Source organism: Vulpes vulpes, chromosome 7 (genome assembly GCF_048418805.1).
Source record: "Vulpes vulpes isolate BD-2025 chromosome 7, VulVul3, whole genome shotgun sequence".
Taxonomy (NCBI): domain Eukaryota; kingdom Metazoa; phylum Chordata; class Mammalia; order Carnivora; family Canidae; genus Vulpes; species Vulpes vulpes.
The window spans coordinates 56,559,888-56,698,881 of NC_132786.1; the positions used below are offsets into that span (position 1 = coordinate 56,559,888).

General features: G+C 43.7%; 2 protein-coding genes across 2 annotated transcripts; both read left to right on the forward strand.

Annotated features, from left to right (window-relative positions):
• Positions 1–62,056: 62,056 nt before the first annotated feature.
• Positions 62,057–76,366, forward strand: AGA (aspartylglucosaminidase). Its single transcript, XM_072763883.1, has 9 exons — positions 62,057–62,384; positions 64,335–64,488; positions 65,498–65,610; positions 66,779–66,891; positions 68,350–68,464; positions 69,226–69,301; positions 70,121–70,228; positions 70,874–71,007; positions 72,467–76,366. Exons 1-9 carry the CDS (start codon positions 62,273–62,275, stop codon positions 72,565–72,567), a joined length of 1,026 nt encoding a protein of 341 aa, XP_072619984.1. The 5' UTR covers positions 62,057–62,272; the 3' UTR covers positions 72,568–76,366.
• Positions 76,367–83,881: 7,515 nt separating this feature from the next.
• On the forward strand, positions 83,882–118,469 carry LOC112932861 (dnaJ homolog subfamily C member 8-like). The gene is made up of 4 exons (XM_026015825.2): positions 83,882–84,046; positions 85,764–85,938; positions 117,376–117,511; positions 117,578–118,469. Exons 1-4 carry the CDS (start codon positions 83,882–83,884, stop codon positions 118,266–118,268), a joined length of 1,167 nt encoding a protein of 388 aa, XP_025871610.1. The 3' UTR covers positions 118,269–118,469.
• The last annotated feature ends 20,525 nt before the right edge of the window (positions 118,470–138,994 follow it).

Consider the following 138,994-nt stretch of genomic DNA (forward strand, 5'->3'; position numbering starts at 1 on the left):
TCGTTGCAGCTAAGCATCTGACTTTGGCTCAGGTTGCGCTCTCAGGGTCATGGGGTCAGGCCCTCCCCGGGGAGTCTGCTTATCTCTCTCTTCCTCTCCCTCTGCCCCTCCCTCTGCTTGTGCTCTCTCTCTCTCTCTCTCTCAAATAAATAAATAAATAAAATCTTCTTAAAAAACAAAATGCTTTTCAATGTAGCTAATCCCTTCACTCTCTTGACACTGAATTGTTATAGGTGACCAGTGACGTTTTAATCGTCTTCCTTATTCCTTACAGGTTGCAATCCCACGTCACGCCCTAAGTGCCGAACCAACACGATGGATTAGCATACACAAAGGTGGGAACCCTGGGTGGCGCAGCGGTTTAGCACCTGCCTTTGGCCCAGGACACAATCCTGGAGACCCGGGATCGAATCCCACGTCGGGCTCCAGGTGCATGGAGCCTGCTTCTCCCTCCACCTGTGTCTCTGACTCTCTCTCTCTGTGAGTATCATAAATAAATAAAAATTTAAAAAAAAAGCATACACAAAGGTTGGGAGACTAAAGCAAAAACTGTAAAATCTTAAGGAGTAGCAGAGACTGAATGATGCCATTCTCAAACACAACCCATCCTACGAGCACACAAACCAATGCGATCAACACTGCTAGGCAAGTAGCACATGCAAGTTGTCAGGTAGGTGCCAAAGCCACAAGCCACATGAGACGCAGGAAACAGCATTGGTCGATGCAAGACCCAGGAGATGGTCCAGCGCGCACCCAGGGAAACACGTTGCTCCAGAGTCTGCAAATCAGCTACCAGCGCAACTTCGAGACCTACAGCCTGGACCAAGAGCGCTTCCCAGGACCTTATGCTAAAGGTAAAACCATCTTTGAGCCTACCTGGAGAGGCAGGAATGAAGACCTAGAGCAGAGAATTAGAAGGAGGGCAATAATGGCAGATCCTGACACCCCCCCACCCCCGCCCCACAGAAGATGCTCAAGAATTTTGGCCATTGACTGGATCTTAACATCTTTCTTTCCTTTTTTCTAAGACTTCCTGATTTCCCACTAACTTCTTTTCTTCTTCAATCTCCATTTTCTTTGAAAAAGGATGTGTGAACACTAAATGTAGATCAGAGCTTGGGTGTCTTTCTCTCCAGAGAGAGATTTAGACAGAAACAGAGAGACACAGAGCACATGCAGTGTCTTGCATGTTGTTCCAAAGGGGGTTAAAAGACAAAACACTTGGAGTGGGCATGTTCGTGTCATGATTCCTAGAAGATTTACACACACACACTTATATGTGAGTGTATGTATGTGGGCGTATGCCGATGTAGACACGTTACATGCATAAAATGTTTATGTAGGTCCATATCTTACCTACACGTACATTATAATACATGTACACTGCATACGTGTGAGTGTATGGACCTGGATTCGTGGGTAGATAGTCTCACCCTAGAATATCTTAGCTGCTCATTCCTAAAACTATGACTTATTCATGTAGATAAACTGACAAATAGGATAATTTTGCCACAATCTTACCACAAAGGCCCAGTCCCACATCAGTGCAACCGAATGGAGGGATCCAGTTTGGATCACCTACATCACCTCAAGTTTAACATACCTGATACGAAACACATCATCTTTGAAATCAACTTAATTAGATTTTTAAAAAGCAGGAGGGAGGGGGACAGTTATAGTACATGAATCCTATACCTGAAGACCTCCCTGGGCACCACTGCACATAGATGCACAGATGAAATCTTTGGAATATCCCTCTTTTCTCCACTAGGCTCCTTTCTCAAACAGGCTCTCACCTCACAGTGGTCCTTGGATGCGCCACATCCAAAGGAATATCCTTCCAACATACCCCCAGGGGATAAGAAATTTTCTTCCCCAATAGATCCAACTGGGACCAGGAATTCAATTTCACTTTCCTATTTTGGGTTAAATGTCCATCTTCAAAGTAAGTATTGTAGCCTATTGTGTAACACATAGGTCTGGGCCACAAAGGCCAAAAAGATGGACTAGACTATGCATGGGAGGGGATCGTGTCCCCAAAGGAAAGTAAAATGCCATTCCGCAAGTGGGAAATGATGTGGGGCAAAGACATTTCTAAAACGGTTCCTCCTTTTACTGTTTGTGGAATCATACAGCTATTTTTATTTACTGCCTTTCCTAAAAGACGTCCACACTTCATTGCTCATCTTAACACATTTCCTTCACAGAAGTTATAATATTTGCAATTGTTTTAATTATTTTTCACTTGTCCATCATCTGTCTAACATAGTAAAAGCAGGCTCCATCAAGGGCAGGAAACTTTTTTTTTTTTATGTTGAGTGAGTAGCACAATCCCTGGTACATTTTTTTTTTATTTAATTATTTATTTTTGATAGTCATACAGAGAGAGAGAGAGAGAGGCAGAGACACAGGCAGAGGGAGAAGCAGGCTCCATGCACCGGGAGCCCGACATGGGATTCGATCCCGGGTCTCCAGGATCGCGCCCTGGGCCAAAGGCAGGCGCCAAACCGCTGCGCCACACAGGGATCCCCCTGGTACATTTTTTTAACTCAATATATATCTTCAAAAAAAAATGAAAGCATTGTACATCACGCATATGAAAAATACATGGAAATGTTTTTTTTTTAATGTTAGCAGATGTCAATGTGCTGAAGCTCGGGATAATTGCTTTTCCTTAGTTTTTTTCTTTTTCCTTTTTTCCAGAATGTCTAAGCATAAATAGCTTTCTTTTTATTTGTGTTTTTTTTTTTAATTTTTTATTTATTTATGATAGTCACAGAGATAGAGAGAGGCAGAGACACAGGCGGAGGGAGAAGCAGGCTCCATGCACCGGGAGCCCGATGTGGGATTCCATCCCGGGTCTCCAGGACCGCGCCCTGGGCCAAAGGCAGGTGCCAAACCGCTGCGCCACCCAGGGATCCCTATTTGTGTTTTTATATATAAACAATTATCACTTTTTAACATTTGTTTGGTGTAAAAAGCTCAGCAGTTTCACCTAATTGCCTGGAGGGGGCACACTCGGGGTGCAGGTGCTGTGCTTGTCCAGGCCAAAGATACCAACGCAGGACTTAAACTGGGGAGAACCAGAGGGTTTAGAGACTGAAGAAGTGATTGTAGGGGCACCTGGGAGGCTCAGTGGTTGAGCGTCTGCCTTCAGCTCAGGGTGTGATCCCAGGGTCCTGGGGTCAGGTCCCACATGGGGCTCACTGCATGGAGCCTGCTTCTCCCTCTGCCTATGTCTCTGCCTCTCTCTGTATCTCTCATGAATAAATAAAATATTTTTTTTAAAAAAAGAGAGAGATTGTGTGAACGGCCTCCCTCCCATTTTATCTAATGCCTTTGCTATTCTCCAAAAATTCAAAGTATTTACCAAAAATCAATGGTTTATTTTTTTTTGTACCAATCTTGCCTTGAAGTTAGATCCCATGGATCATTTTTACAAACACAGATACAGACAGACTGCAAGGCATATAAAGTAGGTGATGTGGCAAAGTAGAAGCAGGAGTGCTTTACAAAGGAAAGAGCACAGGCGGGCTCAGGCTTTGGCATCAGGGGGAGGTGACTGAGCAAGGCACTGAACTTCACATTTACAAATAGTGAACACATGGGGCGCCCGAGATCAAGCCCCCTGTGGGGCTCTGCACTCAGCAGCTTGAGACTCTCACCCTCTCCCTCTGCCCTTTCCCTTCATCTCTGTCTCCAAAATAAATAAACAAATCCTTAAAACAAACAAAAAAACAGGGGTGCCTGGGGGGCTCAATGATTGAGCATCTGCCTTTGGCTCAAGGTGTGATCCCGGGGGTCCAGGGATCAAGTCCCACATCCGGCTTTCCATGGCGAGCCTGCTTCTCTCTCTGCCTATGTCTCTGCCTCTCTCTCTCATGAATAAATAAATTAGATCTTAAAACACACACACACACACACACACACACACACACACAAGGAGCATGAGTATCCATCACATATGGAGAGCTGTGTGCCGCCTATAGTCATCAGAGCCACTTCCAATATCCTCTTCACCTTCTCTTCATGTTTACCAGTTACCAATGTCCGAAAACTTCCTCCTTCATGCATCCTTATGTAATTATTTTCTTTCACACATATATTAAATTTATATCTTACCGTCTTTTGATTGTCTCAATAAATCCCTTCATCGGGTTGCTGAGCTCGCCCTCATTTGGCCACCACACTTGCCCCAACGTGAGGGCCCGTCTTAGAATGACGTCCTCACCAGGACTTCCATATTGTGAAATGGCTCTCAACTACTTAATTTGGAACAGCCGCAAACTGTTTGGGAAGGCCATCATAGCCCGAAATCACCTCTATCAATGGTAATGTCAGAGGCTTACAGAAACGACCAAAGGGAGCCTATTTTTTTTTTTTTAAGACGAGTAAGTACACAAATGTCATCATTTTTCTGGTAGTTTGATCTCACAATGACAAGTGTTGGGTGTTAAAGAAAAGACTCTTAAGAACCACTTTAAAAAGCATCCAGTAAGTGGTTTCATTGTAGGGATAATAAAAATACAACCACAGAGCAAATGAAAAAAAAAGGAGAAAAAAAAAAAAAAGAAAATGGGTACTTTGGTGTAGGGATAAATCTTCCAGTGACAGTGTCATACCCACATTTTTAAAAAGTGCTTTATCTCAGACAACTTAGATGGAATTAAAGGCAATCTGCTCTAAAAAATGATGCATCTGATAATGATAAAGATCCTTATGGTGAAAAATACACGAAAAGAGTTTGGGGAAAAAACGGGTTTGTGGAACTTGAGAAAATTAAAAAACAATGTTTCTAAGTTAAAGTACCAGTTTATATGTGTGGCTGTAAAGACTCGTATTGCGACAAACTTCAATAAATTAAACATTTTATGTAGACACTTGACCATCCCTGCTAGGTCTCACAGCCAGACTCCCCATCTCTGCAATCACGCTCCATCACTTATGACCCTGTGACCTTGGGCAAGTCGCTTAACCCTTCTATGCTTTGCTGTCCTGGGTGAAGCAGGGGTATGGTACTTTCCTCATAGGATGATTCTCAGAATTAAATGAATTAAGTTCTCTGTGTGGTAGCAATCTTGGCTCTTTATAGACCCCACAAAGCATTTCTTGTCTATTTCTACTCTTTTGTTGGCACTTGTATACAAACTTTACATCTAGTTGCCTATCCCTTTGTCATTGTCCAACAGGACTAGAAACATTAAAGAGAACAGAAGTTAGGCGGTGCATTTTCAGGTCACCATTATACTGCTAAGGCCCCATGCACAGTGAAGGCCTCAGTGATGGTGTTGATCAATGAAGTCTGATTCCTCACTAAGAACCACAGCATTTTAAGAGTCATGTGGGCCACAGAGTTTTATAAATGCACCTGATCAATTATTTTACTAAGCAGGTAAAACAACATGTCGCTAAAAAATCGCAAATCACTCAGCAAGACTCTCAGGCACTATAATTTTTCCTATGGCTGTCTTTATCTGACTTAAACCAAATCATCTCTTTCCTGTTGAATAAAGTGTCGGTGCATTTAATGTGTGACTATTCCTGGTCTCTTTTGATAATATTTGCTTCTTCCCAGAGAGGCTGCATAAAGCTAAGGGAATGGAGTAGACTTTGGTCCTTCTTACATATTATCTTTAATCAGAAACCACCTCCTCTGATGTCCAGTCGATGAACAGGTCACAGGGCAAATGAATTCTTGAGAATGCGAAGGATAAGCCATTCATCATCCCTATGCACTGGAGGTTTTCGTCATGAGGTGTCAATGCCCCAGATACCTCCCTCAGTCTCTGCCAATCACCCCTTTGCCTGATTTTATTGACCAAAATACAGCAAATAGAAATTTGCACGTATTAACCATCACCTGGAGGTATAAACAAGCTGTTTTATTCAAATACACTCAAGAGAGAGAGATGTTGATAGAAGAGGGGGGGGATTTACTCATGAGGAGGTAATTCCAACTGAAAACCTTTCTCCCTCCCCAACCTACAGAGGAAGGAACTCCATCATGAATAAGAGAAAGGATGTCCTGCATCACCCGAAAGGTCAATGAGCAAGGACAATCATCTGTTCCAGGGACCCCCGTCAGAACAGAGCCAGGCAGGAAAACAGACTTCCCCAGATAACGATAGGCAAGAGATGTTGGATAGGAAAAGACACATTGAAGAGTACATTGAAGATGTTGGCTCAACTTTACTGGATTTGCACTTTACAAAATTTACTAGGGCCACAAACAATGATAAACTCCTGTGAGCCTCCATCTTCTCAACCAATGACCATCAGCATGACACCGTGATGGGGTTATGCATATAAAATGAGACTACCTGTCGCAAGATGTCAGGACTGTGCCCAGTAAACACTAAATAGAAGTTAGATCCTGTTCCTATTTCTTGGGTGGACTAACAGAACTCTTTTGCCACAGGGGTTATTGGTATGATCGAATGAGCTAAAATATACAAAAAGAGCTTTGGAAAATGTAACCTATCATCCTGATATTTATTATGATTATCACCACTAGCATGAGAATTATGTCAGTGGGTGTGGATCTGTGTCTCCAAACCTAGCACCGAAGTGGCTGTTGTCAGTGCCAGGTTCTAGCCGATGCTTCAGTGTGGGACAAGAGTCCCTGTCCATGGCATCGCGGGCCCTTGGCTTTGACTTCAGCCCCGACACCCGATACTTCTGTGAGTAGGTCACATCATAACCAAACCTTGCTTTGGCCTTTCGTACAATGGGAATGAGTAGAACACCTCTAACACCTACTCCACAGCAGTTACAGTAGTTAAGCAAAGTCATGGAGACAGAAGTCCTTGTAAAATTGTAGGGAGGCGGCAAGTCTGAGAAGGAAACATAGCTGAGATGGATTCTCAGCTCTCAAGGCCAACAAATTGCTTACCTTCTCCGAGTCTCTGTGTTTCGACCCTGAGAGGTCAATACCCTCAGGGTCATCGTGAAGACCAAGTGAGGAAGCAAGTCAGCCAAGTCTCTTAAGAGCAGAGGAGCCACCTGCACGCCCATCGGAATCTAGTAGAAAAGTGAAAAGGACCACTTAGAAACGAAATTTCTTAGAGGTTTTTCAAAGGAAAATTTGTGATATGTTATGCCAACAGTGCACGTTCCTGCAAAATATGAGGGTTTATTTTATTTTTTATATATTTTATTTATTTATTCATGAGAGACACAGAGAGATGCAGAGAGAGAGAGGCAGTGACACAGGCAGAGGGAGAAGCAGGCTCCACGCAGGGAGCCCGATGCAGGACTCGATCCCAGGTCTCCAGGATCACGCCCCGGGCTGAAGGCAGTGCTAAACCGCTGAGCCATCCGGGCTGCCCTATTTATTTTAATTTTTAACCCCCTCCCCCCCCCCAACCACAGGGCTCCTGGGTGACTCAGTTAGTTTAAGCATCTGCCTTCAGCTCAGGTCATGATCCCGGGTCCTGGGATTGAGCCCTCAGTCAGGCTCCCTGCTCAGTGGGGAGCCTGCTTCTCCCTCTCCCTCTGCTTGCCTCCCTCTGCTTGTGCTCTCTCTTTGTCAAATAAATAAATTAAATATATTTTTTAAAAAATCTTCCCCATTCCCCCAAATCTTGCAATAATATTAATTTTCCAGGAAGAACCACTATGTTTACCCACTGATTTAGGATAATCCAACACATCACTGCCTGGTATATGTACCCAGTTGGAGAAACAGAACATTGTAAAAAGGGTTGGCAGGGCTCGGTTTATCATAACTATGCCATCATAGTCATCCCCTCCAAATGGCAGCTGGATTGTCCCCATCAAAGGTCTGCTAGATCACTGACCACCTACACTTCTTCCTCCCCTCCATTCCCTGGAAGGATGTGACCTACAAGAGATCTGCACAACTCAGATAATCCATCCAACTACCAACCGCCAGCAAGTTCTCTCGTAATCCACTCTCTTTCCGAAAAAGTTTGTTCAAGTCGCATTCTGAACACTTGAAGATTTTTTTAGAATGCATCAAAATTGTCTTAGACTCAAATTACGTTGTGGTTAACTTGCAGACGATTTTTCAATAGCAGAAAATTCAATCTTGCATGGCCACATCCCAAGTCACATAATCTAAGAATATAAAACCTGATTTTCTGTCTTAAGTAACTGTAAAAATTGCTATCATCCTGTGTGTTCAAAGATGTGTCTGTCTGGATTTAGGCTCCAGATGTAGTGGATACGTTTAAAGCTACTTTCATCTTACAAATTAAATATATGAAACCACTTGGTTAAAATTGTAATTCTGCATTTTAGTGACTTAACTTTCTGTCCTAGCTGTAGCACTAAAACTGTTTATTCCTTGAATGCAGCCTCCATGTCTTATTTAACTTTGCATCCTGCCTGTCACTACGGGCGAGCAGCCTTGCCTGTAACAGGAGCTTGGAAAAGTTGTGCTCAATGCATGAATTATGGATCTTTCCATAAATCCCCTTTGAGATTTAATGGCTCACTTTATCTCACAAGACACTTACTGGATACTGTAACTCAACCTGTGTTTGTAAACTTCATCACAAAAATGTTGGGATCAAGTCAAATTTATTTCAGTGAAGTTGTAGGATTTATTGCAATTCTTTATGTCTGGGACATCCAAGTAAAAAGCCTATATATTACAATTAGGAAAATCTTGCCTAATGAAATGTTCACAGGCACTATGAGAATTTTTCTGATTTTCTATTTTTAAAAAATCAGTAAATGGTTTCAACTAAACACATTTGAAAAATCAATTTTCTTATATAACTGCATCCAGCATGTTCCCACAGACTTCAAGTCAATGCAATGTTCTGCTGTGAAGCTTTTCATTATTCTGTTGTTTCATATGGTAACAGAAATTTCAGTATCTTTGTTTTTATTGGCCTTGGCGGATGAAATCTGAGTTCATTATTTAAAATAATCAGATATCAGGGCACCTGGCTGGCTCAGTTGGTAGAGTATGCGACTCTTAATCTCAGGGTCATGAGTTCAAGCCCCACATTGGGTATAGAGCCTACCTAAAACTTACAATTAAAATAATTTGATATCGGAATCCCTGGATGGCGCAGCAGTTTGGCGCCTGCCTTTGGCCCAGGGCACAATCCTGGAGACCTGGGATTGAATCCCACGTCGGGCTCCCAGTGCATGGAGCCTGCTTCTCCCTCTGCCTATGTCTCTGCCTCTCTCTCTCTCTCTCTCTCTCTCTCTGACTATCATAAATAAATAAAAATTTTAAAAAAATTTAAAATAATTTGATATCTATACTATGATGTCTTTAAGATATAATTTTCCCTCTTCTGTTTAGTCTTTAAAATTCAAGTAATCTCTTCAACTCTGTTCCTCTCTTAGCTGACTGATACTAATTTGCTGGTTATTTTGATAGAAATAAGTTTGATTAAAATTGTGGAAAATAACTCTAGGATGGATGTTATCTAACTGAACAAGAAATGACACCTCAATTCCATCTCTCCAGAATTTGTCTTCTAAATAGAAAATGTATTTTATATAAAAAACTATTAAAATATTTCATGCTATAAAGTAGCTCCTATTTTAGAAAAATGTTAATGAAGAGAGACACTAAGTTATATATAACATATTTTGAGTTGATATCTTATCCTACTCTCCAAAGACCAAAAGTCAATTTTTTAGATGTGCTAAAAGCAAAATGACTTTAAAAAGTACTAGTGGCCAATTTTTCAGAGACATTCACCAAAAACAAAACAAACAAAAAAGTCTAAAAAAGTATCAACCCCAATCTGGACACAAAATGCCCACCATTACCGCTTTCCCTCCTACTAACATAAAATGTAACTGTCACTTTATCAACTTACAAGAGTTTATTTTTATTTATTTGAGACAGAAGGAAAAGAGTGGGAGCAGGGGGTGGAGCAGAGGGAAAGGGACAGTCTCCCCACTGAGTGCAGAGTTGGATGCCCGGGTGATTGCAGGACCCTGAGATCATGCCTGCAGCCAAAATCAAGAGTCAAGATGCTTAACCAACTGAGCCACCAAGATGCCCCTCACTTTACCAACTTATAAAAGAATACTATGTCATTCCTTTTATCTACATCTCCAGTAGGCTTAGAAACTATTGGTACTGTAGCTACTAGATCCAAAGTTCTAAATATTGTAAGGTTATTATAAATAATCACAGGGTATCTTCCCAAATTCTATACAAAAGGAGAGCATTCAACCACTGACCTCATGGGAGGCCACTGGAATAGAGTCTGATTCTCTGCCCACTGATGCTACAAACGTGAGTTTGGATCAGGAATGTATTCAAAGCACACATTATGCTGTCCTTTAAAAGCTGCAAAGATCTGAGGAGAAAACATAAGAATCTGAGGGTAATCCAATTAGGTAACAAATGATTGTGGTATAAGTTTGTGAGAAAATCACATTGCCTGCATTTGCTTCATGGTGCATTTTCTTCTAGAATTAGTCATCTTAGAAATTATGTGAATATGCATCTCAAAGATGTTTATTTTATTTGGGATGAAAAAATTTATAAGTGAATCTGGGGCTCTTGGATATGAGCTACTATTCATCTGACAGTAGATGAATGAATGTACAGGAGGAGGAGACATTCCAGGGCAGACTCTAAGTCCAGGTCTGCGGAAGGACTCTGGGTGTTGTGTGCCTGATTGAACAAGAAGGACAAGAACAAACAAAATGCGCGCTCTACCTCTACCTCCAGTGTGTCCGAAGTGCTTCAGGTAAATAAAAGGGTGTAAGGGGTGGAGGGTGGACAGAGAGGGGTAAAGGAGTCCAGAGGCCTGGAAGGCAAAGACACAAAAGATCTGAACACAGCCTAGGATAAAAAGGGAGCCCAGAAGACTGGAAGAGCAGGAAAGTAGTTGAAGGTCTTTGAAAAGGGAGGGAGAAACTGGGAATTTAGGGGGCAGTGTGGAAGGCTTGTTAGATAGAGAAATGAGAGAACATGAAAAAGCTTAGCTGGAGATCTCAAAGCCTGAGGAGCGTCTTGAAAGATTGAAGTCGAAAAGTAGTCATTCCCATTTGGCAATACGAGATTAAAAACAGAAGTCCACAGGGTCTAGGAAACTGAGCAACTGGGGGGAGCCTGAGGAATTATTAAAAATGGTGTAAAAATAACTAAAGATACAGAAGGAAGCATAGATTATGGCCCAAGTGCTGCAATCACGGTGGAAGGTGCAAACTGGTGAGTTAATTTTACTGAAGACCCCCTTGGGACTTGTTGAAAATCAGCATTCTCATATGCAACTTTTATGGAAATTGCATTTTAAAGCAGTCACCTCAAAAGACAGAGATTTTTGCAAAGGCAACCGAATGACATCAGGCTGGGGAGTGCATTAAGCATGTCACCCCTTCTCCTCGTGGGGGAGGCTCTTAGGTTAGTTATATCGACGGTTTCTAGTCCATCCAGTGGGAAGCCATGCTGGGACTTGGAAAGCCATGAACAGGAAGGAGCTCCCTGAGCATCTTAAATCCCAGCCGGCCTGGCCATATTCACCTGCTATGGTTGCAAACTATGCTAAGAAGCCAAATTACCCAAATCTAATTTCCAGTTTATGGGCACAGTTTTTTTAAATACTCCCAATGCTATATTTCTATGTTATCCAAAAATTATGAAATAACGAGTAGGCAACCTGCGTGCAGTCACATTGTAATTACATTTTAATGACCACTGTATGGAAATGGACCGTCATTTATCTTCTGCACCACATGGCCTGGGGGACTGAGTACGGCAGGCCGGGCTGAGATCTATCACCACAGGTTTAAAGGAAACAGGGAGGCCTAGAGGGAGGAACTAGGGTCATATGAAGCTCTGATGGAATTTGATCCTAGCAATAAAGAATTATTGTTGAGCTTCTGGTCAGGGAATTTAAGGGAGCCATCAGATCCTGAACTCTGCAAGATTGCAAAATAATTCTATAGTGCTGTACCTAAGTAGACAGCCCTCCTCAAGGTAAAAGAGTGCTTCACAAAAAAGTCTTACATCAATTTATTTCTTTATTCAGCACTAATGTTACATTTGCAGGACTGTGTCTTATCCCCAACTCCATCCTGGTCATCATTTTTCTCAGTGTCTTTCAATGGAGGCAGAAAACACACAGCAAATTCTTTTTTAAAAATTAATTAATTCATTTGAGAGAGAAAGAGAGAGACAGCACAAGTAGGAGGGGCAGAGGGAGAGAGAAAGAATCTCAAGCAGACTCTATGCTGAGCACAGACCCCGACATGAGGCTTCATCTCAGGACCCTGAGATCGTGTCCTGAGCCAAAACCAAAAGTTGGCCACTCCACCAACTGTGCCACCCAGGCCCCCACACACAGCAAATTCTATCATGCAAAATAGGACCTGTTTTAATAAAAAAAATGTACTGAACAAGAGTCCAAATGCAAAACAAAAATCTGTGGGCTAAAATAATCAGTGTAATAGAACAGAATATTTCATTGGGACAGAAATAACATATTGGTCCAGTAAAATGCACCCGTTTATGGATACAGAGGATGAAAGGTGGGGACCTGACCCACGAATCTTACCCACAAATTATTCCATGAGTCACGCGGGAAGAAAGAAAAATAAGAGCATCAGATTGTGATTCTTTCTGGAATCCACAAAACTCACATGATAATTTCCAAGCAGACCTAACACTGAAGTAAAGTTAGAGGAGTCATGCGAAAGAGGAAAACCTATTCCTCAAAAGGAAGAAGCTGTGGAGTAGAACAAGGTCAAGAGAGTGACAGGCAGACAGGGGACACAAGCAGCTGGTGCGGGTAATGGGCCAGCACGCTGGGCAGGAAGACATCCCTGATTTGCAGCACTTGGCAACTGGCCAGTTTCCCTGCTGTAAACACTCCCGGTGACAAGTGGAAGCTTCCAGCATGAAGTCACTGAGTGTGTGGCTGAGCAGCACCCACCCCACTAATGGACTCCTGGCCCTGAGCTCCTTGGACCTGCTTCCATCTCCCTAATTAACCCCAGTGAGTCCTACTCCATGTCATTAAGAGAGTCCTGTGAAAGCCCACTACAAAAAAAAAAAAAAAAAAAGAAGGAAGAAGAAGAAGGAGGAGGAGGAGGAGGAGGAGGAGGAGGAGAAGAAGAAAAGGAAAAAGGAAGGTCTCGATATGGAAGATTTCAGTAGCACGAACTTAGAAAATTTAGGTGCTTTAGCCTGGAGAACACTGTCATGAACCCTCCATCTCTGTTTGACCTGCAAAAGCTGAGTTTCTGACTTCCTTAATTCATTTCCTTTCCCAATGTGAATGGAAACGATAGTAGTGACCAATGTGTCTTTGGCTCTGCTCCTCCCAAGATGGAATTGCGGGAACCAAGTTCTCTCTGCAGAGTGGGCTCCATGAGGAAGGAGGGATGGGCCCATCCTGGGGGTGGGCTGGGGTCCCTGCTGCCACTGCCTGTGAGCATCTCTGCTGTAAATGCAGGGGTTTTGGTAGTGCCACCACCAGACCCTAGACCCGCAGCAGCAGCCTCACCTGGAAACTGGTGGGAGCACGAAATGCCTTCCACTATCACCTACACATCAGAAACTCTGGAGGAGGAGCCTGTTGCTTTTAGCAGGCCCTCCAGAAGTTTCTGAAGCACATTGAAGTTTAAGAACCTTTGCTTTAACACAGAGATCGTGGCCTTAAATATGCGACTTCAGTATTACCCTCCCCTCGGGTGGTGCACACAGATGAGAGGGAGAGAGAACGAGAGAGAGAGGTTGGGAGAGAGAGAGAGGCTTCTTCTCATTTCAGGGGCCCTGACAGTTAACTAAATGTCAGCAGCAGGGACCGCTCACATTTTCTACATAATTATTGTTATTAAAAGTAAGAATGCCAATTCTACTGGCTTTTGCTTGCTCACCTCTGCCTCATACAGAGCCCTGCCTTCCCTCAGTCTCTCCCCACTTCTGGAAGTCTCGGAGGACCTCACATGAGTTTCTGAGGAGCACCCTAACACTTTCTGGCTCTGCCTCCCCCTGGTTACATGCTCTGGGCCCTGAAGCCACTCGGAGGCTGCACCAGAGCTACAGAACATCCGGATCCCAGTGCCCAGGGCAGCAGGCTTCTTGGGAAAGAGGCTAGAGCATTCTTCTTGAAGTCACATTTTAGAAGCAGGTGCACTGCCTTTGTGTTGCTTATGCTACAGATCAAAAGAAATGGCAGTGTGCAAAGATGCCTCCATGCACATCGTACATTAGGTTCGAAATGTTTTTTTTTCCATCATTTTGTAGTGTCTGGAGAGCTGAGATCTGGGGAAGAGGGCCCTAGAGCTCCCCGCCCTGTGCCCAGTCAACTCTTAAGGGACAGGAAATCTAAGAAATTTTCCAGAAGCCACATAAATTTGGGTACGCTATGTGAGGAGGGCTTATAGAACCTTATCAGAGAAGGAATGCCAGAAGCAATCATTGCGGTTGACAAACCTAGTGGCCTTGCTGACCGGGAGCATCTGAGGCACCAGGTAAACATCTACTAGGACATAAACAGTGTTGGAGAGTTAAGATAATTTCCTACGTCACCATAGTAACTATAAAAGTCCAAGCAACATTTTAATTTCTGAAAGAAGACAAATGAAAAAATGAATGGGCCCATCCAGCTCCTCGTCGATTCTTTTGTCCATTTCCTCAAAGGTGAACTCCCCTCAGGAGCAGCGGAGGCGAGGGCATCGGGGTGGAAGATGGTGTGTACTTTAGTCTCTCTGCCAAATGCACCGATTGCTCATTCTTGACGAAGTTTTTTAACTGCAGCTTCACTATTAATTCGGCCACAATAGGATATACTTATCTTGGATGCATGTATCCATGTTCTAGGAACTAGGATAAAACGGCACAAGAACTTATTCTAAATTTAATTCTAATCAAAACTATTTACACAGAAACCAATGGGGTAACGATTCCTAAAATTCAGAGATTTAAAATCTCTGAAGAAATTTAAAATCTGAGAAATATAACAGGGGCGCCCGGGTGCCTCAGCGGGTTCAGCATCCGACTCTTGATTTCGGGTCAGGTCGTGATCTCCAGCTCAGGCCAGAGTCTGCTTGAGGATCCTTTCACCCTCTCCTCTGCCCCTCTCTCTGCGTGTGTGCGCGTGCACGCTCTCTCTCTCTCTCTCTCTCTCTCTAAAACAAATCTTTAAAAAAAGAAGTGAAACATAACAGATGTTAAATACCATTCAGCAGAATATGGCATTCATATGCATAATGAGAAATAGCACATCCAGAAAAATTTAAGCAGGAAAAATGGAATTAACCCAGTTGAAATTTAGCCAGATTCGTGCAGTTTATCGCAGTGAAGGTTACGGCAGTGCCTTTTCAGTGCCAACATCAAGGCATTTTTGAAATTAAGTCTCAAAGATGCAGTTGAACAGCAAAGCCTCTATTCGGTGAACAGCTGAAAGGACGGAGTCCGGCCTTTATTAGCTTACGGCATAATACAGAGCGAGCCCTGGACTGAGTTCTGCATCTTTTTGGGTGAAGCAGCTGCAGGGTAGATTGTAAGGAAGCTTCACCACCGAACACTGTACTTTGCTTTTTGAGGATGTTGTCATGTGTGTTCCCTGCATACCTTTATCCCAAGAGGGAACATACTCACTAGCAGGACTGGAGGGAAGCCTTCATGTACTCACCATAGTCCCGGAGCAAACATCAGCTGGTCGTCATAACCGGCAACATCCCAGAAATAAGAGAAGCACGGTTCCCTTAATATTCTTTCTTAAGATTAGCACTCTTTTTAAGTAATCTCCACACCCAATATGGGCTTGAACTTACAACCCTGAGAGCAAGCGTCACAGGCTCTACCAACTGAGCCAGCCAAGTGCCCCCGCTCCCTGGATTTTTGCTTAAGTTACAATATACTATTGCCATTGCCATAATCTACACAATTTTAAAAAATCAAATTCTAGGCATCTGATGAAAAGGCATTAGCAAAAAATTATTTTCAGTCACAAGCTAATATTTATTTTTTTAAATTGCAATGAACTCCTTTCTTGCGTTTTGAGAGATTGTTGTCCTTGAGTCAATACATGGCATAGTCATCATCCCAGAATCCGTGAAATACAAACACTCCTAGAATAGAGTTGTATTTTCCTAGTTGGTAACAAAAACTTTTTTTTTTTTTTGCTTAAACTATGGCTAATGTACCTCAGGGTAAGAGTTTTTTGTGGGGGGGTTTTGCTTTTTTTTTGCTTTTTTTTTTTTTTTTTTTTTTGGTTTTGACACCAAAAGGCGAAGAAAGTAAGTTAATACACAGTTCCAGTTCGGTTGCTGTCTTTCCTGTCTGAAAGCTCAGAGAAACAAAGGTAACATTGTCATTGTTTTATGATTTTAACTCTGCTGGAAAGCTTCTCTAGTAAGTTTCAACTGCAGGGGATGCATTTGATGAAAATCTTAAAAGCAATTGAGTGGTATAAACTGTTGACTTTTATCCTTCCCTATCATGAGTTGCTTATTCTTTGAAGGATCTTTACCTGGGAAGCTTTCAACTGCCATTGTCGTGTGAAGCCTCTTGGATCCGGAGATAAAACAAAATTAACTTTTCAAGGACATGGTGGTCTGGAAAGAGGAAAGTTATTTAGGAACTAAACATTAATTTAAAAATCTAATCAGTTCCCCTACTGAATGTCAGTTTTGAAAACACCCTGTCTCCTTCCACACATCCATAGGGATTGTATGTGAAATGACCAAAAAACAAAAACAAAAACAAAAAAACACACAAAAATCTCACAAATCTTCACAAAACAAATTGTCTGCACCATTTCCTCCTCGGATCAGTCCTCCATCCATTTTCACATCAGCTAACATGCAATGTAATGGATTCTGAAAGCATCATACATCTTTCTAAAATTTTCTTAGGTTTAAAAGTGTCATATGCTGTGCAAATCATGCTGTAACTACTATTTTCATCTCAGTGAATATAAATTTCCCCTAGAAAGAAAGGATTTCCTCTTTTCAAAAACTTATTTTAAGGCGAGCATTGCTCGATATTCACTTATTGTATAAAATCCACTGGAAAGTAATCTCTTCAATCAACAGTTTGAGTTCCTCAGTGACAGGTAGCCAACACGGAACAACACCGGCCTCTTCATACCCATGTAATCACACATATAATTTTTCACGTGTTAATTATGGATGAGAGGTGGAGGAGATGCAGGCTATCCTTCTGCTAAGGGCAGATACAACTCTTATCATTCCAAGAACAACATTAGTAACAGTAAAAAAAAAAAAAAAACTAATATGAATACAGAGCAAAAAGGAATGCAAGACATTAGGCTCTCTCATACATTTATTCAACCTGTGTTTATAAAACACCTACTCTGTAAAATGCTTTCTAATTACATCTGCCCCATAACCCATTTCCATTTCATTTCATTCCATCCCTTCGAGTTGACTAGCACATTATTTTTTAATCAAGTCTTAACCCTTTAACTTACTGATGAGATGCCTTAATGGCCTGGTAATGGAGTCTTAGCCATTCTTTATCCTTATCATTCCTTCAATATTAGCAGAGATGGAATTAAAATTATTCAGTCCAGAGCCTTCATTTACACTCTTATATAATTTTATATTATTGATTGGTTTGAGTACTTCATGGCCAACCACATCAGAGCCCAGTTCCCGTGGGCTGCTTCTCTTCCTATAGCATTTTCTAACAAGAAGGCAAATACTTCTGAGCCAGAAATAGGAATCAGATAATAAATGTCAGAAGTTTTCAGCAAGAGCGTAACTGAAAAAGAAAAAAAAAAAATCAAGGACGTCTAGGTCTCACTACAGAACCAGAGCGTTGAACAGATACAGATTTCAGAGAACATAAATAATACACTGAGTTTTGTGAACAGATTAGATTAAAGAGCACAGTTACTTGTGCAGCCAAGTTCATGACAGAGTCGAGGTTTCTGGGTTCTCAATCCAACAGATCTATTACGGCACTCTGCCATTAATGTCCACATACGGAAAAATAGATCTAAGGTACAGAATAATTTACATAAATTATTTGAAAAAAAAATGAGGGTAGATAGTTGACTCTCAATGAAAAGCAAGTTTTCACTGTCTAATTAGGTATCTGCTTTTCACATTATCATATTGGCCAATTCTGACTTTTTAGAAAATTTTGTAAAATTCAAGTAAACTCAGTGTCCATATGGATGTTTTATGTTCCTTTTTCTTTCCTTCCTTCCTCCCTCCTCTCCTTTTTTTTTTTTTTCCTTTTCTCTCTATTTTTAAGATTATCAATGTTTTCTACCTTAGCGGTTTCCTCTAGAAAATACGATGGAATGAACAACCGGTCATAGCACAGAGTTGTGGGATATGACTATATAAATATATATTCTTTGTCTTTTGTATTCAAGATTTCACCTCAGATGGTGATATCTCTGTGATTCAGTGGAAGTGAAAAGGTCAGATGTCTGATTAGCAATATAGTAAATATACTGAGCCTGCCCTTCTGTGTCTTGTGCTATATTAGTTTCAAATTTAGGTAATAATCTTTCCCACTGCCAACTTCCCTATTATCCCTGTTAAAATCTAAAAGATATATTTATCTTCTTCCTCATCTCTCATAATTAATTGATCGTGAAGTCTTCCTACTTTTCTCATGAATAATTATCAAATTTCTCCTTCTTTTCCCTCTGCTCCTACTATTCCTACCCTTTCTATCTATCACCTGGATGATGGCAATATATTTTAATTGGTCTGTTTGGCCCCAAAGCCCCATCTCCATACTACTACCAGGATGAATGATCTAAATTAAAAATCTGCTGAAAAGTCTTCAATGGCACTCAAGAATATGTCCAAGCTCCTTACTCTCTCAGACATAGTTGTCTGGGATCCTACTTCTCCAATGTCTGCCTTTCCCTATCTTCCTCACTTCGTGCCCATGTGAACCATGCTCACCTCTGAATTGCACCAACCTTCACTCAACATTGTTTTTGTTTTTCCCTCTTGCTGAGTATAACTTGTTAGCTTCATAAGGCTTTATCCAACTTCCATCTGGTATCACTTCCTCCAAAGAAGCTTTCACTGGCTTCCTAATTTGGAGTCAAATAAGCTATCTTCTAAGCTTCTGGATAATGCTAACCATTACTCTAATGACATAGAGCCATTGTGTTCAAATTATCTATATATGTGTCCGTTTCTCTTACAAATTTGCAATCTCCTTTCTCAAAGGGAAAAGGCCTTCTTAAACATGGTAGATACTCACTTAAGAAGTATCTAATTCTCTAAATCAGTCAAGTAATTAATAAGATGTCCTGAAAAAAAAAAAACATGACCTGCAATGAGGAATTTTTTGAGAGAAAAGATCGCATGCAGACAGGAAATGGCAAGAAAGATTTCACGATGGCAGCGGCACTTGAAATGAACATCATAAAATGTGTGAAATCCAATAAGCAGTGTTCCATGAAAGGACATGTCAGAAAAAGATGTCAAACACAAAACTGAGAGACTTGTCAGGAAACATGATGTAGTCCAGCTTAGCAAAAATGAAACACGTGGTTGGCGTAAAACAACAGTGGAAGCTATGACTAGAACAAAAGGAGGAAGGATTTTTATTGGCAAACAAGAGATATGGACCTATATTCAATAAAAATAAGAGCTATCATTTATTCAGCATGTGTTTTGTGCTATACACTATCCTCACCTCTTTAAATGTGCTCATAAGTAATCCATAAGTAAGTATTATATTTTACAGACAAGGAGACTAAGCCTTATAGAAGTTAAGCAATTTATCCAAATCACACAGCTTGTTAGTACAAAACCAGGATTTAAAACTAGGCAGTCTGGCTAGGAAACTCATACTCTTAAAAAAAAAATTCTGAGGATTTTAAGTCAAGGAAAGAGAAGCATAATCTTGAGATTGGTTTATTTTTAGCCAACTCAAAAACCTGCTGCAAGTTCTCACTGTCTACCTGATTGGTTGGTTGAAACCTGCCTCAAACATGGCCCAGGAGGAATGGAGGAAGGGGCCAGCCTTTTGTTTTGTTTTGTTTTGTTTTGTTTTGTTTTAGCAAATTGAAAAGAATACAAAGAATAGGGAAAATAAATAATTTCTGCTAGATTTTGATGAGTGACCCACCCACCCCCTAACTCCCTCTTCTGTGCGCCCAGAAGTTCATCACTTTATGAAGAGACCAAGAAATACGTTGGTGAGGTGGTAAAGTATCAGTATTCTTTTTTTAAAAAAGATTTTATTTATTTATTCATGAGAGACAGAGAGAGAGAGGCAGAGACACAGGCAGAGGGAGAAGCAGGCCCCATGCAGGGAGCCCGATGTGGGACTCAATCCTAGGACTCCAGGACCACACCCTGGGCCAAAGGCAGGCACTAAACCGCTGAGCCACCCAGGAATCCCCAAGTATCAGCATTCTTGAAAAGTGCTATTACCTATGGAAAAGTAAGAGAAGGCTGCATGGACAAACAACTCGAATTCTCACCACCTCTACTCTTATTCTCCCTCACAGAGACTTACAACACATTCACTACCAGTTGGTTGAGGAAGGAAACATCTGACCTTGGTTTACATACACATGATATGTTGAAACCACACAGAGGTGGACTGATAGAGCATCTCAGGGCCCTCAGGGAATCCCTGATGGACAGCAGGGAAGATTTATCCTCCCAGTGGACACTATTTCAAGGACAGTTGGGGAACTGTCCTTCAGGATGTGATCTATGCTTCAAACCATGGGCAGTATAAGAGGTTTTGTCTCCCAAAGCTGAAATGCACAGGCCTGGGAGTCAAGGACTGAAAGTGGCATCTCTCCCTATCCGAACTCCTATCTCACTCATAATATTGTTGCTTCCCAGCCCTGAAACTTCAGTATCTTGATTTTTTTTTTAGAGATTTTAGTACTATACAATAGACTGATCATTTCACCAAGACCAATTATCCCCTTCTGTATGTTAATAATAGAACACACTGAATATTTGTTGAGCACATGGCTGCCCAGTTAGAAACTATAAGTTCCAGTTTTCCACTCACCCGATTAAATTCTAGTAAATGCAATATGAGCATAATGATGTGTGCAACTTCCAGATCAAATCCCTTAAAAAAGAAAAATGTTTGAGACTCACTTCCTTTCCCCTCCATATCTGTATGGGCTCAAATTCACAGTTGTAATGCAAGTGAGCCAGTTGTGACCATGTAGATGGTACCCTAAGATGTTACAGAACAAACAGGCAGAACCAGATTGGTGGGACCCATGGATAATCTTATGAAACAGAGATACTACTATGTTCTAAACCACCTGCCAACTCTGGAAGGGAATACTATCTTGTTTGAACTACTGTACTTTGGAATTTCTCCTTTATAGCAGGTTAGCCTGTATTATAAACTAAAACAGTAACCAAGGGAGGAATGATCTCAGCTGAGAAAATAAAAATTGTTACATTGCAGCAGCTGGTAAGATCTGGCCATTTGGGGGGTGGTCCCCAGATCACTGAACCAGCAGAGGGAAAGGGGAGTGATTTTGGTGATTTGGTTTATTTGGGTGATTAATACAGCCTACAGGGGAAATAGAGTCACTGCTATATTGTAAAGGTAGGAAAGAACATGTCAATAATCAAAAAGGAGAGGTGGTTAAAAAAAAAAAGAATAGTACTATTATAAAGTTATCTCCTTGTTATATACACCTGAGTGCTAAGCCAATTGGGTAATTTAAACGCAGAAGTAAATCTAAGAGACGCATGGTGTTCATGGAAGCCTGAAAACTGAAAGTTAGAGGTGAGCATCCACGAATGACACCCTGTCAAAGTGGCCATCTGAGAAGCTGCTGCCTTGGTCACCACGAAGTAGCTGCCTAAATCATATATCTGTCGGTTGAATCCAGAATGTACCATGAGAGTTTCCAGCTCAAGAAACACCCGGTCCTACAGTAATCTGTGTCAGGTACATGAGTGAGCTGCCATCTCTCCCACAGAAATTAATTTTTAAAAAATTAACCAAACACTTGAGTCAAAATCTTGACTTATTTAATTGGCAAACTTTAGATACCATAAAGAGCTGTAGGTGGAAGACATTCTGGAAGAAGCAGGTTGTTTCAGATTTTTTTTTTTTTTAACTCCAGCCATTCAGGAAGGAATGTTAGCAGGGTACTGGGATTGGTGTTGAGTGAGCAAGTTCATGTATCTGCCGTGCTTTGGTACCGGTCAATAACTCTACCCTACCTGCTTCCCATCCTTAAACTTCTACAAACCAATAATAAATGAAAAGGAAAAATGCTCCAACCTAACCAAATGCAGCTCTTCCTCATACAAATGACAAAATATACTCTCTACAGAAGAGAGATCCAAAGTCGTATCATCAGTCCCTACCCCCATTTCTGAGCAGTATCTCTTCCTCCCTGCCATCCTGTAAGCCATGGACCACATTATAAGGTCAGGTTAGGCTGAGTGTCCATAAACACCATAGAAGCTACAGAGACAAGAGAGGTGGCCCCGGGGTGGAATTTTCGAAATAACAGAGGAGACAAATTAATAGTAATAGATAAAACAATGAGAGATATAGGAGTATCAAAGTTGTGTCAAAGGAAAAACAAAAACAAAAAACCCAGGGTGGTTGATTTCTGCAAAAAGGATGAGGGGCGCAAGTGTTCAATACTGCCAGCTTATCAAGGAGGATGAGAAGAGCCTGCAAAGGGACTGGTGTTTGTGTTATTGTACAATCACAAGTGACCTGCAAGAGGATCACTGTTATGGAGTTAAGGCAGAAGGCAGATTATTGAGGGCTGAAGAAGAGAGGGTAGGGGCACCTGGGTGGCTCAGTCACTCAAGCATCCACCTTCAGCTCAGGTCACGATCCCTGGGTCCTGGGATCGAGCCCTGCCACTGGCTCCCAGATCAAGCTCCACATGGTCTCTGTGCTCAGTGGGCCATCTGCTTGAGATTCTCTCTCTCTCCCTGTCTCTCTCTCTCTCTCTTTCTCTCTCCCCCTGCCCCCCTCCTCCAAGTGTGCGGGATCTCTCTCTTTCTCTCTCTCTCTCTAAAAACATAATAATAATGATGATGATTAAAAATAAATAAATAAATAAATGGTGTGTCCTAGGCCAGTTCCCTGAAATAGCATGGAAAATTTCTATTTTGTTTTCCATTTTTAATCAGGGGAGAAGTGGGCATGTGTATAAACAAAGGAAAAGAGGTCAGTGGGTAGGGGAAAGCTGAAGATTCAACCGAAGAGAGGATAATTTGAAAAGAAGCGTTCAGAATAAAGGGAAAGAATTGGGATGAGGAGCTGATATGATGCAGGCAGTGTAATCTGAGATGAGAAATAATCATTCCTTCCAACAAAACTTCACTTACTGTATAGGCCAAAAAGATTAACCAAGTCACAGACTTGAAAAGTACAGCACTGAGAATATAGTCAATAAATTATTACATGTTTAGGTGGCGGCACGGTAACTACAGTTCTAGTGGCAAGCATTTCATAATGTATTTTACTGTTGAATCATGAAGTTGTACACTTGAAACTAGTATTATATTCATTATATATTCATTAAAAACAAAAAAATTAAAAAATAAAAATTACATAATCATAAAAAAATAATTTAAGCAACAAATCTCTTAGGATTAAGTATCTCTACTCTCTCTGTTCATCGAAAGGGATATAAACCATAATTTTATTGTTGTTGTTGTTGTTGTTCCATTGATGCTGGGAAAGCGTATGTTAGAATTGACATTCTGAGAGAACAAGAGTTCATTGCCACTCTAATTACAATGCAGAACAACTGTGCACCTTTCTGAAACACAGAAATGAAGACTACTGCGGTCAGAATGGACCTCACAAGAGAATGTGGAATTCTTTACTCCTTATTTAAATTAAGGTTTTAGAAGAGGTCAGCCACAATATAAGCACAGGAATTCTAATTGAAAAACAACCATAAAGAAAAAAAAATACTTTCTCTTCCAAATACACTTCAAAGATAGTTCACATAAAGCATGTGGTTCAAAGAGAATTTTCAAAGGCCATACAACTTAAGTTAATTGGCAACAAAATCTCAGTTATGTATGTTTGATGGAACTAATCTAGGCAAAATAGAATATATCTGGTACTTCAAGGCCAAATAAGATCATAGCACCCTTTGTCCTAGGACATCATTTCCCTCTTTTTAGCTTAAATGGCATAGCTCGGTGATTCGACATACATTTTTCTTTGCATCATTTTGTGATCCATCCTCATGGTTTAGTTTTCAGTGAGTGATTTAAAACATAATGTGAAAAAAAATAAAATAAAATAAAACATAATGTGGTTTATCATAAGGGTGAATCATACTTGAGGGACCTTGAGGATAAAGAAGCTATAGTTTCTGAGTTTCTCTGAGAGCTCTTCCAAAAGCCGTAATCATAACTGAATTCTATATGGCAAATCCACAAGTCAGAGTAGGCACAACAATAATCATATACAACAGAAATGCTCAGAAAGGCAGTCTCCTCCTGCATGTAGTCTTCTAACCACCCATGTGTCTTGTGACAATGGACCTAGGCTTGGAACACTTCCTACCAAGCGATAATGAGCCCACACAGCCTGTACTGGGCTTACCACTTCCTGTGGGAATGGCATTTACTCCTCATTTCCCGGTGAGTGTCAGGCTCTTTGGTTTGGCTTACGTCTATGAATCCCATGGCACCTGACCAACGTCACCACCATACATGTCCTCTGCGTGGAGGGGATGAGGTCCTTCCATGGTGGTGTGAGTGGGGAAGCGTGGAGGTGAGTTGCCCTGTGTTGGCTGTGGAGAGAGAACTGCTGGCCACAGAGGACTGACAATCACTATTAAAGCTAATTTTGTGCTAGCTCTTCTCTACGTAAGTGAAGTGTTCCATTCAAGTACCTGACTGCGCTGTGTTTTCTTAGTGACTTCAATACAATATATTGTAGCTTGCTACAATGATCAGAAGCATTTGGACTTCTGTTCCTGGTGGTTGGCATGGTGATCTTTGTTATTCTCCACGGAACTGGAGCCCTCCCCTGGGATTGACCATCAGTGCCCAGTACGCAGCTTGATAAGAGATTCAGAGAAAAAAAAATGTCAGGTTCCAGTGCTAGAAGACATCTATTGGGCGACCTTAAAGTAACCAAAAGCCTTTGCATCTTTCAAAGACAGACAATGGACCAGTACAAAATTTAATGAGCGGTCTGGCATCAGAGACAACATATTAGTTACCCAAATGAAGTAGCTCAAAGACTGTCAAGTCTCTAGAGATTTCTGAAGCTTTGGGTTCTCTATTAACGGAAGTATATTTAGCACTCGTAGGGTAAAATAATGTTAACCGTCTCAGGGATGGGCAGTCTCTAAGATGGTGTTCATCTCCTGGTGTTCATAACCTTGTTTAAATCCTCCCTGCTCACCCCAAGTGTAGCCTGGGATTAGTAATACTTCCTCAAAAAAGTGGTGGCTTCCATTTTGGTGCCTTTTCTCACTCCCTCTCTCCTTCACTCTGAGGGAAGATGGTTGCCATGTTATAAAATGATCTATGAAGAGGCCCATGTGGCACAGAGCTGGCTCCATCCACAGCCCAGCCTGTGAGGACCTGAGACCTGTCAGTAGTCCTGCCGGTGGACCCAGAAGTCAGTTCTCCCTATCCCCCGCACGCCGGACTTGACATGAACTGCAGTCTCTGAGAATCCTTGTTCAGGGACACACAGCCAACTCACGGCCAGATGCCCGACCCACCAGAATCCGTGCAAAAGTAAATGTTTGCTTGAAGCTTCTAGGTTTGAGGATAATTTGTTACACAACCAGAGATGACTAATACAATCTCTAGATTCCTAAGGTTAGATTTGTCCTTAGGATAAGCAAGGCGTCTTATTTATTTCTAAATAATTATTTGTATCCAGGCACTAACCTAAATGCTTTACAAATATTAACTCCTATAAGCTTTACAATGAGCCTATGAGGTAGATTCTGCTGTTATTCACTTTTTGTAGATGAAGAAACTGACCTCAGAAAGACTAAACCACTTTTCTAACATTCAGCACTTCTAGCGGTAAAATTTGGAGTGCAGGCTTTTGACTACAATGCTACGCTGCCTCTACAAGTCAATAAATGTTTGTCATTAAGACAGAAACTTCCCCCATAATAAATTACCTACAACTGAAATAGTCCCGTCAAATAAATGGTTCATGAGTTCCTCAAGCCAAGGACTCAATCTGTATGTCCAGCTTCCACCACAGTACCTACCACACAGCATATGTTCAGCACATGTTGGTTGGAAAATATTGACTAAGGGGATGGAAGAGCAGTGGGATCATGAAGAGGAGAGTTTATTCTCCACGAAATGAAATACCCTGGAGCTAACTTGACTGCAGATGATCCCTGTAAATCCTTCAACCTGGTATAAAAGGAAGTCCAGCCATGTAGTTACACATATGCATTTTCCAGCTATGTCTCTTTATTTCCATTTTGTACCAGTTGGGACAGAAGGTTGTTAGCTGGTCAATGACAAAGTAATTCATGAGCACTGGAAGTCATCTATCTGGGAACAACAGACGCTCACCCGGGTACTGTGAGATCTTATTATGCTGTTAACATTCATGCTGTATTACATCTTCTATATTCGTTTTTAAAGCTAAATAAATTGGTTCTTGGTGACACCTCATGAGATTGTTTTTGAGACCTCCTAAACTTGCATACTCAGTTTTTTTGGATGTTGTAATTTTTTTTAAAGCATATGACAAGAAAAAAAATGCTCACACTTAAAAGATTTTAATTAAATTCAACTTACTAGAAATTAATAGAAATTAAAATAGAAAAATTTAAATTAGTAAGAGTTGCTCACTAAATGACACCTGCCACTATTTTCATGTATTTGTTATGATGCAATTAATACTTATCTTCCTTAGATCACGCAGCACACCAAAGAAAGTAAGGCATGAACCAACCCAGGCTGAGCTCAAACTCAAACTCAGAAGGCTGAAGAAGAGAGGAGGCAGGGGGGTGAGAAGGAATGAAGGAGGGGGGGGTGAAAGGAAGTATGGATCTTCTGGGGCTTTCATTGTCCCTACTCTTTTCAATTTCCATTATCCCAGGGCTTTGAGAGGCAGCAAGTTAGAGGGAATTTTATAGTTAACCGTTTCACACTTAACGCACAGAACCACTCTCAAGTGCAGTGAGCATTACATAGGGACACATAAATCAGTGGTTCATCTCTGGGACAAGTCTCCACATTTCTGAATGTTCCTTTAAAAAAAAAATTATTACCTGTAAGTTTGGCTATGATATAATACAAAAGAAAGAAAGAAGGAAAAAAGTTCAATAGTGAAAAGTTCGGGGAGAAAACACAATGAAGCAAGAAGCCAAGGAGCCTGTGAGCTTTAAATGGTCCACATGGAAAGATGCCCTATTGTTTGCATCTCGATCACTGTAGGTTAACTGCTTTATTTGGACTGTAAAAGGATTCGGTCCAGGGAATTAAAGGAGCTTCTTTATGATTCCTTAGGAAAAGCTGTGGATATGCTTGCTTGTGTTCTCAGAAAAAAGAGGGCAGTTTCACCAGAGTGCGGCCTGGAGGAAGCAGGATGGGAACTAGATTGCATTCCATGTGCCATGTATTAATAATATAATATAATAGATAATATTATTATTAATATATTAATTATGTATAATTAATATATTAATAATATATTATGTAATATAATAATAAAATAAAGGCATTAGCAAATGCCCTGGCATTTGAGCTTCCAGCTCCTCTGAACTAAAAGAGGCTTGAAGAGAAGTTCTCAAATGCCTCTCAAATCATCTGAAAGAGAATAACCTGAAGCTTATTTTTCCAAAACCATAGGAAAAAATATAGAAATGGGTTGTATATAAATCCTACCATGATTACTGGTATATTTTGCGGCTGTTGAGAAACATGGTGACTGTGTTTATCATCATGAATTCACAGAGTGAGGTACTTCAAAAGGACTTAATAAAGCATATTTTCACATAAATTCCATATTTACTGCCATATTTTCACACATATTCAAGGACTTTGTTTATTACCTGATTTTTACTAAGATACAATGTAGAGGTCACATATATGCACTGTTACATAATAGTAATAAATCCCAGAAAGTAGAAAAGAACATATAGCAAACAAAACAAAACAAAAATGAAAAGGTAGGGATGGAGAAGAAGTTAGCTGTCAGTATAAGAAATTTTGTGCTTCAAAATTAAATACGGCAGTTAATGGCTAAAAACCTTTGTTTCTTGTCAATAAAAGCTTTCCTCCTGTAGAGCAGTATTATAAATATTATTTGCAAATAATCTTATAATTTCCGAAGTGCTTTCATATTTCTTTTAATCCTCACAAAAGCCACGTAAGGTTTGTGCTACAACTGTTTATTTGACGGATGAGAAAAGAATCTCCCAAAGCAAAGTGACTTGTCTGTGACTACTGCATTTTTCAATTTCAAATCTCATTTTTACTTCTCATTCCATGCTGCCTATAATTAAGCAGCTAAATAAGGACTAGCCCATGTTCGGGAGGAAAAAAAAACCAAGGTAGCTAGTCACTAATAGGATATCCTTTTCCTAAAACAGATATCCCCGATACTTGCTTTACATAAAACTGCTATCACATGCCAAATATGACAACTAGGTAAAAAGGGAGAATAATTATCCTGACTACAATACATGTCACAACTGTGTGTCTAGATAGCAGAAGAAACATGTTTAAAATAAAAAGGAAAAAGCCAGCAGATAAAGAAACCAAATGATGCAAGTGTATTCAGAAAGAAAGGCCCTTGGTGCTATTTCATTTTTCAGATATTGACCAAAAAAAAAAAAGTGGAAATGCATTTTAATGATTTATTTTCAAAGGAGATTGACATAAATATGGTGATTTGAGAATTTACGGTAAAAATACTGTGAAAAATTTGTATTTTTAATAAAGCATCCTATACAATAGAACTAACATTAGGAGGAAATACAGAGTGTTTGTTTTTCTCTTTCGCCAACGAGAAACCCGTGGGAGTTCTGGCGGTAATGTTACCATGCACAGCAGAGCAGGCGTGGAAATTAGTCTGCTGTTAAACAAGATCGGATCAACCGTGCCTCCTGTAAACAGGAGACTTAAATATTAGGAGACTAAGATCTTAAAGTTTAAAAAAAAAAAAAAATCCTGGCAAAGCTGCATAGGACACCCAGAAAGAACAGAGGACTGGTGAAAGAAAGCAAATTAAGCCAGCCTCTTGGGTCTTGATCTGAATTCACCGGCAGGTCTGATATTCTGCACCTGTCACCCAAAATGTATTCCACAACCCCTTGAGAAGAAGGCGGTGGGGGCACAGTGATTTATAACAGCCGTTGTGAAAAAATGAAAGCCCCCACATTTTTACAGCTCAACAATATTGGGCTTGGACAAGAGGGAACCTGAAACTCATTTGGATTCACCCAGGGTCTCAGCAGCTCATGCATCCCTGGGACTCCTTACAATCCATCCCAGACCTGCCTGGCAGCCAGAGCCAGAAGCTCCCTGCAGAGGCGTCCGCCAACCAGATTGTGCAGGCCGGACATCCCAGGGGCTGCGTGCTTGTACGGGGCAGCTTCCTTGCTTCCAGAGGGACACTGGGACGAAACCAGCAGGCAGAGAATCCCTGTGACCCAGGTCATATCCTAAAAGCAAGAGGTCAAGGGTCACTGCCCGCTGCCCATCTGTGACATTACATTCTCGCTCACTCTAGTTCTTTTTTCTTTTTCCCTTAAGATTGCATTTATTTATTTGAGAGAGAGAGAGAAAAAAAAAAAAAACATAAGCAGGGGGCGTAGCAGAAGAAGAGGGAGAAGCAGGCTCCCCACTGAGCAGGGAGCCCGACGTGGGGCTGGATCCCAGGACCCCAGGATCACCACCTGAGCTGAAGGCAGACACCCACTGACGGAGCCACCCAGGCTCCTCTAACTCACTCTGTCTCTAAACTGACCGACTAAATAAATAAATAAATAAATATATAATAAAAAATAAATAATAAATAAATAATAAAAATAAATAAATAAATAATAAAACATAAAAATAAATAAAAATAAGCTGACCAGAGACGGGTTTTCCCCGACAAACCAAACGTACTTTAAGAAGAACAGCCATCAATTAACGTCTAACCTTGTGCGCAACTAAGAGAGTGGTGGTCATTTGAGCTTGGGACCCGAAGACACGGATCCCAGCCAGCATTGGAGCTTTCGGAGCTTTAGCGCACATCTCTTTTGTATCACCTGAGTTCTGTCTTAGGGATGTCAGAGGCCTCCAGAGCTCGGCCTCCAAGACCAAGGGATACTGAAGCCGGTGCTCTTCCAACCTAATAGCGAAAAACACTCTCTAATAGCTAGGTCGACTTCACAACTCTATTCTTATTCTTTTCTTGGCCCCTGATGTCTATTTATTCTTGAAATACGAACAGATCGAGCCACATCACTGGAAAAAAATGACAGAAAAAAGAATATCTAACTTTTGTCCCTTTAGCAGAAGGGGTTGCCACAGAACTCAACAGGAACAAAACCAGGTAAGGGCAGCCCACGCCGATAAAAGGCATCTGATCCTCCAGAGGCAGAGGCTTCTAAGTCCTCCCGCGGCACCGGAGGGTATCAAAGTTGCTGGGCTGGATTCAGGAAATCCAGTTAACATTACCTTTTAGCCTGAACACGTGGTTTGAATACAATAGCTGGTTTTCATTTTTGTGTTCTACAGTCAGATGGTATTTTGAGATTTGACCCCAGCTCTTCAGGAAAAAAAAAAAAAAACACCTTCCCCATGAAAGTAGGTGCATGGGCATTTTTCCATCACCAACCTTCTAGAACAGATTCCGCATGGCCTTCCCCAGATGGCGTTGCATAATGTTTTCTTTTGCCTTTCTTCTTCATTATCGAAAAGCCTTCATCATTTTGTCAACGTGTCACAGCAGAAGAAGTTCTGATTTCAGGAGGTTTTAGGCCTTCCTGGTGATCACAGTCCGTGTACCAAGAGATCACCGTATAATAAAAATGGGCTTGGCAATGATGGCTGAGGAGTACGAGATGATGCTGAGACCTGGAAGTCTTTGCCCAAAGTTTATGCTCTTCTGGGGCTTGTTTTCAGAAATCTTTAAATCAAAGTTGTATAAATGCATTATTTTTATGCTTCTGTAGCCAAATATCCGTGACTTTGCCTATATGGCCAGCGCAAACAGGAGTTGTAAGCAATTACCAAATCGGGCAAGGGATAACAAATCGTACAAACCCATCAGAAACACTCTGCTTCCTTGTCTAAAGGACTCTGTCCTTCTAAGTCAGACAGATGAAGGCCTGCAGCCCTCATTTCCCTGCGCTTGGCAGACAGGACCTGACAGTGAAGCACCATGGTGCACGCGGTTGATACGGTTACTCCCAGCCTAGGAAGCCTACCAAGCAGCTCTTAGGAAAGCAAGCAGATCACCCTTTCTCAAGCATGGAAGCTCCAGTAGTTTGGACCTTTTTACATGTCAGAACTACTGCAAGATGTTATTTCCATGTTTTTATGTTGACATCAAGTTGAATCTGTAGAGACTGTAAAAAAAATATCCCATGTGAACTCTGGTTCACGCTATCAGCTATGATGATTTTCTTTTTTTTTTTCTTTTAATATTTTCATTTATTCTTTAAGTAATCTCCACACTCAATGTGGGGCTCAAACTCATAACCCTGAGATCAAGCATCGTACTCCACTGACCAAGCCTGCCAGGCACCCTTACGATGGTTTTGTTGTAACTCAAGGATGAAGTCCTCTTATTCTCCTTTATCCCAAAATAATATAAAATATCATATGTCATTCTCTAAAAGCACATCATAGTCTGCTGCCTTCATGGATTTGGCCTGTCATTCTTCTACTTGGATGCTTATCCCTGGTTCTTACCCTGGATACGTCTTTCAAGAATCAGTTCATCTGCTCACTCGTCAATGATTACTGCAGGCAGAATGAGTTTCCTCTTCTCTGGGTTTGTATAGACTTTGGGGCCACACTTGCAGCATGTGTTACTTATCACATTTATTTAGTTATTCTCAAGCTAATTAGAGCAGGCAAGGGGAAGAGGAAGAATAGAGGGATGCATACTCTGATCACCAGTAGGCACTAATGCACGTCTACTAAATAAAACAGTGTCCCGGCAATTAAGAGGGAGTCTACGTGTTAGTATGTACTTCTTATTAAATGCCACTTACTTCAATTGTGAACTTCTCAGGAAAAATCCTAACCCTGGTATCTCTTTTATGAATTTATGGTAAGCACAGGAAGTGGTATTTTGTATTTAAAATCACATTTAAACATCCAAAGTTCTGCTCAAACTCTAGGAAAACTGGAAACTACTCACCAACATGTGAAAAGAAAAAAAAAAAAAAAGAAAACCCATCTTTCTGGTAACTCACCTTCCCTAATCACTAACATTTTTAGTGTACCTCGTCATGATGAAGTGTGGGTAAGGAGGCAAGCCTAAGACCCGTCTTGTATTTCTCTTTCAATTTTTGTCATATCTTCTTGAGAGTCAAAATTGCCAGAGGAAGAGAGAAAATTCATCCCGGATACCTCTTATTTTGGGTGGTTTTAAAGTTTACTTCTCCTATTCATATTTTTCAGATGTATTCCATTTTTATTCTATGCATACTCTTTTTTCTAATCCATAGTAAGGGCGTGAATTTTATTATATTACGATGCCTGTTTTGTTTTAAATCAGAACTGTTTATTCTTCAAATCCTTACGAGCTCACCTTATCTAAATGAACCCTCTGCTTTTTTCATTGGTTTATTCTTGAAATTAGTGTTTGAATTTTCTAAGTTAGTTTTTAATTTCATTTCCAAGCAAGACATTTTTAGTGTTTTCAAGTGTGTCTACTTCCTCAATCTTTTCCAGAATCTCAGAGGCTGGAATCATCATCACGTGAACTACACCCTATGCTTACCACCCTTGATCCAAGAGTAACAAAGCAGCAGCATATCTGATTTTAGCACTTAGCTTTGAATCGAAATGAAAATGTCTCCTTTCATATTACCTATGTTGCTTATACATGATCTAAACTGCTTAAATTTATTAATAATGACTCCCAATTTAATATAACTTATTTATGTGTTCTAGAGGCCTTTATGGACATTCCCGTGAAAAACACTAAGACCTCACGTTAGGGATCTGCAAACTTTTTCTGTAAAGGGCTAGGGAGTAAATACTTCAGGCCATGTGCTGCATACACAGCCTGGGTTCCAACTGCTCAGCTCATCTATTGTATCAGGACTGTAGCCACAGACTGTATGTAAACAAAGGAGAATGGCTGCTTTCCAATAAAACTTTATTAACAGACACTGAAGTTTCAATTTCACATAATCTTCACGTGCTGCAAAATATCTCTTTCTTCTGATTTTTTTTTCAACTACTTAGAAATGCAAAAACCACTCTTACCTCATGGATTATTCAAAAGCCTGGGGTTGACTTGATTTGGCCCATAAGCCAGAGTTTGTCAACCCAGCTATAAGGACATAAGGAAAATCAGTTTGTAACTAGTAGGGGAGGAAGGATACGTAGACAAAATAGCAGACTACACGGTACTGTAAGAAATGTAGACATTTCCAGGAGACCTTCAAGAAGGCATGAATAAAATTGCATAAGGCATCATCTTATGCATAATTCTAACGGTTAACATTAAGGGAATATTTCTAGTAAAGTAATAATGTGTATGTAATAGTAACAATGTAGTATCACAAATCAGAACCGCCAAAGAATTCTCAATTCTCTTACATACAAGCAGGATAGAATCTGAATGAGTAAAATAAGAACAGCAGTAACTCAAGGGTACCATGTGTAAGAGGAAGAGGAGGAGGACAGTGTAGGACACCAAAGTAAAAACACAACGTGGTAGAAAACGACCCCCTACATCTGGCGAATCTCCAGCAAGGAATGAATATTAGAACAGTATTGAAGTTAACCAATGCAGGCAAAAATGAAGTGCAAACCTGGAGAGTAACATTCACACAACAACGAACCGACTCTCAACAGTGTGCACAAATGGGGCAACTTAAATACAAGAGCAGTGCACCCCGACCCTCCTCCAAACTACTTAATATGTCAGATTTAAATAAAAGGGAGAGTTCAGTTATAGGAAAATCCCTGAGAGAGGAGCCAGTGCAAACAGCACAGGGGGAGCTAGATGCCTACCGTTGTTGAAAGAAGTCATGCTAAGGAGAAATGGATCTGAATTATTTATGTTAACAACCAAGTCAAAAGTCAATCCAACCACAGCTCTTTTTTTTCTCCCTGAGACATACCTATTACGGCTGATACTCAGTTGTGCTGTGTCAGACATCGTTAATGAGTAATTTATTCAGATACAATTATTTGCTCTGTTAGGACATCCTCATTTAGGGCAAATCCACTATGATTTTCCTGTGTCATAAATTTTGCCATTTTGAGATTTCAGACTTATTTGGGGCATATCGCTGCACAGATTAATTACAAAGGGCTTCACCTTAGTTGAAGTCTCAAAAATCAGACTTTTTGTAGACCTGTGACTTGATTTCCTCTCCATTTATAGCACTTATTTTCTTTTGAGATTCCTCCCCCTAAACCCTTACCTAACAGTAACCAAGGCTGGATGTAAACTCCGTGCTGATGTAAAAATTTTGTTCAGACATTTATGATTCTAACCCTGTAAGCTTCACCTACTTAGCTGAGACCGGGTTCTCAGTTTCCTCTCCTGCTCCCCACACTGGTAATGCCTTTCAGTTGGTCTCCAGGCTTGTGATCTCATTCTTCTTGCTTTGGGGAAAGCATCTACATAACAAGAGCAAAAAGATCTTCAAAGTAACTTAATTGTCCAATTATTAGATGTTATCAAAGCCTAATTAGGGGGAACAGAGTATACCCAGTGACCTCATTTTTAAGAGGTCAATGGAGAGAAAAACATCATGTTTTCCGCTAAATGCAACCACTTGCAAAATCGTCTGTTAGCTCCACTGAAGTACTTCCTTCGAACAAAGCTCTCAAAGGAAAAAAACAAAAACAAAAACAAAAACAAAAAAAACAAAAAACAAACAAACAAACAAACAAAAAACCCTGGAAACCAAATAGGTTTCTCTCTTTTTTTTTTTTTTTTTCTTTTCTTTTTCTTTTTCTTTTTCTTTTTCTTTTTTTTTTTTTTGGTTTCTCTTTTTAGGCTCTGTATATCACCAGTTATTTTGTTACATTTAATGATTATACAAATTTGGGTTAGGTATCACTGCCAATAAAATTTTTGCACTTTATATAGATCCTTCCAGGAGAAATTGGACGATTGTTATAAAGTACTTACTTAGAGAATCTGGCTCCTAAACGAAATTTTGTCCAGGTCCTCAGTACATGCCAAATAAACTTTACGTTAAAGCCCTGGAGTTGAAAGGGGAAGAGGAAAGGAAATAGCATTTATTGAGTTGTTGCAGGTGCTAGGCCTCAGACCTTGGGTGCTTTACGTACATTTCAGCATTTGATCCTCTGACCCCAGTTAGACAGATATCAAGATCATTTTACAGAAACTGAGAGATTGATTTTCCAAGCTTGTCCAGCCACTCAGTGTGGAGACTCACAGGTCCAAAGTCTACATGCTTTTCACCAGAAAACCATGTTCTATTTATTAAATTGGAGGATGAAAAAAAAAGCAGCAAGAACAAGTTTCGGGGGGCTTGGGGGAGTTTTTTTGTGAAATTTATCTTTGCTGAAAACTGCACCCATTTTTTTCCAGGATTAAATCAAATACCCCCTCTTCCATTCTCTTCCCTTTCTGAGTCACTAACCAGAAGTGATCTTTCTATAGATTTTTTAAAATCTAACCAAACCATTAATGTACCATTCTCACAATATGATGCTAAATACCATGGAGTCCCTTCTTAGAGCTGCAGACCCCTCATACCTGTTTCTCTAGTTTAATGGGCACAATGTCAACAAAGCAAATGTCTAGGGGAGTGTTGTGGTCAGATCTGAGACTAAGAGCCCTGGATTATTGGTAGTATCTCTCCATATACTTTTTCTTTTATTTTATTGTATATTTTATTTTTGTTTTTATTTAAATCCTAGTTAACATACAGTGTCTCCTAATCCTAATTTCTGTCTTTGTCAGCAAGCTCTCTTGCTCAACTATAGACCCCAATGGTTAAAACCAGAAACAGACAAGACGGCCTAACTCATGCTGTCACTGAAACCTATTATTCTTATGTCCTATCACACTTTTTTGAGGCACTGACAAAGATGTTTTGCAATGATCAGAGCATTCCAACCACAGGGCTAGAAAAGCCCTGATGCCAAGGGAATGCCAAGAAGACCACACGCTCCATGTCCCTTTTCCTGTCCATGATCATACCCTGAATGCATTTCAACCCCCACCTATGATCACAGGCTCTCTGCTTGCTCCCTTGTAGGTACCCCCCAACCCCTAACCTCTCCTTGTAGGTACCCCCCAACCCCTAACCTCTCCTTGTAAATCTCTAGTGTTCATTCTGCTGATAGAGAGTTTGGTTGTTAAGGCTCGAGTTTGCCATCTTTGTCAGCAGCCAACCTCTGAAATAAATTTTTCCTTTCTTTTCTTCCAAACTTTCATCTCTTGAATCATTGGTTTGTCTTAATAATGAGTTTATCTGAGTTTGGTCAGCAACAGTGTTGGCAAACCCAAACAGGTGCTATGCTTTCAATGTCTCCAGCCCTCTTGGGAGGAATTTGGAAAAATTTGCTCAAAATGATAATAGTCATAAGTTGATAAATACCATAGATACATGTGCTTCTAAATTTGTTTCATAGTCCATCCTATTTTCACATGCAGACTGCCAGATAGATGTGTGGGGTCAGAGAATGTGGTGGGGGGGCTGGGGCTTACTCCATGGGGTGAGCCCAGAGCCAGCAGTGGGACTGGAGCAGAAACGGAGGCAACACAGGTTGTCTGGATAGGCAGAGGCTCAAACAGCCTTGCAGTTTCTCTGTATGAGCAGGGACAGGTATCAGAGACATATCAGAGATGGTAGTGACCACTTGGCATGATGGACAGCTCACCTCAGCACGCAGCTACATAAGGCAAAGACATTAAGGTCAGATCCGCTCTGGCCAGCACCTCTACCAAAGCCCTTTGACTCTCTAAGTTTCCAGAATATATACTCAGTCTTTAGATGGAAGGAAGTGGCGAACTCAAAGCAGATGGTGCTACGTCCACTAGGGAAAAGCAATTGGCTCAAAGATAACTTTTGTTGAATAGAAAAATAAAAACACATTTTGCATGTGTGAGTTGTAAGTGCTTTAAATACTTTAACTCAATTCTCAGGAAAAAAAGCTATAATTTTTGTTGCCAATTTGCGTAAGTGTAAATGGAGACATTTTATAGAAAAGGAAACAAAGTCAAATAACTCACCCTAAGCATACAGCAAATAAGTGTGGCAAAGTTAGAACTTGGCTCATGTCACTATTTATTATTAGCATCACTAATAACATCAACTACTTAGCTGCCTGCCACCTTTTGCAAGTATTAATTCATAGTTGTTTCCCAAACATTGACAGTAAATTCCTAATTCATAAAACTAAAAAAAAAAAAAAAAAAAAAAAAAAAGCAACTAACAACAACAAACCTATAATAATATATAAGGTCATAGAAACACCAACAATTGGCTGAAGAGGCCTGTTTCCCTTTAAATTAATTAATTTAATTAGAAGCATATTTGTATGTCATGTAGCATTCATTGGAAAATTCAGAAGCCAATATAAAATGTACATTTAGTGATACATTCAGCAGTACTTTAACTATAATCCATCCATTTTACTTTTTTAATGCATATAAAAAGAAAGTATTAGTAATACACCAATCTTTACTATTACCTCTCAACTATCTACCTAAGATTATGTTTAAAGATATCGTTTTATTTTCTTGCAGGATAAGAAAGAGATGTTCTTTAATTAAAGCTCTATTTTTCAGATCAAGATGTTTTAGCTCTTGTCACTGGCCATCTCTCTTTTAGGAAGGAAAAGAAGAAGAAAGATCCAGCTTTAGAGTCTTGCATTTTCTTTCCAATTTTTACTAAAGAAACTGCTTCCAAACGGAAATAGATTTTTTTTTCTCTGAGTCATTGGTGTTGTTAGCAAAATTGGAACTAACCAGAATAAAAAATCTTCTCTTCAAAATCATAACTAATGCAAATCTAAAGCATTATTGTCACCAAATTGAATTAGAATTGCCTTGACTGCAGAAGACTCTGAAATTTCAATTAACCTTATATATTTTTAAACTCTCACTTCCGATATTCTCTCCCTTAACCTTTCCATAGTTAATGATGCACAAGAATCATATTCCCTACACAAACTAAAATATAAATATGCAAGAATCTCATTAAAAACCAATTGGTTGAGCTGTGGATTTGGTCATTATTTAAGTTAAATCATAAGCCTCAGATTGAGAAGGGAGGATGCATACCACATCTCCATAACTATACCCCCAGCCCCAACTTCAAGGCCTGATTTCTAGGTGAATAGCAAGAAGTAACAAAGGGAAAGGGGGGCACCTGGGTGGCTCAGTGATTGAGCATCTGCCTTGACTCAGGTCATGATCCTGGAGTCCTGGGATCAAGCCCTACATCGGGCTCCCCACAGGGAGCCGCGTCTCCCTCTGCCCGTGTCTCTGCCTCTCTCTCTGTGTCTCTCATGAATAAATAAATAAAATCTTAAAAAAAAAAAAAAGAAGGGAAAGGAGGAGAATAAGAAGGAGAACCCCATGTGTGCTACAGATTTGCTAAATACAGCTTGGGCTTGTTTGGAGCAAAGCCAATTACTAAGAACTATGGCAAAACTCTCCCTTGGGATGATGAGGAAGACCCTGTAGCCATCTGTATGGGATCGTTTAGATATTTTTCAGAGGTACCTGAAAGCAGGGACCTTTCTGTGCCATTAATGTATATATTTCATATGTATCTGGAACTATAAATGAGGACCCTAACTTGAAGCACTGTAGGCCGTCCCTAGGTTATAAACAGGTTTAGAATTCTAAACCTTATTTGTTTTAAGATTCATGTATTTATTCGTAAGAGAGAAAGAGGCAGAGACACAGGCAGAGGGAAAAGGGATTCCTCACAAGGAGCCCGATGCAGGACTCAATCCCAGGACCCCAGGATCACGCCCTGAGCCAAAGGCAGACGCTCAACTGCTGAGCCACCCAGGCGTCCCTAAACCTTGTTTAATTTGGACTTTGGTCTTTTTTTTTTTTTTTAAGATTTTATCTTTATGTATTTATTTGAGAGAGAGAGCGTGCAGGTGTGCACGATGGGGGGGGGTGGCGGTGCAGCAGGAGACAGGGAGGGAGAGAGAATCGAGGCTGATTGCACATGGAGCTTGGATCCTGAGGCTGGGCTGGATCTCAGGACCAGGAGATCATGACCTGAACCAAAACCAAGAATCAGAGGCTCAACCAACTGAGCTACTCAGGCACCCCTGGAATGTTTTCTATTTTTCCCCCCTTGGAATGTTTTCTTCCAGGAACATTGATATAAGTGGTGATGAAGATCTACAAGATAATAAAAAATCTATTAAAACTACTATGCAGGGGCATCTGGGTGGCTCAGTCCATTAAGCCTTCAGCTCAGGTCAGGATTTCAGGGTCTTGGGATCGAGCCCCCAGGTTGGACTCCCTGCTCAGTGGGGCGCTTGCTTCTTCTCCCTCTGCTCCTCCCCCTGCGCGTGTGCTCTCTCTCTCAAATAAGTAAAATCTTTAAAATAATAATAAATAAATAAAACTATTATGCAAATGGAATATTGAAGATTTGCAATGTAATTTTTTGGGGGGGCAACGTAAATTCTAAGAAATATTTAAGCATCATAAAATAAGACAAATAGAAAACACAGTAAACTCTTAATATGCAGGACTTTCCAAAATGATGCAATCGTCATACATAAATAAAAAAACATATGAAACAAATTAATCAATTGAATAAATATACTTTATATGGGATCTTAATGATATAGTGGAGAAAAATGTATAACATACATTATAAATGTATAACATTTATCATAGGTTAAACGAGAACTCTGTTGACATCAGAATAAAGCTGTTACATTAAACGGGTTTAGATGTTACCTTTTTCTATTTTAATTTAACACTTAGAAAATCCTCACCACATGTGAGGTTCTTCGCCAGGGTTTCTGATAATACTAATCCTTAAGGAGCTCACAGCTTTGCCTAGCAGCTTTCTTTTTTTTTTTTTTCCAGACTATTGCCAGTAAATATATATATTTTTAAAATTAACTAACAAAATATCAAAAAGGTAACTTGGTTTTTCTAAGTCCTTTTGTTCTTAAGTCAATAAGCAATTTATTTAAGCTTAGAGTCCTTGTGCTTCTACCAATAATCCCCTGAAATGAACTTCTTTTGAAGGGAGGCTATTCTACTCCTCATTTCTGCTTTTTAACTTTTTCCCAAAATAAACACATATAATTGGAATTAAAAACACGTTGATGGACATAAAGCCATTAACTTGCCAACACATTTAGGGAACTTGAGTTAGGAGCATTTAACTTTCTCTTTATACATTTCTATTGTTTGATGCGATATACTGTACATATTATTTTTGTAATTTTAAAAAGCACCTCATGGAGGAGAAACAGAGAGAGGACCTGCTGGGGCAGGTACTGCCAGTCTCAACCCCTTCAAATGTGCTTGCCATCACCTCACCAAATATTGAAGCCTATAGCTGCCTGCCTCGCCCTTCACTTTGACAATGGGTGAACAGAACAGGGTCTTAAAATAGTGAGCTCCCTGTAGCTTCGGAGAAGTGTTGTTGGTTGGCATTTCCTCATAACTAACTAGTCTCCAGTTTCTCCCCCCTGGCCCTCGATGACCTCTCTCTACATGCGGAAACCGTTTTTAAGAACTCTGTATTAATGAACTCATGTAATGTTGAGTTGCTATGTATAATATAGTCAGAGGGATTTTTTTCCTTTGTTCTTCCTGTCTCAATCATTTCCTTGTTTTCTGTTTGTCACTCATATGCTGCAAAATTCACATTTTGTGACTCAGTATCATTCTCATCAAAAAAGGATATTGCCTGTGTACACTTAGAAGATCTTTGATTTCTCTCACCACTTTCAATTCTTTTAAATTATTATGCCTGCTTTTGTATCATCGTGATTACATCTACGTTCCTAGTAGCCCTTCACTTCCCAGTAAATTCCTTTGTGCTTAAAAATAGCCAGATTGTTTTCTGGTCACTAACTCGATGCAAGATAGCTCTCACTCTGCTTTGTATTCTTTCTCTGTCTTAGTTGTAGGGCTTCTCCAAGTTACTCTCAGCTTTCTACTCTCTCAGTATAATTTCTCTCAGCTTTAGAAAAGTAGCATAGACTGTAGAGTGTGCTGTTCTTGTGGCCAAATAACAAGTTCAAACTTCAGCTTCCCACCCCCCCCACCCCCCCATGAGCTACACGCATCAAGTGCTGTCATTCGAGTTCTAACTCAGGAGAAAGATTTGCAGCATTTGCTTTGGAGCTGGAATGTAGTCATCTGGGACCTCGTGTGAGTGACCCAGACCCACACCTAAGCCAGAGGTATTTCCAGATGTGTGGAAAGACTCCATCTATTGCTGAAGTCCTCTATATGCAGATGTACCACTGGATCAGGAAGGGAGAGGGTAGAAAGTGGACACATGACTAAAGAGATGGGGGACGGCCTTCAGCATACAGGGCGGGGATCACCACTGATGCCATCCTTCTAAGAGAACAGGGGCACTGTTTCCCCAGGGGACGGGAATTTACAGAAGAATCCTAGCCCTGGAGCCAGCCAGCTCACTTCAAAGTCTAACCGGATGGTCTGTATCTCATGAAGGAAGCAGAACATAAAAACATAGCAACATAGTTCGGCAAATAAAAGCAAACGTCTCCTTGACTGTTTCTAGAAGGAAAGTCTAAGGCCGTAAATAGAACAACAACAAAAGCACTTCGAATGAAGAATTCTGTAAGCTACAATTCCCTAGTTGTAGGAATTCTTGATCCTCAAATCTTGATTAGCCCTTTCATCCACTCAAAAAAAAAAAAAAACTAATTGGAGTAGTGCCCGTCAAACTATATGGCAGGATGGCAGGTGAAAGACACTTTAGTGAGTAAGACATAGTGTCTACCTTCATGAAGCTTCCATTCTTCCCAGGAAGAGCAACACTAAAACAACTAAGGAGGAAAGTAACATAATTGCACATCAATGCTGAAAATATAGAAGGTAAAGAAATAGAAAGTGGCTAAGTAGGTTGGTCCAGGAAAATGCATCTGTAAAGTTGACATTTGGGCAGAGATCTAAATGTGCGGAAGAAGAGATTATCCAAAGATCCAGGGGAAGAACGAGCCACGTCTGGGGGCAGACATGAGCTTCATGTGTTCAAAACACAGAGAGAAGACAATTAGGGCTGAAGTAGGAAGACAGAGAGAGAAGGAGAGGGAGAAGGACGAGTGCAGGACAAGGGATCCCCGAGGCATAGTTTTCAACCTTGGGGGAACACTTGAACCTCCTCAGGGAGCCATAAAATGCCATATGCCCAGATCAGTTACAATTTCTAGATTTTCCAGGTGATTCTCAATGTGCAGTCAAGATGGAGACTCTGGACATTTCTTGGCCAAAGAGGTATTGGGTCGAGGTTTACTGAGAACACCCAGGTAGCTTTTTGTTTGGTTTCTATTTTTCTAATGTCAGAATGTCAGCATCTAATTTATATTTACAAAAAAAAAATAATTGTTTGCAGCAGGATAATAAATTGCAGAAACAGCTCCAAAAGCAGCAAAACCTGTACGGAAGCGGAGGAAGCAGAAATGCAGCTCACGGGCACTGTGGCCAAGGTAGGGGACAGGGGAGGACGGCCTGAGGGAGAAGGGCACCAGAAGGTGGAAGTATTTGCAGTTGCAATGTTTTCCTCGGAGTCATTAGGACTTGCTGATGGGTTGGAAATGGGTTTAAGGAAAGAACACCAAGGCTGGATCCCAGGTTTTTAGTCTGAGCTATTGGGGGAAGGTGATGCCACTTACTGAGTCAGGTGTTAAGGTTTTTCCAGGCCTTGAGCTACATTAATTTTGAGCCTGAGACCTAATTTAAGAAAAAACAACAACCATGTTTCCAACTCCTTATGCTTCCTCAAATGCAATTCCTAAGCAGACATAATCCATAGGACTTTTCCTTCCTGCACCCTGAGGTGACACCCAGAGCAGAGCTGGAATTGCTCTCGTAGAGGTCAGGGGCGCCACACAACAAGCAGCTTCGCATGCTTGTATTGTTTGGAGGTTTGCTTCTGTTTGGTGTTTTAATTTTTTTGTAGCGCAGGGTTGGAAATTGCTGCAGATCATGACAAACATAGTCTGAACTGTTTGTATTCCATTTTCTGGGGCACAGAATTTAAACTGACAGAGTGGGCTTGGGGTAAAATTATATATATTTTTTTTATATCTCTGCCCCTGGCATAATCCCGTTAGACCCTTATAGGTAAATCTTTCTTGAGTCCAACTTGTGGGGTATCTCTACAGCTTTCTTGACAAGACACAGGTTTTCCTGGAATGATAGAGTAACCTATCAAATGAGCAAGGAAACACTTTATAAACAAAGAGGCTTTGAGCAGATGTTTTCCTGTTACTAATGAAACTCCCCTTAGGAGGATGTGCAGCTACCTGCAAAATGGACAGGTACCCTGTCTGACACATCATGCCCAAGAGCAATGAGTCACTGGTGTACACCCCACAGAATCAGGTGCTAACGCCTGCCAAGGAACTATATTAGTAGCGACTAGCTCCAGATTGGAAAAATGCAACGAATACTACAATACTAAATTGTACAGCCGGATGGTACACACCAATGAAAAAGAAAGAACTAGGGCTCCCTGCAATGATATAGATGAATCTCACAGGCAAGGCATTGAAACGAAAGCATACAAATTGTATAGACTCATTTGTATGAAGTTCAAAAACAGGCAAATTATTATTTTTTAAAGATTTTATTTATTTATTTGACAGCAAGAGTAAGGCAGCAAGAGACAGAGAGAGAGAGAGAGAGAGAGAGAGAATGAGCACCAGAGGGGGGTGGGCTCAGGGAGAAGGAAGCTGAGCAGGGAGCCTGAGGCAGCTCCATCTCAGGACCCCGGGATCTTGACCTGACCCAAAGGTAGATGCTACTGAGCCACCCAGGTGCCCTCGGGCGAACTATTCTACAGTGATAGAGGTCACAGTAGAGCTTATTTTTTTGGTAGGAGGTGGAAATGAAGTCCGACTTTTGGAAATGTGAGCTTCCTGTACAGGTTTTTCTGAAGACATCTCATCATCAGCATATCCAAGCACCCAAATCCATATCTATACAATAATACTCAAGCCCAGGAGTGATATTCAAATTATTTAATTTTTATTCAACAGAATTCATTAATTAGAATGGATACCTGGACTATTCAGAAGAGACTTCAGCTATCAAGATAGAGCTGTGTGCCCTGGCCAAACATCCCCTTTGCCTTTTGTGAAGATGATGAACAAATCCACAGCCAGAAACGAAAACGTTCTACAATTAGCAATACACGGTCCCAATAACAAACTGTGAAGTTTATACGATGGGTTCAAACACATGTAAACTGAGTCCAGGGTATATAGTCTTTTTTTAAAAAAAATATTTTATTTATTATTTATTTGAGAGAGAGACAACAGGCAAGCGAGGGGAGCTGGGGCAGAGGGAGGGACAAGGAGACTCCCCTCTGAGCAGGGACCTCCCCCCCCCACACACACACGCAGGGCTCGATTCCAGGACCCCAAAATCACTACCTGAGCCTAAGACAGACACTTAACTGACTGAGCCCCCCAGGGGCCCCCCAGGGTATATAGTCTAAAAAACTCTGTCCTGTGTCTTGTGCGCCAACACACCAGGAATAAGTATTTGACTTTTGACTTCCCTTAGCCTTTGCTTGCACTTGCTTGGATATATTTTTGAAACGTGAGTCCAGATCAACTAATGCACATCAAAGGTTTGCTCTCCTAATTAGGCTCTGGGTATGACCGGAGGGTGCTTCAGCTCTGTATTTCCAACCAGAGTCCCGAATGTCTGTAATTTCTCAAAGGAACTGCATTGTTCTGGGGAGTAGAGTGGGAGGCTTGGGCTTTCAAAAATCATTCTGATGGGAAGAGTCACCTGCAAGTCTTGCACTAGACACACTCAAATGTGTCATGACACTTCCTATTTGTCACTGTTAAATAATTTCTTCTACTCTGGGAATAGTGGTTCAGATAGTTACTATTTAATCACTTCATGCCTGATAATGTATATCTCATACCTATGTTCATGGAATGAGTTTTTAAGGTCATCTATTCCATTCCCAAGTCTTAAAATTATTGCATTTACTTCATGTCAGATAAACGAGAATGTTTATAACCAAAAAACCAGAGGGTAACTTCTAATATCTAAGATTGAATAACCTCGTTGTCAAGAAATGTTTCATGTTTAAATAACCTAATCCTTTAGGCTTCAACCCGACTGGATTTTTTTTCTTTTTTTTTTTTTTTCAATTTATCCTCAAGTATAATTGACCTTGAAATTTCATCAAGACTGTTAAAAGGGATGAAGAACTTTGGAAGATAGGATGAAATTTCAGTGGCCTAGAATGAATTATTGAAGTAATGATAACTTTTAAAAGTTTAATAAGATCAAGCAAGTTATATATATTTGAGGTTATAACCTCATAGAACACAGATTCAAATGAGTTGGTGACAGTGTTGCAAAGTCCTATCTTTGTATTTTCCAAAAAATAAGCAAAGATGATGAAGCTCCTTTACACTCCTCAGAGCCCTATTTTTACCAATAGGGTAACTTTCATACTAAAACGGGCCTAGGAAATGTGGAAAGTTCAGGTAATAGCAATATGAGGATTATAGGGAAAGACACAGATCAACACTTCTAAGACAGAGGAATAGTTCATAAAAATTATCATTTGTGTAAATGTTAAGTAATGGTTTCAGATAATTTAGTTTTTGCCCCAGAGAAAATTTTCTTTTGTTCCTCTTTCCAAACAACTAGGAATAAAATGATTATAGACAGATAGATAGATAGATAGATAGATAGATAGATAGATAGATAGATGATATAGATTATATGTTAAAATTCTAGTTTAAAATCTCTCCTTTAGAGGGGATTATGTCTTTCATTACATTGTAATCTTGATGATTACAATTTATCCTAGGAAAAATAGGTGTGTGTGTTTTTATCTTAACCTAAACTAGTACTTGGCTAGAGGCTTCTAATCCATGAAGAGGTTAACCCATGAGTAATAAGTCATGTTTGGTAAGATTTAATTGGGTTGGAAGCTGCCTTGGCCCCTCCAACCAATCCAGTAGTCTTTAAACTTTAGCCAGCACCTTTTGCCCCTGTGATTGATTAACTAACCTTGTTTTGTATATTTCTAGATCGTGCATTCTTTCCAAGACAGGAAGGAGCACTTCTGCATGTCATGAAACAGAAACCAGACCTTGCTGTGCAAGTCCTCGCGGGCACTAAGGAACCAGCCCTGAGTGCAGAAGCTCTGAGCTCTGGGATAATTTCTGTAACTGGCACCATCAAGTCTGCATGTAATCAGGAAAAGTCACAGACCCCTGCATTCCCTTTACTCATTAACTTCTTGGGCCAGACAGACATCTGAAAGTTGGCCTTTAGACAAGAGTCCGCCTTCTCCCCTGGTGGGCCATACTCCTTTCCGTTTTCCTTTCCAATCAAAACTGGTCTCTTGGGATTCCTGGGTGGCTCAGTGGTTGAGCATCTGCCTTTGGCTCAGATCTTGATCCCGGGGTCCTGGGATCGAGTCCCGCAACAGGGTCCCCACAGGGAGCCTTCTTCCCCCTTTGCCTATGTCTCTGCCTCTCTCTGTTTCTCATGAATAAATAAATAAAACCTTTTAAAAACATACAAAACACTAGTCTCTTGAGCGATGGGCAGCTGAACTTGAGTTTTGGTAACAAGTTCACCTCACATATTGCATAAGGAATTGAAAACGCATTGTTAAACACCAGCACCCACTCTTAAAGGATTCTAATAATACTTGCATTTCCCCAATGATTATGTAGTGTGTGTGTATATATATATATATATACACATATATTATATATATACATACATATATATACACGTATAATATATATATTATATATTTATTATATATTATATATATACATATACATATATATATATATACATATATATATATATATCGCTGCCCTTATAAACAAATTGCACCAATTTAAAGGGTAGGGAGATATGGTACAAGTGTTGGTCAAGTTCAATAGACTCATAGAGCTAGAAGGAACTTTAGTGATCCACTTAACATTTAGTAGATGCCAGAGTTGTGGTAAGCAGCACCAAGTGAGTCTCTAAGGCTTTGATCTATTTCACACAATCCTGGAAAGATTCATTTATGATTAACCCAATCTGCCTCTTGGTGAGCAAAATCCATTTCCTCTTGTCCTATCTTCAGGGTATGTAAGTTTGTGGAAACTTTTACCCTTCATTTTTCAGAACTTTAAAAAAATGTGTTTCAGTATAATTGAGGTAATCTTCCTCAACAAAACCACTCCAGGACCCATTTTAGTAACTAGTGATTTAGTAGCTAAACGAGTCTGTTGTCTTTTACTTAATAATCTTCCAAACTGCCCTTCTCGAGTTCTTTGCAAAATATGAAGAGTTTTGGCTTCAAGAAAGTTAACTTCACTTCTTTGGTTGGTTATTTAAGGAGAGAGCCCCCCACCCCCCACCCAGTGCCTACCATGTCTGTTATATGTTTGCTCATTTTGAATCCTGGTTGTTTCTGAGATCCCCAATCAGATATATTCTGTAATATGTTATAAAATAACATCAAATAATAGTTTGGAGGCAATGGAATTTAGGATAAAAGGATGTAGTTTCTGGAATCAGATATTATAGCTTTGTATTATGGCCGCACCACCAACTAACTGGTCCTGAGGATTCAGGCAAGCTCCTTAAACCCTCTGGGTCTCGTCCCCTCACCTCATGGGTAATAACAGTGTTGAAAGGATGAACAAATTAACACATGACATTCTTAGAACAGCGCTGGGCTCCCAGTGAGGACACAATAAATGGAAGCCATTCCCCATCTCGGTCATTGTTGAACACGTAGCGTAACACATTCACATGCTTAGGCCCTGTCAGATCACAGCTGCTAGTACATTCCCTAACTGGAAACAAAGCTCTTTCCCCAAAACAGGGCAGATTCAACAACAAATTCCCTCTATTGTAGAGGGTCTGACCCCACAACAGGTCCCTCCCTATAAACATCAAGTCTCCCTGGGTAATTTCCACCACTACTCATTTTTCCCCAGATGGTTTCATAATGTAACATAGGGATTATAGAAACATGTATATCCATTTCAAGGCTCTTAGAATTCACTCATTCAGGAGATTCTCTTCCATCTCCCATTTTCAAAAGAAATAATTATTTCTTTTGATTAATTCAAAAGAAATAATCGACACAAAGCATGTCGATTAGTTTTCCTTATGCTTTTCTCACTCAGTCTGTCATCTTTTTGTTGTAAAGAAGAAGGGCCACCTACCACCACTGAACAGCCTGTGGGCAGCCTGGTGATTCTGGTAAAATTAATTTTCTAAGTCAAAGAATGAAACCTCTGACACCAAGTAGCAGTCATTTTTCCATTTTCATTTGTCTACACTGTGAGGTACCAAAGCATGTAAGAAAAATATTTTTTACAGTATTCAAAATGAAAAGAACAGAATTAATCTAAAATCTAACAACTGGGGATGCCTGGGTGGCTCAGTGGTTCAGCATCTGCTTCGGGTCAGGTCATGACCCCGGGGTCCTGGGATCGAGTCCCACATTGGGCTCCCTGCATGGAGCCTGGTCTCTCTCTGCCTGTGTCTCTGCCTCTCTGTGTCTCTCATGAATAAATGAATAAAATCTTAAAAAATAAAATAAAATCTAACAACTGTCCACAGTTTAAATTTGAAAATAAAATAAGGGGTTGTATGCATTTCAAATCTTTGTCAACTTAGAATTTTTGTCAGCTTCCTTTTCTCCTTGCCACTGTTCATTTAATCTGATGATTCCTACGACCTCAAGGCCACCCCTTCCATGCTCTGCAGAAGTTGCTTCAAAAGCTGCTATCAGCCTCATTTAGTCCAGGGAATGGGGTATGGAGTACGGCACCTGTACAAGGTAAGGGGTGGATTTCTTGATTTTGTATTCAAAGTATTTAGCAGGGTTTTAAAATACATATTTTTGGAAATTACAAATGAACACATAATCCTGACATCAATTCTAAAATTCTTTTCTTTTTAAATTCTTTCCCCAATAAACATATGCAAAAAGGATTATAAATGAATCGAAACAATATATTTTCAACAATTGAAACAATATATTTTGGTTTATCTTAGAAACTAAACAAGTTAAGTTTGGTTTAGAAACAAGTCTTGAGCTTAAATCCATATTATTAAAATCTGTATTTAGAATCAAAAGGGGGGGCACCTGGGTAGCTCAGTAGGTTAAAAGTCAGATTCTTGATTTCGGCTCAGGTCGTGATCTCAGACCATGATCTTCATGGGGATCCCGAGGATGAACTCCAAGTCCTTGGGCTCTGTACTCAGCCTGGAGTCTGCTGGGGATTCTTTCTCTCTCCCTCTCCCTCTGCCCCTACTCCATACCACCTCTTCTTTCTAAATAAATAAGTGAATGAATGGATAGGTGGGTGGGTGGATGGATGGATAGATAGATAGATAGATAGATAGATAGATAGATAGATAGATATAGATGATAGATAGATAGAATCAAAAGGAAAATAAACCAGCAACCCAGAGTCCTCTCTGGTGGTTAATTTAAGTGTCAACCTGACTAGCCTAAGGGATGCCCAGATTTGGGGATGCCCATTGTTTCAGGGTGAGTCTGTGAGGGTTCTTCTGGAAGAAGTGAGCATGTGACTCAGTAGACTAAGAGCCACAGAGGCAGTATCATCAAATCCATGGAGGGCCAAAAAGAACAAACAGGAGGAGGAAGGGCAAAGTCCCTCTCTCTTCCTGCACCGGGATGGGGATGTCCGTCCTCTCCTGCTCTACCACCTCAGAGGTCCTGGTTCTCAGAGGGGACTTACTAATCCCATGGGCTCCCCGGGGTTCTCTGGCTTCAGACTAGTGCTGAGTTGTGCCACTGGCTTTCCTGGTTCTCCAGCGTGCGGATGGCATACCGTGGGATTTCCAGCCTCCATAACCATGTGAGTCAATTCCTATAATAAATCCCCTTTTATCTCCATCTATTTATCTGTATCCTTACGGTTCTGTTTGCCTCGAGAACCCTGACTAGTGTTTATGCGTTTGATGTTTGCATTCCTATGCTTCTCCCTGCGTTCTGGTTACTCACATTATCCCACTACAAAGATTTTCTCCAAACGCATTCCGAAAAAGAAGTAAAATAAAATAAAGCAAAGGGTCTTTACTGAATAACTGCTCTACACACACCCACATTCGCTTTTTTCTGTGCTTAAATTAGCAATTGTGGCTCCCAGAAGAAAATTCCATCTAGAGGGGAAAAGAAGCCACAGGGTAGAATTAAGTAAATTAGTTTTATTTTTTTTTAAAGATTTTATTTATTTATGCATGAGAGACATAGAGAGAGAGAGAGGCAGAGACACAGGCAGAGGGAGAAGCAGGCGGGCCTGATGCAGGACTCGATCCTGGGTCTCCAGGGTCACGCTCTGAGCCAAAAGGCTCAACCACTGAGTCACCCCGGGGTCCCAAGTAAATTAGTTTTAAACCAAGGGGAAGCCATCTGATCTCGATGCCAGCTAAATCAGTTGGCAGCCAGCACACACGAACGTACACCCTAACTCTGTCCTGCTCAGTCGGCAACGTATGCCGGTGTTCCCTGCTTCAGATAAAATGATCTATGGAGCACTGACTAAGTATAAAGTATCGCAATGAGTTACAGTAAAAGTCTGTTCCTGTGAAGATGGCTTGAGAGCGATACAGCTAAACCCCCTGACACAGGTAGTCACACACAGAATTGCCTGAAGTCACTGGAGCAGTCTAATTTTCTCAAGGTTTTTTTCTTTCTCTGGCCTTCGTGATCCACCACACGTACAGAAGGTCGAGGCAGCATTTTAGGATCTTCCCCTTGACCACAGCTGGAGCTGAGAAAGGGGTGTCTCTGAGCACAGCAGTGACTACTGTGAAAAACTGGGCTGCTTTCTCCTAATTCACATGGCTACAGACGGGAGGACTCTGGCGATGAGGCTAGTCGCCACCTCTGCTTTACAGACCTGGCTTTCCCTCTCGTTGTTCAGAGATGAAGGAAGTGAGGTGACACGGCCAATTTGTCCCCGTATGCAAATAATCTGAAGAAGATTGAAAAGCTTCGTTCTCCTTAACCGTTTTGTTTTATTTCACACACAGCAAATAAAAGGACCGAACAGTTTTTTTTTTTTTTTTTTTGTTTGGCTTGATGTTGGCCAAGGCTATCATTGAGAGCGTAGAGCCAATCAATGACACCTCTGGCTAAAATTTATGTCTGCGGACTATCCCAAAGGGGCGATTTCTAAAGAATAATATGCAGCCTTCAATTTACTTTATCACAGCTGGATATGGAGTTAAATCCCCGGCTGGAATTTAACCACCCAGAACCGAGCACCAGATGGCTTATCTGTACCTCAACCCGACAGCTGTGTCCTGAAATGCACAGCTGGTCTTCACATTTGAATGACAATATTTAAATGATAACATTATGTAATGCAGAAAAATGTGTTTGGGTAGCATGGGTCTTGAAAACTAGACCGCACAGTTGCTCTTCATAGTGACTGCACAGGCTCCATGGTGAATTCACGTCCCTCCTATTTGCGTTGATGGGTCTTGGCTGGAGAGAAGAGTCCAGTGCCACGTGGAAACAGTCCAGGACCATTGATGGCGCACCGCTGTCTTCCCCTAACGACTCTCCTGGGCACTCACCACGCTAGCGTTTCCCTTCACATAAAAATAAGCACAACAGAGTCTTCATGGTGAAGCTGGAGACTTTCAAAATTTTGCGATAATTGATGGATCCCTCATTCTGCCAACGTGGAGGGGTAGAGAGCAGCTGCTATGGAAATTCTTCCTCAATTTGGGGATTTTAGTATTCATTTCCTAGCTGGGTCACAAGTAGAACAAAATCAATACAAATAGGACAAAAATATAACAAAGACAACAAGATCAATACCAAAAATCAGCACCTAAAACACACAGACAGACAGACAACCATGAAGGGCAGCTGTCAAGGGGGACGTGTTTGAGGGCTGTTCAAACACGGGCGAACCATCTGACACATTGCAAGTGGGTGGCCAGTGAATGATGGGCGAGGGTTTAAGTGAAAAAAAAAAAAATACAGAGAGGTCAGTTTTCTGTTTTCACCACCAGCCGAGGTCCCCTGTGCTGCTGCTCGGGCTTGGGGAAGGCCCGCACTGCCCCAGGGCGCCCAGAGGACACCCTGCTGCCCTCATCCTCAGGAGCTGTGTAGACAAGGGAGCCAACAGGCTGTGTAGACAAGAGAACCCAGGCCAGGGCAGGAGGGGGCCCTCCTGTGTCCTCTCCCTGCTGCTTGCTTCTCAACTGCTGGAGGCGGCGGGGCCTCCACCTGCAACCTGGCTGGACAGGCTGGGCCACAGGGAAGGGGCCTGCTGCTCCAGGCCTGGTCCCCAGGAGACCCCAGCCCTAACACCCCCTCCTCCACAGAGCCAAAGCCCCATAAGGCTGCAGTCTGCCCTCAACCTCCGCCAGCTCACCCTTGGTGGCAGCCCCCACCCACAGCAGCCCCCAGACCCCCCACCTGCAGCAGCCCCCAGCCCCCCCTCTGCAGCCTCCCCAGCCCCCCATCTGCAGCAGCCCCCAGACCCTCCATCTGCAGCAGCCCCCGGCCCCCCATCTGCAGCAGCCCCCGGCCCCCCATCTGCAGCAGCCCCCAGACCCTCCATCTGCAGCAGCCCCCAGACCCTCCATCTGCAGCAGCCCCCGGCCCTCCATCTGCAGCAGCCCCCCCCGGCCCCCAGCAGTCCCCCAGGATCCCATCTGCAGCAACCCCCCAGCCCCACCTGCAGTAGCCCCCCAGACCCCCCATCTGCTGCAACCCTCGCCCCCCCACACCACCCCCCACAACCCCCCATCTGCAGCAGCCCCCCACCCCGGCCCCCTGCAGCAGCCCCCCAGACCCCCCATCTGCAGCACCCCTCCCTGCCCTTGGGCTTCCAGGGCTCCATTAGTACTTGAGCTAAGTTCCCAGGGAGCAGGGGTCCACTTCAGCGCGGATCTCTAATGCTAGGCACATTCCTGCTGCGCAGTAAACTACCAGTAGGTATTTTAGAAAAGAAGAAAGTGAGGAAGGAGAAGGGAGTAGAAAGTGGGGGGTTAGGGTGAAGAGGCAGGGTAGGAGGGAGAGAGGGAGAAAGGGAGGTAGATGAGGAGGGAGGAGGGAGGAAGGAGGGAGGTAGGGAGGAGAAAGGGAGGTAGATGAGGAGGGAGGAGGGAGGAGGGAGGAAGGAGGGAGATAGGGAGGAGAAAGGGAGGTAGATGGGGAAACAGGAGGGAGGGAGGAGGGAGCTAGGAAGAAGTAGGGAAGGGGGGAAAGAAAAAAGAAAGCCGCACCTGTGGGGATCCTAAGGCTAAAGCAGCCCAGGCAGTAGGCTTCCCCTCCCACAGTGCAGGTGTGGGTGCGGATGCAGGTGGGGGTGCGGGGGCATCTGCCCTGCACCCCATCAGCCTGCTGTCATGGATCCCAGCCTCTGTACTTTCAACCTCTTTCGTCCTGACTTCCTCTAAAGGAGCATCTGCCTTCACTAGTCCAGTCTCTCAAAACCTCCCACTTGCAAGTGTTAGCTTTCCAGCGCTCTCTCTCTTTCACACACACACACACAGGAGGTTCTCTCTGTCTCTCTCTCTGCCACTACCAGCAATACTGACACATTTCCCCTCAAACCAAGTAGACAAGTAGACTTGCTCTCCAATCAGGGATCATTCTCACTTTTTACCTTATAACTTAGGGGCCCTGAGAGGATTCTGGGGAGAGGCAAGACTGCACCCTCCAGATCCACCAACATCAGGTTACTTGATTTAAGGGGACTCTTGGTTCGCGCTCCCCAATCCTTCCTGCTCCACTATTGCCATCTTGATGAGACCGCCCATAATGAATCCTCTAAAATCCCTCCCCAGTCCCCGGTCACCGATTCCATCTCAACCCTGCTAGAATCTTGGCAGGTGATGTCCACTACTCCCAGAAGAGATCCAGATCATCAGGAAGTAAGTCCCCCAATTTCCTTTAATCTCTGATTCTCAAAAATAACCATCTTTTTATCCCAGAGTGAGAATTGCCCTTTCCTCTCAATCTCCCACTGAGCACCACAGTCATCATTCAGCCCTTGAATGAGGTGTCTTTGATCCTTGAAATCGGAATAAGATTGGCTCAAACTCCATATTTACACTCTACTGAAGTCCAAAGTCCTTCCAAAAGTTTCTAGAAATGTACAAAGGTCTTGAATTCTCAAGGTTGCCTCAGTAGCTGACCTCTCTCTGTATGTGTTATTCCTATTATGTTCTACACCGACCCAGAAGTGACACCTGGACTCCAAAACAAAAAAGTAAAAAAAAAGTGTGGTTGGGTCTCACTGAAAAGGCCAAGTGACATCATTGAGGCCAAGGAGAGTGAAGCAGTATTCCGCAGGCGGGAGCTGGGAAAGCTTCCTTTTTCCTGCTGAGAAGAGTGGGGTGCTGCTGAGATCAGACCTTCCTCCCAGCCCCTGGCTTGAATGTGGATCTGTCTGGAGCAACAGTAGCTGTCTTGTGACCACAAGGCAATAAATACGTTGTGACATTTCTGAGCTACTGAACCAATGCCAGCAGTTTTACACGTTCTGTTTTGGTGCAAAAAAAAAAAAAAAAAAGTGTCTTTTTTCTGAAACCACCACATTTTTTCTCTTATTTGATACTGCAAGCACTTAAAGCTGCTACAAAATTTTACAATCACAGTGATCATAGCCCTAAACCTATGAATCGCAGGCTTCAAACACGTATGATCCAAGCTTTTATTATGAGAGCCGTCGGTAAATAGGGCACCTAAACCACCAAGTGCCATCAGGGCTTGGAGATGCAGTGACAGGCTAGTCCCTTCACAGCTGCTTAATCCTGTGCCTGCGAGGAAAACGGTAAGGATGGTGGGAGGGCCCAAAGCCCCTGCCTCAGAGCAAGACCTCATGTGTGTGACTCCAGGCCCTCCAACCACCCGACTCCTTGAATTAGCCCTGAATTTGGAGACCTGCTTAACCTCCCAATCTGCGCTGATTCTGTTAGTAACAGACTGCTGGTGATAGACTGAACTCACCTGCTCTCCCACCTGAGCCAGGCCGGAGTCTCGAATTCCTACTGTTCACCTTCACCCAGGATCCAGCATGACACTATTTTCATTGCTAGTCTATAGGATAAATTCAGCGTAATGCCTGACAGTTCCAGTCTGAAAAATGATTGGTATAGAAAGACCTACAATTTAAAAGGTGGTAGAAAACAATAAAGTTGTGTCCAGGGGATCCCTGGGTGGCCTAGCGTGATCCTGGAGTTTCAGGATCGAGTCCCACATCAGGCTCCCTGCATGGAGCTTGCTTCCCCCTCTGCCTGTGTCTCTGCCTCCCTCTTTCTCTGTGTCTCTCATGAATAAATAAATAAAATCTTTAAAAAATAAATAAATAATAAATAAATAAATAAAGTGCTCAGTCACAAAAGAATTGTATACCTCCATTAAAAATGATGCTGTGTAAAAAAATAAAATTAAAAAAAATGATGCTGTGTGAGCAGTGAGGGGTTTTCTGGGATGCTCAAAACTTTTTCTTTGTTGGCATGATTGGTGATTACGTGGGTGTTCATTTTATGCAAAATTCTTTAAGCTGTGTGTTTATGTCTTATGTGCTTTTCCAGATTTACGTTCTATTTCACAACATAAAGGGTTTAAAGCAGTATAAAGAATATTAGTGACATGCAAAGAGGTTAAAGATATCTGAAATAAAAGAGCAGGTCACACACCAACGAATATAACGTCAGGCTCTTTCATCAAACAGATAATCCAACATGTTAAAAGGGAGGCGATCTCCTCTAAGGGCTAACATGCACGGAGACTGCTGACGAGGACGTATGCTTCCAAACCATGAAAAAATAAACACTAAGTCGCTTGTAAGATCATCTTTCTTTACAAATCTTTATATGAACCACTGGGACGACGAGCTGGATAAATATTCACAGGATACATCTGTTCCCTGGAACGTTTTTCCATTTAAATCATGATCTGCCTAAGACTCATTTTACCCAGTGAGAGTAGTCACGGTAAGTCATCATTGTTTTAGAATTTTGCTTTTACTGTTAAATTTCTTCACTAAAATAACCTGCAACACTAGGTCCCAATGTCAGACCAATGCTTGAAGCGGCAGAAAGACGCCACGAAGCTTATCCTGTTGCCCTGGGCCTGCGGTGCGATAATAGATCCTGTTCCTGAAGACAGCGTGACATTACAGTCGTCATAAAAAGCAGATTACACGATGTAAAAGGATCTACTATATCCCTGTTACGATAATTTTATCATCGCACTGGCCCGGTATTAATATTACAGATTGAAAGTACATCGGATAGAAGCTATTTTGAGAAGAAACCACTTAATAGGCCAACATCCCACTAGGCAGTGTTGGTCCTAGACATCACTAAGATGACTTTTAAAGGTTAAAGAGCCGAAAACAAGTCTGTGACTTGAATCTGCCATCGATTCGACAAACGGTTTCAGGGGCATGAACCAGAAAAGAAAAAAAAATTGAGAAAGAAAGAAAACTTTCTTTTTTCATCTGTAGAATCATCACACTTACTCCTGTCTAATGAAATAGACTCTAATTTCATCCAGGACATATAATCAGGGAGTAAGATCAAGTGTTCCCAGATTAACGGGAAAGCGGATTCAACTTAGAAACCCGGTGGAAGTGCCACAGACGCTCTAACATTAGCAACCTTCATCACTTACAGTTGGAGAAACTGACAAGAGCAAACGCCAATCAAATAAATAACTTGTATTGAGATAACCCAGGTTCCGTGGGGAGTTCCTGAAAAAGAAATTATTATTTCAATGCCAAGTCACGCTTCCGGCTTTGAACAAGTAGCAAACCGTGGGCATGTTTCGCAAATGGATTTCACAGCATCAGTGCAAAAGCCGGAGGGGACGGCTTAGATTTTTAAGCCTCAGATTTGAAATACCTAGACTCCCTGCAACCACAGCGTTAAATCCTCTGTGGAACCACAGCTTCAAATGCTATCAGGAGAGACTCAACTCTTCATCCCTCTGAGACTGATAAATTGAAAGCCACGAGGTTTAGAGGGAATGGAGGGGAGCCTACAGCCTCCTGCACCCCCACCCCCACCCCACACAGGAAGACTCTGTAACATCCCTTAACCTTCCATGGGAGTCTGTCCCCTCGGGGAGGCTGCAGGGTGATGTCTTTAAGTCACTCAGAAATCGCACCACCCAGCGATGGGCCAGATGTGTAAACATTGAGCCCAAATTTTAGGCAGCTCAAAGTCGATAGAAAACCTGATTTTTAATTTCCACTTAAGAGAGTCGGGGAAATTCTAAGGAGTCACTTTAAAACACATTAAAGGTGTCTGGCCAACTCTTTAGAATTTCCGTAGAAATTTCTGAATCGCAAATTGCTTTTTTTCTGAATCGCAAATTGCTGCTTTGTACAGTTCTGGACCGCCTCTTCCCAGACATCAGCTGATGGATGCTGGGTGGATGCCACTTAAACAAAAGAATTTTATTCAATCTGCCTAGTACTCTACCTTTCCCATGTCCTCCCTCATTCACAAAACTTCGTAGGACTAAGAACACTCTTATTTTCTCCAAGTTTCAGAAAAAGGAAGGGGGCGTCGGGAAGACTAGCTGAGTAACCCATGGCTGATAGGTGGTGGTCCTACATCTTGACATCCACGTCTTGAGAATCTCCCTGGGAGTCCATCCACCCAACTGATAAACATCCTACCAAAGAAAACTATGCAATGCAGTCTAAATTTAAGTAAAAATAATGTGTAACTAATCCTTTCCTCAGTAATGCTGCGTATTTCTGCTGGTATGTGGAATGAATGATTTAAGAGAATGAAAAATTGGAGAGGATGCTGGGGAAACCCTGAACCATTTTTTTAAAGGTCTACCACCTAATCGATCAATTGATGTCTGTCTTCATTTAGAGTTACCTCAAAATAAAGCATAGGGATCTGGTTATATGAAGACCTAAGCGTAACATGAGGACACTTCCAAGATTAAAACTCAAAGTATTCTCCAAATGTTAGTTAAAGAAAAATTAACCCAGAAGGAACCCAGATATCCAGAACATGTCAACATCTTCAAGGCAGAGCTGCAGACATGACCCTAAGTTTAGGGTAACAGGATAGTGGACCCACTGGGTATTTTAATCGACGCTAAAAAGCCACTAAATACGTCAGATTCCTTTTGGGGGTAGCATACTAATTATTCTAAATACAAATGCTCTTGGGGAAGCTGACCAATAGGACACCTCTTCCTCAGACATTCCCACTATAGTATAATTTAGCCAACTTCCTGCAACCAACAGATCAGCTGCGTTTCTCGGTTAAGAATTTTGAGTTCAAGTGGGGAGAGAGTAGTACTGGGGAAAAGGGTGGACTTAGTGGAGGTAACAAAGCTCAGGCTCTTTCAGCCAGAAGAAATACAAATGACTTCATTATAAGGAGGAGCTGCAAGGGAGCATTTTTTATGACACGTCCTTTCACCAAAGTCACACCCTGACTCCTGACGTAGCAAAAATACTAAGGCTTGGTTCAGGGGCTAATGAAAATTAAGTGGATACACAGTACATGTTTTCCTTGCTTTCTTATCCTGTTCCACCCCCTCTTTCATTTTATTATTTTATTTATTTTAATTACAGATTTTGTTTATTTATCCATGAGAGGCACAGAGAGAGAGAGAGGCAGAGACACAGGCAGAGGGAGAGGAAGGCTCCATGCGGGGAGCCCGACGCGGGACTCGATCCCAGGTCTCCAGGATCACGCCCTGGGCCCAAGGCAGACACTCAGGCACTGAGCCACCCAGGCGTCCCTCACCCCCTTTTAATTTCACATGGCATTACCTCATCCCGATTATACCAGCACAGGTGACTTGTCCCTCCTCCCAAATCCCCAATTTGTGACCTTTTCTTCACTTGCACCCACCATCACCCTGCCTCGGGATGCTTCTTCCAGGCTATGCTGATGCTGTTGAAACTGCATCTTTGATTTCATAGCAACAAAGCCTTGAAGATTTTGAAAAACCTCACAACTCCTACCAAGTTAATATTTTAATAAGAGTCGAGGTAAATGTGTAAATGCTCGGCAACAGGATGTGCTCATGCGGCTTCCCTTAGCAAGGAGCCCCAAGGGATTACTGGCTCCCACTGTGCCTACACCCCCAAACTTTCAAAACCCGCATCCCCACCATGCCTGCTGCTGGAAACAAGGCAACGGGTCTAAATATGAAGCTGTTTACACCATGGCCTATGTCACCAAGGCCAGAGTTCATGACAGCCTGGGCTCTCCCAGAAACAGCCTTAAACCGGGCCATTGGGAATGTCATGAGCAGCACCGGGTAACCCGCTGAGGGTCCCCTGCCCACCCAGGGAGGAAAGCAACCTTGAAGTCGTTGACCCACCCCTTCGCCTACTCTGATTTTCCTCGCTGCCCATCCCCCCACCCCCTATCTCCCCGTAGAAAGCTCTGATTTGGTCCAGCTCCTCGTGGCCCCCTTCATCCGCTAGATCAGATGCCGCCCAATTTGAATCAAGTTTTGTCAAACAAACTCAGATTTTTCAACATGCCTCAGTTTATCTTTTAAAAGTTCTGGGGCCAGAAGAGAGAAGGGAAGGGGGAACAAGGAACCCTGTGAGTACCTGTGAGTGCCTCGAGCTCAGCTGCTGTCGTGTGGCCTCTGGAGGTGCTGGGTGCTGGGTGCTGGGTGCTGGGTGCTGGGGGGGGGGGGCGCGGTCCTGTTCCATCCGCAGCTTTTGCATTAGGAACTCTCAGGGTTCATTTGAGAGTTTCTCTTTCCTGGTCAGGTCCGACTTGGAAACCGGGCTGGGTCCTAACCTGGCTGTAGGGGGCCTGGCTTTGACCTCACGCTGGACTTCGGTTTAAGGTCCAGCGTGAGGCCTTGGGTGAATAAAATTGTGTTTTAGGGCTGCACAGGCAGATTCAGCTTGCCGAAAATAGCCTTGAATCGCAGCAGCTGCCGCGGAGAACCTTAAACCACTTTAGATGACCTCATCCATTCAGGAGCTGCCCTAGAATAAAGGGGGTCTGGGCGAAGCACTATCCTAAACGGGGAGGGAAGATCATTTTTCCTCGTCTAGAGTTTCTGGGGACCAGGGGGAGACCAGCTAGGACACCCCACTCCCTCTGCAGCCTTCAGCCAGAACCCTGGGGAAACCGGGAAAGCTGGCAAAGGGCGGGAATTCTTAGCAACGTCAGCTGGCTTTCCCAGGCCCCACCTGTGGTGTCCGGTGGTGAGATGATGAAGGTAAAATGCTGCTTTGCCCCTTCCTCTCCAAATTCAGGTTGCCAGGCCAAAAAGCATTTCAAGAATTAGATCTTTGCATTGTGACCCAGGGACTTGCTTTTAGGTGCCCGCTGGCAGCCAGTCCTCTCTCTCCAGGGTACAGCTGCCTTCTTGTTTGTCTCATTTTGCGTCTTGAGAACTTGGCTTGGCACCTGTCAGGTTTGGGCCCCGAAGACACGGCTGTGCACAAATGCCAACTGCGCCCCATTTGCGCCTGGGGTCCTACTGGCTGTTGCCCGCTCTCAGGAAAATTGTCTTTCCTTCCCGTTGGTTATCCTTGAGAGTGGCTCTGGATCTTGGGAGGGTGACTTTTGCACCTTTTTTGAGGATGCCCCTCACATCTAGAGGGCTGTTCAATAGGGTCAGGAGCATTGACTGTCAGGGGAAGCCTGGCCAGATACTCTAAAGCGTTGTTTTTCCTGCAGCTCCACCCCCAGAGGGTGGCCAAGGTGCAAACTAACCATCAGAGCTCCACAGGACGCCTTTAGGCCTTAGCCCTAAGCTGAAATGAAGCATGCACCCAGAAAGGAAATCATTCTGAAGCCATTGTGAGGAGGATTTACGAAAACACTGCATATGTGCAGCGCTAAGAACACAGGGACCTTTCCTTTCCCATCTCCCTGGAAGAGTTTCCCTGAAATAAAGATGCAAATTGAGGGGAACAGAGCAGAGTGGGTGGGTCAGCCACGCAAATACCCAGGATGCAGCCCAGTCCCTGAAGAACTGAACACAGCTCCACCCTCCTACACCCCAAACACCTCTTTGCCAGAAATGCGGCTCCAGGAACAATTCAGAGGCGCCACCTATTCTTTTGTATCAATTCCCCCCAAACCTCCCCTATTAGTTAAAAAGATGGGAGTAGACGTTTACCAGTGAAGTTTTCCACAATGTATTGGAGAGGCTACTTAAAAATAAGCAAAATAAGTCAAAATAAGTTAAAAACAAATATACTTAAAAATCATTGTCGAAATCTTTACTATTGGTCAGTGTACCTTTTAGCCACCTGAAGGCTCCACCCCACCTTTGTCCACACAGGTGGTCAGCACACAGGTGGGGGGGCGGGAAGGTGGGGACCTCTGCGACCTTGCCGGGAGCCCCGGGAGCCGCGCCCCAGGGAGCCCTGCCCCGAGGCGCCTCTTCTTTAGCTCCGGGTTTACCACGAGAGCACAAGAGCTCGTCCTACAGAAACGCTGGGCTCTTAGCGGGCCTGCCTCCCCCCCCCCCCCCCGATCGCCCCCCCATCCCGGATCCCCGGGGCCAGGGGTCCCGGGGCGCATCCTCCCCCTACGCCCCCCCATCCCGGATCCCCGGGGTCAGGGGTCCCGGGGCGCATCCTCCCCCTACGCCCCCCCATCCCGGATCCCCGGGGCCAGGGGTGTCCGTCCACCTCAACTTTGCACTTAAAGGATCGTAAGCGAAAAGCAAAGGAAAATGTTCCCGGGCTCGTGCAACCCGGGCTGCATCATTTCTCATTTCTCGGCTCAGTCCGCCCTTCACAACCGGGGAAGCAGTCAGTCCGGTAACCGCTACAGACACGCAAACACCCGCCAGTAGCCCGCAGCGCCCGGGCAGCACCGGAGCGCCCCCAGGCCGCGCCGCCCCGCCCCGAGGAGGCAGGTCTCGCGAGAGCAGCGGGAGCGCGGCCCGCGCCGCAGGAAGCCGCCGGCGGGCGGGGATCGCGGGGCTCGCGGGAGCGCGCGGATCGCGGGGATCGCGGCGGCGCGGCGGCGCCGAGGCTGCTCCGCGGGCGCGCGGCCATGGCCGGGAGGTGCGGCCTGGCGCTGCTGCTGCTGCCGCCGCTCGTGCTGGGCCGCGGCCTGCTGCCCCTCGTCCTCAACACCTGGCCCTTTAGGAACGCGACCGAAGCAGGTGCGGCCGGCGGGGCTGCGCGGCGGGGCGGGCCCTGCGGGGACCGGGACCGGGACCGGGGCTGGGGCGACCCTCCCGCCGGGGCTCCGGGGGGGCCCCTGCTCGGCTCGGCCGCGCCCACCTGCCCGCAGGAGGCTGCTGACCTGCCTCAGCTCAGGCCTCGGTGCAAGACTCCTGGGGGCGGGCCCGGGGTCCCCTCCCTCCACCCCGTGACCCGGGGGCCGCCCCTGTGGCCTCTCCACCCCGTGACCCGGGGGCCGCCCTTGTGGCCTCTCCACCCCGTGACCGGGGGGCAGCCCCTGTGGCCTCTCCACCCCGTGACCCGGGGGCCGCCCCTGTGGCCTCTCCACCCCGTGACCCGGGGGGGGGGGGCCCTGTGGCCTCTCCACCCCGTGACCTGGGGGGGGCCGTGTGGCCTCTCCACCCCGTGACCCGGGGGCCGCCCCTGTGGCCTCTCCACCCCGTGACCCGGGGGCCGCCCCTGTGGCCTCTCCACCCCGTGACCCGGGGGGGGGGGGCCCTGTGGCCTCTCCACCCCCTAACCTGGGGGGCCGCCCCTGTGGCCTCTCCACCCCGTGACCCGGGGGCCGCCCCTGTGGCCTCTCCACCCCGTGACCCGGGGGCCGCCCCTGTGGCCTCTCCACCCCGTGACCCGGGGGGGGGGCTGCCTCTCGTCGGCCTCCCCACCCCGTAACCTGGGTTCCCGGACCCTGAACTGGGCTGCAGCTCCGCGAAGGGCCGCCAGCCCCCAAGCACAGGTGTCCTTCCCCTCACTTTTGAGGCCGCTCCTTAAACCTCTGGGGCGGCGCAGGCTGCGGATTGGTGGAGGGCAGCGCAGGGGACGGGCCGCGTAGGGTCGGGGACGGGACGGAGAGCACACGGGGTGAGAAGGCAACCGCGCTGGGGCCCGGGCGGGGGCAGAGCCGCGTGCGCCGGGACAGGGGCCCCTCCTGAAATCTGCCCGCCAGCCTGGAGGCCCAGGAGTGACACTTAGAAATTACCAGTAAGAGCACCTTCCCTTCAAATAATTCTCCCTTTATGAAGGAAGACACTGAGCACCAAAGATTTTTTTCTTTTTTTTTCTTTTTTCCTTCTCAGTGTCTGGGGCTCACAGTGCAAAGTAGTGCAAACAGCAGGGCCCCCGGAGCCCAAATCCTGGCTGTGCTGCCCACCAGCCGCGTGACCTTGGGCATGTCTAGAGCTTCCTTGGCCTCTCCAGGGCTGCCTCCTCATTATTTATTTTAAATATTTTGTTTATTTATTCATGGCAGAGAAAGAGAGGGGCAGAGGGAGAAGCAGGCTCCATGCAGGGAGCCCGATGTGGGACTCGATCCCGGGGATCAAGCCCTGGGCCCACGGCAGGCGCTAAACCATTGAGCCACCCAGGGATCCCCTGCCTCTTCCCGTTTAAGATGAGGATAACAGTTGTCTAGTACTTACCTGCGCGGCTGTCGTGCCCATTAGTGGATGAGGCCCAGGTTGTCCTGAATTGCTGTTCGGGTTTGTTGATTCGTGTTGCGTCAACCAAAGCGCTAGGCGTATCTAGTACTGGTTCTATTTTTTATAACCTAATGATGCAGGAGAAGTTTATAGGACTATGATTCAATGAATGTTCATTTTTAAATGCCTTTTAGCGGCCTCTCTTAGAAAATGGAAGGAGAGGCCCTTCTACGCAGCATAGAAATACTCGCAAGTACAAAACGCCCCTCACTTTACGTCAGGAGGCAGAGTCTCCACATCCTTCACAGTAAACAGTTGCATTATGTGATTTCTGTCTACATCCTTTCTCGATAGCGCTTAATACACTAAAATTCTATTTAACGTAGAGTTAAGTGAAAAAAATTTGGGGGGGTATGAGTTCCCAAAACGTTTCTGCTCTGTTGCCTTTGGCACTGAAAAAAAAAAAAAAAATCAATGTATGAACAAGCCCTGCTGGGATCTGGTTCACAGCGTGGAGGACTCTGGCATCGGGAGGCAGTCCCCTGGACGCCGTGGAGCAGGGCTGTGCCACCTGCGAGAGGGAGCAGTGCGATGGCACCGTGGGCTTTGGTGGGAGTCCTGACGAGCTTGGAGAAACCACGCTGGATGCCATGATCATGGACGGGTAGGAGCTCAGCCCCCCACGCAGGTGACACTGATCAGCCTTCTGGGAGCCAGGTAGAGGAATCGGGACGTTTTGTCAGGTCAGAACCCCCTAGTCGTACCTGGACCTTTCCAAACCCCAGGGGCCTTCCTCTCCATTAAGAGAAAATCATCGTAATAATAGAAATGTTACATGAGGGAACCCTGGGTGGCCCAGTGGTTTAGCGCCTGCCTTTGGCCCAGGGCGCGATCCTGGAGACCAGGGATCGAGTCCCACGTCGGGCTCCCGGTGCATGGAGCCTGCTTCTCCCTCTGCCTGTGTCTCTGCCTGTGTCTCTGCCTCTCTCTCTCTCTCTCTATCATAAATAAATAAAAATTTAAAAAAAAAGAAATATTACATGGGGGTGGGGGGCGCCTGGGTGGCTCAGTCGGGAAGCCTCTGCCTCTGGCTCAGGATCCTGGGGTCCTGGGATCGAGCCCCATATCAGGCTCCCTGCTCAGCAGGGTGTCAGCTTCTCCCTCTCTCTCTGCCCCTCCCCACTGGTCACGCTCTGTGTGTGTATGTGTGTGTGTGTGTCTCTCTTGCTCACTCTCTCAGATAAATTAACTAATTAAATCTTTAAAAAAAAAAAAATGCATCGTCACATGGAAGCAGGTACTCTGCTTGCCCAGAGTCCCAGAGGTGCTAAGAAAATATGTCCCTGGCCAGGTAAAGCATCATTTACCTGCCATCCGCATAGGCTGTGCTTTGCATGACCCAAAGCCTTCACACCAAACCCCTGGTGGAAGCCAAGCTTAAAATGCACCACAAGAAACAGGATGGAGGTGCTGTTGGAGTACATGATACATTGATGCGCTGTGTGTTCCTTAATTTGTCTGGTTGTGGGAATTCGTGTGAACCTTACAGATGTGCTGTCCTGTTTACGTCAAGACGGTCGAGTTTACCCTACAAACCATTGCTTGGAGTAAACCAATATTGTTTCTATCTTGAAAGTACCACAATAAATCGAACCCTACTTCTTTTCTTGTAGCACTACCATGAACGTAGGAGCAGTAGGAGATCTCAGACGAATTAAGAACGCTATTGGTGTGGCACGGAAAGTACTGGAACATACAGCGCACACACTTTTAGTGGGAGAGTCAGGTATATTTTGACTACACCGAAGCTTTAACTAGTCCTTTGTCTGTATTCTTCATGGTGCAAAAGATAGAACAGATAAAAGCTGACCCACGTCCAAATTCCAGCTGTTTTACTTAATATCTGTTTTCTGGCAGATAAGTTACTTCTAAATTCACACTTTCTTCATCTTTAAAATAGGATTTAAAAAAAAACTGGTTTATTCTCTATAGATAGGTAATTGCTGAATGGAAAAATGAGTCAACAGCATTGCTCTCCCTGAATTTGCTCTGTCAGTGGAAGACCAAGGAGCATTCTTCCTTCAGAAGATGGGCAACCGAGTTGTTTTGCTGGAACGTCTTCCAAGTTGTATGCCAAAAATCATACAGTGATCCATAATCAAAAATACTTTTTAATGATGACTTAGGTTAACAACTCCACACGTAGGCATCCTTCAGTTTCGCCAGAAGACATAATTAAAAACTGCCCAAGAAGCAAAAGGATCTGTTAGTCACATGTGGAGCCCAGTTGGCCCTTGTTTTTTTTTTGTTTTGTTTTTTTTTTCAGAGTGCCTAATTTTCTATTTTAAAAAATACCTAAGGGCATACGGCAGAAGAATGCTGGAAAAAAAAAATCACCGTGGGAAGGGATATGCATAAATAAAGAAGTATTTCTTACATCGAAAAAGTCCCATGAATCACAAAATCTGCAGAAGCTTGGTTAATCAAATACTGCAGTACTGATTTAATGAGTATAAAATCGAAAGAGCTTTAGATCTGTAATAAAAATCCAAATTTGGGTTAGGGCAAACTTTAAAACAGCAGCCAGTAGAGAAGGGTCTTGGTTTGGTCTTCCAACGCTGGGCACCGCACCCTGGTTAGGACAGTAAGATTCTTGGTGGGTGAGAGGGGTGTTTTTCTTTTGTGATGGACACGAAGGGAGATGGAGGATGGAAAGGAGAACTGTCACAGTATACACTCCTCGGGTCTCAAGCAGATCAGGTTTAGGAAGGACACATGGCGGTTGGTGTCCTGAAAACCACCCGTGTCTGAATGTTCCTCTCAGTCTCCGTGGGCCCCCGGGGTAGTGAACCCACCTTGAGAGACCGCTGACCAAGGACGCGGCCTCTACAAGTGTTTTATGTAGAAGGCAGTGCTTAACTAAATCATAGTTTTCTTTTCTTCCTAATCTCCAGCCACCAAGTTTGCTGAAAGTATGGGATTCATCAGCGAGGATTTATCTACCAATGCTTCTCGAGCGCTTCATTCCGATTGGCTCGCTCGGAATTGCCAGCCAAATTACTGGAGGGTATGTAGACATAATTTTTAAAAGTAAATCACTAGGGGACCTGGGTGGCTCAGTGGCTGAGCGTCTGCCTTTGGCTCAGGGTGTGATCCTGGGGTCCTGGGATCGAGTCCCACATTGGGCTCCCCGCAGGGAGCCTGCCTTTCTCTGCCTGTGTCTCTCCCTTTCTGTCTCTTATTTATTTATTCATGAGAGGGGTCTCTCATGAATAAATAAATAAAATCTTTAGAAAAGAAAGAAAGAAAAAGTGTGTAAAAAGTAAACCACTAGAAAATATGAAGTGACACCCGTCTGCGCTTTCTTGTCTTCTGTTGGCTCAAGAGCTGGTTAGCACCCTGGTTGTACCAATGGCTTAAGTAGACTCTGGGCGCGATGTTCTCAGAAGCTCCTTAACTGCTCCTCGGGCTTGTAGGGGGTGGAAAACTGGCTCCTGGCAGCAGTTCTCAAACTGTGGCAGCCCTGCTGTGGGCAACAGGAGGTGGCATCAGTCAGATCTGCTCTGATCAGATTTCTTTGCAACAAAAAGTTCCACGTCTAAAAAAGTCAAAGTTTAGAAACCATTTTTCTAAAAAATGTCTTGCATTTTACCCGTGTGACGTATACCCAGTACGTTGCCCTTGTGTGACGGCATCTGTACTATCAGGTGGCTGGTGTGTTCATGGTGATCATTTATCTTTAAATCATTGGGACTCTCAGTGCAAGTCAGTTTGTCTTTGCCATCCAGAACCCTTCTGTGGCTACCGTGGTCTCTCCTCTGTTTCTTCCACCTGCATCCTAATTACCTTTGAGTAACCAACGCGTCTCTAGGGTTAGCATTTGAAAGAGGCTAGTATACAAAACTGGGTCAGGGCAGGTACCAAATACAGGAATGAGTGAGACATGAGTGATAGGTTTCTCGATTAAATACCAATCCATATACACAACCTAAATTCATGAATTTGAATGATCTTCTTGTGTCTTTAAAATCCATAGAGGACTCCAAGGTTCCAACTCAGAATATGTTCACATGAACCTAGCTTTGAAATAAAGAGGGTTTTAAAATGGATTTTTCTTTAAATCTCAGAATTCTTTGTTGGCCAGAGCACAAATTGCAAAATTTAAAGGTCAGGCTGTGTGCCTAATTCCTTTGAGGATTAGGATCTAATACAAAAATCTTCATTTAGAACTGCCATTGTGTGGAGAACTTTAGCCATGCAGAGAGAGAAAAAAAACGGGGGTCTTTTCCAGACAATGTGGATATATCTCTCCTATATTATGTAGTTCTGAGACTAGACTAAGCATTAAATAAAATTATATCCATCTGTTCAAATAAGACTTAGCTAATCTTTGGTTTTTAATTTATATCTTTCAGTTACCAGACATCCCTTGGGTTTCTCGCTAATGCTTAGTCATTGTATGTAACTACTTACCAATTTCTCAAACGAATCTTTCTAAAAACTAAAACTTAGATCTTGTTCACAGAATGTTGTACCAGATGCTTCAAAATACTGTGGACCTTACAAACCACCTGGTTTCTTAAAGCAAGAAGGATCTACCTATAAAGAAACAGGAAATAATTATGGTCATGATACAATTGGTAATTTGCCTTTTATATGATTTTTTTTATGGTTAAAAAATTAATTTCAGCCATTTCAGCCATTGCTGTTCTGTAGTTCTTAACTTCTTCATCCCCATTTATGTGCCAGAAGGTTATTTTAACTGTTTTCACTGCCAAGTAAAGCCATATGTGGGTAGGTGTACACACACACACATTCTTTCCTTCGTACCTATATACTTTTAGGTAAATTACACAAGGCCCCTAAAATCTAGTGATTAGTCACTTGTAGATTTTTAAATCTTTGATATGTAGGTTTTTTTTTTTTTTAAGTTTTCGTTATTCGCTTATTTAAGTAATCTCTACGCCAACATAGGACTTGAATTCACAATCCCTGGATTAAGAGTTGCACGCTCTTCCAACCAAGCCAGCAAGGCACCCGTATTTGATATGTAGTTCTGTGATAATTTTATATTGTTTACCACATTCGAGGTGTCATGTTGAAATTTTCCATTATTCTATATCAAATGGCTTTCTCTGAAATTGCCTCTGAAAAGTAACTGAGCAATTGGAAGGGTAAGGCTATGGAAAGTCTACCAAAAGATGCTCTGACACTGGGTTCTGAAACATCACAATTTAGGCAAGTGGTATAATTTTTAGTATTCCTTAACTTCTTATTTTCTTCTCCCTGAAATTATCGAATGAGGATATTTATATTACCAACTGCTCAATTATTTTGTTTACATTGGAAATAAACCTCAGAGCTGGTACCTACAATGATTTTTTTTTTTTTTCATTTCTAGGCATGGTTGTAGTCCATAAGATGGGACGTACGGCTGCTGGTACATCTACAAATGGTTTAAAATTCAAAATACACGGGTTAGTGTTTCTCAAAGACCAGATCTCAAAAATATTCATTGGGTATAAACCAGTGTGTGCAAGGTGCTAACGAGAGGTGCAAAATGTCACGCAACCCCACCCTCACAGCCGAGGTAAATAAAGGCATTGCAGCCAGTGGTTCGGAGCTAAGGAAAGCAGTGGTGGCCTGAGTAAGTGGGGCAGTCCACTGGGGAGGCCAGTGGAGAGATGCTGGGCGCTGAGCCTCAGGAAGAAAAGGGAGCCTCCGGGACAAGGAGGTGCAGGGGGTAGTGCATGCTCGGGTTCAGGGCTCCACTGGCTGGAGGAGAAATCGCCTGTATGTCAGGTGCTGGACCAAGCTGGGGAGTGGAGGGGACTGGCCACATTGCAGGGAGCCCTGAGTCAGCTTAAGGATTTCTGGGTCTTATCATAAAGTTGTAGGAAACCATTGAAGGTTTATTACAAGGAAGAACCTTGGTAAAATTTCAGCACATGAGATGGAAAGCAGGAATAGATTATAGCTGGGGAGAACCAGTTTGAACCCTACTGAGACAATCCAGAAACCCGATGACAAAGGTTGGCAGTAAAGTCCCTGTACATCCGTGCTGTCTGGACCTCTAACCAGCTGGTACCTAATTCTCAAATCATTAGCTGAGGTTCCTGGAACCCTTATCGAGAAATTAATGAAAATCTTGGCTCTCTGTGTTCTGATGAAGAATTCACCCAAAACGATCCTCCGTGGCCAGGGAGGAGTAACCCCCACTGTTGAAGCATCTCATAAAAGTACTATCTAGCCTTCGCGCTTGATTTCCTGGCCTGACTGTGCGTGCCCTCCCTAAGCCGAGTAGGAGACTCGCCAGTCCCCGGAGCTGGCGCCTACGCGGATGACACAGCAGGAGCAGCGGCAGCCACCGGCGATGGAGATATACTGATGCGCTTTCTACCAAGGTGCGACATCTCCCGTTTGTGACCCGTAGAGAGCCTTGGAGGAGAAGGCGTCTGGCAAGACAGAAAACAAGTGTTTGTGCCATGCTGTCCGATGTTGTGTGTACAAGAGCTTTCTAGAAAGTCTGCTTCCATACCCTTCACCTCTATCATTTTTGATGATGATCATTTAAGCGATCATCACCCCCGAAATAGGATATTTCTTGCTTGACTTCCCAGACGAGAATACTGAGGATGCACTTAAATAATTTATGTAAGGCCACTGAGGAAAGGAACTGTGGTAATTGATGATAAAAGTAGGCCACGTAGTCATGGTGTACGATTAATTACTGAGAGATGATGGTTACACCTGCATGTCTTGCACATGCCCGCTATTTCCCCCATTAATTGTAGCCCTGTTTCTTGTTGAAACATAACCTCTATTTTTAATGACTTCTGGCTGTTATTACCGAGTAACAGTTACTCAGCCAGAGCCAGAAATAACACTCCTCACTTGAAATGAAGGCGCGGGTGAGTTGAAAAGATAGACCTTACATCAAGGTTGTATCAAACATGGCAATTTTGATGGTTTGGGGTTTCTAACATCACGTAACAAACTTGGACTTTGTTTACTCTGGGATACTAAAGCTCCGCTTCTGTTTAAATCAGCTACCAAGCTGTAGAGTATATGAGACAAGGAGAAGATCCAACCGTAGCTTGCCAGAAAGTGATTTCCCGAATTCAGAAGTATTTTCCAAACTTCTTTGGGGCTGTGATTTGTGCCAACGTGACTGGAAGTTATGGTGAGTTTTATTTGGAAGCCGCAGTTGCGTGAACTTGTAAATGTTGTTGAAAACATACCCTTTAAAATATTGTGGTGTGTTTTGCTCTATGCAATGGAAACAGGGACTATATCGAGTCGGCCCTAGGGACTTGTTAAGCGTTGAATCCGTCGGGACCCCCCTTTCCCCCAAAGTGCATAAATATACCTAACACCTCCCCTCTGGCCGGGTGCCTTTGCTCATGACCCAGTCTTTGGCTTGTGGTTCTTATCTCTGACTTGGGTCCCTCGTGAAGTGTAGCTTCAGCCCCAGGACTTGCTGACATGGGCTACTCTGGTCCAGTGCCTTTATTAATTAGGGGTTGGCAGGCACAGAGGATCTTCCCTACTTCCTTTCCAGTCACCCTGTTAACGTCTCAGTCATTTAGATCTTCTTGGGGCTCCACGGTACAAGACGTATTGCTAATTAGTAAACCAATGAAGTTGCCAGAATCATTTTTGCAGCGCATCTGAGGCTCGTCCTTATGAGCCTATCATAGTTTCAAAGTGTTTCAAGATCAACCGCTGCTGCTTCTCATTAGTGACTTTTCAGATGGGGAAGATAGACAGCTTACAGATCAATATGACTTATTAGGTTAGACTGCTTATTACTGTCCTTTGATCTTTTACTTCCCACAGTTCTGTATTTGAAAAACTTGTTTGAGGAATTCCTTATTCTTTTCTAAGTACTGAGACACCAAAGTCAATAAAAGTTATGGGGTGGGGAGGGGAGGCTTTATGTTTAAAATAAGTCAGTTTGATTGATTCCGTCTTAAGAAATAAACCTTAGAACTAGGCTCAAAGCTGGATTTAAGAAGATGTAAAAATGACAATTATATAATTGTAGATGACTTTAAAATTGACTGGTTCTTTAAGGTAACGGCATTAGAAGGGGACTTGCAGGTGTTTGGACAGGAGAAGAAACCCCCTATTGCCATGGATGGCTAGGGCAGCAGGAAACCGCTTCAGCAAGGAGAACTGGATCAGACACAGAGTATTGATTTGAGAGAGAGCGAGAGACAAGGGGGGGAGAGGGAGGGGCAGAGGGAGAAGCAGGCTCCCCACTGAGCAGGGACCCTGAGATCATGACCTGAGCCAAAGGCAGACGCTGCACCGACTGAGCCACGCAGGCGCCCCATGGGAAATAAAGTTTTTAGCCCTCGCCTACATTATTTTTACTAAGAAAAGGGTATGAAAACAGTAAAAATAATAGTAGCAAAGACCATATATGTGTATAGCAGCAAATCAGCCTGTATTGGGAGGTTCAAAGAGATGCCTCTCCTGTCGTGGCCAGAGTGGCAGCTCGAAGAGTGCTGCCCTGTGGCTCAGTTAACTCCGGGCCAGGGACAGCCAGCAGCACGGCGAGGAAGCCGTGTCTATACGGGTCACATATATGTGCATTCTCTGTTTACCCAGACAACCTCCTCTTTCTCGGTCCCCAGGTGCTGCTTGCGGTAAACTTCCAACATTTACTCAGTTTAGCTTCATGGTTTATAATTCTCTAAGAAATCAGCCAACTGAAGAAAAAGTAGAGTGCATCTAATCCATCTTTTCCGTCAGCATCTATATTTCAAGAGGAAAGAAACAAAGGCTGGAAAGGTGACTCACTGTCATCACACCGTAGGCCTCACGTATTCATCCTTCTTTGTGTAAAAGAAGAAGCGCAGAAATAAATGTGTGCTGGAGTAGCACTTTCCCTTTCTGTATCGGACATGGTTTTTATGATCTTTTTATTTAAGCTTTGCATATCCCCCGACCATGAATATGTATGTGTGTATTTTGTATATGTTTAAATCTTAAGTGATATTTGGATTTCTGCTCAGTGTTTCAAGACATTGCTACTTTGGGGATCTATTTCCATAGTGATTTATTAAGGACAGAGGAAAGAATGTGTATTTGGATACTTAAAATAATTACAGTGTCCAAGTCTTTCAGACCCAAAGAACAAAATAGCGATGAGTCACAGCATGATTAGACCTGATTCTGTTTCATTATCTTCCACTGTCGGGTCTCTTACCACTGATTATCACTTTTACATAATGCTCCCTCCCAGTTGGAAGAGGAAGGAATGCTGTTCATAATGAAGGTGGTTTTGTTTTGCACGCATTCCAAAGTCTGGGCAATCTTCTGATGAGTCATTGTGTTGTTGTTTTTTCTTTCTTTCTTTTTTTTATTTTGTTTTTTGTTTTGTTTTGTTTTGTTTTCCCCTGATGGAGTTCTCCATGTGTGAAGGTTCTTTAGTTCTTTAGTCACAATAATCTCTGGCATTTGAGCTACTAATAACTTAGTATGGAGAATTTGTTCTAAAAAATGTTTTAGGGGACTTGACCGATACTGTGGTGTTGCTGATCTCATGTGCAGAGGTTGGTGATTGCAGTTGGAGATGGGACGGAAAACTGTCTAGCTTGGCTTGGTTTCCCTCAGCACTCGGTCAGCTATCTGACGGAGAGTTGTATGTGTGCCTTCTTCACATCTTTTCCTTCAAAAATAGTGATTTTGTGTATGTAAATCTGTGTGTACAGTAGATCTGTGTGTATAATCATTGTCTTCAAACTGTAGTATATCTGCTCTGTTTTTTTTTTTTTCCTCCCATCTTAATATTTAGCGTCCTTTATAATTTAGGGCTCGAGAGCTATAGTTTTGAGATTGCTTTCAGGTCACTTGTTCTCAGCCCATGCCGAGTATAACTGTCTGGAGAACCTCTTCACAAACACCCTCTGCTCCAGCTGTGAGAATCCAGCTCCTGCCATCTTGGACCAGTCTGCCCTGAGGATGGCTGGGTGACCTTGAGACTTCTGGAGCCCTGCACCCCCACCCCCCTCTCTATAGTTTCACTTAACTGCACTCTTAAGTATGTCCTTGAGGCAAAACATCCTTGATCTGCTCTGGAGAGAGGACTATGATTCTCCAACATTTCCTCCCAGGCCATCATCCAGCCTCTAGATCTATAAAAAAGGTTTAACAGGAGGTGGGGTTGTGGACCCTACACCTCTTGCGGCTGCCCAAAACTCACTTCGGTCCCTGAGTTCCCTCAATAAACCATGTCTTGTCAGGCTGCACTTGTCAGCCTTTTTCTTTGGTCTTATGGTTTCTTTGGCCTCTGGAGGTCATATTGCAAATACCTCCATTTCAGTGGAACACTGGCCCACCCAATCGGATTCTTCACAAATGAGAATCTGAGATAGCCATTTCCCCATGAAATCACTCACAAATTAGCGGCTACATAATGGTAGCCTGTAAACTAATAATAGGGAAATAATCCTACAGATTCACAGTAGAGCAGAAGAGAAAAATCTTACTTTTGGGGGTTCTCAAGAGGTACACTGATGTGTTGAAATCTGATACTGGGCCTTGGAACCAGGGAGAGGAGGCACATTTAAGCTTGCAGTATATTTATATCCAGATGGAATCCCTGTTTTGCGTGTTGGTTATTTGTTAATATTTTTGACAGCCATGTAGCAGCAGAAGAACTAAATGGAAAATCTTTGTGGCCTGTCATTTTCCAGCAAATTTAGCTGATAAAAACTGCTGTGGGAGGGGCAGCTCCGGTGGCTCAGTGGTTTGGCGCCGCCTTCAGCCCAGGGTGTGATGCTGGAGACCCCGGATCAGTCCCATGTCGGGCTCCCTGAATGGAGGCTGCTTCTCTCTCTGGCTGTGTCTCTGCCTCTCTCTCTGTCTCTCTCTCTGTGTGTCTCTCATGAATAAATAAATAAAATCTTAAAAAAAAAAAAACTGATGTGGGAAAGAAACAAAGGCAGAACAAAAATTACTAATTTCCTCACTACCTACAGCCCATAGACAAGACCTTGAAAAAGGCTGAGTGACATTCCTCTAGGGACTCAGCTGCCTCTATGTTAATACTTTGCTGAGGGCAACAGGCAAGCCTAGCCTGACCCCCAGGATCCTGTGGGTCTACTCTAACATATAAAAATTCCTTTGGCAACTTCTTTATCTCTACCCACTGAGATACGTGTTGGCGATCATCCCCCCAAGCATGCGGCCCACTGATATACATCTGAAGGGTCTCATGACTCAGGTTTTATTAGACGGTAATAAATGAGGTTTTTCCAACAAGAGCCATCCCCCTCAAGGTCCTGGAGACCTTGCTTCCAAATTCCTTAGAGACCGATGCTCCCCTAACCTCCTCACAACTTGAAAGTATACAATGGGCCACACCTCATGACCCCAGGGCAGCTTTCTGCCCAGGAAGCCTGTCCCTGAGCTTCAATAAAAGTACCTTTTTGCACCAAAGAACTCTCAAGAATTCTTTCCTGGCCATGGGCTCCAAACTCTAACATCTTCCCTACATTGAAAACAACCCACTTATTTTTTTCCAGGTATTTTCTCTTCCACTCTCATTCTTCCTGATGGAAATAATTTCCCTGTATATCTAATGTAGAAAGACAGAAATGGAATTAGCTTTGGAAATCATATTTTTTTAAGTTCTAGATTTAAATATCATTACTTAAATGCTGCGGGGGTGTTGTCTTTTCTTTTAAAAAGCTAGAAATCCTTTTTGTGTCCCAGGTGACCATGTGCAGAGAGGGAGCCCACCTCTCTGATGATGATGTTTTGATTATCAGCGCTCACTGGGATTCATAAGGGAGACACGTAGGTTAAAGAGAATTGGGAGCCAGTCACAAGTGGAGCTCAGAATTGGTTTCACTAAAACTTGGTAAGAGCAAGAATGTGCTTGGGAAGGGAACGTTGGAAAAATGGATCGTGATCTAACTTTTTGTGGCAAATGGTAGTTGGCAGTTTCCTTCACATCTGTCCTAGCTGTGCCATCGTGTAGATGCAGGGTCCCTGGGGAGCTTGGGGCAAGGGTAAGAGAGAGGATTACAACACCTTCTTCCCCATCCTGCCACGGGTTTTTCCTTTGACCCTACAGAAAATGTTCTATTACTTGGCTACTACTTAGGCGAAATTAAATGGTCCCGGCACACACATGGCTTAATCAACTTGAAGTGATTCTGAGAACAACAATGTTGTCACTTGGATTTGTTAGTCAAGTTTTCTACACTGTGTAGACACCCGAGTTACACGCGTGGCACTCGCCACCTAATTGTGTTCCTGCCTCTTCGGCTCACAGACTTTCAACTTTCCTCCCCTGTAAGGTTCCTAACATCGCAGAGGAGGAGTTTCATGGGCTTGAATTTGCGCATTATCTTCGCTCAGATTAAACCACATCAGAAAAAGGAAGGGATTTTGGTGTCAACACTATCAGAAACTTCTTGATTATTACTGTGGGTGAACTTCACTCATGTGTTTGATATTTTTTTAACAGAATACATGAAGAAAACTAACCGCAAATATGCAATAAAGATTTGGGTAATTTCGTAGTCTTCCTTGGTGTGCTTTGATGAATCCCTGGAACATTTTTTTTAATTATTTAATTTTTTTCTTTAATTTAAGTGGGGGCAACAATGACTCATCCTATAGCTTGAGTCTTTTATTTTACTAGCTGCAGCATAAACCATGAAGTCATGAACTGACTTCAGCTCTGCACATGTTAGGATTGCTCTTCCTGGACTCTTACAATTTGGTGTAGGAATGTCACTGGTTCTGGAGTTTTAATCCCCAGTGAAGAGTGTGAGACCTTCCTGGCTTCCTTTATTTCACGTAAGACAGCGTAATGTGGCTGCCCTGGTCAACCTGAGCCCTTGAGTAACCATATATAGTGACCCCCGTGACAGCACACCGTGACACATTGTGAACAAGAAATAAGCCTTTGTGAGAGGCTGATTCATAGTTGCTAAAACTAGGACTCCCACAGTTTTGCATTGGCATAAGTTTTACTGTATATAAATCTCACCACAATCAAAGCTGTATTTTTAATCTCCTTATAACCAAAATAAGTTCTATCCTTGTAATTTTAGCCTAATCATATTTAGCAAGCAAATAGAGGCCCATGATGATAGCCATTTCCCCATGAAATCGCTCACAAATAAATGGGTTCTTGCCAGGGACTGTTAAAAATAAATAAATAAATAAATAAATAAATAAATAAATAAATAAATAATAGAAATAAGCCTTTGTTATTGCAATCCAGCAAAAATCCTGACTGATACATAAAATATGCCTAAGTAGTTGAAAAGTTTTGTGGAGGTTGTTAAACCTATGACCAACGAATTCTTTAAAGGACAAAAGGAAAGAAAGAATTAAAAAAAAAAAAAAAGAAGGCCAAAAGATACCTAGAGAGATACTGGTTAGAAATTAATGAAAATGTTAACATTATAACAGGTTGTACTATATAAATAATACATACCAAATAATGGAGAGATAACTCAAACGATAAAGATTCTTTCCCTGTTCAAATTGTTGAATAGACTTCAAAATTACTCTTATAGGTCGCTGACCTAAACTTGCTAAAAATAAACACATGTGCTGTAAACACAGAAACAGAAAATATGTCTATTTCCGACACCAGCACTCACTCAAGTGATTCCTTTTGGTTGCAGAAGGCAAATCGTAGGCATAATGTATTTCTAATTGAGATATCACAAAGACTATAATATACTTTTAAAACCCATAACTTTTCATTGTTGAACTTCTTTTTAAAGTGTCATTACGTCTGATGCTTGATGCTTGAATCTGAAGCTAAGGACATAATTGAAGTCATTTAGTATCTTAATAGTTTAATTAAATTCATTTGAGTAAAAACTGGTGACATAAATATATATCTTAATTGGATGCTAATTATGAAGATAAATTAAGACCTATTTATATCACTTTATGGGTGTAATTTTTGAGATTCTTAGACTTTTAAAAAAGCTTCTAAAAAGTCAGATGTGAAATTTTTGCTTGTTCTCTTGAATATTTTTGCTGTTGATGATTACTCAGTTTAATTTCAACCCCTGTCTTGGAAGGGGTTATATGAGATAATGAGGTCTACGAACATTGTGAATTGTTTGTTTGTGGTTCATATGTGCTATATGGTATTTTCTTGCACAGCCCAGGGTCAGTCAGCAACAAAGTGCCATAGTTTAGTACTCGGAGAGGGCATATCCATTTGAAGGATAAAATAATTACCACATTCATAAATGGACACAGTGGAAATTAGAGCTGCCACGATCAACTTATTTGCTTCTGAGTTAAAGAGACGGGAAAAAAAGTGCATTTATAGCTCCAATGCATGCACAGTGCACTAAAGATAACTGGCCAACTGATTTAAACTTGTGACCTTTCTACGCTGAGCATTAGATGTGGCTGCTCATTTATTTTCTTTAATTAAAATTTGGTTCCTCTCATGTGGATGGTGACATATAATATTTATGAGAAAATCAGAGTTTAGAGTGGAGACAGGAAAACAAAGTCCGTGCCAGTTGCTAGCAATCCGTATTTCTAACCTGTGCAAACTCCTTAACCACCATAAATGTCAACTACTTCTTTCTGTTCCCAGATAAAACCAATATCATCTGTCTTCCTTTCTTGCTCTGCTTATTGTGGAGACCAAATGGAAATTAAACTAATGATGAGGTCAGAATAAAAGCAATATCAGACAGCCTAAGCTCCCTCAGTTTAGTTCTAACGAGGCTAAAGCAAGTGTCCTTTCGGAGGCTACGTCTACCAGTGGAGCCAACTCTTAAATCACTAGTATCCTTGGAACCAGCCGTGGTGAGAGCTTGGATACCACACGTGTCAGCTGGCGTTACCAATTAGGGCTTGTGGTCCCCTCTGGAGAAACAGCTTGCTAGCACCCCACTGGCCGAGTGTTTGGGGATACTGTAGCATCTCTGCTGCACACATGCACCTGCGCTCACACGGCCTTGGAGGAACCCCGGAACTTAGTTTGGGTTCACACGCTGGCTCTGTCACTTGAGCAACGAACTTACCTTCTCTGTGCCTGTAAAATGGGAATGATGACAATGATAGTAGCTACCTTATGGGATTGTTTGGAGGACTCGTCTCAAGGGTGGGGTGCCACACACTGAAGGGGCTCAGTACATGTTGGCAGATATTATTATTATCCAGACTGAAGCAAGAAGGTAGACTTTAAGTAATACCTCTGGGCAACTGTGTCTGGTGTATCACATGCCTTTACTAGCCACGTTGGGCTCCCGGGCCTGCCCTCCCCACTGCTGCTGGAAACCATGTAGTAGCTAGTGCCCCACTGTGGGGCTCTGGGATGACAAAGGTGCATTCCTCTGCACGGGATGTTATTCCCCTACGAGAAATCTCCCCTACAAGAAAAGAAACCCAGGGTGAGGAGAACATCACTGACAGATGTTCCTGGGCCCACTTATGTATGTGTGAAGTTTTCCTTATGGGTGATGGCTTTATTTCTCAGTCACTGCCTGTCATTCAAAGACTGGCTTCTCAGATCCTCTCAATGTTTAAGGCCTTTTCAGGAGCTTACAAGTCACGACGGTCAAGTAAACACACGTGCTTATTGCCTCTCCCTCTGCTACTTTATGACTTAAAAATGAAGAAGAATCAGAATGAGCCCCCACTATCAAAAGCAGAAAAAAAAAATGCAAGGGGACAGTGGAAGACTTTTACAAGATTGGGAAGACAGAAGAGTGATTCAAAAAATGGAAAGTGAAGGAAGCTAATCCCAGATCTGGTGAAGAAGGACTGATGTGCTCATAAAACTCTAGAAAGGAAGAAATCAGACATGTCAGGAACAATACAGGAAATCCATGAAATGTAGAGTCAAGAACAAAGGAACACATGTATACCCTCCCTACCCGCTCCACCATGTTCCCACATGAACAATTCCTGCTGACCAGGGGGTTAACCTGGGAAAATTAATAAAAGGAAATCTGGGGGCGCCTGCATGGTTCAGTGATTGAGTGTCTGCCTTTGCCTCAGGCCGTGATCCCACATCGGCCTGGGTGCTACACACAGAAGGGGCTCAACCCATGTCTCTGCCCATGTCTCTGCCTCTCTCTCTCATGAATAAATAAATAAAATCTTAAAAAAAAAAAAAAAAAAGGAAATCTCATTTAAAATGCAGTAGGAGGCCACAAGAGGCAGCGCTCCTGCCCTAGCACTGCTCATGGATTGCAGACCCAAGAGAGCACCTTGCCCGTTGAGGAGACTTCACCAAGCCGCAGGAAAAAGGAAGGTCTCCTCCTCCTGCTGCCAAATGCCCAACCAGTGAGAGACGGTCACAGCCCAGCCAATGAGAAGGGGCTACGTTCCCAGCATTTCATTTACTCCAATGGACTTTTAATTTGTAAAAGCCCTTCCCAACTCCCTAAGTTCTTTCCCCATAAAAGAACATTTCAGGGACGCCTGGGTGGCTGTGGTTGAGCATCTGCTTTAGGCTCAGGTCATGATCTCAGGGTCCTGGGATCAAGTCCTGCATTGGGTCCCTGCAGGGAGCCTGCTTCTTCCTCTGCCTATGTCTCTGCCTCTCTCTGTGTCTCTCATGAATGAATAAATAAATACAATATTTTTGTTTGTTTGTTTGTTTTGGTTTGTTTTTAAAAATGAGCATTGCATTTCTTTCCCTTCTTTTCTAGACTTGCCTATGGTTTTGTCACAGCTTGCATATCTGAAATTGCAATCTTCTGCTATTTCCAAATCAACCCATGCTGTTGGTAAAATAACTGAGAAGGTTTCTAAGGTTTACAAACCCTTAGCACACCCCCAGTACACACACACACACACACACACACACACACACACGTGCACAGGAGGTGCACACTTTGAATAAACTTGGAGAGGGAGCTAGGGAAGCTAGCTCAGAGTTTTATCTCCCAAACAAGCTACTCTCAGGTAGCAATTACGGCCGCTCAGCTCCTCGCCCACTGCTCCAGCAGGAAAGACTGCCAGTTCCCAAGCCTTGCCGCATTCTCAGAGCTCCAAGTGAACTTCCTGACAGTTGCCACATTCTTAATGACTAACAGACAATCCAGGATAACTAGATATTTGAGCTAAGTCTACAAAAGGGAAGCCACTTTTACAAGGAACATCATATATTCCAGCATGAAACAGTGGGAAATAAAACAACAGGGGGGTGGGAGACAACAATAAAAGTGCAAGAAACATTTTCAGTGAGATTTTTTTTTTTTTAACTAGAGCAATCATTAAGCAAGAGCAGGACAATATGAAAAGGGAACAAGTTTGAGGACAGAAAACGTTCAAGAAAAAATAAAGAGAAAATGAAAAACAGGGCAAGGGAATTTCTCAACATGAATAAATTTCCCACAGTTTAAAGTGTTCACAGAGTTTGCTTCAGGGGCCACAAAAATAGAGGTTTGGGCATGGTGAAATTTCAGAACTTTTGGAAAAGCCTCCAAATAGAAATACTGTGTTTCCAGACAAGGAAAGAGAAGCAAACCTTAAATCCACAAAACACAGGGAGCTGGGAAACAATGAAGCAACCAAGACCTTCACATTTGTCAGGAAACAATAAAATGATCAAAACCACAAACTATCATGCAAGAGCAAGGGCTCAAACAAAGATCTGTCCAGGGGCGCCTGGGTGGCTCAGTTGGTTGGGTGTGCAGCTCAGGTCATGATGCCAGGATCCTGGGAGCCCCAGGTCAGGCTCCCTACTCAGTGGGGAGGCTGCTTATCTCCTCTCTCTGCCCCTCCTCCTGTCGTGCTCTCTCTGAAATAAATAAATAAATAAATCTTAAAAGAAGTCAAGATCTGTACAAACATGTAAGATTCAGAGATTGTGTGGGGCTCCTGGGGGCTCAGTCGGTTAAGCGTCTGCCTTCAGCTCAGGTCCTGGGATGGAGCCCCATGGTGGGCTCCCTGCTTGGCGGGGAGTCTGCTTCCCCCACCCCGCTCATGCTCCCATTCTCTCTCCAATCAATCAGTCGCTCAATCAATCAGTCTTAAGATTCAGAAGCTGTACTTTGCACACATCCCGTCTTCAGAAGTTGCTCCAGGACCAAGTCCAGCAAAGTGAGCATGAATCTTGGCAAGGAGGTGATGTGGGTTGAGGGGATGATGGTTTCCAGGTCAGGAGGTCAGCCGTAGCCGCTGTGGAGCAGGCCAGGCTTGGCCTGCAGGCTGCATCTGAAGCTAGAGTAAAGTTTATTGGAAAAAGGAAGATAAAAAGCAAGACAGGAGGAAGGGAGGGGAAGAAGAAAGAAGAAAGAAGAAGAGAGGAGCCAGGACAGAAGAAAGAAGGGAATAGGAAAGTTAAGAGAAAGAAATCTTGAGGAGAAAGTAACCCTGGGGATCCCGTGGTGCACACAGCAGGCCTCTGGGCTCTGCAGGTGATGAGAACTGAACTACGCTGAGTGAGGGCTGGGGGGGGGGTGGGTAAAAGAGCCCAGACACCCCGACGCACCCCGAGTTCTTGGCTGGATCTGCCAGGACATGGAGACGAAGCGTGGGGCCTGGCCCATGCACCTCCCTGCATCCCTGAGAGGGGCCAGCAGCTGCCAGTGACCCCCGCCCCAGCCCACAGAGGGACAGGTAGCTGAGGTGAGCAGCTTACCCCGCTCTCCGCTGGAGCCTCTCTACGGGCAGCGTCTCTATCACCGTTTGCCAAGAGAGCCCATGTCTTGGGGTGCGCCTAAGCAGCAGCCGGTGCCCAGGTACCTGCCCTGCCCTGCACCCCGCGGAGTTAGACACAGAATAACGCCAGCGCTGTTGTGGCTTTTCAACGATTAGAATCATCCTTTAAGCTTTGGCTCTCCAGCAGCCACACACAACCACACACACCCACACACACTCACACACACACACACACACCTTGAATGAACTCAGGGCCCAGCTCAGCGAGCTAGTGTTAGGGCTGGAATCACCATGCCACTCCTGACCACACACAAATGTAATACGGTCGCTCTACCCTGGTCTGCGTGCAGAATGACAGTACAATTAGGGAGCAATAAGGGAAGGTGGGCAATGGAAAGGGGAAGAAAGATCAAAGAACAGGTAGGGAGATGAGTGTTCTCATCTTACAAAGTGGAAAAATCAGAACGCTGTCTGTCCGTGGGAAATTAAACAAGAAACAGGCGTAAATGATCACACGTAACCGAGAATGAAGCTTTATCACTGCAGTGATTTAGCTACAGTGGGAGCGATACAATCCGCATCGCGTAAAACCGATTAATCGGAGAAGAGGCACAGCATTTGTCCCCCTTCCTGATGTGGAGGTGACCAGCACGGGGGCGGAGAGGGTGGTGGCTAAGAGGATCACCGACACTGCCATGATAAGCCTTCCCCTACTAGAATTTGCAAAAATTATTTTTACATAGATGGAGATCTTGCTTTTTGATAATGTATCAAAGCTCATTAATGGTCGCTTTATACGTATAAAACGTGGTTTGCAGGATGCTAGCTTTAAAAGTGAAATAAATCTAAAAAAAAAAAAAAAAAGGAAGACACCTGTGAGATCCCCACAGGTGGACGTACTCTTCCACGTACTCTACCAAGAGTATTTGGGAGATGAGTAAGCGCAATCACCACACTTGATTCTGTTCTTTGAGAATCAGGCAATTCATTTTTCCCCCTTCTTTAGCAATGGCAGAAAATGATAAGGTTCTCAGATTCTCCATCGGACATGACACCGAGGTAGCCTACAAGATATTTATGAAATTCTTTTTTTTTTTAAGATTTGATTTATTTGTTCATGATAGACACACACACACACAGAGAAAGAGAGAGGGGGCAGAGAAGGCAGAAGGAGAAGCAGGCTCCATGCAGGGAGCCCCACGTGGGACTCGATCCCGGGTCTCCAGGATCACGCCCTGGGCTGAAGGCAGGCGCTGAACTGCTGAGCCACCCGGGGATCCCATTTATGAAATTCTTAGGAAATTAGATCATAGGGAAACCATAACCCCAAGCATTACGCGCTCCAACAAAAGGTGCTGCGTTCAATGCTCCACGTTCCCGGTAGGGTACCATGGGATGGAGTTCGGGACACAATAGCAAATAACCCTCAAATGGGTGCCTTAAGCAAGAAACATCTGTTTTCCACAGTTCAGAGTGTGGGGGTCAAGGTCAAGGTGCCGGCCGACCAGGATCTGGTGAGACCACCTGCTCCCCGGTTTCCCGATGGCTGGCTCCTTGTGGCACCCTCACATCGAGGCCAGCGCAGCAAGCTCTCCGTGAGTCTTTTATGGGCACTAATTCCTTAATTAATTAAATGGAACCCTCTCGACCTCATCTAATCCCGATTACTTCCCAAAGACCCAACCTCCCAACACCTTGTATTAGAGGCTTCATTCCAACATGTGAATTTACCAGGAGGAGGACACATTCAGTCTGTAACGCTAGGCTTCTAAAAATTTGTACATGAAATTACAGATATGGGAAATAAAGTCACCGAATCCATGATTCTGATATTCTGAGGCACAGAGGACAAATCTGTATTTTGAATCATGGCTGTGGAACCTCAGGCCATTTAGTAGGGATTTATTATTCGTGGGATAATTAATATATATATTAATATATCTACAGTTGGATAATTTGTTTGGATTATCTGATATCCTTGATAGTTTAAAATAATATGCAAAAAATATGATACTATTTACCTCTTCCCCCAGATTTGGTTCATTTTATAAAAACATTTAAGGAATGTCTGGGTGGCTCAGCGATGAGTGTCGGCCTTTGGCTCAGGGCATGATCCTGGGTCCTGGGATCGAGTGCTGCAACCCCTGCAGGGAGCCTGCCTCTCCTCTGCCTGTGTCTCTGCCTGTGTCTCTGTGTCTCTCATGAATAAGTAAATAAAATCTTAAAGAAAAAATTTAAAAACCCATTTAAGTAGACATAGCTTGCTTGGGTTCCTCGTTTATCCGGATGTTGGTATTAGCAGAGAACAAAGAGCAGAAACACATGACCACCCGTCTTCCACGACGGCCGGGGGATGCCTCACTGCCCACCAGGGAACCAGCCTTTCTGAACAGGTTAGAATCTCTCGGAGTTTGGCTTGGAAACCCACCCCCACCGCCATGGAGATCTCGGCTTCAGGGGTCTCTGTGGGGTTGCTCGAGGCCTAGGCTGATTCTGCATCGCAGCCAGTCCTGCTTCTGTCCTTGTCCTTCTGGGAGCTGCACACGGCTGCCTTCTGGGGAGGACACATGGTCTCCGGGTCATCGCCACCCACCCAGGTCTGCTTTTTCCTTCACATGCCTTGGCTGCCACCCACACTTGAGCTTCTGGTCCCATTGCCGGGGACCTGTGATCGTCTCCTTCCCTTACTTACTGGTCTGTCACGCTTTAAGATGCCTACTTGAGTTACACTAAAGGAGCATCAACCGAGACTCAGAACAGAAAGGTTCGACTCCAGGATCCCACACAGGAGGGACAAACATCCAGGATCCCACACAGGAGGGATGGGTGTCTGGGATCCCACACGGGAGGGACAGATAGTGGGGGAAGTGAGGGCGTCTCCAGCAGGTCTAGTCCCACAGCCAGTCCGTGCCAGTTGGCAGGTCCCCTAGGGGCTGATGGACCCCAGGGCAGCGGCTCCCTCCGACCACCCCCCGCACCGCCACCCGCTCAGCCTCAGCTCTGCTGCGATCCAGGTGTGTGTTCTGGGGCTTTTAATGCCCAGGCTGCAGGTTCCCCGGACAGAAGCCCGAGGGTAAACTGAGGCTGGCTGCCCTGAAGCGGCCTGCACGCTGACACCATGGCCATCACCTGGGAGCTAACCTCAACAGATGCAGCCTCTTGGGTGGCACCTGAGACCTGGTGCCCCCAGCCCTCATCCTCCCCACCTGTCCGCATCCTCCCTGCCTGTCCGCATCCTCCCCCCGCCAGCCCGCATCCTCCCCCCCCCAGCCTGCATCCTCCCAGCCTGTCTGCATCCTCCCCCCCCCGCAGCCCGCATCCTCCCAGCCTGTCTGCATCCTCCGGCCTGTCCGCATCCTCAGGGGCACAGCAGAACGAGAGCCACCACGGCGCCCGGCCGCAGGCTGCACCCCTGCTGGGCCACCACAGGGCCCCGTGCCCCTGGAGGCAGGCCCGGCCCCGCCACCACTGTGGGGATCCGTGCGGGGTACAGACCGGCAGCCCGACCGCGGGGCCTGGCACCTGGCGGGCCTCAGGGCGGGGAGCCCTCCCCACACACCCGGGGTTCGCCAGGTCCTCGCCACCCTACACCTTCTGTCCTACTGCACTTGCCCCCCCGCTCCCCGCCCCACAGAAGAAAGTAAGAAAATGAGAAACAGAAATTATCCAATCTTGCAAAAGTAACATAAAATCCCAGGAGCTGAGGGTGTGGAGGCGGCGGCGAGAGGGAGTGAGGCCGGCCTTTGATGCAGTCGCTCTCACTGGGGACCTGCCCCCCCCCCCCCCCCACTGTCCCTTCAGCCAAGAGGCCGGAAGCTAACATTTTGTTTCTGGAGTCATCAAGTGATACTGTGGCTCGGGGGCAGGGCATGCACAAGACAGTTGTCAACCCAATTACCTAGTCCGGGTTCCTAGTCTCCCGAAGTAACCCCAAAGAAATCTGCTTATTCTTGAGAGTTGTTAAGGGGAGGCAGGTGTCCCCCAGGGGATCTTCTCTAATGCCGTTCCGTTGTAGGGGAGGTGGTATGTTTTTGTCCCTTCCTGGATATGTCATTATTCCAAAACGCTCACTTGTCTTTACACCTTCGTGCCTAGTGCCAGCACACTGGGACCCGCCTGTGACTTGTTCACCAACACGGTCCCTGACGGGTCCTCGGTAATCGGCTAAGGGTGATGGGCAGGAGCGCTGCCAAAGCTCTAGCTCTATCCTTGTCAAAAGTCAGCGCCCCAGGCGTCCTGGGATGAGACTTATGCGGGTGGAATCAAAACCCACCAGGCTCCCGGGCCCACGAATCCGACCACCTGGGCCTGGCTTGTCAACCCGAGAAGGGCTTTCAAGGCCTCCCTTCGCCACCAGAGTCTAGGATGGCTTTGTTTCTCAAAGGGGACCTATTTGTGTGATGCTTCTGACCAAAGTGCTTGAAAGACGGAGGGCGATCGGAGATCTTTGCTAATAAAATATTCCTGCAGCAACTCCTTGGTGAGAGACTAACAGCAGGCATCAAATACAACAGCCTCGAAGGGTCTCCTGCCACCTTGCAAATCTAGACACCACTTCATTACCCAGCGTGAAGGAGTGACCCTAAGCACACACAGGCACCCCCACCTGTCGCTCGGGTGCCAGTTCTCACCCCGTCCCCTGGGCTAGTGACCATCCCAGAGAATTCCTGCTTAAGCCTGCAGCAGCCTCCTTCGGAATCTTCCCCTGCCCCCTCCCTGGCCTTCCTCCCCCAAGTGTGTGACCCTACTCCCAGTCCTTCCTCAACTCAGCACCACACACAGACGGCCCCCAGGTCTCGCTGTGCACACCCGGGCACGGCCCCACTGGCTGTACGACTGTCCCCCTGTGATTGAAGGTGTTCCTCTGTCCTGTGTTAAACTTGGAGGTGGGGCAGCCCGGGTGGCTCAGCGGTTTAGTGCCGCCTTCGGCCCCGGGCGTGATCCTGGAGACCCGAGATCGAGTCCCACATGGGGCTCCCTGCATGGAGCCTGCTTCTCCCTCTGCCTGGGTCTCTGCCTCTCTCTCTCTCTCTCTCTCTCCCTCATAAATAAAAACTCTAAAAAAAAAACCACAAAACTTACAGGTGGCACTATAGTCAATGCTGGCACCTGGCACGTATGCTTTAATTCTAAAATCTCTATGCTGCAGAAATAGAGCTAATTTCGCATTGCTTTTAAAATCATTTTTAAGGGGTTCCCCGGGTGGCTCAGGGGTTGAGGGTCTGTCTTCGGCTCAGGGCATGACCCCGGGGTCCTGGGATCGAGGCCCACATCGGGCTCCCTCCTGCATGGAGCCTGCTTCTCCCTCTGCCTGGGTCTCTGCCTCTGTGTGTGTGTGTGTGTGTGTGTGTGTGTGTGTGTGTATCTCTCGTGAAGAAATAAATAAAATCTTAAAAAAAAATAAAAATAGAAAATTAAATCATTTTTAAGAAAAACTGGCATTCAGGGTCAAGATGAAACCAAAGACAAAAAAACATGGGCAACACTCTGCGTGACTCCTTCAGGTAAATTCAGGGAAATCAAGGGGATCCTACCGTGGCTCTAAGTTAGACATCACCCAGAACAGACATTTCCTGCCCAACCTAGCACTGAGCCAGCAATTTCTGGAGTCACTCTTACGTTTGGTTCTACTCCTCATCACCATTCTATTATTCTGTTGGATAGACCATCCCTCTCCCATTGGGGATTTTTTTTTTTTTTAATTCTTTGCCAGCTCTGAGAGGTTCCCTTGGATTGGCATTAACTGATCATCAGAATCGCATTACTTAACTGCATTACTTTTACCGATGTGTCGATCACGGTTATTTTGGATTCACAACACACTTACAGACGGTTCATGCAGGGCCCTTAGTTTTCAGAAAAAAACCGTTCGCAGGCGTCCTTGCAGTCGGGAAGTACAATAACCCCAGCACATGGACGTGTGTGTTTTGCCCAAACCTGCCTTCAGCCGGGCGACTGCTAGCCAGTGGCTAACGAGGAGGGCCTTCCCGCCCCCCGGCCACATCAGAGAGAGGTCTGCCGGGGCTGTCCACTCTGAACACAGATGCCTTCCCGGGAGTCCCTTTCCTTTCTTTTTGAGATTCTGATCCGCTTTGGGAGAACGGCTCGCAGGGTCAGGGATAGTTGAAAGAATGTGCACGGGGGATGATTTTTATAAACCTCTTTTCACCGAGGAGATTTTTCATAAGCCTGCTCAGAACCTCTCTGCTTGGTATGCAATACAGAAATACCGGGGTAAGTCTCTCATAAATTGAATTGATCTGACCATGGATTTGAAGTTACTGCCTTTCCCACTGAGTTAAAGCCAAATAGAGTTGCCTGCCTGGCCGGGCTTTGATCAGTAGCACGGTACTTTCCTCTTCCCGACTTAAATGCATCCAGTCCCCAGCACTGGTTTTATTTAATGTTCTTGTTCACTTCACTGGAAATGCTTTAACTCTGGCACCTGCTGGCTGTGAAAGTGATTAGGATTTCATGGGACCACAGCGTTTCATTTCTAGTAAGACACACCACGGCCCATAAATTAATACAGGATTATGCTTCTGCATTTACTCTGCAGGCTTGTTTTGAACTGAAAAGGAAAGGCAATTGAAGGATGAAGAAAAAAGGAGGTGATCAGATGAAAAGTGAACCGCGGTACAGAACCTGACAGTGCACATTAGCATAAGCACTTTCTTAGGAGGAAACCAGGAAACTCGCACCATTGTGCTCCGTGAATGCTGATTAGCATCATTCCTTCCTCTCAAAAGCTGGCTCCTTCTAGGTATGGAAAACATCTTGCCCTGGTCAGACCGTGAGGGGGTAACCTGCAGCCCCTCTGGCCGGCCAATGGAGCGCTCGCAACCACGGTGCCAGCGGGGCCCAGACTTGCAGCCATTCCCAAGGGGCCAGATGTCGGCATCAGGCTGTCTCAGACCCTCCGGGCCAGCACATCCCAGGCTGAGTGCTAGCAAGTGACCCCCGCCGACATCGAGAGGAGCAGGGGAATGGCCCCACCAGGCTCTGTCTCAATTCCCCAGCCCCCAAACAGTTAAAGGTAGCAAAAAGTAATTGTACCCCGCAGCCCACGGGCCAGGGTCAGCCCACTGCCTGTTTTGCTATGGCCTGTGCACTAAGGGTGGCTCTTATGTTAATAAGTGGTGGCATAAAAGGAAAATAAGAATAGTCTTCTGTGACCCAAGGAAATCCTAGGAAGTCTAGTCGTCTGATACAGTAAAGCTGCCCTGGAACGCAGCCTCGGGCATCTGTTTATGTATTATCCATGGCTCTCTTGGTGCCTCTGTGGCACAGTAGAGCAATTCCAAAAGAGCGCTCTGAAGCATTTACTGCGTGACCCTTCACAGAGAAAGTTTACCTTCCACTGTAAACCACTAAGTTTTAGGGGCCCCTGGGTGGCTCAGTCGGTGAAGCATCTGGCTTTTGGTTTCGGCTCAGGTCATGATCTCATGAGTTGCAAGATCGAGCCCTGGGCTGGGCTCCACAGTGAGTGCAGAGTCTGCTTGTGATTCTCTCTCTCTCCTTTCCCTCTGCCCCTTCTCTCCCTGCCCCAATCAATCAATCAATCAATCAATCAATCTTTAGAAACGAAACCACTAAGTTTTGTGTTACTTTGCTACACAGCAACAGATAAGGCAAAAGCCAACATGGATTTTGCAAATGGAATACCTAAGAAACACATTTTAACATAGAGTCCATCTCTCAGCCATCTGCCTACATAGTTAAAACTCAAGAGAAATGACACTGAACTTCCCGAATATTTTTCCCATTTGTGGCATACAAATGGAAACATCTTATTCCAGTGGGAAACGGGATGAATGTAACATTTCTCAAACCCCTACCACATGCCAGGCCCGGGCCTAGGCCATATGGATGCAATGGTAAGTACAACACAGAAAGATCTTGCCCTCTTGGAGCTTATAGTCAAATGGGGAAGAAAGAGACAGCAATCAAATAATCCCACAACACACTCTGCAGTAGGTTTATCAAAAGAACTGCATTCTGTGCTCTGATAACCAACCGTACGGGGCAAATCTGACCTCGCCTGAATGGCAGCTAAGTTTCCCCAAAGATGTGATACACAGGTCGGTATCATAATGGTGAGTCATGTTAATCAGACAAAATGGAGTAGGGGTGCTGAGGAGAGAAGGGTGTCCCAGGGTTTGGGAATATGATACACTTGAGAAACTGGAAGATGGTGTAGTTAGGCAGACCTTGGGTCTTTGCAAACGGTCCTACTAGCTTTTATTTTATCTTTTTTCTTAAGATTTATTTGTTTATTTATTCATGAGAGACACACACACACACACACACAGAGAGAGAGAGAGAGAGAGAGAGACAGACAGAGGGAGAAGCAGGCTCCATGCAGGGAGCCTGACATGGGACTTGATCCCGGGTCTCCAGGATCATGCCCTGGACTGAAGGTGGAGCTAAAGCACTGAGCACCGGGGCTGCCGCTTTCATTTCATCTTAAGAGTCACTGAAGTATTTGAAGCAAGAGGCATGCAGAAAAAGAAAGACCTTGGCTTTAAGGTTATCCGATTCACATCTGAAAATCACATTCTGCATTTGTAGAACAAACAATTGGTGGAAAGCAGGGTGGCATTACACAGAACGGAGAAGAAGAAAGGTTGGTGATAACCAATGGTGGGGCAGTGAAAACAAAATCTTCTCCCAACACAGAAATCCTCTCTGAAAAGGTAGCAGAGAAACATAATCCTTTTATTGTGGAATAAAATTAAACTAGAATGGGATGCATGTCACAGGCAATCTGCTAAGTGGTTGCAGAGGCAAAGGGATCTTCCTCTTGGGTCAGCCATTGAGCAGGTTCCCATGCACCAGCCATCGATCCTGAGACAACAGGACCTGCTGCATGGTCCCCAATCTCAGGAGAAGATTCTAATCTCGTGGAGCACAGAGAAAATCATCATAATGTTAGCCAGCAGGTATGAAAGTCCAAACACTTCTGCCCACTGTACCTTGGAGGGGGCCACCATGGGGGCAATATGCCTACATGCAGCTTTTTTTTAAAGATTTATTTATCTTAGAGAAAGAGCAGGAGTGAGCACAGGGGTGGCAGGGGGTACAAGGGGACAGAGAGAGAAAGGGAGAGAGAGAGAGAATCTCAAGCAGACTCCCCTCTGAGCATGGAGCCAGAAGGGGGGCTCAATCTCATGACCCTGAGATCATGACCTGAGCCAAAATCAAGAGTCAGATGTTTAATGGACTGAGCCACTCAGGCGCCCCATGAACCCCTTTTCTGCAGTGGAAGGACCCCATCCCCTCCTTACAGAGGACAGCTGGAGCCGTGGGGTTGGCCGCGTGCCATATGATGTACACACTTTAGGATCAAAGAACACTCACTGAGCCTAAAACAAGGACATATGTTCCCACACGAGATGATAAGTGGGCTCCTTACCCCTTGGTAGGTAGGGTTCCAGCCCCAACCCATTCTCCTGCTGCCTGAAGGTGTGTGCTTGAGCCTGCCTTCCAACAGCCCATACAACCCAGGACAGACATGATCTCAGGATGAATAACTAGTCCCCAAGTGAGAGGGCTGGCCGGCACCGCTGGCTACACAGAGTTGACCCTAACTTTGCCGGGTAGTTGGCATTGACCAACTGTGCTAGCTAAGCGGCTTCATCCAAAGAAAAAACAAACTTCTCGTAGCTTTTTGACAGGAAGTAGATTTGCAGCTCTGAACGAGGGACCCCCCTGAATTTCTTCCTTCCCACACAGACCTGGAGATGGGGGTGCTATCTCGCTAGATGTTCACATTTCAAAGACCTGGCTCCCAGGTTCCTTCAGAAAGACATTCCTGGGTCATAGAACTGACAAGAGGTCCATCAAGTTTTCAAAAGACTTCTATGCATTTCAAAGAGAAGAGAAAGTACTTACAAGGTTTCCCAAGTAAATGCTGAGAAGAGGCAGGGAGAAATCTCTTCCGAGGGGAGGGGAGAATGGAGCCTCTTGTTTGTACTTTGTTTTTCTCCTTCCGCCTGCCCAGAGGAAAACAGAACACGTTTCTAAAAGGATGACTCATATTGAGGAAGACTCATATCCATCGAGTTTAGGGTCTCAGAAATCACTGATGACTTTAATGGAGCCTGTGAGGAGGATGTACTTAGGGCAGGGGCCAGAGGTGAGCCGAGAGGGACTGAGGCCCCTGAGTGTAAGGAGTAGGTAAGCCTCCCCTTGGTCACCTAGAGGAGAGATAGATCTGGGGCCCCACAGAGCTTGGCTGCCCTTCCCGAAGATGGGAGGAACCTGAGTCTGGTGAAAGCCAATGAGGATGGTCCAGCAAAAAAAGGAAAAGTGGAAAAGTCTGGGCAGAGAAGCAGTCATTGATGATAGGAGACTCGTGTGGAAGGAAGGCAGGAGAGCATTCAAAGCTCAGGTGGAAGGACTCCTTGCAATTGAGCATGTGGCCCGCCCTGTATCGTTGGGAGTCTGGACAATTCTGATGAACAACTCTTTCAAGAGACATGAGTTTTGTTGGGTTTTAATCTGGAGGCTTTAAGAGTCCTGATCCCAGGAAGAAATCGCTTGTAATTCTGTTCCTGGTGGGCGAGTCTGCATCGTGTGAATGGAGGTCTTGGGCCTTGGATTCCCCAGGAGAAGACTTGGCTGGGAATCTGAGTTGGGATAAAGACAGCCAGAGGGAGGCAGCAAGCTCATTAAAGCAAAAGTGCACCCTCCAGGTGGGAGAGCCAGGAGGTTCAGGAGGAAGGAACCCACCCTAGGTTGTTCAGGGATCAGATGTTTTTGGGTGTCTGTGGGCTGGGAGGAGCTGAGATGTGTGGTAGGACGGCCTCTGTCAGAGGCCACCCCCAGGCCACTGGGGGACTCCTCCCACGTGTTGGAAGGGAGAGTTTTTGACCCTACAAGGTTTGCACTGGAACCAGACCCAGCAGCCTTTCTCCATGGGGGAAACTAGAGTCACCATGTTGCACATTAGATCCTAGATCCCCAGAGCTTACTCATCTTACAAAGTAAAGTTTTGGGATATTTAGGGTTTTTTTTTTTTTTAGATTGGCAGGTAGAGGGAGAGAGAGAATCTCAAGCAGACTCTACCTCCAGTGGGGAGCCCTGGCTGGCTCCATCCCACTGCCCCGACATCATGACCTGAGCTTAAATCAAGAGTCTTACGTCTAGGTGCCCCCAAAAGAAAGTTGTTTTTCTTTTTTTTTTTAGATGGTGATGATACTAAATGAGGTGATGGGTATGTTCATTAACTTGATTGTGATAATCATTCCATAATGTATACATACATCTATCACATCAATATATGCAATTCTTTATTTGTCAATTATACCTCAATAAAGCTAGAAAAAAGAGTTTAAAAACAACAACAAATGAACACACCAAGCACAGCAAAGGAAGTATGTGCCAAAGACCGTAAATGCTTCAGTGGTGATACCCTCCTGGTTTTGCTCTTGCTCTTCTGGATGTTTCTCAGTTTTCTCTTCTTGAGCCTCTACCTTGAATATCTGTCTTCCTCCAAGCTCTGTCTTGGCCCTATCACCCTCTTCCACACTTTTCCTCAGTGATCTCATCCACTCATAGGACTCCAAGTCTTAGCTACAAACTGATGACTGTTGATCTGTTTCTCCTGCCGCCCATCTCTCTCTGTCTCTGTCTCTCTCTCTCTCTGACACTTGGACTCATAGATCAACATACCTACTGGAAAACACCACGGGTTATTCAACAATCATCCTAAACTCAGGTACAAATGGAACTCATTATTCTTATCCAATATGTTCTTGCCTCCATGTTTCCTGTCTCAGGAGATGGCACCATCATTCACCCAGTTCAAGATCTTGACATCCTCTTGTCTGTCACCAAACATAAAATCAACCACAGAGTCCAACTGACCTCCTAAATAGTTCACATCCATACATGTCTCTTCTGATCGAGACTGATCAGGATTTCCTTAGATTGGCCAACGTTTTCTCTCATGCAGATTATTCCAGGAGCTACCTACCCAATCTTCTAACTTCTACTTATGGCTTTTTTCAGATCCATTCTTGAAAGTTCAGCCAGAGTGAATTACTATAACTCAAATGTGATAACAAATATCATTATTTCATAATGACCTTGGTGTTAGGATAGAGCGCTAATCTTTAATATGGTTGGAAATGTGTCATGGAAAGGTGCCCTATTTCATTGTTAACTATCATCATTCCAGTTCTTTTTTTTTTTTTTTTTCATCGTTCCAGTTCTGATGTAATGCTTCCACCTTAGGAGGGAATCAACAGGTATTTTCATATAACAGAAGAAGAAAGGACACAATAAAACCCTTATGTGGAGCAGTGTTGGAACTGGTCATCAAGGAATTTTACAAAAGTAGAGGATGGTGCAGTAGCTGACACTGATGATGAGGGCAGTTTAAAGTTTGAAGGGGCAGCGGAGGGCAGTGTAGGGCTGGGGAGGGCAGGGGAGGGCAGAGGAGGGCAGGCTTACTGACTACTCTTGGTATCTGTAGGCAAATAGATCTTGCTTTCTTGAGCTTGAAGTTACAGGTAGAGTTAATCCCATTAAAGCTTTACAATAAAAACACATTTATTAGTGATAAAAAAAATGGTCTCTGTTTGCATCGGTATATGACAATTAAGTAGTAAGACATGACAGGCTGAGAACCAGTCTGTGATAATTCACCATTCAGGTGTTTTGCGCAAGTGTGACAGATGACACAGTGCTGTCTTAACAGTAAGCAGGAGCCTGCCCCCAGCCTGTGAAATATTAAATTTCAAGTTTCCTTGTAAAAAATGTTTTCCTGCATTTTTTTCCCTTTAAGTACTTGAACAGCAAAGTAGAAAATAATAAAAGGATTTGAACCTTCCTTTTATATTTAACTCTGGACTTTTATGACTCACCTTCAGAATCTAACTCCATCGCCCCTGTGGTCAGCCAGGTAGGAAGCAGCAATGGTGACATGAACCTTGGGGGGCAAACCCTGCTGCCCCGTCTCACCACCCCAGCCATGTCTGGCCACCTTTCTAGAAGGGCATTTCTTCTCACAGTGCCTGCTAGCCCAGTGGGTATTTAGATAGTTCGTCTCCAGGGAGAGACAAAACTTTGGAACAACATGTCCAACATATGGTAAGGCATGTTCCCAAGTCAGAGATTGCCTGTCCAGAGAGAGAGAGAGAGAGAGAGAGAGAGAGAGAGAAGAAGAAGAAGAAGAAGAAGAAGAAGAAGAAGAAGAAGAAAGAAGAAGAAGAAGAAAGAGAAGAAGAAGAAGAAGAAGAAGAAGAAGAAGAAGAAGAAGAAGAAGGAAAGAAGAAAACATATCTTGCAGGGATTATCTTCAGCAAAAATAATCATACCTTCAAAGACTCACTTCCTGACATGACATAAAATAGAAATAATACATTCATCAAGTCAGATTTTTTTTTTCTCCTTTTTCAGTCTTCCAGTCCGGGAGATTTCTGCAATCACTATGATTGTTTCTGTCTAATGTTCAGGAATCTCTGCTTCGGGGCCTAAGGAAGATGGGGGTGTGTGCCTATTGCTGCGTTAAGGTTCTATTGGGATCTGTTTTGCTCCCGATTACAATGCTGTGGCCAAGGCACGTTGCCTTCTGGAAGACTCACTTGGACATCCTTGGCCTTTCTTGCACTTGAAATCACTTTCCTGAAACTTTGCCTCTGCTCAACCAAAGTCCTAGGTCTATACTGGAGCTCAGCTGAATGTACGGGGGAGTATACCCTCCTGCACTGCATCATATCCTTCCTGGGAGGTCAGGGCAAGGAGTTTGTCATGTTTTTCTTTCCTACACCTTCCATTCAAGTCCACTATGAAAGCACATTATGCCACTGAATGCCGGATGTGGCAGGTTCTTACGGCTTTGTGAGTAGATTTGCCATTTTTTGTTTGGGTTGCTGAGTCAGGAAGTTGACACTCCACTGTTGTGCTTTTAAAAGTATTTGCTATAACTTCATTTTTTTCCCCCTCTGACAGTTGAAGCAGAAAGGTGGATTAGCTTTCTTGATTCCAATTATCTTCCCTGTAGTATATCGCTGATACGCCGCTGTGTCAGATAACGTATGTGAAGTAGAAGAAAATGTCACCCAGTAAACGTGACAGTGTTTGAGGGAGGCCTTGAAAGGTACTTCTTGTCATTGCTGGGTGTCCAAGAACTTTGTAAAAGACAGAAGTCGTTGGAAATAGTTGAATTTGGGTTTTTCTCCACACCCCCACCCCACCGCCAAAATTTGCTGAATGATCGCCACGCAAAAGTCAACTTTTGTTTTTAGAAAAGACATAAATTGAGATAGTCCGTGTGCTGTTCTACTTGACTTCATTCTACATTGGAGCATGAGATTGGAAGGTGCTCTTCATGGCAGTCAATCTTCCTCTGGTTGTTGTTTTTTTTTTTTTCTTTCCATATTGTCACACTGTAGGTCATACCTCAGTGAGACCAGTTCTCACTGCCTCACGGCAGGATCTGAGACAGAGGCTGGCTAATACCTGGTGACAACGTGTCTCTGTGCCCCGAGGTCGAGGGCGAAGGCTTCAGCGCCTTGTGCTCATTCAAGGCCTTTGCCAGGAGAACTGCCCGCAGCTTCTGGCCATCTGGCGAAGCTCAGTTGGGTGGTGTTCCCCTATTCGTGTCCTAACAGCTTTCCTATGTGCCACTTTTTTTGTTTTCCCTGATGAGTCCCCTTTTATCCTTTTTACCACATTGAGAGAGTTCGAATCACAGGTAAAAGATAGAGGGCTAACCGCGTCTCTGGGCCAAGGCCACGGCCCTGGAAGCTTCGTTAGGCGGCAGACGCTGCTCCCAAGGATCCCACCAACGAGGACACCGGTCGTGACCCCGTGGGCCGGTTTGCGATCTCTGCCTCATGGACTTTATCGCCGTGTCCTCGTCCCTGGTGTGCTGGAAAGCCGATGGGCCTGGATCCCTGGGGGGCTCAGCAGTTTAGCACCACCTTCAGTCCAGGGCCTGATCCTGGAGACCCGGGATCGAGTCCCACGTCGGGCTTCCTGCATGGAGCCTGCTCCTCCCTCTGCCTGTGTCTCAGCCTCTCTCTCTGTCTCTGTCTCTCATGAATAAATAATAAAATAAAAATCTTAAAAAATAAAAATCCGTCAGGCCAACTTCAGGCTCTGTTGATTCTACACCGAACGAAAAGTAAAGATGACAAATGTTTCTGCCGTGAGGGTCATGACTTCCACCAGACACGACTAGAGATGGCTTGATTTGTTCATCTGTTTCCATCCAAAACCTTCTGAATCCAGGAGCACCTGGGGGCTCTGAGGTTGAGTGTCTGCCTTGGGCCCAGGGCGTGATCCCAGGGTCCTGGGGTCAAGTCCCGCATCAGGCCCCCCGCAGGGAATCTGCTCCTCCCTCTGCCTGTGTCTCTGCCTTTCTCTGTGTCTCTCATGAATAAATAAGTAAATCTTAAAAAAAAAAAAAAAAAAAAAAAACCTTCTGAACCCTTTTCAGCACCATATTGAACATTTTCCCCCCTTTTCTGGACAGAGCATTTCTGCAAATATAAATAATTTTAGGCCCTGACTCTCATTTAGTTGATCACTGACATTTCAATAAAAGCACATCCTCAGTGGAGGCTCTTAACTTGCCTTCCTCCTGGTGTTTGGTCTGGAACAACGACGTCGGGTCCTCATTGTGCTTCAGCTCAGGCCTTGAGCATCGCCGAAGAAAGCCAGCTCCCCTGACCATCGCCAAGCGGCCTCCCGATTTTCAACCCAGCCTCCTCCCCCGAGCCAGCGATCCACAGGGCCTCGGCTGGAGTCGTGCAGACTCGAGAGCAATTTCATCACTCGGGTGAAGTGAACAGAAATGGGAGATGGTGTGGGTTGGGTGGGAAGAGGGAAACAGAGCAGGGACTTCTTCTAACATCAGAAACAGGCCTGAAAAAGGGAAAAGAAAGAGATGGGGAAAAGAAAGTAAGTTTGCAGAACACCGAGAAACACTTGCCAACACTAAGTAACTTTTTCTACATGCGTTAAGTGGCATTTTCCCCTAAAAACACCCTTTTCCGTCCTTCCCCACACACCTCAAGCTCCGAGTAACCAGGTTTGATCCCCAAGATGAATTAAGAAGACCCTCGGGACGCAGAGGGAAACAGCTGGTTACCTACGGCGAGATGGATTAGGCCTCCGACTTGCAAACGTGTGACTTCTTTCTAGGTCAGCTGCCGCGCAAAGGGAACTCACGTGCTCCCTGATTCTTCCTTCAGGAAATCTGCTCCTGGAGAAGATGTGAAATGAGCAGGGACTTAGGAACAGTTGAGGGAGAAGAGCAAATGGGACCACGCATTTATTAGAAATGCTGCTGGAAAAAAACACCTGTATTCCCTGGGAGCTGACAGGTGGAGGGATCCCTGTATTTTCCCCCCCGGAATGTGTCCTGGAAATCTGCCCAGGCTCAGGAAGGTTGGCCACCCCCAAACCTGGTGTGCCCTAAGTCATCTGACATGCGGTCTAACCCAGATGTCATGGGACCCAGCCCACGCCCGGAACCGAAGGGTTTGGCTTATTTTCTGAAATTGTCCTTCTAAAACTAAGGCTCGTTTTTAGAAAGGAAGAGTCGGTAGTCCCGCACCGGCCCCACGCTTCTGCCATTATTTGTCATGTATTTTTTCCAGACCAAAATAGGCACAAGGTGTCCCACATGGTGCCACATGGTTGTGAGCAAAGGGCACGTGCAGGCTGGAGGGGTGGGGGCTGCAGGGCCCTGAGAGCAGGCCGCAAGCATCCCAGGGTGGCCAGAAGCAGCTCTCCACGCTCCGCAACGTCGACTGGGGGTTTTCCTTCATGCTCCAGGAGAGAGGAGGCAAGCGGACGCCGACCATGGGTTCCCGGCACCTGCCAGCACCGACGTGAGGGTCACAGCCATGGTTTCCCTGGGCCGATGAGACGTCGGGGCATCTCTCCCTGGTCCCAGGTGGCGGGTGAGTCTGGAACACGGTGACGACCTGCCCGTCGGGCCAGAGAAGCGCCCCGTCCCTCTGCAAGCAGCCTTCCAGACCGGTGAGGCCTGCTCAAGGGACCAGCCCCGCGGCTCTGCCCAGCGAGGCCCCTCGCTGCACAGAAAAGGAAATTTAGCTAAAATGCTTCATAACTGGGCAGCCCAGGTGGCTCAGCCGTTTAGTGCCACCTTCAGCCCAGGGCCTGATCCTGGAGATCCGGGATCGAGTCACGCGACAGGCTCCCTGCGTGGAGCCTGCTCCTCCCTCTGCCTGGGTCTCTGCCTCTCTCTCTCTCCCTGTGTCTCTCATGAATAAATAAATAAATAAATAAATAAATCTTTTTAAAAATTTAAAATAAAAAAGAAATAAAAAGCTTCATAACTCCCAGAAACCCAGGCTGAAGAACGCAGCCTTCGGCTCTTGAAAGACCTTGGCACGTGTCAGCGATTTAGAGTGCGCTCCGATGCCACGTCCAGGGCCGTGCTTGCTGGAAACAGCTCATTTACAATCCGAGGGAAAGAGTCCCAGATAAAAAGCGGGAATGTAGCTTTAAAGACCTCATACCCGTTGACTCTTGATAGGATGGATGCTGCAGAGTTCTAGCACCGACAGTATTCATCACAATTGCACGATTACGAAAGCGTCAAGGTCACTCTCCGAATGGCGTGTTGCTCTCCAGATGTGTAAATATGACTGAGTGTCTAGAAGCTGCCCAACAGTGGTGTTATCATAAATTCCGGTGATGAATGACTTTCGGGAAGCCCTAAACATCCCACAATGGGCTCTAATAATACTGAGAGAAAATTTTATGATGAATACAAATCACCCCTAAAACCCATAATACATCAAGCTGAGTAATATCACAATGAGAGGGGAAAGAAAATGAAACTCGAAACAGGCATTCGCGTTTATGGACTGTGATTGGATTTGTATTTGTTCCACCCACTCGCTCAAGTCCAACAATAAATGTTATTATGGAAAATAAGAAAATATCTTAAATCTCTCTTCGAAATTTTGATTTGGACCCCCCCCAAAAAACCAATATAACATAGCTATTATAAGATATTTACATTTTAATTTATACTTATTAAGTCTGGTATGATAATGCTTTAAGACATGTTCCCTAAATGCTTTTAGGGAAAAGCTGATAATGCATTTAGACATGTTCATCTAAAAGGGTGTATTCTTGCTTAAACCTTATAATAATCCCAAAGAATCGATATTCCCATTTTACAGACAAAGGAACCAAGGCATTAACGTGACCATAAAACCAGGAGTAGGAACTTTGGCTCTTTGGGGATTGTGCGTTAGCCCAACTAACTACCCAAGATGCACCCGAAATTAATTTGGGGGCTGCTGTTCTAGCTCACATTGCTGTGTAGAAAATGAACCCCAGATTTAGAGGTGCTTTCTTCTGCTCATGATTTTGTGCATCAAGAACACGGGAAGGGCTGGGCTGGGCTGGGCTGGGCAGGTCTCACTGGAGACCCCTCGGGCACTTGTGGTCTGGATGTCCGCTGGGGCTGCAGTCATCTGGGGGCTCCATGGGGTGAGGTGTCCAGGGGGTCACTCTAGTGGCTGCGTGCAACCCAGCCTGTGGACTGGGAGTTACCCCGGGCTTCTCACTCTGGATCCCCCAAAAGGTGCCTCTCCATCATGGTGTCTCAGGGTAGCAGGACCACTTGCATGAAGTCCAACTTCCCTCAAAGAGAGCATGTCAAAGGAATGGGACAGAAGGCATAAGCTTTTGAGATCTAACTTGGGAAATCACATGGCACCTCTTCCAGTACATTCGTTTAAGTGGTCCCAAGCTCTCTCCCATGTCAGGGGGATCAAATAACTTGCAGTATTTTATTTTATTTCATTTCATTTTATTTCATTTTATTTTATTTTATTTTATTTTATATTTTACTTTTTAAATAAATATTTTATTTATTTGAGAGACAGAGAGTGCGTGCATGAGCAGGGGTAAGGAGCAGAGAGAAAGAGACAAGCAGACTCTTCACTCAGCATGAAGCCTGATGACAGAGCTGGATCCCAGGACCCTGAGATCATGACCTGAGCCAAAACCAAGAGTGAGACTCTTAACGGAATGAACCACCCAGGTGCCCCACAGCCCTTATTTTATTTTATTTTATTTTATTTATTTTATTTTTTTATTTTTATTTTATTTTTTTAGCCTTTTATTTTAAACCAGCAGACTCTCCAAGGTCATTCTTACCCTCTGATTTCATTTGAGCCAAATAGATCTCACCTATGTTTCTGATAAATTTTCTATTAAAACTAAAAAAAATACAAATAAAAATAAGCCACTAGGGATCCCTGGGTGGCTCAGCAGTTTGGTGCCTGCCTTTGGCCCAGGGCCCGATCCTGGAGTCCTGGGATCCAGTCCCACGTCGGGCTCCCGGCATGAGCCTGCTTCTCCTCCTGTGTCTCCTCCTGTGTCTCTGCCTCTCTCTCTCTAGGTCTATCACAAATAAATAAATAAATCTTTAAAAAAAAAAAAGCCACTAAACCAATCCATTTCTTTGTAGGTAAGATAAGTTCCAGGTTCCAAGTAATTTTAAGATAAGAGACTTGCTTAATTTGCTTTTATGTTCCAAATAAAACAATTTTGATGAGGAAAAATGCTGTGCTAAAATCATCCCAGCCCATACGGAGTAACAATAGAAGAAAGTGGTGATTCCAAAAAGAAAACAGGGTCACAAAGCTGGCTCTTAGCAACCTGTGGCTCAGTAAGTCAGCTCAATGCTTTTCTGTGGTTTACAAAACAGTTCATATTTAAATTCGTAACAGGTTAGTACTTTCTTCTAAAACTGAATAGAAAGAAAGTAGCTCACTTGGCTGCATTTAAAGCGCTCCCTTACCCAACGGTACTGTGCAGGGAACTAGGAGATCGCCGCAGTTGGTGCTCTGTCGCGGACTCACCATCTCCCGGACGGTGGTAGGCGCACACAGCAGGCCCTCTGTGGATCAACTAGTTCTTAACATGGGCCACGCTGCTTAGAAATGGTAGATGGGAGAAGCCGATGCCATTAAATTTAAGATTTTCAGTTTGGTCCTGGGCACCAGTTTACAGTTGAGCTCCTTGTCACAGTTTTTGAAATGGTTGCCCAGATTTTGACACTTTTGATCCACGTAACATCCTTGTAAGGTAGACAGGATGAGCGTTTCGGTTCACATCTTCATGAGAGCTATGTGAGATTCGTAAAGGCCAAGTGACTTGCCCACAACACCCCCAAAGGCAGGTGAGGGGAGCTCAAGACTGGGGCGTGAGTACTCATCCAGTACTCTTGCCATCAAACTACTCCCAGAAGAGGAGGTGATGCAAACCAGGCGATGCAAAAGGGAGATTTTGCAGGTTTGGTTATTTGGTCAGCGTAGGTCTGAGCTGTTTCCAAAGCCCAGGTTATTTGGAGAACCAGAGGCATTTCAGAACTGAAAGCACATGATGGTGTGAAAAAGGGGGAACAAAAGAAAGTAAACTTCAGTCCAGGAACCGAAGGGCATTCATATAATTGGTGATACACCTTAGCGTCTCCATCAAGCCTTCTCCACCGAGCTGCATATGACAACTGGGCCACTCTTATTATTTTTGCATTTTTCCTCTAGAGTTCTCTGCATCTAATTAGTGACTCAGTTTTTCTTGAGTTTAGAAGATTATTTTCTACATTGACACAGGCTTTGAGGAAGAAATGGAACAGTCTACAAGGTACAATTGCAATGATAATACATAAAAACAGAACTTGCTGGGGTAGGTAGGGCCCTTGGGAGATACACTGTTGTTTTTAATGTTGTTTAACATATTGTATTTTCAATTTAAAAGTAAACCTGATTGGGGTGCCTGGGTGGCTCCACTGGTTAAGCAACTTACTCTTGATCTTAGCTCAGGTCTTGATCTCACGGTCATGAGTTTGAACTCCATGTTGGGCTCTGCACTGGGTGTGGAGCCTACTTTATTTATGTTTTATTTATTTATTTATTTATTTATTTATTTATTTATTTTTTGGAGCCTACTTTAAAAAAGATGATTAAAAAAGTAATAATAATAGTGAACCTGACTGATCCCTCAAAATCAAGCATTGAGAATATGATAATGCAGAGAACCTGGGGAGCATGAAGGCATTTATACTTGCACTGTTTCCTAAGTGACTCTTTGTGAGTTTTGCTCTACTTTGTATTTTTGATGATCTTTTACAAGCAGGTGCTGGAAAAGTGGATTATATGTGGCTCTAAAGTTGACTCCATTCGAGTGCGTGTAAGTTTGAGTCCAAAAACCCCTGTGTGCTAAGAAATGTTATTTACTTGAAGACAAATTAAATGAGTTTGAGCCCCATTCTGACAGCCTGGAGCTGAATCTCATTTCAATCTCTATTGGGATCCTTGTGTTCCAAGGTCCTCAGGGTGCCTGGGGTGTATGGAGACTCACCTAGAGCTGAGCAGATGGTGATGCCCCTTGTCACCAGCCCCCCAGATGCCTCACACGTGCTCATGTTCCAGACCCACATGACCGCTAAGGGTCACCGTGGGCCACCCATGATGTCTCACAAGAATCCAGCCCCCTGTGACTCAAATCTAGTCTCTCCATGTTCACCTTGTGGCTGTTTCCTCCCAGGGCACAACGCTCAGCCCTGGTCTCCCTGCCCTGGTACAGGTCCCTCCAGAAGCTCGGGGTTCCTGACTCTCAAAGGCCAGGTGGGAGCATGGCCTGTTCTCTCTCTTCACTGATGCCAGAGCACACAGCATCTGGCCACCTGCTTGGAAAAGCAGGTACGAGGCCTCCCAGAGAGCAAGATCTGACCGTTTCTTGCCCAACACCCGTTTTGTAGTTTTTATGGCTTTAAGATGGAAAGTATTTATTTTTTTCCAAAAGGATTAAGCCAGAGTCTACCTCCCACTTGCAAATTATTCTAAGCAGATGGATGAACGCCCATCCTAATTACTGGAGTAGAGACACTGTTCAGAGATTTTCTCTTAGTCCAGCCTGTCCTGGCCACATCTCCCCAGTAAGAGGGAGGCCTGCACGATTTCCACGCTCCCCTGATCTTTAAACTTGTGACTCTCATCAGTGTGCTAGCATCCTGGTGTGGACAGAGGGGAGATAAATGTCTCCTTGATTCAGTATTTCGGCCAGGGTGGGTAAGATGTAATGTCTGAGCACATGTTGTATGATTTCGATAGGAAGATTTTAATGCCCTAGAGAATATTTCTGTTTGGTTCCTCAGCTTATTTTCTTTAGGACTCACTGCAACAGTGTACAACACATTGCACTACATCCTTACCCCCCAGCTCAATCCTGGTGCATGGTCCCTAACTCTGGAAGTGACACACCCACTCATTCTTCTTCACTGACCACATCTAAACTGTCCTTGTTCCCCTTCTCTTGGGTTCATCCCCTTGTCTCCATCTTCACAGCTATCAGGTTAGTGGAGACCACCTTCCTTACTCCCCCTGTCTGGGGACTGTTGTGGCTTCCCTCCTTCCCCTAGATCCCATTTCCTTCCAGCACATCTTCCTCAGTGGAGGTGGATTTAATCAGGTCATTTCCCTCCCCGACATACGTAGGCATCTCCCTGCTCATACAGTGAAGTCTTCCCCGCATTACGTGAGCTCCAAGGCCCCAGGATGTCCCAGTTGCTCCTCCACCATAGCACTTATTACCCTGCCTTGGGAGTCCTGGTCGGTGGCCACCTCTTCCCCGGTGGCTGTGGAGCATGTCCTCGTTACCACCCACAGCATCTTCAGCACAAAGCACAGTGGACGGCTGATGCTTACTACTTTTGGCAGAGAATGAACCAAGTAGTGAACTTGAAGTCCATTTCTAAAAGTCACATTTTTAAGCCATTGAGGTGACATAAAATTAGTACAGTAGAAGTACAATAGAGTCGTTGAACAACCAAAGCTGGAATTTTGATATGAGTTATGATAACAGCTTGGCTCTGAGCTATTTGATGTGAGTTGTGAGTGTGGACTCTTGAACCAGATTAGCTGCTTTAACATCTTGCTTCTGCCACTTAGCTTGGAAAAGTTATTGGGCCTCGATAGCCTTCGATTTCCTCCTCTGGAGAATGGGGATAATGAAATCTCCACTTCCTAGGGTTCCTGTGATAATTTAACATTCTAAGAACATGCAGAACAGTCCCGGGTACATAGTAGGTGCTGGTGAATCTTCACTATTGTCATCGTTCAAATAAGATCGCTTTCAATATTCGAAGGTAGTGAAGCAGATGCGTCAATGTTGAAATCATTATACAGAGCATGTGTCACATGTAATATTTTCAATATCTAAACGTATACTTTGTCAGTTAGCTTGGAAGAACAAACGGAAAGATATAGAAGTTTTTTTGTTTTGTTTTGTTTTGTTTTTTGATATAGAAGTTTTCAAAGCAGTTCCAGACTCATGCATGATTTTGGGTGGATCAGGAGAGTCGAGTTATTTGTAATGTCTTCAACACCGTTGTTCAAGATGGTAGCAGGGGATCTCAGGATAGAATTATGTCACCTGCCTACGTGTAAGTTGACACAAAAAAATAAGACAGCAAACAGGTAGTGACGAACCCTTCTTGCCAAGCGAGGTAATGAGTGGCAGGAAAGTATTTTGGATAATTTTTTTTTTCCCTGATGATACCCAGTCTCTCAGGCAACAAACAGCCTACAAGATCATTTCTCCTAAGACAAAGCTATATCTAAAACCACTTCTCATCCCAGGAGCAAAAGAGTCCCAGAGGTCCTTGTTAGAAAGGCAATCACAGCAAAGGCTGTGGGAAAGGGAATCGGATCCTGTGTTTTAACATTAGGAGAAAAAATTGGAAAACAAGGACTTTGTTCTGATTGATACAGCAAAGAATATTACTTTTTTTTTTTTGTCAAAATAAAACACATTTAATGGAACTAATGAACAAACACTTATGGTATTTTGAAGTCCTACTTATCAAGGTTTATGGGGTTTTGTTATTAATATACAAATCATAAAAAGGCTCCCCAATATACAAGTACAAGCAGCATCTGTGTAGTCTTGTCAATCAAGTTTTACAGGTGGATCTTGAGTTATAGACTAGAGACCGGATCCACGTTTTAACCCATTGATTCTTCAATCACCTTCAGTTCTCTAGGGGGATTTACTATAATATTCGTCATTTCATTCTGATCCTAACAACAAAATTTACAATGAGAATAAAGGAGAAAAAAATGCTGGATGCAAGTTCTTGGAGAAATGTTTCTTACTTCCTTAGCAGTGTCTCGGACACAGAGTGGCTCCCTAGCAGGCACCAAGGGTAGTTGACAGGTCCTTGCAGTGGGCCTTGCGCTTCTCTGTTTAATACCAGTAGCCATTCTAGTCTAGACCCCCTATCGTCATCCTGATCGAATTATTGCAAATGCTCCCATCTTGTTCCTATTCAATCTGTAGAGTACTCTGCTCACAGACACACCTTCATGTGCATTAAAACTCTTCAGTAGTTCTCCATAGGGTTAGAGCGACTCGATTAAATGACTGGATCTCATCCTGAAACCTCAGGTTCCCATTCAAGATCCTACAAAATTGGCCCTTGGGGATATAATTTTTCATTGTCCTCAGATGATGGCCTCCATCTAATCAAGCCCTCTGCCCACGTGCCAATGAAAGCCCCATCTCTGGGCCGTTGCTTGAGTGGTCTCCTTGCCTACAACAGCTACTTTCCCGAGTCAGAACATACCTGTCTTTAGGTCTCTACGTATCCTAACTGTTGGGTGAAGATTATTTGGAAAATTCTCGTCCCCTATAAACTCTTCTTTTTCTGAATTCCTACAGTTCTGGTAACAGATTATGTTAATGTTGAATAATACTCTACATCAGTTTCTTTGGGCTCATTAAAATGAAATATTCTTCTATTGTGAAATATGAGTAATTCCGCTCAGGTTGTATCTGTACAGTGAAAGCGAACAGGTGGTTAGTTTGAATATCCAAGGAATGTAAATATGTCTCCACGGCCAGCCCAGACCTTTCAGAACAAATCATCCAGGTAGATCAGAGGAGCAGCTTGAGGATAAAGGAGAAGCCAAACAAAAGCACCCCCTCATGTCTAGGGGCACCCCTGCCTGTACTTAACCAAATCTCTGCAGGGTAGCTCCTCGCGGGTGACATTCTGGGATAAATTTGTCTCTCAGAGGTCTTCTGCTGACATTCCTTCTGTCCTTTTCCCATTTTTCAATGACCACCCATGCTTCTCAAGGTATTTTTACCCTGATAATAATCCAAATGGTTCAGTGATAAAAATCAAGTTTTGTTTGCTTTGGTCTATTGGTCTCAAACTTAGGAATACATGAATAGTTTTTGATAAGAGAATTTTTAATATTTATCTCAGGATGATGTGCCAGGCTTTTTTTTTTTTAATCTGAGATTGATAATTGAGAGAATCAGATAGAAGCACATGCAGTAATCTCCCAGGGTTTCAGGGGACAGAGGATAGTAAGAGTGAGCTCCAGAGGGCAAAGAAGTACATAAATAGTTTTGATATAACTTACCTTGTAGCTATTGCTTCAGTATTAATTAAGGAAAGGAATTCTGAAATACAAAGTTATATATCCAAGGGAAGGAACTATAAAGTTACAAATGACTAGAACTATCATAATTATGAAATCTGAAGAATGTGATTTCCCTTCCAGATGCAAATATATTAGGAAACCACAGAGGAGACAGGGAAAATGGCTGTCACTTGACAAAGGATATGAGTGGCACAGAGAAAGGACCTATGCCACCGGAGATGCTGATGGGCTGTTTGGTCAGCAGATGGAAGTATTAAGCCCAAATCTTCTGATGCTATTTCAAGATGACATTTAATGCAACCTGAAATTTTAACCCATGTATGGCAAGAGTAGTCAGAGAATCCACATGCTTGCTCTAGTCATTAAGGAGAGATGAAGTTCACCCTATACAAGATTAAATTTAGCTCCCTATAAAACCAGTGAAATATCAGGCAATAATTTTTGAATTGGAAAGCCAACTTTTAAGAAAAGGTAAGATTTAGATTCCGAGGCTCAGCTAAGACTAGTGATATTTTATGGAATATTTAAGGAGAATTGAAAGGACTCAAGTGTTTAGTATGTTGGTCAACTGAATCGCAGGAAGAAACAGAAAAGTCAAGTCACATCACATAAATTCTTCAAAACAAACAATAACAATCCTTTTAAAATATTTTATTTATTTATTTATTTATTTATTTATTTATTTATTTGAGACACAGAGAGAGAGGGAGAGACATAGGAGAAGGAGAAGCAGGCTCCCTGAGGGGAGCCCAATGTGGGACTCAATCCTGGGACTCTAGGATCATGCCCTGAGCCAAAGGCAGACGCCCAACTACTAAGCCACCCAGGGTCCCAAACATTAACAATCTTACTAACGGGTGCCTCGGTGGCTCAGTGGTTGAGCATCTGCCTTTGGCTCAGGTCATGATCCCAGGATCCCAAGGTTCTCCCTACAGGGAGCCCCCTTCTTCCTCTGCCTATGTCTCTGTGTCTCTCATGAATAAATAGATAAAATCTTTTAAAAAATCTTAATAAACATACACTGAAGGATAAATAGAATGCATGGCAGTAAGGGAAAAACCTGCATATAATTTGAAAGTTGGATGTTTGGAAGATGAAAGGGGATGCACAGCATGTAGATGACAACTCTACAGAAAAGACCCAAAAAGATGGAAGGAGGACTGCACTGCAGTCCTTTGCCTGCACTGCATGGCAAAGCAGAAGCCATCCTGGTACTGAAACCTTCCTGGTTGGTCCATGTAATACTCTAACAAATTGGCAGCAGAATGTATTACAGAAATCTGACAAGGATAAGTTATTCTAAGCTAAAAGCATGAGCAGAGAGAGGGAGCACTGCAAACTTAAAAACAGTAATTATTTGTAATAAAAGGCTTTATCTGTATCATATTGGTGAAATCTCTCCTTTGGGTCAGAATAATTTAGGGAAAGATAAATGGTGGTGGACTTGAACCTGGCATCGAACAGAAATCCTTGCTGCAAGTATCTGTGGATTAGGCCACGGCACAATAGGAATCAATGTCCTCTTGGAGAGTGAATGCTTTTTAAAAATCTATCACTTGGTTACTCAACATTAGGGAACAAACTATGATAAAATACAGGTATTGTAAAGCAGGGTCAATAATCAGCAGGAAATCCATATACTGTTTGTGAACACCTTCGAGCAAACCCAGGAAAAGCGTATGGCAGGAAGCAAAAGGAAAGACCGTTTCCTTGCCTCTCCCACCTTCCACCTGCCTCCCTCGGCCTCACTGGGTCTCCTTTCTCTCCCGTCAATCACCTGCCCCTCTTCCCCAACCTTTGACTTGTAGAAACTCACAGACCACACAGACATCTGGCCAATAATAGGCTAGGATTGTCAGAAATACACATTTTCAGAGATGGTATTTTTTTTTTCTAAATGAGAACCTCAAACCCCTATCTTGCGGCAATGGTTTGTGACGAACTAGAAATCTAGAAGGCCAAGAATAATTCAAGGCATGTTAATATTACCCCAAGCTCTCAGGTGGAACATGTTGGAGTTCTTTCATAGTTTTTCCTCTTCCAGCCCCCAGATCTCCTTTTTCAACCTAATTGCCCCAAATCAAAACCACAACTTCTGGAGTATCATGATGAATATATTTTCTCTAATGCTGCAAACATCAAGTACGGTAGACAGCCCTAATTACTGAGGTTGAAAGACCCTTGGGGATCCACCCAAGGCCACATAGCTAGACGTGCCTCGAGTTGCATTAACCCGTTTTCTCTCATTATAACCCATTTTCCCCCAGGACGGCCTCCTCACCCTTGCATACTCATATTCTGGAGCTTCAAGACTTTTGGACTCATCCCCTTTCAACCCGTCTTTCACAGGTGGTTCCAAAATCCTTTTCCCAAGCAAACTTTTGTATCAGAAATCTGTTGTGAAATCTGTTTTATCTGTATTTCCAGATGGATGGGAAGAGGGTCCAAAGGAGGGCAATTAAGGAAATCAAGAGAAAGGAGGAACAACCGTGTAATAACTAACTGAATAAGGACTGCGGGAAGCCGAGACGATCTACGCCAGATGCCAACGATGTAAGAAGGCGAAGGGAATTTTAACCCAGTTAAAGGCAGCAAGTCAGAAAAGTCCACGAGGTTGAAAGAAGCGTTGAGTGGGAGAACTCTGAAAGGTCTAAAAGGAAGAGCAGTTTAACAGGATATAATAGAATAATAATAGACTTCTGGAAATCTCTACCCTGTGAGATGCTAAGGACACAACATGTAGATGACTTTAAGATGACTTTGGATAAACCTACAGACCACAGCCTGTGAAGAACCACGGAAGGAAGCTTCCGGTGTCTGGAATACACTTTCACTCTTTTGAGGTTAATATCACGGATGACCATTTTTCTTCCCTTTATTTCATCCTTTTTTTCAAAGGCTACTGTGTGGTGATGGTTAGAGACAGAGTCACAGATGGGGCGGTTCAGCGTCTCCCTGTGCAGCGAGAGGCCGTGGAGCTCGAGTCCGACTGTGCCGCTCACGGACTCAGCCCATTCACCTGTTTTCCTAACCTTGAAGGTCAATCTCTGCAAGATGGGGAAATGATATTTCCTACCTCAGAGCATGATTGTGGAAACGAAATCAGTATCTATACGTTAGGCACCGTGCCTTGAACATGCTAAGTCTGAATAATGGTTAGAAATATCTGCCTCTTCCCTATAATTTCTAAATAAGGGAGAAAACAAGAGAGCAGGAAAGAAGAAGGGAGGGAGGGAGGAAGAAGCAACATGGAAGGAAAAAAGGGATTTTTTAATATAGAAATGAACCAGGATGTGGGCAGCCCCGGTGGCTCAGCGGTTTAGTGCCTGCCTTTGGCCCAGGGCCTGATCCTGGAGACCCAGGATCGAGTCCCCCATCGGGCTCTCTGCATGGAACGTTTCTCCCTCTGCCTGTGTCTCTGCCTCTCTCTCTCTGTGTCTCTCATGAATAAATAAATAAATAAATAAATAAATAAATAAATAAATAAATCTTAAAAAAAAAAAAAAAGAAAGAAACCAGGATGCTTCAAATGCTTCAAATGACTAACAACGTTGAACACGCAGAATGTCAAAATTGCTCAGTTAACACCACCAGTGCCTGTGAAAAATTAAGTTAGTAGAAGTGAGTGAAACAGTAACCAAATTACCCAACAAGGTAGTGAATCAGTCGGTAACCATCAGCAAGGACGAAAAGACAACAAAGTGCAAAAGTATGTGCAGGTCTAGCTTTTTCCCAGGGACAGTCCCCAGGTGGCACTCGGCGGTGTCCCAGACGCAGAGTGACAGCTCAGGTTCACAGGCCGCTCCGCTGGGAGGCCGCAGCCCAGCACAGCACGGGAGCCCGGGCCCGCAGTTAAACCTACAGGTGGTCCCAGAGGGACACACAACTGGACTGGTGTCGCAGGACTTCCCCAGCTCATAAAACTTTGATGGACTGATTTTTAAATGTTTTTGGGGCACCTGGGTGGCTCAGGTGGTTAAGCATCTGCCTTCAGCTCAGGTCGTGATGCTGGGGCCCCAGGATAGAGCCCCGGGGTAGAAGCCCGGGATAGAGCCCCAGGATGGAGCCCCAGCATCGAGCCCCAGGTCAGGCTCCCTGTTCAGCGGGGACCCTGCGTCTCCCTCACCCTCTGCCTCTGTGTGTGCTCGAGCTCTCTCTTTCTCTCTCGCTCCCACTCTCTCTCAAATAAATAAATAAAAACCTTTAAAAAATAAATAATTTATTTGAAACCTCACTTTGCAAAGAAGAGTAAAAATAATAAATTTGAGAAAAGCAGATATTACGAAGTCCGTTAAACCCCAGGCCCGACCTTTGACGAGTTGTCCGAAAGCTCCCAGAGAGTTAATTTAGCAAATTCCAGTGGAAGCTTTAACTGCTTCGTGGTCAATAAGGCTGTGAAGTTGTTTCCCTGTGGCAGCTCTGAAAGACAGCTGTGGAGAACCAGTAAAGCCGGAGACATTTATTTCCAGCCATTTCCTTTGCCTGCCTGAAATTCCCCTTCATGTCATCAATCTCTTGATATACTCTTAAAAAATCATTATCCTCTTCTTTTGACCTGGAGGGATTGTCTCCTTCTCTTTCTGACTCGGAGCAGCAGCCAGACTTTGGTGTTACATCAGACGACTTGATAACAGCTCAGAACCACAATCTGTATGAAAGGAGGAAAATACTTCCCCCTCCCCAATTCCCATCTTAAGTTCCACATAGTAAAGTGTTCAAATGCTATCGTGTGAATAGTTTAATCAGCGACGCTAAGGGGCTGGGGCGTTGGGCCCAGAAGCTGGAAACATGGATTTTTGACATCGGCTCCCTTAGAGCCATTAGTCATCTGAGACTCTTGGCCTTTTATGAGTTTTTAAGGAAGGAATGAAAGCGTGTGCTCTGATATGAGAGGGTTAGAATAATAAAAAAAAAAAAAGGTTATCTTTGAAAGCGTTCAACATTTTTCATAGGAAAGGATGGCATAAACAGAAATATTAACAGTTTTATTTTTAGAAAACTGTCAAGCTTTGCTTTAGGACCTAACTTCATTAGGAAGTTCCATCACTTACCGAAACTTACTATGTAATTTGTATCAATGAGCTTAGCCCTTTAGGCCCATGATGCCGGAGTATCACATCCACTGAAACTCAAAATCCAGCACAGTGTTAGGAATAAGAAGGAATTTATTTTTAATTTTATTTATTTATTCATGAGAGAGAGAGGAGAGAGAGAGAGAGAGAGAGAGAGGCAGAGGGAGAAGCAGGCTCCCTGCAGGACCCCCGGGATCACGACCTGAGCTGAAGGTAGATGTTCAGCCACTGACCACCCAGGTGCCCAATAAGAAGGAATTTAATAGGTTGTAATGATTTTCATTATTTGCTTATTAGCAAATAAAAAATATGGTGAATTCTTTCCCAAGAACAAGATCACATAGTAATCAAAAAACCAAAGAGAAGAAAAGAATAAAAAACCAAAGGGAAGAAGAGAATGACCCTCAATAAATCAAATGGCTTCAAGGTAAATTATTGTGAAGAATTAAGAACACATTTATCCAATGTTGGATATGGTTTTATTTTTTAGCTTTTATTTATTCATTTGAGAGAGAGAGAACAAGTAGGATGAGGGGCAGAGGGAGAGGGAGAAGCAGACCCCCCACTCTGCTGAGCCCACAATTCAGGGCTCGATCCCAGAACCCTGAGATCACAACCTGAGCCGAAGGCAGACGCCGAACCCACCGAGCCACCCAGGCCCCCCATTGTTGATGCTTTATTTTTATCACCTTCATCTGAAGTCTGAAAACTTTTCTCACAGAAGATTTAAATGAGTTAGAAGAGTGACAGGTACGTGTTCTTAGTACAACAAAGAATTTGGGAAGAGTCAGAATAATGAAACAAAGAAGAAGGGACGTAGGGGAAGGACCTAGGTCTGAAAGCGGCTCACTGTCCAGCTTCAAGTTTCTCAACCTGCTGATAGCAGCAACCCCTGGGAAGGCTTTTAAAGGATAATGATGATGCCTTCGCCCTGGTGTCAGTGGCTCTGACTTAATTGGTTAGGTCTGGCACTCGAGCACAGGCATTTATAAAAAGTGCTCCACATTCTTTCAGTATGTAACCAGGGCTGGGAGTGCCAGCTCTTCATGTGTGGAACCTGGGCCCCGGGGGCTCTCGAGACATTTTCACATGGTCCATGAAGTCATAACACTTGTCATAATAATACTAAGGCATCATTTGCCTTTTTCACTGTGTTGACATTCGCAGTGGCGGTGTAAAAGCAATGATGGGTAAAGAGCTAGCGTGTTGGCATGAATCAAGACAGTGGCACTGAACCATAGTAATCGTCATCATATTTTTAACTGTCAGACCTCATGCTTAAAAAAAAAAAAAACAGACCAGTTTCTCTTAAGAATGACCTTGATGAAATGGAAAATAGTCTTAATATTACGAAATGTCACAACCTTGACTATATGCCTTTTTAATACTCTGTATGACAAAATGGGCATCACGTATAAGGTCTGTCTGCTGTGTACTAAAATACAATGTTGTCTTGAGGAAAAACACTTATGTGATTGAGTTGTGAGCTAAAATTAGCCAATGTTTTTGCAAAAGATCAATTTTATTTGAAAGAGTGGCTAACAGGCATACTGTGGTTATAAGGATTTTGGTATTTGATAGGCATTTTACTGGAAACAAAAGAAGTAAGCCTAATGCTTCAAAGGAAAACAACTGTCAGTATGTATTATCCATGATGAAGTTTGAGTTTTCATGTGAAAATCAAATTTTGGAATATTTACATCCACAACTGTGAGACTTCACAGCTTCCCGCTACTTAAAGACTCCTGTTAGGAGATCGGTATTTATAATAATAAATGGGTTTCTTGATACGGTATAATGAAATCTTCAACATTTGCAAGACCTGCATAAATCGGTTACACAATATTTTCCAAAGGACCAGTGCATGATGTTATAATCCTAGGAGTGGGGAAAAAGACTCATGCAAGCACAGTAAACAACACCACCAACAACAATGGATTTCAATGTAACATAATAAAGGAAGTTCATTGCTAGGATGTTGCATCCCGTATCACGAACTATCAAAAGAAGTTCAATTAAAAAAAAAAAAAAAAGAAAAAAAAAAAAAAAGAAGTTCAGTTTCTATGTTACATGCAGCCTTAAAGAAATTACCACTTGTCAAGATTTGGGGTCATATCAAAAAAGATAACCCAACATTTTCTGAAAAGGCAATTAAAATACTCTTCCCTTTTCCGACTGCATGGCTGTGTGAGGCCAACTTTTCTTTGAGGACTTCAATTAAAAGAACATATTGTAACACTGACTGGGAGAAAGCAAAATGAGGCTCCAGCCTTCTTCCTTAAAAGCCAGGCATTAATGAGATTTGCAAAACTGCAAAAGCAATAGCCCTCATCTCAGTGTTTTGCTTGGAAAAATACAGTTATTTTTCACAAAAATATTTCGTGTGGACATATAATGAGTTTACTGTTTTCAAATTAAGAAATTGATTTTTCAAATGGCTCCATCCTCGTGTTCAAGATGGTAAAGATCTGGGATGCCTGGGTGGCTCAGCGGTTGAGCACCTGTCTTCAGCCCAGGGGGTGATCCTGGCATTCCAGGATCGAGTCCCATGTTGGGCTTCCTGCATGGAGCCTGCCTCTCTCTGTGTGTCTCATGAATAAATAGATAAAATCTTAAAAAAAAATGATGGTAAAGTTCGACAGATGGCAACATACATCAACAGAGTGGTTCTCCGTCATACTTAAGAGTGTGTAGGGGTCCCGGGACCAAAGAGTCTGAGAACTGCTGCCCCAAGTCGGAGATGCAGGTCCCAGAAGCCGGTCGGGTGCATGCAGCCAGGCAGCTCCAGCTAACCAGAAGGAAGCTGAGGGAGCAGGGATGGAATGTGATCCCAGAGCCCAGTTGGGGGGTGGCCAGGAAAGGTTTGCGGGACCATGTCAACAAGGCGGAGGGGCACAGACACACAGAGATGACTGTCATGTGGAGAAATGATGGGGTGCCGGCATCAGAAGGCTGAGCCCTGACACAGAGAGTGGATTCTGATGTGCAGAAAGGAAGATGCAAATATTCTGACGGTCCTGGAGGAGAAATGATTCTGATTTCTAGGGCAGGGAGTGAGCGTTTACTCTAAGAGGTTGTCTTTGGGTGACTGCTCTGGACACGTATGCCCAGGGTGTCCAAGGGGTGGCAAGGAAGCTAGGCCATGAGGAGGTGCATTCAACTCTGGAGCGTCTGGGGGGATCATTCGGTGGAGCATCTGCCTTCAGCTCAGGTCATGATCCCGGGGTCCCGGGATCGAGTTCTACCTCGGGCTCCTTGCACCTTGACATGGTGGGGGGGGGGGGTCTGCTTCTCTCTCTCTACTCTCATTCTCTCAAGTAAATAAATATCTTTAAAAAAAATACTTAAAAAGAAAAAGGAATTAAAACTCTGCTTTGGGAATCCCTGGGTGGCTCAGTGGTTTGACGCCACCTTCAGCCCAGGTTGTGATCCTGGAGCCCCGGATCAAGTCCCACGTTGGGCTCCCTGCATGGAACCTGCTTCTCTCTCTGCCTGTGTCTCTGCCTCTCTTTCTCTCTGTGTGTGTGTGTCTTTCATGAATAAATAAATAAATAAATAAATTAATTAATTAATTTAATTTAAAAAAAAAAAAAAAACAACTCTGCTTTGCTCTGGTAAGGCTGTTTCTTGCCCCTAAATTCTTTGTGATGACTTAGCCGATGATCCTATATTTATTATTTTGCACACTGTGCAAGGATCTCTGAACACACCCATTGAGTTCTGTTTATCATCTCGATCATGAATGTGTCATAAGATGTATGCTTCCAGGTTTGACACTAGGAAGAGAAAGAGAGAGAGAGAGAGAGAGAGAGAGAGATCCCGCAAGGATCTCTCAATGGGAGCGAGAGGCCAGAAAGGAAGGCCTGGCCCCGCTCGCAGAGGACAGTCGAGGACACCAAACCAGGCTCACAGGCCCGAGCTCACAGGCTAACGGCTGGAGGGGACGAGACGGGTTCTGTCTCCGAGATATGATCTGCTTTTCAGAAAGTCGGGGTGGTTACTCTATTCCGAGATACTTGAGGGGGTTTGATAGAATACATTTTGCAGAGATGACCGGCATGCTGCTTCGCGCTCAACCAGGCTTCCCACCAAGAGCTACTTGAAAATCAAATTGCCACGTTACATTTGCATTCCACGTTACGCCTGGAGTATTGTCCTTTGAAATAGATTGGTCAGGGGATGCTAGTCACAGAAGAGCAATAAGCAACCAGCTTGATATTGCCGCCCGAGTTCTGCTTTCGTGGACAGAATGCCAAAGCAAGTCATCGTCATAAAATAAGAGAGCCTGTTCAGACCAAGCAGAGTATGAGAAAACCTGCAAAACCCCCAAACCTCTCTCCTAGATAAATTACTGCTTTATGCAGTAATAAAGCTGCATTGGCTGTCCAGGTACAGCTGGTCTGAGAACTAAGGCGACACGTCCCCGACCACTGGTTTACAGCCTCGCTTCTGACCTCTGCGCGGTCATCAGATGCACACCCAGGAAGCTTGGGCAACAGTCCCGTGTCCTCCGAAGTGCACATTTGTGAGTGCCAGGGAAGGGACGTGCACGCCGTCTCCCCAGGGCTACGTAGGAAATTCGGTTTTCAAGAATTTTACTTGAAGAGATAGAGAAGATAGATTCCGTTCTAACATCCAAAAATCAAATTGAAAGATTGACCCGTCCTGGTTCTTCCTACTTCAATTTGAACCCATTTGAGGTTCTTCAGATAGATCCTGAAGTGACAGATGAAGAAATAAAAAAGAGATTTCGACAGTTATCCATATTGGTACACCCCGACAAAAATCAAGATGATGCTGACAGAGCACAAAAGGCTTTTGAAGCTGTGGACAAAGCTTACAAGTTGCTACTGGATCAGGAACAAAAGAAGAGGGCCCTGGATGTAATTCAGGCAGGAAAAGAATACGTGGAACACACTGTGAAAGAGAGAAAAAAGCAATTAAAGAAGGAAGGAAAACCTACAAATGTGGAGGAGGATGACCCTGAGCTGTTCAAACAAGCAGTATATAAACAGACCATGAAACTCTTTGCTGAGCTGGAAATTAAAAGGAAAGAGAGAGAAGCCAAAGAGATGCACGAAAGGAAGCGACAAAGGGAAGAAGAAATTGAAGCTCAAGAAAAAGCCAAACGAGAAAGGGAGTGGCAGAAAAACTTCGAGGAAAGTCGAGATGGCCGTGTGGACAGCTGGCGAAACTTCCAAGCAAATACAAAGGGGAAGAAAGAGAAGAAAAATCGGACCTTCCTGAGACCACCCAAAGTAAAAATGGAGCAGCGTGAGTGACCACCTAGGGTCACAGCCACAGAACCTTTTCCCAACTGTCTCCCCTCCTGCTTTGAAGGACTCATTCTTTCCTCCCATTTCCACCCCAACATAGAGTAGTAGTTGCTTTTTAGTCCATTTTGTTTTCAATACAATTTAATATCGATCAGAGTAATTCTTTTGTACATTGAAATGAGGGGCTCAGTTTAAAACGAAACCTTCCCCACCCCCTACTCTTAGACCAACCAGGATTGGAAGGTGCCACCACTGGTGTTACCTTCTCTTCCCACAGCCTGTAACTTAATGTTTTGTACTTCACTGAATTGTGATGGTTAGAAACTTCGTGTATAGTTTGTGGAAATCATCCAATTAAACATATTGCTTAAAAAAAAAAAAATGTGACAGGGAAGTGACAGGGAACTTTCTATATCACATTCATGCTGCGATCCCATTTGGGGAAAGTAATTCCCAATCGGCCTCAGACAGATGCACCCAGAAATCACTCTGGAAATGTATCAAGACCAACAAGGTCGATACGAGTCCATGATATACTTTTCTGAGAAAGTCAAGGCTGAAGTGATAGCACGGACCCAGAAAGCTACTGACGCTTTAACTTTGGGACACAGTATGATGCTAAGTTATTTAATTTAGCCAGTGGTTTCAAATATGTCCCATTTCAAATAATGGGACAATAAAACTTTATGAAATGATCAAAATAAATGTTTCTTTTCCAAATTACTGATTGAAGGGTTTCTCTGGCTATCAGGGGAGCATCCTCTGTGCAGTTGAAGAGTACTGCTAATTCACTGGCGCTGAAGAAGTTCTCTGGAGAGATGTAAATAATGCAGGGAGGTGGTCTGATGTGGCAAAGGAAGCTTCTGGAAGTTCTCTTATTTCTTTCTGTTTCTCAAGTGACATAGAGAGGAAGGGAATTAGATGAGAATGAGCATGTGGAAGGAGGTGTGTATTTGATGTCAGGGGAAGAGATACGAAATAACGTCAAAGAGACTGGATGGTGGCTGCTGGGAGGCATTCAGAGCCCACTGCATACCAGCCAATGTCTATTTTACGTGAGGCCGGCAGTGTGATTGAAATTCCATCACGTGAGGATTCAGAGACTCTGACACATGAGAGAGACCGATGTAACCAGAGTTACCAGTTTAGCCAAGCCGCCAGATGGGTTATTAGGGTTGACCATGTACTTCAATTGGCAAAGAAGAACAGTATGGGGACAGGTGGTGATCGAGAGAGCTGAGATAGTAGGTTCATTTCATTTTAGGTCTTGCTTGGCTAGGAATACTGTTGGGATTGAGGAACTAAAAGGACCCATCTGGACAGACACACAGTCTTAGAATTTTTCTCAATGTGCCATTGGTTTCACTGACTTAAGACAGACTTGGATAAAGACTAGATACGTGTTATGTGAATTGAATCCTTCTTTTTCTTTGTCTTAATTATTTATGATGATTAGAAAGATCTTTATTTCTCTATATTGGAAAACTTTGCTCTGTCTGGAATTTGATTTGGCTTGAGGAGTAAAAAAGGGGTTCAGTGTTTTTATCCAAGTGAATAATTCCTCCTCTAGTTCTCTAGCTCTCTCTCTTTTCCCATTCAAAGACATCCTGCTTTTACATGAGAATAGAATGGCATATATTTTGAGAAAAGGAGGAAAGTGCCTGGAACTTTTATTATATGGTCAAAAGCATCCAAAGTTAATGTGGCAAATTTTATAACAGAGTGCTTATGAATAAAACTGTAAAATGCAACTGAAGAAAAAACCCATACATTCGATCAGAGAGACATAACAAATACCAGGTTCTTTGGAAATCTCCACATTGTAAAAGTGTTAATTATTTCTAAATGAACCTAGGATGTCAATGTGACATAGTCAAAATTCTAAAGGCTTTTTGAAGAAAAAAAAACTAATAAAATAATTCCATTAATTTCTGGAAGAACCAAAATGTAATAACTTTAAGAGATTTAGATTTTTCAATAGGAAATATTTAATAGACTTTCTATAAAAACAAGATACTTTTTAGAACTAAGAAATTGAATCTAAAGTTTTATTGGGAGAATAAAAATGTGTCAATGTTAAAATAATTAACATTTTTCTATCAAAGCATTGAATAAACATTGACATCATAGGAATAAGATAAAAACTCTAGAATAGGCCAGAATATATAGAAATGTATTATGTGGTAACAGTGGCATTTCTGTTAGGGAAAAGAAGAATAATGCAAAAATGATAACCATTAAAGATCATCATACCAACTGAGCTACATATGAATTGATTCCAAATTGATAAGCTAGTGATATAAGTAATAAAAAAGTTGGTATAAATAATCTAAAAGGTCAAAGCTTTTTAAAATATGACATAAAAACAAAGGCCATAAAATTAAAAAGTGTTACATTTAAATATATTAAAACTGAAAATTCCTGCATGTGCAAAAGTATTATATACAATGACAAAAGACACTTTAAAAATTGGACAAGTTTTTTTCCAAACCTATAATAGCACTGCTAACTAGAAATTTATCTTACATTTATTATCCCTTTTGCTGATGTAAAAGGTGATTAACTGCTGTCTTCATATATATTAATAAGAAATGGACTATATAAATCTGTATCATGGAATATCATATAGTTGCATAAAAGTGAGGGAGCAGAATAATATATGTACATTTACCTAAATATTTACCACAAACCTTTAAAGGATATACAGACAAGACATACACGTGCCCAGTATACATTAATTGTCTTGAAGAGAAAATGATTTTCTGGAAACCAATGAGTGAAGACTTTGAACTCTACATTCTTTTGTATTCTGGAATTTTGAACGATATGAATATATTATTTATTTCCTTATTTTTAATGATTTATTTATTTATTGAGATAGAGCACATAAGTGGTGGGGGGGCAGAGAGAGAATCTCAGACTACCCGCTGAGCACAGAGCTCTACACGGGGCTTGATCCCATGACTCATGAGATCATGACCTGAGCCAATGTCAAGAAAGATGCTTAATCCACTGAGCCACCCAAGCACCCCTCCCTCTATTTTTAAAAATATGTAATATATTTGGGGCGACTGGTCATAGGAGTTGGTTAAGCATCTGACTCTTGATTTTGGCTCAGGTCATGATCTTAGGGTTGTGAGGTCAAGCCCCACATTGGGCTCTGTGCTCAGTGCAGAGTCTGCTAGAGATTCTCTCTCTCTCCCTTTGTCCCTCCCTCCCACTCCTGGCTCTCTCTCTCTCTCTTAATAAAAATAAAACTAAAATCAGAGGAGGAGATAAGAGAAGAAATCCCTTTGATGAAGATGTGTGTTGAATACCTCTCTCAGATTTTATCTGAAAATGTCTCGAATTCTGCCCTCATTCTTGAAAGTTAATTTTATCAGGCACCCGATTGCTAATTGACAGTTACTTTCTGTCAGAACTTAGAGGAGTTATTTACACTGCCTTCTGGCTTCAGTGGGTGCTGTCGAGGGTCAGCCTGCAAATAAGGTTCCAGGTTTTGTTGAGAGTCTGTTTTGTCTGAATACTTTCCACATCTCTTTATCTTTGGTGTCATTAATTATCCAAATAACATGTGTATATATGGGTTTATTTTTATTTATTTATTCTGCTTGGAATTCCCTGTGCTTCTAAATCTAATGGCCCATATCTTTCAACCTATATTTGAAATTCTCATCATTTTTCACAATATTTCTTCTCTGCCATTCTCTCTCTCATATAATTATTTTGCCAACTGACAAAATACTGAGTTTAACTGTTTTCTATATTAATATTTCTAAATGGGATTGCAAATTATCATCAACATGCAGTAGTTTATATGGCAATGTCTTTCATGTTTCGCCTACCTTAAATGTCTCAAACTCTATTTGTGTGGGATATGTGTGGGATAATGTATGTCTGTGCTGCACTCTGAGTGATTTCTTTTGATGCATTTTCCAGTTTATCAGCCTCCCTCCAGCCCTATCTGTCACGCTGTTGAGTTTATACATCACATTTTACATTTACTCATATATTCACTTCTACAAATTCTCTCCTTTGCTCAGGCTTTGAGTCTAATTATCCAGGTTAAAAAAAAATTCTCAAAGATTTCTCAGGGTTTGGGGATCTGCTTAATCTCTCTGCCTTCTCTAATCATTCTGAGTTTGGTGTGAAATCTCCCTGGGTTTTTGTGAACACAGCAAAGCTTCTAAAAAGACGTATCTTACATTATCCAGCATTCTCGGTTCCAGGGGTATATCCAGCATTTCTAGGCTGTTTCTTTTTTTTTTTTTAATAATTTTTAAAAAAGATTTAATTTATTTATTCATGAGACACACACACACACACAGAGAGAGAGAGAGAGAGAGAGAGAGAGAGAGAGATTGAGGTAGAGACACAGGCAGAGGGAGAAGCAGACTCCATGCAGGGAGCCCAACGTGGGACTCGATCCTGGGTCTCCAGGATCATGCCCTGGGCTGAAGGCAGCGCTAAACTGTTGAACCACCTGGGCTGCCCATCTAGGCTATTTCTAGCATCTCATCTGCAAGTTTTGTCAATTAAATCAGAAAGGAGATCTCCATGACTTAGGGGGAGTGAAGGTGTCTCTGCCTCTCTCTCTCTCTCTCTCTCTCTCTCTCTCTCTCTCGCTCTCTCTGTGTCTCTCATGAATGAATGAATAAAATCTTAAAAAAAAAAAGGTCTTCATTTAAAAGGGCTTCAAAAAAACAGTGTTTCATGTTTCATTGAAGCTGTGGCTAAGATGAAAGGGAAATGAAATATTTAGAGCAGAAGCTGGAGATAGAGCAGGGTTGTGAGAGTCCATATGTTCTGGGGCGGGGGGAAGGGGGGGACAAGACAGACAAGTGGTGGAGGCAGCTTAGGGAATGAGCAGGGAGGGAATCTCCAGGTAGGAGGGTGCCTGCCTTGCCCTTTTAGAGACAACTCCTCTGTTTCAGGCACAGTGATGATACATTTCCGAACGAAAAACGCAAGGTGTCACCAAGCTCCACAGGAGGTCATCCTTGCCATGGACCAGACGGGGAATGCAGACACTAAGTGGCAATGGGAGCTGAGGCCAGCAGCAGCCACCGGCAGATCCTACTGAGATTTGGTCCCTCTCCAGAGCGATGCGCAAGAAGAAACGTCTGTCTCATCAAAGCAGGGGCCGACCCAGCGCACTGCTCCCAGCTATGTGCTTGTTTGGAGTGGTCCTGCTTGTAAAATAAATATTAGGGAAAACTCCCACAGGCGATGTGACTGCTGCTTTCATACACTTCTAGAGGGAGGCAGGGAAGCAGCTGTGCGGCCAGACCGTGGGCCATTTGTTCCAAGGACTGGGGCTGTGGTGACTCCAAGGGCACTTGTGCAGGAGCCGTGAGTCATGCTAGTGAGAGTTTGTTCTGGACTTAAGAGTCAGTGTGTGTGTGTGGCGGGAGAGAAGTAAGTGATAGAACAGTTAGTTGGAGAGCAATTGTCCGTGAGCGGGAGAGAGGGAGGGAAGGGGGAGAGACACAGAGAGAAGTTAAAGAAGGAAGAGGAAGGAGAGAGAAAAAAGGCACAAAAGAACCAACAACATTCAGGTTGAGCGTGCAAGCCAAAATTGCAAAGGTGAGGACAAAAATAAAGCTTGGAAAGGCAACCAGTAAGCTAAGAAAACAAATCAGGAGATTAATTCACACCAAAAAAAGAAAGAAAGAAAGAAAAAAATGAAAATAACAGAACACTTTGAACATTACATTAAAATAAGTATGTTTAGGACACTCAATGAAGGCTGAGAAAGAACAAGAAATCATGAAATGGTGCACATGGACATTCCATGACAAATGGTTAGGGAAAAGCATCACTTCATGTTTTGAGGAAGAAAAGCATAGACTTTGGAACAAAATCTGGGGAGATAATGGATGAAGGGATTAGCCCTCCAGGCGTTCAGGGGGGGCCTCACACCCACATGTGTGGCCCTGCAGGTGAGTTGGTAGGATGTGTAAGGATAATCTGTGCTCTCAGTGTCCCAGGCGGTAGGGGTGAGGCCGGGACAAACACGAGCAAGCACCTGACGGGGAGAGGCCATCTACGTCGGAATGTGGATCCATCCTTATGAGATACAGTCTTAAAAGAGAAACCAGGAGTCAGGACTTTGAGGTCACAGCTTCCAATTTTCAGTGTTGGCAAACCCTGTACAATACGGAGCCGCCCCAAACTGGGCAGGCCACAAAGCACCTGCTTGCAGGTCCAGATTTGCACTGCTCACCTCGGGGAAAGGTGAGCGATCCGCGGAGGCTTATAGTCCTGAATAGGCTTGGTGGGACTCCACGGGTTTCTCTGACCTGTCTCCTCTTTCGTCAAAACCATGCTATTTAAATCAATATCACAACATCTGCAAAATGCACTTTGTATCGTGTCCCTAAAGGGCTTCCTTCTGGCCCATGGGGAGAGGCAGGGTTTTACCTTTTCCCCGGAGTCCAGAACTGTGCCTGGTATTTTGTTAGGTTGGCCAAAATGACATCTCTACGTTCCAGAATACTCAGATGATAGCTCCCCACAAAATTGTGTTTGGCTTCGTTATTTTCTTGTAACTGAGGAGAATTACCGGATCAGCCCCATCTCCCGTCGACAATAAAGACAAAATATAGATGAATTTTGAAATGGTCTGTGCTTCCTTGTGCCACAATCCTTTTCCGTAACTTCCAACGCAGTTAAATGGACACTGTAAAGCTATTAATGTATTGGAAGATACTTAAAATTTATGATCTTTATGGAGGAAAAAAGTCATATTTTATCTTAAGATTTCATTTTTAATTAATCTCTACACCCCACATGGGGCTCGAACTTACACCCCGAGGTCAAGAGTCATGTGCTTTACCAACTGGGCCAGCCGGGCACCCAGGAAGTCATATTTTTAAGATGTTCATCTTACTACTGTAATTTGCTCATTTTTGTTTCTTAGAACAATATTCCACACAAATGCATCATCATCTAATTACAAACTTAGGCATCATAAAATATCAGAGTTATGATGATAGAATATACTACATCTATGTTGCTTGTAATGACGAGAAATAATCCAGTGAGTGAGCAGTTAGATGCTTATTTTTCCTCCTCATGCCATACACAGCATTATACCAAGTTGTGTTACTTATATAATGAAATAGAATCAAGGGTTATTTTGATGATATTTGTGTGAGAAAGGGAAGGAGAAAGAGCTACCCTTTTCAATTGTGTCTTGATTTTATTTTGTCTAAAGACATCTTCTTTTCTTTGAATATTTTACTTAAAAATATTTCAAGTTCTCAGTTAATAGGAATGTCTCAAGGATTATGCTACTGCAGTAAATCACTTAAATTGCCAGGTTCTATTTTACAGCTTTCGTTGCTTGAAGATTTATCGTAAAGCACCAAGTACAATGATTTCCATTTTTATAATTAAGATCTGGAAAAATAATTCTAATTGCTAAGGCAAGAGTGATAGCGATGTCGTCTCAGAATCTTGTCAAAGTCTGTGCGTATCATTCCCTTTCATGAAGATACTTTAATTAGAAGATCAGAGAAAGGATAATTATTAGAAGCTGAGTCCCAGACACTGCAATGGGGGGTTAGCTTGGGTCCCATGATGCGTGTCCTTCTTGTTGACATACAACCATTTGTGTTGGTGCATTTTTCCAGAATTTTTTAAATAGTTCTCATTCCTAACTCACAACATACTTCCTTCCTGGGGGTGGGCAATGAAGCCTGAATTTGAATCTCCCCGTGTAATCCTGGTGGCAGTATTTAACAAGTGTCCTGGTCCCAAACCTAGTCCATCTACCTCTTGTTTTCTTTAGTTTGACTCTGTTCCCTTCTGGAGTTTTTTATGTCCATCCATTCTTCATTCTTGAAAGAATGCAGTCAGTCTACCTTCCAGTTATACTAGACAGTAATTTGATTTTGCTCTTTTCTCCTCCAAATTTTCTCATTTTGTATTGTTCCCAAGACCCCAAATAGTTAAGTCATCCTTGACGTGAACTCTCCATTTTCTCCTCTGCCTTCCTATCTGTCATCCACTCCGGAGCATTTCCAAAATACGCTCTCACCAGACACATGCCTACGTTGGGACTCTTATTTATATTTTAATCATTTTCTATATCAAATACTACCTCTCCCTCATTGATAGCCTTCTTAAATCTTTAATCTGTGAGTTTCAGAAGATCCAGGATTCTGCTGCTACACTGCGTTACCTCTGGATTTTTCAAAGCTCTATATTCTTGACCTTTTCCTATAATCTTCAATAGCTTCTTCATCCATTTTTTTTAAACTCTGTTGCCAGCTCACTTGCTTTATTCTTGATATCTTTTTAACTTTCTCATACCCTACTGTTGAAATAGTCCCATAAAAAAAAAGTCACACTACAATGTACCTAATTTCATTGTGTTTCTGTGAAGTTTATCTCACCGCATCACCCAACGTAAAGCAACTGAACTCCTGAGTCTGTGCCAGAAAATATATTGGAAACTGCGTATAAACACGGTATACTGTGTAAAGGGCATCTGCCATTAAATGTTTACTGAGTTGAAAACTCAAGGCTAACCTTATGAGCAGAAATTACTATTCTATGCTGTAACAAAGGCCTGATTTTAACACCAAATGAGGTTGGAAGCCCCCTTACATTTTGAATTCCTTTTTTTTAAGATTTTATTTATTTATTTGTTTATTTATTTATTTATTTATTTATTTATTTATTGAGAGAGAGCAAGAGAGCACAAGTGGGGGGGGGCAGCAGAGGGAGAGGGAAAAGCAGGCTCCCCACTGAGCAGGGAGCCCGGTTGTGGGGCTGGATCCTAGGACCCCAGGATCATGACCTGAGCCCCAAGGTGGATGCTTAACTAACTGAGCCACCTTGGTGTCCCTACATTTTGAATTCTTGATCTCTGCTTTTTGTAGTTTCTGGCATTTGTATGTGTTTTCTTGCTTTTATCAATAAGTGTGGATACCAACAAGCAACCTCCTTTCCTACCTCTCATTTCTGCTTTTGTCTCCTGAGGTCTGGAATACCAGGCAACCAATCTTATGAAAATAATGTACAAAAGTAAACAGGCTCAGCATCTGATCCTCATCTTTAGGGTGGTAGGAGTTCATCCCAAAAGTACCTTGTAGAAACTTACTGGACTGGGGGACCTGTGTTTTACCTCCTCAAAAGCACGTTTTGTGCCCCCAGTGTTCCGTCGACTGTTAGACACATGGGTTCAGAATGCAGATGTTACTAAATCTGTCAGCGAGGTATGGGAAGGTATGCTGAAACTTTATTCAACCTCTGAGATGCACGGCCACCGATTCTGATCAAGAGAAGAACTTGAAGCCTTTGAGGAATGACGATCCTCTATAACCAAAAAAGTCATTTTTGAAATTCCAAAAAATAGAGTTATCTGTACTTTTCGTTTTTCCCTTTCGAGTGCTTTGGGCTGTGTCAAGAGATCACATTTTCTGTAGGTTAGGGATATTCAAGGAAATAAAACAAAAATGTGTTTTGTGTACATTTGATTTGTAAACCCGCACCTCTCATCTTCTTGAAAGCAATTAGAAGTAGGCCTGAAGACAGAACATGGTGGGTCCGTGGGTGGGGGACCCTGACTGCACAAATGGAAGGCACCAGAAATCCTGGAAAACTAGGACTTCCAAGTATCAAAGTAATTTGACAGTATACAAGGACTATGGAGCCAATGCACTCATTATTCACAGTCACTAATTTTTACCATGGGATCCTTCACACTCTATTGAATCATTTGGGGGAAAATTGCTTAGACGATGGCTGGCTACATTCTAACGTTTCTGGAGGAGCCATTGGGAAGCCTCTGATATTTGGTTTCCACGAAAACCAAGAAGTCTTTGCATTGCTCCTCCAGAGGAGAAATTTCTGTACAGTCAAATATATAAATGAGCACAGCCTATTCCCTTTTTCCGTCACCCTTCTATGAGAACAAAGAGCCAAACAGCTCCCACCTGTGGTGCTGCTGGGCGCTGGTGTCTCGCACCTGCCCCCCCCCACCCCCCCACCCCCCACCCCCTGCCAGGAAAGCTGCAGGGCCCTGTGGCTGGGCGTTCACCTGACCCCACCGCACCTTGCAAAAACGTCTCTGCGTGTCAGTGGTGGGACATAAACCAGGCTGTGCGTTTCAAGGACATGCAACATGGAGCAATCAGAAACTTTTCATTATTATTATTTTTGACAAACTGCTCCTGCCTGGTCCGCTCCCCTAGTGTCTGGAAGACAATGAGATAGACTTCCACCCCAGGCTCCCAATGAGACACTCACGCAAAGCTCCCCTACTCTGTGTGAGGCCTTGCAGAGGAGCAAGTGTCTGTCCCCCGTCCTCGGAGACACGAGACAGACAGTAGGAAAGGAAAATGCAGCGGGGCCCCGGGGTGTCGCTTCCACAAGCCCGGGGTGCTCTCAGCCAGGCATGTGGTTAGTCCCCGTGACAGGACAGGGAAAGTCACCCCAGGAGTTTGCGATAAAGGTGCCCTCCAAGAGTAAAATCAGGAAGATTTGGCACATAATGGATGAGATTAGTTATCTGCAGAAATGACAGGCCCCAAGGAACAGCCAAAAAGATTATGTGGAGACATTCAGAACCACCCTGAGGAATCTGACAATAGCAGAAGCTTGATTGTAGCCCTATATTTCCAGCAACAATCTAATCACAGTAAATGGATGAAGCTGTAACACAATCAAGCAGTAACTTAATCAGTTAGAGTGAATAGATTAAGTACTCTAATCACAATCAATTGTATTGTAGCCCACCTGAAGGAAGGGCAGCTGGAAGTGGGGAGCACGGGGAGCCCGAATCTGTCTGGGCCTCCAGCTCCCTCCAGCGTGGGAAGGGCGGCCTCAGCCACCCGAGCAAACAGGTAGGACCAGAGGCTGTTTCCATGGTAATTTGGATTCCAAGGCTTAGTCACCACCCATCTGCCTCCAAGGAGGTGGGCACCTGTCAGCACAGTGGCAGACCTTGCCAGGTTCGAGGCCAAAGGAGTGCATTTTCGGAATTTACAGTAATAGCCGAAGAACAGTCCATAAAATTAATAAGGTAATTGGATACTCTTAGCTCAACAACCCTTTATGCAACGGCTGCTGGCCTCAAGCCTCAAGCTTCGGGCCTCGAGGCCTCGAGCTGGGGAACTGGTGTTAAGGACCTCGCTGCCCGCAAGGAACATTCATCGTAAGGAGGAAGAAAGACTATTTATTAAACACTTAATTATTTGATAAATTATTTTGGTTATAATTGTGACTATCTAGGAAGGAAAAAAAAAAACCCTATAGAATTTACTCAAACGGAAAAACGTTCCAGAGGCCCCAGAACTGAGGGGAGGGGTAGAGAGAGCTGTTGTGAGCATCCCTCTGGTCGAGGTAGGCCCGTCTTCTAAAGGGGAAAGCGATGAAAAGCCCAGAATAAACAAGCCCGGGAGTCAAATTCGACTAACCCTGTGACTCAGTCGGGTGACAGTAAATAGCTCAGAAATGATCTGTGACAGATCAATCACCCAGGCAGGGACCAGGGCGATGGGTGTTCACGTTCCCTTGAGCGCAGCATCCGGAGCCCTACCTGGGAGCCCACGTTCCCAGAGAGCAGCTCCGATCCGGGAAGGAGCTACCTGGACGTTGGAAGTTGCGAGGAGCTGGGAAGATGTTACACCCCTGGCGCTGACTGCAGATCAAAGTGATCTATCTTGGCTCCGAGACAAGATGAGACCACTGGCAGGGTGTTAGGGTGTTAGGGTGTTAGGGTGGCCGCAGACGGCAAAGCACCACACTAAGGGTGGCGTTTGGGGGCCCCAAGGCCCGAAGAGCAGTGATCGCAAGGCAAGGCTGAAATGAGGTCCCCTGGCATTTCCTATCAGAGGCAGGGAAGGGTTAGTGGTTTCAGAGCGACCACGCACAGGCTGTGAGGGGACCTCAAGGGGACCCCACAGAGGCTGCGGCACCGGGAGGTGTGCAGAGCGGGTGCCTGACTGAAATGTGGGTACTGACACGCTGCCCTGTGTGTGTAAGACAGAGGGAGGTGCGGGCCTGTGTTAGCTCCCCAGTCCCGGGGTGGGGAGGGTGGGCAGATGAAGCAGCAGGCGGGCCAACCCAAACTCTGTATCTTCTTGCAAAAATGCAGGTAAAATATTCTGGAAAGAAGCTCCCTGATTGTAAAGAAAACCAACTTACAGACCATGGTGGCCAAGAGCATAGGGCAGCAGGGGCTGATTCTTTGTTGTATTCCCTAAGGTTTTATTGAGCGATCACTTGTTTAAGGTGTTAACACTAAATGTCAGGGAAGGTGGTTTTTTTTGTTTTTGTTTTTGTTTTTGTTTTTTAACCAAATCTTGCTTTTGGGAAGTTTATGGTTTAATTTATGCAAGAAAAAAGAGAAAAGTCTGCAGAAAAATATTTTTAAAAGTGAGAAGGTGGGAGAGTGGGAGGGGCGAGGAAGGGAGGGAGGAAGGAAGGGAGGGAAGAAGGAAGGAAGGACGGAAGGAAGGAAGGAAGGAAGGAAGGAAGGAAGGAAGGGAGGAAGGGAAGATGGAAGGGAGGAAAGAAGGAGGGAGGGAGGAAGGAAGGGAAGAAGCAAGGGAAGAAGAAAGGAAGGGAAGGAGGAAGGAAGGAAGGAAGGAAGGAGGGAGGGAAGGAAGGAAGGAAGGGAGGAAGAGAGGATGGATGGATGGATGGATGGATGGAAGGGAGAGAGGGAGGGAGGGAGGGAGAGAGAGGGAGGGAGGGCAGAAGGGAACTTCTTAGGCCCTATGCACCAACAGAACAGTTAAATTCTTTCCCCGGGTCTCTAGCTTCTTAGATCTAATAACTTCCATGAGAATGTTCCTTTTCTTCTTCATTCCCATCGCCTGTGAAATGTCCAGTTGTCATTCCAGGAGGTTCCACACCGAGATGAGTGCTATTTGTTTCGTTTTCATCTAAAAGTCTCCTGGGCGTTTGAATCAAGGAGTCTTCTCGGCGTTACCAGGCATGAAAGTAAGAGTACCTGATGGAAGCGAAGCACCCGCCGAAGGAAGAGCAGGTCTAGGGCGATGGGGGGACAGCGGAGGGCAGGGCCCGGGGGCTTGAACAAGACACGAGAAGCAAAAACAAACAGGGCCGGGCCATCGGCAAAGAGGCCTCACGTTACTTAATTATGCACACACTTGACTTGAAACCCATCCAGAGCCACAGCGTTGGAGACTTGGAAGGGGGTTTCAGGGTCCTTCCGACACAACCTCCTTGTTTTATGTCCCAAGACTCTGAGGTGCAAGAGAAGCTCCATCTCTTGGCAGGGTCACACATTATTCAGCAGCAATTGTTATTATTATCACGAGGTGCAGGACCAGCTGCAGGAGCCAGGTCGCTGGACCATCCACCACTCCTTCCTCAACCTCTCATTCCCGTTCCATTTCCAAACAAGTTATTATTACAGCACATTTAAAAAAAAAAAAAAAGAAGAAGCATTACATGTTGATTTTATTTTATTTTTTAAAAAGATTTTATTTATTCATCTATTCTCTCTACACAGAGACAGAGAGGCAGAGGCAGAAGCAGAGGGAGAAGCAGGCTCCCTGTAGGGAGCCCGATGCGGGACTCGATCCTGGGACCCCCGGGATTACGGCCTGAGCTGAAGGCAGACGCTCAACCCCTGAGCCACCCGGAGGCCCCTTACATATTGAGTTTACTATAGTAGATTAAAATGTTTTCTAAAGCCTACGTGAATATTCCATTCCAGAACAGTGGTTCATAGACTGGAACTCGCACAAGACTTACCTGAGGGCTTCTTCCAGCAAACTCTCTGACCTTCATGCTGGAAAGTCTCCCAAGCTGTAGGGTGATGCTATGTGGTTGGCCCACATTTTTATTAGTTTTCTTATCAGGGCTCCTGGAAATGGCTGGTATTGATAGCGGACCCACTCTGGGAAGTTGGGGTGAGAGTGACCAACAATTTGCAATGAACGAATGACATGAAAATAGTGACCACAAGCCAAAGTGGCTGACTTGGGCTCTAGGTGTCTTCCATAGGTCGAGCACAATAAATAGCCCCCTCCATGCCCAACACCTTGTATAGACTCTTCTGTTTGTGGCAGGCAAACACCTATCCCTCCAGTGTTTCCTCCTATGGGAAGTCTTCCTGGCATCCCTCAGGTTGCCATGGGAGCTCATTTTCCTCATTTCTCCTTATCTTCTCTGTCTCTCCACAACAGCTCTGGTCACACTGGACTCAATGCCACTGTTGCTTTGAATGCTTCCTTCCCCTCAAGACTTTAAACAATTTGGTCTAGCACAGCAATAGCCCCCTAAATATTTGTTATAATAATACAGAAATGAGGATACCCAGAGAAAACAAATATAAAATACATATAATGGAGCGAATTCTCTACGAGTGAAATTCATGGTTTTAAATTCTGTGTTTTACCCTCTAGCTATCTATGGGTCATCTGTCTTATCCTTGGTAACCTTATAAATAATATGAAAACTAACTTCTGTCAAGAAACAACGAGACAACATACAGATCTTCAATGCAAATATTCAGAAAGCGGCACCCAAAAGTGTAGCACCATCAATGATGACTCCTTTATTGCCAAACCATTTCCTTTAGAGGTTTAATTCCTAGGATTTTACAACGGGAAGGAGCCTTTGATGGCACCTGAGGTCCTTTCTAACCACATCTGCCCTTGGTGGAGGTTGGTCACTGGCTTTATTTGATGACATCTGGGCAGGACCTAAACATCTCATTCTGTACCCAGTTCAGTTTTAAGAAGTCTAATGTTGGGGATTTTGTCCTTTCTATTAAATCCATATTCCCACATCTCTGAGTTCTGTTTTTCTGGACTGGTATGAAAAGACATAATTCTTTCTTTGTCATATCGATCCCTCAGATTTCTAAAGATAGTTATCATGTTCTGGCTTCAGCATGTTTTCTTTAGTAAAAAAAAAGAAGACAAGAAAGAATACTCATTTTTTAAGAAAGATATACTTATTCAGTTATATTTATTAATTCAAATGCAACTATTTATGATATATATATATTTATGAGATACATAATAGTCATATATATATATATTTGAATATCCTCTCATTCAGAAGAGATGTATGTGAATATGCAAATCGAAGTTGAACTAAAAATACAAAAAAATACTCATTAATGAGAATTTTACTAATGGATTTCCCTATTACCTTTATTTCATAAGTGCTTTTGGGTCACTGGAAATATTCTTTGCTTCCATGTTTTGCACTTATGGAACTTTACTCATGTGAACATAAGGAGTCCTATCAAAAGAAAATTTAAAATGGCCATATGCCATCAAACGTTAGCATCCCGTCGCTAATTTTGTTTCATGGTGTCACTCCCACCCAGTTCAGGACAGAGCTGATAAACCTCCCTTCCCCTTGAAGTCTCCATGTCTGATAAAAAATGGAATACTTGAGTTTATGCAGCTGTTCATGAGCTAATTATCTGCAATCATTTCTGATTACTTAATAGGCCATGGTAGGATGTGTGTTTGCTGCTATGTTGAGTTTAGACATTAGGCTTTAATGCACTGATATGGTTAATTGTTGTGCTCACTGCTGCCTGCTAATAGACCATTCCTGAAAATGAGACCATATCTCAATGGAATTTGCTTGTTTATTTTAAATAAGTAATAACTACAAACTCAGATCCTAGATCCAGTGTTTACCATGTCAAGAATGCACTTTTTAATGCTGTATCATTTCTAATGCATTTAAATTATTCAAGTTTGGAGAACACACGTTATTAAACTAATGAGTCAATAACCGACTCAAATAACTGAGATTTCACATTCTTCTGGCTCGGTTCCGCTCCCTAAATTGTTTTCTGCCATTGGTAGCAAAATAGATTCTTTCGAAATGCGGCCCAACACGCTGAATGTAGTAACACAGTAATGAGAAAGATATATGCATATTAAAAGCAGACAAGTATTTATTAACGTGTGAAGCAAGGGGCCGATGCTGGAGGCCGGAGCGATGCGGAGGCTTTAACACACATGGTGGACGAGGAGCTGTTGCGACGACACAGCTAATTTGCTTTGCAGTTCTGCATTTTATGATCGCGTTTAGTCCAAAAAGCTACTTTTAAAAATTTAGAAGGCTGTTCTTTGGTCGACTCTCCATATATTTGCATCTCTGACTGCCAACACGGATGCAACATGTCCATGCTGATGTTTTTGGCGGCTCTTCCTCTTTCCCTTGCTGTCTCACAAGCCCTATTTTTTTTTTCTATCATCACGTTTGCATTTCTTCGACTCCTTCAAATGTCCTGTCTTCTTCCTCTCTTGCTGCTCTTCCTGGAGAGGAGCCCACAGGATCCAAATAGTAAGTAGAAAGTGTTCCAACCCCCAAACTCTGGGCTTTCCTTCTGCAACTTCCAAGAACAGGGTCCTTCCATCCTGTCTGCTCCGTGCCTTGCTTAGCACTTGGTTGACCCCTTTCAAAGTAGATTTCAATGAACGGGACCCAATGTGCTGTTTGGGTCCGTGGCTCTGGGTGACACAGTATAATCCTATGGCCTGCTTTCCACAAACACTATGCACATAGTGCTTCCATGACCTTAAAGTCATGTTTTTTTTTTTTTTTTCTATTTACTTGAGAGAGAGAGAGAGACAGCATGAGCAGGGAGAGGGGCAGAGAAGGAGAAGCAGACTCCTTGTTGATCAAGGGGGACAGGATGCAGGGCTCCACCCAGAACCTGAGATCATGACCTGAGCAGAAGGCAGACACTTAACAGAGACCCACAGAGGCACCCTTAAAGCTGAGTCTCTTCTGCTCTTCTTCCTTTTCCAAGAAACAGGCCTAAAATTGTATTGACAGTGATTTACATTCCTTATTGGTTTTATAGGATTTCTATCTAGAATGTAATACATGCCTGGATTTCTCTGAAACTTTGGATTTCCTTTGTGAATTAACATTCTTCGTAGTTCTTTCATGTTTTCTATTTCTAAGGTTTTGAGCTATCACGGGAAGCATAAAGCTCACCCCAGCATCTCCTTCCTAACACCTGCCCTTTTTTGAAGCTCTGGGCTCCCTGTTCCCCAGACACAGCATGTACTTCCTCTGGCCCTCACACAAGTGAAATGCAAATCCCTCTGTAAGACCACTGGCACTGCTCTTTCCTCTCTGAAACTTCCCAGAATAGTTGTGGTTGTAGTAGTACGCAGAGTACCTACTGTAAACCATAAAGATAATGAAACCAACTTGAGTTTTTTTAACCAAGTGCTAGGCTAACAAGACCTTTAGATGCTTACAGCACGTTACCCTCAAAACAGTGCTGCGGGGTGGTTTTGTGGTTTCCATGATTTCACTGACGAGTTAACTGGGACTTAGCACTCAGTGACCAAAGCTTAATAAAATATCATATTCAGGGTCACATGGTCAAGGTCAAGGGAGAGGAAAGGGCAGGTCTTTGAACTAGTGGTCTTAAGAACTCCATCTTATTCCAGAATATAGTAATTTGACACTATACCTACAGTTGCCCATGATGCCTGAAGAATAGCTTCCTCTTCATTTGTTCAAAAGCGTGCATTGGTCATCTAGCACAGGTCCCAGCGTGCACCGGCCAGCTCTCTGCCCACCAGCTCCTGCAGGGGAGGCAGGGACTTACTTATTTTTACATCCTCGGAACAAAGAAGTGGCCCATCTTAGAAAATCCATGTGTAGCAGTGAAGTGGAAGTAAGGCTTCCTTTAGAGATTTTTCATCCTGTACATACACTTCCTTCACAGACACTTTTCACGCCAAACAGGACTACTTGCTATTCCCCACACATTCCCTGTTCTGTTGCTTAGATATCTTTGTATATGCCGAGCCGACTGCCTGAAATGCCCTTCTGCATGTGCGCATCTTCACCGAGGTGGAACTCCCATTGCTGTCTCTCTGCCGAAACTCTTCTAGCTCACGCGTCAGACGTGTGCGAGCTCTCCCTCACTGCACTCTCTGCCCCTTGCTTCTAGGGCTATTATCCCTCATACTTTTTCTATCTCACAGACTGGCAAGCTCTTCTTTAAACCTAACATCCTACTGATTTTTTTTTCACATAGTAGGTGCTGGATAGAGACTAGATGGATTCAAAGGGAAGAAGTCATTTAAACCAGTTGGTGGGGTTTCCTATAAAATGACAAGGTTCGAACTCATGGGCATTGGGAGTTGTGGTCACATTTTTTCATCTCTATGTTATTAAATACAGTGTAGCAGGAAGGCAGCATTATTTTTTATCTTTTTTCTTTCCTTTTCTAGGAATACATACCCTTTGATCTGATTAGTATGGGCCTGTCCATTTGAAAACAGATATCTACAGAATGCCACAGAGAGGGTGAGAAAGAAAGAAATTTTCACTTAAATTACTAGAAAGATTTAACAGCTTTTAGACACTGAGGAATTTCTTTCTCTTTCATAATAAACCAGCAGCACTCTGTTCAATGACATTTAAGTGCATTCATATTTGAGTAGTAGTAACAAGGTTAAATATAATCAGGAGACTGACATTATATTAAACTTTTATCTATGAAATTCAACAGATGCTTACCGAGTTTCTACTGTGTGCAAGGCCCAAAGCTTGGTATGATTCTGTGAAAAACAAAGAAGGGTTATGTGATATCCCTTAAAGAGGGGAACATTAGGAAATGCAGATAGGACAAGTAACATAACATGAGACACTCTGTGGAATAAGTTCCAGGAGAGGCAGCAAGTCCTGCAAAGACAGACAAAGAGACAGAGGTTATCCATCTTTTGGGAAACTCATCCAAACATTTATTTTTTCATTTCACACACCAACTTGCTAATCACGGGGCCTTGGAGTATGCAATGATAGGTGCCTTTAGAAAGTACATGAAAATAATGGATTAAAAAAATTAATGCAAATTAACTAAAAGCAATAGAAGGCAATGGAAATTTCAAACAAATTTATAGACGTTTTAACATTGCCCATTTCATGGGATAAATTTTTCGGGGAAAAAATTAGCATAATGATTATTTTCATATTCATACAGATTTAAGACCTGCGGTTCTGAGAACAGCACTTTCCTTTAATACACAGAAAGGAGAACAGCTTATTTCAGAGCGGGGGCTTTAGTGCTATGCAAACCTCATTCAAACCACAGCCTGCGTGACGCAGACACCTCTCCGACTTCACCTACACGAAGGTCTCCTAAACTGGAAAATTAGAAGTAACAACAACGATAATAAAGCCTATTTCATGGGTGGTCAAGAGGATTAAATGAAATGCTCCAGGGAAATGACAGCAACTGTCACAAAAGAAGGGCCCAAGAAACAGTGGCTCCTAAAACCATCTTCCTCACTTTACCTCCTACCCTCATTCTCAGTGCCCCGCCCCAACCCCCAGCCTTGGAAGCCTTCGTGTTCACACGATTTTGGTCTGAAATACCAAGAAACAGGCAAATAAACCCCACAGAGATGGAGAGTAGGAGACCATGAATCATATCCTGAAGGTCAGCACAGTGATGACCAGCAGGCTCCCAAAGCCCGGGACACCCTGTCCTGGTCCTGCTGCTGGGGACATGCATGTTGTTGCCGTTGGGACAAGGATGACACCTGCTTCCCTCCACATGAAAGCATCAGGCTTCGCCCTCGCCCCCCCCTGCAGAGGGTGGCTTTGAAGACCCAGGCAGCCCAGGGAGTCTCCTCTCTGCCTGGGACGGCACCAGGAGCACTGAGCAGAAGCCACGGCAAGAGCAGGGGGGATGCAGACCAGAACCGCATGGCAAGGGCTCCGTGACCTACACTGTCCCTGGGACTCAAGCCCCTACACACCAGAAACTACACATTCGATCTGAGTGGAACAACAATGTGCTAAAAGAAAAGACTTAAATAGTCTCTAGAGTTTCCTAACACAATAACCAAATATCCAGGATATAATAGAAGATCACCTGTCATGCCCCAAACCGGGGAAGCCACGATCGAAAGAAAAGACACTGTGCTGGTGTCAATTACGAGGCGAATCAGATGTTTGGATTATCCAACCAGGATTTTCCAAATGCTTCCAGAATCAATGATAAATTCTCTTGACAGCAATTTAAAAAACTGGAAAATCTCAGCAAACAGAAGTTATACAAAAGAACCAGGTGGAAATTACAGGACTGAATAGCTCCACGACTGAAATAACCCAGTTCACTGGGTGGTCTCACCCGTGAAGACAGCAGGGGACAGGGTCTGGGGCTGCAGCAATTGAAGTAAGCCATGTGTGTCCTGGGTTCTCAGAGGGAGAGGGGCCCGGGGGTGGGGCTGAGAAAATACTGGAATAAAGAGTGGTTGGAAAGTAGTAGGTATTACATCTACATACCTGACATCTGGCAACTGAGATAAGATGGATCCATTTCTCATAAAATGTAGACGAGCTGCAACCGTAGAGCCCCTTCCACCTCCCATCCCTGCACCATAGCATTGGAGTTACATGTTACGCACATGGTACACACCTCGCAAGTCGATGTTGCACTATCTTGCTTTCGACAGCCCCACGTATTGCAAAGAAACCAGGAGGAAATAGAACATATCTCATAATGATTTGGATATTTGCCTTTATGGTTTTTCTGTATTGCTTCTTCCCCGTGGCATTGCAGGCTGTTGGCAGTGCCTTCAACGGGCAGAGTCCTAATAGCTGCTTTAAAATCCGTGTTGGCTAATTCCCATTTCTGGGTCATCTTGGAGTTGGTCTCCGTTGTTGGTCTTTTCTCTGAAACCGGGTCACGTTATTCTGGTTCCTCTTATGTTGCATAATTTGGGTGGAACCCT

Excerpts from the sequence above, each read along its gene's own strand:
- AGA (XM_072763883.1), top strand. The coding sequence starts at position 62,273 with ATGGCCGGGAGGTGCGGCCTGGCGCTGCTGCTGCTGCCGCCGCTCGTG. Across the intron at positions 62,385-64,334 it reads TAGGAACGCGACCGAAGCAG|CGTGGAGGACTCTGGCATCG; the intron begins GTGCGGCCGGCG and ends TCTGGTTCACAG. Across the intron at positions 71,008-72,466 it reads CAACGTGACTGGAAGTTATG|GTGCTGCTTGCGGTAAACTT; the intron begins GTGAGTTTTATT and ends CTCGGTCCCCAG.
- LOC112932861 (XM_026015825.2), top strand. The coding sequence starts at position 83,882 with ATGGGTGCCTTAAGCAAGAAACATCTGTTTTCCACAGTTCAGAGTGTG. Across the intron at positions 85,939-117,375 it reads ACTGTGGGGATCCGTGCGGG|GTACAGCTGGTCTGAGAACT; the intron begins GTACAGACCGGC and ends TTGGCTGTCCAG. Across the intron at positions 117,512-117,577 it reads GTCCTCCGAAGTGCACATTT|AATTTTACTTGAAGAGATAG; the intron begins GTGAGTGCCAGG and ends TCGGTTTTCAAG.